Here is a 144179-nt window from a genome sequence, read left to right as displayed (position 1 = left end):
CTAATTTGATTTTTTAAAGAAAGAAGAAAATCAAATTATCAGTCTCAAAAATGAAAAAAGGTGAATGAACAACCAATGAAGACAAAATAAAAGAAATTAAGAATAATTTTGCCTAATTATATACAAATAAAACTGACAAACTGAATAAATAGATGAATATTTACAAATACATAAAATGCCTGGATTAACAAATCAGGAAAGAGAGAACTGAACCCAATCTTAAGGGGAAAAAAACCCGAACACACCAAAATTGAATTTCCCAAGGAAAAAAAATCCAAACCAGATGAAATTACATGTGAATTTTACTAAACATCTAAAAAACAATTGAATCCAATACTACATAAACCATATAAAAAAAAGGAAAAGAAGAGGTTTTACCAAATTCCTTCTATGACACAAATATGATCTTAATGCCTAAACCAGGGAAAGTAAAAACAGAAATAAAACTATAGACCAATATCTCTAATACATATTGATGCAGAAAATTTTAAATACAGTATTAGCAAGAGGGTTGTAGAAGCATAAATGCAAAATTAAACACTATAACCAGGTTGAATTTATAGTAGTAATACAAGGCTGGTTCAATATTAAGAAAACTACACATATAATTAATTGGCCATATTAAACACAAAAACCACAGATATCATTTGATTATATAAATAGATGAAGAAAAAACTTTCGACGTGATGCAACATCCATTGCTGTTAAAATTCTGTAAAACATAGGAATAAATTGGATCTCTCCTTAATATGATAAGTAGTATCTATCTAAAACTAAGAGCCAGCATTATCTCTAATGGTGATAAACTAGAGGCATTTACAATAATATCAAGGTTAAAACAAGAAAGGCTATTATCAGTGCCAGCAGTGTGCTAGTAAATGTTTAACAAGTGGCTCTCTGAAGGGAAAAAAAGTATGTATGGCACATTTCTAAGTTTAGCCTGCATTATTAACATTTTTCCAATAACTTTCTTAAGTCTAGACAATTAAAAAAAAATACATCAAACCCTGATTTCTAGTGTTTGTCTATTTCTGAGCTATAAATACTCACACTGAAAATTTAACTACCAACTCTCATTAGTAGTATGAGCTGGCTGCAACACACTCCTGATTATCACCACTACTGTTAGTTGTAATGTTAGAAATTCTAGCTATAGCAAATTTTAAAAATGATCAAATAAGCATAGCAAAGACAAAACAAAATTATCATTTTTTGCAGATAATGTTATGGTTTGCTTAGAGAACTTTAGAGAGTCAACTAAAACACTAACTGGAACTGTTTACAACTTCAGTAAAATTTCAGTGTATAGCATAAACCCATATAAATAATAGTAATTTCTGTATATTGTCAACAAAATCTAGAAGAAAGAAATAGAGAAATTCCATTTTAAATTACTACATAAAGTATTAATACTTGGAAGTCTCCCTGCCAAGACACACAGAGAAAATATACAAACACATTTACAAAACACTGTTCACACAAATTAAAACAGATCTAAATACCTGGAGAAATATTAATTTTTCATAGCAAGCTGAGACAATAAAAATGGCATGTTAGCATGTTTACTTATTCAAAGCAGGAGTGTATGGAATGTTCAAGGAGGACTAGCATCCCTGATGTGAGGGCTTGCCAAGCCCTTTTCAGGGCAGCTCTTCCACTTTTGGTGCCCAACTGCCACCCAACCCTCACCTGTGGCTCCAAGAAGCTGTAGCATGCACAGTAGCCACACCCCAATAAAGCTGCCTCAGCAGACAGACTAAACCAGGCTGAGGGTAACAGACAGGCCTCAAACCCATTGTTGAGTTAGGTGGATGGATGTCTACCCCAAGCATGTAAAGACTTCCCCAGGCAGAATGGGAAGATGAGGACAGTTTGTTCCAATGGTTATGAAGGCAGCTGAAACAAGTGCTGTTGAGCACTTAGAGTTTGGTCAGACATTGAAGACTCCAAAGTCATCCACCGCATCTAGGGCCATCGCCAGTAGGTTTGCCTTTCGTGTTGCCATTGGACTTTGATGACTCTGGAAGAGAGAGTGAGGCTGATGACTTTGTGCAATTCTGCCTCATTAAATCCAGTTCCAATTCATGGGGGCAGCTAGGTGGCACAGTGGATAGAGCACCGGCCCTGAAGTCAGGAGGACCTGAGTTCAAATCCAGCCTCGGACCAAACACTTGACACTAACTAGCTGTGTGACCCTGGGCAAGTCATTTAACCCCAATTGCCTGAATAAACAAATAAATAAACAAATAAGTCCAATTCACTAGCAAGTCAATACACCACCTGTGATATCACTGGTCCTCTGAAAACAAAAGATGAGCAACAACTTATTCAAAGCTATGCCAATCAAACTACCAAATGATTACTTTATAGATCTAGAAAAAGTAATAAGAAAATTCATCTGCAGGTGCAAAAGATTGAGAATAGGTAGAGGATTAATGGGGGAAAAAAAGTAGGCAGTAGGAGGCCTGGCAGTACCAGATCTCAAGCAGTGATCATAAAAACAATTTGGTGCTGGATAAGAAATAGAGAAGTTGATTAGTGAAACAGATTAGGTACTCAATATACAAATACACAAAAGTGAGTAAGCACAGTAGCCTAGTATTTGATGAACTCAAAGATCATAGTTACCTGGGCAAGAACTCACTACTTGACAAAAATTGCTGGGAAAACTGGAAAGCTGAAACTAGTTGTAGGCCATCATCTCATACCATATACCAAGATAACCTCCATTTGATGATTCTGACATAAAGGATGACAAAGATCAATGGATAGGGGAAGAGTTTATGACCAAATGAGAGATAGAGAAGATCACAGAAGGTGAAATGGGCAATTTTGATTATATAAAATTAAAAAGGTTTTGTATAAATGAAACCAATACAACTAAAATTAGAGAAGTAAATGAGAAAAAAATCTTTACAGCAAGTTTCTCTGATAAAGGTTGCATTTCTAAGATATGCAGGGAACTGATTTATATTTATAAGAATAAGAATCATTCTTCAGTTGATAAATTGCCATAGGATCAGTATAGGCAGTTTTCAGAGGAAGAAATCAAAGCTACCAATGGCCATATAAAATGCTTTAAATCATTGAAAATTAGAGATATGCAAATTAAATAAACTCTGAGGTGCCACCTCATACCCATCAGATTGGCAAGACTGACAGAAAATAAAAATGACAAATGGTAGATGGGGTGTGAGAAAACAGATACATCAGTGCTTTGTTGGTAGAGCCATGAAGTGGTCTAGCCATTCTGGAAAGCTAAATTTAGAACTGTTTACCCAAAGCTATTAAATTATGCATACCTTTTGACCTAGCAATATTAGTACTACCCGGTCTATACCCCAAGGAGATCAAAGAAAGAGGAAAACATCCCATATATATGAAAATATCTATAGCAGCTCTTTTTTTTGGGATGACCAAGAATTGGAAATTGAGGGGATGCCTATCAATTTGGGAATGGCCTGTTTAGAGTGAATAATCATTCAATGTAGTGTTTTAGCATCTTTCTAAACTTTTTTTTATTAGTTATACATTAATAATAAGAGATAGTGGTCTATAGTAATCTCTCTCTTTAATTAGTGCCTCTCAGGTTTAAGTATCAAGACTATAATTGTCTAAGAGAAGGAGTATTATAGGATCTCCTTTCCCTATTTTTTTCAAATAGTTTAGGTAATATTGAGATTTATTGTTCTTTGAATGTTTGATATTTCATTTGTGAATTCATCTGTCCTTTTTTTCCTTGAGGATTCCTTTATAGCTTGTTCAGTTTATTTGGTTCAGGGGGAGCAGGGAAGGACCAGGTTCTTTAAACTTTTATCTCTTGTACTGTTAATCTGGGTATTTAAAATTTTTACAAATAATCTTCCATTTCATTTGAAGTTATCTTTTTTGTTTGGTATATAACTGAGAGAAAGAATTTCTATAATTTCTTTTGTTTTTTTCCATTTGTTTTGTTATATTGTCATTTTCACTTTTTATGTTTAGTTTTTGGTTTTCTTCTCTCCTTTTTGGTTATATGAGCTAATAATTTACCTATTATGTTAGGGTTTTTTTTTCAATAGCTCTGTTTTATTTATCAATTCAATTTTTTATTAACCTCTTTTATTTCAGACTTCATATTTGTTTTTACTTAGGGCTTTGGATGTGTTGCTTTTTTTTTTTAATGTTACATGCCCAATTCATTAATCAGATTTTCCCCATTTTTTGTTAATGAAAATACTTAAAGATGTATATGTTTTCTTACAGACTTTTTAGTTATTCAAAAAAATTTAGTATGTTGTCATTATCATTTTGTTTGGTGAAATTATGTGTTATATCTATGATTTTTTTTAGCTAGATATTCTTTAGGATTGAATTATTTAGTCTCCAAGCTTAAATTCTTTCTTCAAATGTCTACCATTGATTATAATATTTATTTCAGTATGGTCAGTAAAGAATGTATTTGATGTTTCTGCTTTTCTGAATTTGTTTATGAGGTTTTTAGGCAGTAACACATTTTTCAGTTTTGGCAAAGGTGCCAACTAAGTTGTGCCATGCACAACTAAGAAAGGATATTCCTTTCTATTTCCATTCAGTAATTGTCAGGGCTCTATCATATCTAATTTTTCTAAAATTCTATTCAAGTCCTTAATTTCTTCCTTGATTATCTTTTTGTTAGATTTATCTAGTTCTGATAGGGGTGCACTGAGGTCCTCAGCTATTATAGTTTTGCTGTTTATTTCACCCTGTAACTCAGTTAACTTTTTCCTGTAAGTATTCAGATACTATATAATTTGGTACAGATTTATTTGGTGCATATTAATAGTAATAATTTCATTATCTATGATGCCTTTAAGTATAATGTAGGGAGGAAAGACTGGAAAAGTCACAAGATGATATTATAATGGTAAATACACAATTATTTATCATTACTGTGAAGATGAGTGGAATGAACTTACTTATTTACTCCTCTTCACACCCATCAAATTGGCAAAGGTGACAAAGAGAAAAATAGCAATTATGGGAAGATAAGACTATTGGTTGAACTATGAAATGGTTTAACTATTCTGGAAAACAATTTGGAAATATGCCCAATAATTCAGTACTGTATATGCCCTTTGACCCAGCAATATCACTATTAAGTATGTATTTTAAGGAGGTATGGGACAGAGAAAGAAAAATATGCACAGGGACGTTTACAAGAAAGTAGCACTTTTTTGTGACAAAGAACTAGAAACAAAATAGGTGTCCATCCATTGGGGAATGCCTAAACAAATTATAGCGAACTATGGCATATGAATACAATGGAGCTTTGTTGCACCAGAAGAAATGATGGATATGACAGATTCAGAAAAATATGGAAAGATTTGTATAAGCTGATGCAGAGTGAAGTGAACAGAATCAGGAGAACATTTTATGTGATCATGAAAATAATATCAAAGTAAATAATTCTGAAGGATCTCTGGAATGTGACTAAAACATCAATCAGTCATAACTTCAAAGTCTGATGATAAAGCATATTTTCTACCACCTTAATCTTTTAGTTTCTCTGTTCTTTCTCTTAAGTGGCTAATCATCTGTAAACAAACACTTAAATATAACAGATGATCTCCTATTAAAGATGCAGAAAGTTTAGTAGGTTATCTATATTCTAAGGTAGGAATTTAATCTATTGACATTGCTTTAAGTAGGGTATGACTATAAAGTGCTATGCCAAGAGGTCTTTTCCCCGCTCCAGCCTCAGTGAAGTAGCAAGAGAAGCAGGATCCACAGAAATCCCCATTGGTTGGGTGAAACGTATGATGAGGCCTGAAATGTTCTGTCCTCTCTTGTGCGCTAGCATCCATAAACCCACATATCCATGAGGCAAGGTCCACTTTTCTTTTTCCTTTTTTTTGAATTTTATTTATTTATTTATTTATTTTTGAGGTCCACTTTCCTATGAGAAAAAGAATGCAGTGAAAAGAACCTAAATCTTAGAGTCAAAAGGCCAGGGTTTGCAACTGAGGCACTCTGCTTACTGCCTGTATGACTTTAGATATGTCATAGGCTTATAGGGTCATAGGATTTAAAGCTAAAACAGAGCTTAGAGGTCAACAGCCCTCTCAGTCTCAGAGAAGGAAACAGACCCAGAAATATTAGGTGACTTATCTCAATCACAGGGACACTTTAACACTCTAATTTCTACCCAGAGTGGTTATGAGAATCCAATGAGATTATGTCCTGGGTTGCCCTTTGTTACCTGCAGAATGCTCTATAAGCGTGAGTGCCATTATTATTGGCAGGCACCCACATGACTGGTATTTTCATAAGTGTGCAGCTCTACCTTTCACTTTACTGCTATCTGTGGTTACTTCTCAAACTTCTGCATTCCTAGTTAGTTACTCAGTCACCCTATGACTGTCTCTTCTGCTAGCTGTTCCATAGTGGAAGTGTTTCCGAATTCTTTGGCTAGGAGGACTGCCATTTTTCTTCTTCAGTCTAAGAAGAAACATTTGATGTGTTTTCCTTTCTGCCTACATTTGTTTCCTATTTGAGTTTATTAGCCAGAGTTGTGGTTGTAAATGTTCCCTTACCTCCAATACTTTTAAGAGAAAAAGAAATGGAACTACATTCTATTCTCCCTGTGGAACCTGACTGATTCCTCATTTTCTCCTGCAAACTTGAAACTTGGCAATTTCTAGCAAGTGACTTCCTATATGCCTTTATCCCTTTATGGGATGTTTTTACATAGTCAACTCTCAATTATCCATGCATAGCTCACCCATTTATAGGCTAAGAAAAGGTAGAATTTTTTAAATTAAATTGAATTTTAAAGTTTTATAGCTGCCTTTATTTTTATAAGTTATTTCCCTGCCTCACTCTCATGAACCCTTCATTGAAACAAAATCATTAAAGACTGCCAATCAACACAGCCACCTCCTGTGACAGTGTCTACTGCATTCCACAACAGTGACCCCACCAGAGCAGTAACTAGGTTGGGGCAGTCAGGGCTTTCCCTAGGGTGGGAGTTTTAGAAGATGTCAACAAACCTTCATGTGGCATCTTTTTCCCTTGCCTCGCTATGTTCTTCTTTGCCTCTTAGCCATCACTATCAGACTTATTCTATTTTGGCTTAGAGGGCAGAACCAATAACAATATGTGGAAGCCTTGTGGTCCCTCCAGAGTGTGTTTCCTCTACCTGATCAGTTGCACTTCAGGTAAGCTCTACTCCCTGTCAGTCACTCATCTCAGATGAAAATATTGCTCTTGACAGCTCAGGTCCCTACTTCTCTAATGAAAGGAGGAAGATCTCTTTGCTCATCAGTTATCTGAGACTGAGTTAATTCATTATAATTTATCAGAATTTGACTACTTTTAAGTATTGTTTTGAATAAAGACTGTTCAAGCTGGGAGGTCACTTAGAACAACTAGAACCTCTCATGCTATGGAGACAGAAACACTCTGTGCTTCTGTAAGCTGCGATTGGCTAGAACACATTAGAAGCTCAAGATTTTGGACTCTGTCCTTTAGTTAGACCACAAGTTGAATCTCATAACTCTGTATGGCCATTCTGCCAAATGTAAGTGATAGAAGCTGCTAAGGATCAAACTGGTGAGAGAAGATGAGTAATCAGTCTGCTTCCATAGCAAGAGCAGAGGGTAGTACCATTCCTTCCACCCTTAAAAGCCTTGGGGGCAGTTGAAAATGTACAACTGCACTTTTGGCTAATAAACGCAGAAAGGACTCAAATATAAATATTAAAGGATGATGGCCAAATATTTTTTCTTCCTTTTGGATGAAAATCTGTGATCGTAATTACTGTCCTAGGGTAATCGAAGTTCTCCATCCTACTATTGCATGCCTTTGACCCAAGTTTTTGATCTGTTTCGCAAACTCCTCATCAAATTCTTCTTTCTGTCTAGGTGGTCTATAATATACTCACTAGCAAAAATCACTTCTGTTTCTCCCTCCTTTGACTATTACCCAAATACTTTCTGTCGTGCTTCCCTGTCCTCCACACTCCTGGATTTCCTCACATGAATATTCCTTCTTAACATACAATGTTTCCCCTCCTTCCTATTTATTGATCCTGTTTATTTTTGACAAAAAATACCCATCCAGAGCCATATTCTAGTCGTGGGTTTCATCCTACCAAATCTCAGCAAGATTGACATTGTTTGTTAGGACATACAAATTCCTCCTGGTTGTTGCCTAAACTTTGGGCCTGGTTAAGAAATTTACTATGAATGTTATTCAGGATGAATAAAAATCCAGGGGATTGTTATACTCTATCGTGGTCTCAAGGTGTAGGGGTACAGACTAGAAAAGGGGAGAACTATAACTAGGAAGGCATTGAAATTTAGAAGGCAGCGACAATACTTGTACTCTTTCAGTAGGTAGAAACAACTAAGCTTAGCACTTAGTTGGCAAAAATAACAAGGTAAAATACAAAGCTACCAGATGTTGGTTTCTTTCCCTGGTTATATTCAGCCCTGCTTTGCTCCCAGCTGGTCTGGTAGCTAGATATGGTGAATGAGTGGGGAGTGTCTCCTGGTTTTTCTGCCATGGGAACAGGTATCCTGGCATATCTCCCTTTCAGGGCCTGTCTCATGGCCTAAGGTGTCCCTCCCACCCAGTTCCAAGGTCTCTCCCTGAGGTATCCCCTCCTCAACTGTGTTTGATCTAGGAGCCAAAATTTGTGGAAGCAGAACCACTGCTATAGAGCCATGGGGGAACCATGACTTGAGAGAGTTGCCATTGTTTTAAGAGTTGGGGAGTTCTGGAAAGACTTTTATGGTCTGATGCTGAGTGAAGTGAGAAACCAAGAGAACATCGTACACAATAACAGCCACATTGTGTGATGACTAATATTGATAAATTTAACCCTTCCCAGCAATACAAGGATCTAAGACATCTCCAGAGACCTCATGATGGCAAATGCTATCCACATCCAAAGAAAGAACTATGAAAGTTGAATTGCTATTTTTTTTCTCTTCTGTTGAGTTTTGTTTCCTCTTTCTGGTGATTTCTCCTATTGGTTTTAATTTTTACTAACAACACCACTAATGTGAAAATATGTTTAATAGGAATGTAAATGTATGGTCTATATCAGATTGTGCGCCGTCTTGGGGAGGGGGGTGGGGAGGAAGAGGGAGAAAAAATTTAAGCTCAAAAGCATATGGAAGTGATTATTGATAAATCAAAATAAATTAATAAAAATTTTTTAAAAAGAGTTGGGAAGTTCGGATGAGGCACCCGAATGACAGATGTCTTGACATGGTTCCACCATTGGACCATTTTCAGGGAATTATCAAGTCAAATAGAAGCTTTGATTCTGTTAAATCCCCGTTTTGACTGAAAACAAAGGAGATCAATAAACTAACAAAGAACCAAAATATGTGCTTAATAACACCCAAAAGAAGTGTAGGGAGGTGAAATCAAGAGAAGAATATTTTATTTAGAGGTGGGAAGGGGAGAATAAGTAATTCAAGTCAATTCAACAAACATTTATTAAGGCTTAACTTTGCTGAAGGCACTATGCTAAGAAAATAAAAAATAGAACAGCTCCTCTCCTCAAGTAACTTATGTTCTGCCAGATGTTATGGATATAAGTATCGCTAAAGCTTAATAAGACATTGACTATCAGGGGTGAGGAAGAGGTTGCTAAGGTCCCTTCTAGTACTACATCAATGATCTTAGCAACCCTCATTTTACATGTAGTGGTGGTCGATTCCACATGTGCAGACTCCATCAACTTGCTAAGGTGAGACTCTAGGTGGAAGATTCTAGAGCTACTTCCTGGAGAATTGTGATGACATGTGAGGGAAATACACAAGTGAACATTCAATAACTGGTGCTGGTTGGCCTTCTACAGGCCTTTCTTCCGGTGGCTGGGTGGCTGCGTAACCAGAACTGATGGCCTTTTCAGAGAGAGCTTTCAATGGTGTGATGGAGGCAAAAGCCAGATTTCAGGGGAATGAGAAGAGGTGAGTGTTAAAGAAGTAGAGGTGGCAATGTAGTCTAATCTTCCTGGAATTTTGGCACTGTAGACAGAGAGATATAGGACAATAGCTTGGGGGAGTAGCAGTGTCAATGGAATGATGATAATTCCCATCTTAAAAAATGGACAAATCATTTAACTCCTCAGTGCTCTAAGCAACTGTCTTGAGACTTTATGTTGCAGAAAAGGTGCTGACCTGCATTGGTAGAGGGAATTTCCTACGTCAGTGAAATCACAGGTCCAGTCCCTATGCCTAAAGCATACACAGGTATGACCATGCCACTCCCCTGCTCAAAAATCTTCAGTATCCTTCTACTGTTTGGTCATGATCTTTTATATCACTTTCCTGCAGGCCCTCTGTGTCCCAACCAAACTGGCCTAATAGCTAGTCCCCTGGCCTAATGAATCCAATATCCCAACTTCTGTCTCTTTCTTTGCAGGAGCTGTCTCCTATGCATAGAATGGACTCCCTCTTCATCTCTATTATTAGAATCCCTGGCATATTTTGTGACTTATCTTGGATACCTCTTATGGAGGCCTTTCCTGATCCACCCTCCTCCTTATTTTGTTGTTCTCTCTTTTTTAGGCTAAGGAGTGCTATCATTTCACTCTTCCTTCATTTCATCCTGTTCATTCCATACCCCTGAGAGAGTTTAATCTTTCTAAAGCAATGCTTTCGTCATGTTGCTTTGCTATCCAAAATTTTTCAGTGGCTCCTCACTACTTATAGGATAAAGTTTTAATTCCTTAACCTTGGCACTAACCTTCACAGAGAACCACTTACCTTTCTGTCCTTGCCTCACACTCCCCCCCCACACAAATCCTTTACTTCAGTCAGGCTGGTAGAGTCACTCTCCTTAAAATCCACCTTAGATTATTTTGTATCTATTTCACATTTTCTTTGTGTACATGTTCTGTATATATACATACATATTTCTCAGGAAAAAGTAAGCTTCTTGAAGGCAGGGCTGACTTAAGTTCATCCCTTGATACCTTTTCTTGTGTCGTTTTCGCTATTTGAAACATTGTCTTTTCTACAATTACTGTCCTACTCCTCTCCTCAATTCAATTCAACAAACAAGGCATGAGTCTTAACAACATATATATAAAGATAAGTAATTAGAAGGTATTTGAAGAGGGAAGGAACAACAAAAACAAGAAGGAGGGTGGATCAGGAAAGGCCTCCATAAGAGGTATCCAAGATAAGTCACAAAATATGCAAGGGATTCTAATAATGGAGATGAAGAGGGAGTCCATTTGGGCAGGGGAGATAGCTTGTGCAAAGGCAGAGAGCTGGGATATTCAACTCACTAGGCCAGTAGACTAGCTATTAGGCTAGTTTGGTTGGAACACAGAAGGCATTCAGGGAAGTGATATGAAAGATCATGACCAAACAGTAGAAGGATACTGAAAATTTTTGAGCAGGAGAGTGGCATGGTCATACCTGTATACCTGTGTATGTTTTAGGGACAGGGACTGGACCTGTGATGTCATTCCCTCTACCAATGTAGGTCAGCACCTTTTCTGTAACATAATGTCTTAAGACAGTTGCTTAGAGCAGTGAGGAGTTAAGTGACTTGTCCATGTTCCTATAATCAGTATGTGTCAGATATGGAACTTGAACCCAAGTTGTCCAGATTTCAAGGCCAGCTCTCAATCCACTATGTCACATTGCTTTTTAGAATGGAACATTGATTTGCCAATTGTTTTTAAGATGGATTTGAAGGGGAAGAGACTAGAAATAAAAAGACCCATTAGGCCATTACAATAGTCCCAATGAAAGGGAAGGAGGGTGGTAGCCGTGTGAGTAGAGAGGATAGATCAAGCAACACAAAAGCACTTATTTAGTGCCTCGTATATGTTGGGCCCTGTGGTATACTCTCGGGATGTAAGATAAAAAATAGAACAGCTCCTCTCCTCCAGTAACTTATGTTCTGCCAGATGTTATGGATATAAGTATTGCTAAAGCTTAATAAGACATTGACTATCAGGGGTGAGGAAGAGGGAAGAGTCGAGGATTACTACAAGATTGCAAACTCAGGTTCATGCACTGGAAGGCAGTTTGAAATAGGGAAGTTTGGAGGAAGGATAGGTTTGGGGAAAGGAATTCTGTTTTGGACATGCTGAGTTTGAGAGACGTACAGGTAGAAGTGTCCAGGATGAAGAAATGGAATTCTAGAAAGAGAATAGAGCTGATATATCGATTTGGGAGGCATCTGCTTTGCCATCTGCCCTGCTCTTCCACCCGTAAGACCACTGAGCCATTCTAGGTGCCCTGTAGCTGAACCTTCCTGTATGTGTTGTCTTACTCTATTAAAATGCTATCTCCTTGGGAGGAGCCATCTTGCTTTTCTATCTGTATGCACTGTGTTTTGCATATAATAAGTGTTTAATAAATGTTTTCCTTCTTTCATCTTCCTAGAGATGGTAATTGAATTGAGGTGAGATCACCTAGGGAAAAAGTATAGAGAGAAAAATAGGAGGATCAGGTTAGAGCCTTAGGGGATACCAAGGCTTAGTGGGTGAGAGGCGGATGTTGATCTATCAAAAGAAGCTAAGAAGTCATGGTTAAATAGTTGTGGGAACCCAGAAAAAGTGTAGTCACTGAAGACAAAAGAGTATTCAGGAGGAAAGGCTGGTTGGCAATGTCAGAAGTTTCAGAGAGGTCAAGTAGAATGCGAACTGAGAACTAAGAAAGGCTTCTGGATTTAGCAGTTAAGGGATCTTGAAAAGAGCAATTTTATGGGATGGTGAGGTCAGAATCCAGATAAAAAGTTAAGAAGTACATGAATCTTCATCCAGGTCACTCTTGCTAACCATGGATGTCCCCCAGGGTTCTGTCCTGGGCCCTCTTCTCTTCTCCCTCTATACTGCTGCACTTGGTGATCTCATCAGCTCCTACAGATAGAATTATCATCTCTATGCTGATGAGTCTCAGATCTACTTATCCAGCCCTAACTTCTTTCCTGACCTCCAATCTTACATCTCTAACTACCTATTAAACATCTTGAACTGGATGACTTGTAAACATCTTAAACTCAACATGTCCAAAACTGAACTCATTATCTTTTCCCCAAAACCTCTCTGAAGGGGTATAGGCCCAAGCTGAGACCTTTGCCCTTTGCCCCCAAAAAGAATCTGGCTCCCATTTCTTTACAGGCCTCAGAAAAACCTTAAACTTTTCTTGACCTCACTCTGGTCTCACATAGTTACCTATATTCCACTCAATGGCTTTTCCTTACTCTCTTTATCTCCCTTTGAAAAGTCTAGCTCCACCTTTTGCCTTTCAAACTTCTTCCTTCTATTTCCCTTCCTGATCTATTCTTATTCAACCTCCCAGACAATTCCATTCCAGATTCATTATCTATTCCAATTGTCTATTCAATCTCTCAGACATTCCAACAGGAATTCTCACCTGGACTCTTTTCCCGGCCCCTTGTCTGGTCACCCAAAGTTACTTTAGTATGTATAAGATCTACCCTGGCCCCCATTTAAATGCTGAGACTTTCTCATGCCTCTGCTCTTTCTTACAGGAATCACCTGACCTATATGGTTTATCTCTAATAAACTTTTTCTCTGGCTGAAAGAATATTTGGGTTGAATTCATTCAGGCAGGGCCTTTGTGTGGTGATCTCAGGGTCCCAACACCCCTAAACCTAGACCTCATCATATGGTTCCCTGACAGGGAATAACTGCCAAATCCCAAATTCTTCTCCAGCAACGACTGGAGGATACATTAGACAACCCTTCTCCTCCATAAAGATACAGATATGGATATTGATACAAATATATAGCTATAGTTACAGATAGACAGATATAGATATGCACATGTAGACATAGATGTAGATATAGCTTGTTTATACACAGTTGTTTGCATGTTGTCTATCCCTTTAGATTTTGAGGTCCTCTGGGGCTGTGCTTTGCCTTTCTTTGTATCCCAAGAGCTTAGCAATAGTATGTATGTGATTAATAAATACTTATTTACTGAATTACTGGTGTGTGGGACAGCTATCCTTATTTCCAATAAATTCAGAGGCATCTCCAGGTAGAAGGCAGAAAGGAATTTTTATTACGATCTCCTGAGAAAGGGCCACCCTCACTGAAAAACCTCTCAGTGTCAGGGCGCGCTGAACATTGATACAGCAGGTTTTTATGAGGTCCCTATCACAACTCCCCTCCCTAACCCCCTTCCTCTTAGCCCATAGTTACAGGCCTTGAGGGTACATTCTAGACGCGATAAAATCTTCCCAGCGACAGTAGCAGACAAGCAGATGTGGTTATCTTGGAATGTCCTTATTCTACAAACCCCTGTGAAATTCCTGAGTTCCTTTGTTTCTGTCCCATGGACAACCATTTGTTTTCACAGTTAGATATAACATCTTATATCTTATGAGTTTAGGTTTTATGGGAGGTCTTCACTACATTCCATTCACTGGCATGAGAGGTAATAGCCTAAGAAGACTCCATCCTCTGACCCCAAAGGATATTGATAAACTACTTCAACTCTTTCTCAGTGATTAATGAACTTCCACCCCTTCATGCCCTCTCCATCCCAATGATTTTGAAACCCTAGATGTCATTATTCAGACCTCATTCTCTGTCCCCCACTGCTTGCTCCTTTATTCCCATCTCCTACCACCTAAATCCCCCTTCCACCATAGGCCACTCTAAAACTACTAATCCTTTCCACTGTTCTCTGTAGAATGCCTGCTCCATATGTAACATACTTGCTTTCATTTAAAAATTTTTCCTTTTTCAAAATGCTCTAAATTACTATTGATTAGAAAAATGCAATTCAAAACAACTCTGAGGTACTACATCACACCTATCAGATTGGCCAACATGACAAAACAAGAAAATGATAAATGTTGGAGAAGATGTGGGAAAATTGGAACACTAATGCTTTGTTGGTAGAGCTGTGAACTGATCCAGCCATTCCAGAGAGCAATTTGGAACTATACCCAAAGGGCTATAAAACTGTGCATACCCTTTGACCCAGCAATACCACCTCTAGGTCTGTATCCCAAAGAGATGATAAAAATGGGAAAAGGACCCACATGTGCAAAAATATTCATAGGAGCTCTTTTTGTGGTGGCAAAGAATTGGAAATTGAGGGGATACCCATCAATTGAGGAATGGCCAAACAAGTTGTGATATATAAATGTAGTGGAATCCTATTGTGCTATAAGAAATGATGAGCAGGTGAACTTCAGAAAAACCTGGAAAGACTTGTATGGTCTGATGCTGAGTGAAATGAGCAGAAACAGGAGAACATTGTACACAGTAACAGCCACATTGTGCAATGACTGACTTTGATAGACTTAGCTCTTCTCAGCAATGCAAAGATCTAAGACAACCCCAAAAGACTCATGATGGAAAATGCTATCCACATCCAGAGAAAGTACTATGGAGTTTGAATGCAGATGGAAGCATACTATTTGTTCTCCTTTTCTTTTGTTGTTTTTATTTCTTCTTTCTCTTGGTTCCTCTCATTAGTTCTAATTCTTCTATACGTCATGAGTAATATACATCATGATGAAAATATGCTTAATATGAATGTATAAGTAGAGCCTATATTAGATTGCACACTGTCTTGGGTGGGGGGAGGAGAGGGATGGAAGAAAATTTAAAGCTCAAAATTTTATGGAAGTGAATGTTAAAAACTAAACATAAATTAATTATTTAAAATTTTTTTTTCCTTTCTCATTCCTTCCATCTTCTAGATCTCATTGACACCTAGGTTACTGCTAATGACAGTCTCCATGGCCACCTTTTCTGGGACTGGCTTTACTTTCATTCATTTTCCCTGATGCACTGATCAAGGTAGGGGAGTTGGAATACTCCTTGCTCCCAACTGTCACTTCTAGGCTCTCCCCCTACCATTATTCAGTAATTACCCCTCCTTTGAAGTTCATCCACTTCATATCTACCAAATAATAAAAATTGTGGTAGCTGTTATCTACTGACCTCCAGGACAATCCCTTTCTTCTTTTTTGAGTTCAATGTCTAGCTCACATCTTTCTCTCTTCCCCAACTCCTGCCCTCATACTAGGGGACTTCCTTCAACTTATATATTGGCTCCCTTCAACATACATACATATTGCTACTCCCTCAAACAGTGTAACCTCTCACTTCCTCAACTTAGTCATTTCTCATGACTTATTCCTCCACCCCACCTCAATTATACACAGAGATGGTCAGAGATCTTACCAACAAAAATGCACCATTTCCATGTTCATGAACACTGATATTCCTAATCTGATCACAATCTGTTGTTATTCTACTTCTCTTTCTCGCCTTACATCCCCAAATCCTGTTCTTTATCCTCACTATGATCTCCAATGCCTCCACCCCCTCAGCTCTTTCCTAGTCCATTACTCCTATATTGGCTACACTCTCTTCCCATCCCCATCTTGAACCCCTGATGAACCAGTTCAACTCTACACTATCCTCTTCTCCCAACTCGTTGGTCCTTATGTCCTATTAAACATCTTGCACCACCAAATCTCAGCACTGGATTATTCCCACCATCTGCTGCAATCAGTCCTACTCACATGCTGCTGAATGAAAGTGGAGAAAATCATGAAACTATATTAACTGGGTTCACTAAAATTTTATGTCACATAATCTCAACTGGACACTCACTGCTGAAAGGCAATACTTAACACAATCATACTCCCAGTTATAGCTGCCCCTCAGTTCTCAGATGAGAACTTTGCCTTATATGTTACTGAAGAAATCAATGCCTTTTGCCAAAAGCTCACTCTTTTCCCCACTTCCTTATTTCACATCATTCAGCTGCCTTCTACCACTATCTTCTCCTTCATCCCATCTCACATGAAAAGGTTACCCTTCTCCCCACGCAGGCTAACTTCTACAATTACAAATGATCCCATTCCATTCCATCTTTTCCACTTGTCTTCAATCTCTCCCTTTCTAGTAGCTGCTTCCCTACTGCTTAAAAAGATATCTATATCTTTCCCATCCTCAAAAAAGCTTCATTTCATCAGTCTGTCCCTGCTAGGGGCAGCTAGGTAGCATAGTAGATAGAGCTCTAGGCGTGATGTCAAGAAGACCTGAGTTCAAATGTAGCCTCATACGCTTATTAGTTGTGTCACCCTGAACAAGTAACTTCACTTCTGTTTGCCACAGTTCCCTCATCTGTAAATAAAATTGGGATAACAGTAGCATCTACCTCCCAGGGTAGTAATGAGGAAGAAATAATAATAGTAATGCATAGAACATAGTGTGTGGTAATAAGTGTTATATAAACATTATCTATTATTATTATTAACTAATGCTAGGTATTCTCCCATATCACTCCTCCTTTTTATGGCTAACCACTTTGAGAAGGCTATCTATAATCTATGTCTCCACTTCTTTTCTTCTCATTCTCTCCTTAACTTTCTACAATCTTGCTTCTGACCTTATCATTCAACTAAATCTATTCTCAACAAAGTTACCAATGATCTCTTAATTGCCAAGTCCAATGGCCTTTTCTTAATTCCCCATCCTTCTTAATTTCTCTATAACCTCTGACCCTGTCAATGACCATCTTCTCCCTGGATACTCTCTTCTCTATCTCTAGGTTTCTGTGACACTATTCTCTCTGATTTTCCACCTACCTATATGATCACTCCTTTTCAGTCTTCTTTGCTGGATCTTTAGCCATGTCATGCCCATTGATGGTGGGTGCCCTGCAGGGTCCCTCTTCTCTTCTCCTTTTATACTATGTTATTTGGTGATCTCGCCAGCTCCCATGGATTCAATTATGATCTCTATGCTGATGATTCTCAGATTTACTTATCTAACCCTAACCTCTCTCTCCAGATTTATGTCTCCAATTGCATATTGAACATCTCAAAATGGATGTCCAGTAGACATCTTAAATTCAACATATCCAAAATTGAACTCATTATCTCCCCCCTCCCCAAAATCTTTCTCCCTATTACTTTTTTTGTGGCAATTGGAGTTAAGTGACTTGCCCAGGATCACACAGCTAATAAGTATCAAGTGTCTGAAGTCACATTTGAACTCAGGTCCTCCTGACTCCAAGGCTGGAGCTCTATCCACTGCACCACCTAGCTGCCTCTCCCTGTTACTCTTGAGGGTACGACTATCTTTCCAGCCACCTAGGTTGGCAACCTATCCTGTGCTCTTTCTATTCTGTGCTCTCTCAGCCCTTATATCTAATTTGTTGTTAAGTTCTGTCAGTTTATCTTCATAACATCGCTTGAATATGCCTCCTTCTCTCCTCTGACACTGACAGCACTCTGGTAGAGCCCCTCATCACCTCACACCTGGACTATTCCTGTAGCCTGACAGTTGGGCTCTCTGCTTCGAGTCTTTCTCTATTCCTATCCTACACTTAGCTGTCAAATTAATCTTCCTAAAGCTCACATCAAACTTTCAGGATCATATGTAAAATCTTCTTTTTGGTATTCAAAACCCTCTCAAAAGTGAAGCCTCCTCAGGGAGTCAGTGGTTCTTGTTAATAGTTCTTGATTGTTGCTATCAAAACTCTCCCCTCTCAAACCCTGTTTTTCAGAAAGAATAGCCCTGCCCCCAACCTGAACTGCTTGCCCTTGAAAAGCTTCCTGCCTTTTCTTGTCTCTGGGCAAACTTGTGTCTCCATGAATAGATTGTACCCCCTGAAAGCCCAGCCAATGGGATAAGGGGAAGGGGGTTGGGGAGGAAGAGCTCGCGTTAGGGTATAAATAAGCCTTTATTTCTGTAAGGAACTCATACTCTCTTGGCCTGCAATGGCGACTAAGAGGGTACCCTTTCTCATGAGAAAGCAATAAACTCCTTTCTACTTTCAAGGTATCTAAGTCTTTGTTTTTAATTTTGAGTAAGTGGTCTCTGTCCCACACACCTTAAAACTTGGCTACCTCCTACCTTTACAGTCTTCTTACACCTTACTTCTCCCCTCACACTCCACCATCAAGTGATTCCTTCCTCCTTATTGTGCCTCATAGAAGACATTCCATCTTCTGCCTCTGGGCATTTTCACTGAGAGTCTCCAGTCCCTGGAATTCTCTGCCTCCAGGCTTCCTTTATTACTCAGTGAAATTCCCACCCAGGGACAGCAAGGTGATGCAGTGGATAGAGCACTGGCCCTGGAGTGAGGAGGACCTGAGTTCAAATTCAGCCTCAGACACTTGACACTTATTAGCTTGTGTGACCCTAGGCAAGTCATTTAACCCCATTACCTAACACCCCCCCCCAAATGGAATATATTTGTCCCGTATCTTAAAAAAAGGAAGGCTTTCTCAATCCCCCTTAATGCTTATGCCTTCCTTCTGTTGATTATCTCCTATGCATATCTCATTTGTATATAGCTATTTTCATGTTGTCTCCCCTACTAAACTGTTGAGCTCTTTGAGAGAAGGGACTGTCTTTTGTAGATGCTTAATGTGTTTCTTTCTGTTGTTGTTGGCCAGTCCTAAACTATGGCTACTCCAACAATTCTGATTCAATGTTTAAAATGCTATAAGATCAACTTAATAGAATTAAGATTAAAAACACTATTCTCTTTTCTTCCAGAATCAGCACAGCAGAAGCAGCTGAATCAGGAAGGCCATTCCCAGGAGGACAGTAAGAGAGTTGGTGAAGCTTTTGGCCTAATTTCCCCCAAGGCTGAGCCTGTTAAACTTCAAGCAGCAAGGGGAAAAAAGCCAAATGGTCTCCTTCCCCCTCCCCTTTAAAGTGTCAATACATAACCGTGCTCTTAGTAATGGATGGTTGGTTGGTTATTGGCCTTAGCTCTCAAAGAGGACAAAAATGATGTCACTACGATGGGCTCAAAATACAGTATGTCTAACTGACTGATCAGACCAATACAAACTTGGAAGGCTCTACCAAAGGCTGGGCACAAATAGTCCATGTGAACATTTGGAGTGGAGATGTCTCATAGGCATGGTAGCAACTTTCCAGTGCCTCACTCTATCACTCACATAAAAATCAGCAGAGCTCCAACTACAGAACATAAATAGGAGCAACAAGTATAGAGAACTCTGCTCCATCTAGGACCCTATCTGTGAATGGAAAAAGACATAGGATAACTTAAGGGAATGACTTAGAAAGGTTGACTGGAGCTATCTTGTGAAAGATTTTAAATGCCAAACAAATACACTTGCATTTCATGCTAGCTACCAGAGGTAGCCAGCTATTGGAGAGTTCTTGATCAGGAGAGTGACAATCAGATCTACACTTTAGGAATATGAATCTGCAGTGATGTGGAGAAAGGATTGGAGATACCAGCGGTAGGGAGAACAATTAGGAGGTAATTTCAATGGTTTAGGTGAGAAGAAATGAGGGTCTGAATTAGGATAGCAGTTATGTGAGTGGAGAGAAGGGAGAATATAGCCAAGATTTTGTGTAGGTAAAATTAAGACCTTGCAACTGATTTGGTAATGATGGGGGTGGGGCCCAAGCCAAGATCTTCACCCCTTGTCCCAAAGGGAATCTGACTCCCACTTGTCTACAGACCCCAGCTCCTCATTTCCCTTTGAAAGCCTTAGCCTTACCTTTTAATATTATTCAGGTGCGCCTTTGCCCCTCACCCTAAGAGAATCTGGCTCCCTTTTGTCGGTGGGTCCCAGAAAGGCCTTACTCTGGTCTCAAATGGTTCCTTATCAACTCCACTTATCTCCCTTTGAAAGTCCTAGCCCCACCCTTTGATCTTGTGCAGATGCCTTCCTGTTCCCTCCATTAGCTATTCCCATTGTCTATTCAATCTCTCAGACCTTCCAATCAGAATTCTCACCTAGACCCTTTTCCCAGCCCCCCTTCTCTGGCCACCCAAAGTTACTTCAGTGTATAAAAATTCCACGCTGGCCCCCATTTAGACACTGAGAATCTCAAGCTCAAAAGGCTGAAACTTTCTCGTGCCTGCCAGTCCTTACGGGTGTCACCTGGCCTATGCAATTTATCACTAATAAACTTTTCCTCTGGCTGAAGAAGATTTGAGTTGAATTCATTCAGCAAGGCCTGGTACCGTGATTTTGGGTTTGCAGCACCCCAAAAGCCCTGGACCTCTTCAGTAAGAGAAGTGAGGGAGAGGGAGTGGAGAATGACTCTGAGGTTGTCAGCCTGGGTGATTGAAAAAGGTGCTATGGTCCTCAGCAGAAATAGCAAAGCTGGGAAGAGGGGAGCATTTGGGGGAAAGATAATGTGTTCTGTTTTGAACTTCTTGAGTTTGAGAAGCCTGTGGGACATCCAGATATACCCTACCAGGAACCAGCCTTCTATAGTTGCTAAAGTGTTGTGGGAGAAGTATTTCTATGTGTGAACTTTCTTCCAGGATCCATCCAAACAATGTGGAGCCTTTGAAAGCATACTACTCGAGGAGGAGGAAGAGTTTTGTAGAGGACTAGAGAACAGAAGAGAAGAAAAGAGAAGATTTGGAGTAGTCTTTGTGGGAAGTGTGAAGAGAAGAGCACAAGAATTGGCAGGGTCAGTGAAGGGCGGGTTGAGACTAGATAATATAAATTTGCAGCAGATCCTGTTAGCCCAGATGCCTTATTTCATCCACCATCCAGCTGTGTTCAGGACTACTCCCTTACTTCCTCGACCATTTTCTAAATAGCTTTGCCTGCAGTCTTTCTTTGACTAGAGACAGTGCCTTGGAGGTTTTAAACATTTCATCTCTGGAACTTCTGCCCTCAGGCTTCAGTTTCCCTACTGGTGTCTGCCTTCCCTGGCCCACTGTTTCTGGGAGGCCTCAGCCATGCTTCCCTGTACTCCCAACTCTCCAGCCATCTTCTGGACAATTTTGACAGCTGTTTGCTGTACAGTACCCATCTCCTCTCCTCTCCTTCACTCTTTCCCATTTTGGAACCAAGAATCAAATCAACTCAGCTATTGTTCCTGAAAGGAGTGTATCAATCTTATTCCCCTAGAGCACCACTCACCATCCCCAGAACTTTCTGAAATGCTCTCCCTTCAATTAATTACTGCCCCGTGTGTATCGTCTTTCCCTGTTACAATATAAGGGCAGCTACATGGTGCAGTGGATAGAGCACTACGGCACCTGGAGTCATGAAGACCTGGGTTCAAATCCAGCCTCAGACACTTACTAGCTGGGCAAGTCATTTGACCCTGTTTGCCTCGTTTTTTCTCATCAGTAAAATGAGCTGGAGAAGGAAATGGCAAACCAAGAAAACCTCAAAATGGGGTTATGAAGATTTGGCTATGACTGAAATGCTGGAACAATAAAAAAATTACAGTATAAGTTCCTTAAAGGTGGAGACTATCTTTGCTTTTATATTTGTACCATGCTTGACTCATAATAAGTCTTAAATGCCTTTTCATTAATTTATGATGTAGCCCTGCCTTTTAAGACGAATAGAAGTAGAAAAGGCAGGTGATGGTCATTACCTAGGTTTGGCAAAGCATGAATGCAGATTGGATTGGGGGCAAGGGCTTCAAGACTAGAGTGATGGGAATGGGATTCAAGCTGGAAAAGATCATGTCTTTTGGACCTGGACCCCAAAGCCCCTGAATCTAGATCTCTGGCATTTGCCTTAGGCATTCAGCCCATCCCAGTCAATAATCCTTTTAACTGCCCTTTCATTGTGGCCCTCATCTGCACGTGGCCCACCTCACGCTACTTGACACCCTTAGATCCCATCCAGATCTTCCCACAGTCTTTCTGTATAAAAGTTTTATTCTTGCCCCATTAAATTGGGTAGGTTCTTAAGATCTCACCCACTTCTATTGGCAACACAATAAACCTTGTCTCTGACTGAAAGAAGGCTTGAGTAGTCAAATTCTTTTGAGGCATATCCTCACCCTTTGCCTTTACATTTCAGAGTTCCCAAGACCCCTAGATCACAACATAGAGGACTGCATAGAGTTGAAGAGATCAACCATAGATTATGATTATGAAGTGGAGTCAGAGCAGGGGTGATGGACTAGGAGAACAGAATAGGTTGGGGGGTACTAGATTCAGTTCTAAATTTATGATCCTGTGATCAAGAGGCATTTTAATAGGAGTGAGGCAAAGGGAAAGATAGGCAAAGAGGAAGTTATGATCAGAGAGCAGGATTTTAGAGTTCTAATTAGGAAGCTAGAGATGAGGATGGGATCTAGACCCCAAAAAGGAAAAACCCTGGACTTTCCCACATGGCTAAATCTCTGGTATTCCCCTGAGGCTATAATCCCATCAACTGGCCTTTCTTTGTGGCTATACTCAATCTCCCAACTCTGTTACCTTTAACCAAGCCTAGCCCTCCCTATGGCTCCTGGCCATTTCCCACACTTAATCCTAGCTAGTTCCATGGTCCAGGTCCCAAGAGTTCTGTTTACCCTAGCTTACTGGCCACTCCCATTCAGATCACCCCAAACTACTTGGCCACTCCTGGGTCCCTCCTACAGCCTTTTTGTATATAAGGTCCACCTTGTCTTCATTAAGATGCTCAGATTCTTACAATCTAGCCAATAGCTCACTAATGTTCAGATTCCTTAAGAGTCTGCCCAATATGATGGATGTTCTAATATACCTTGTCTTTGGCTGAAAGAAGGCTTGGGTCGAATTCTTTTTGGCAGGACCCGAGTGTTGTAATATTGGGGTCTCAGCACCCCTGGACCCCTAAACCGCATCACCTTCAGGGCTTTTTCCCCTAAGGGAAGTTCCTGTCTCCCCTAATAGGACAATTAGGGTGCATGTTCCATTCTCCATTTCAGACCTCGTTCAAGTCAAAGAGAAACTGGGGTGATACTCAGAAGATCCCACTACAATTCAAGCTTTCTTGGAGTGATTTGCATATCCTCTTCTCTACCTGTGTGCCTCAGTGGTGCAACACTGAGAAGAAGAGAATCTGAGAACAAGTCCAAAAATTTGGGGATCATTTGGCTAACAATGCCCCCACAAAATACCCCCCAGGAACAGTTGCTGTTCCCACTACTGACCCAGGATGGGATTATCAGAAGAGTGAGGGATATGGTAATTTGCCTGCTAGAAGGCCTAAGAACTGCATTTCAAATGGAATTAATTTTTTTAAAAATTAAGGAAATTACTCAGGGAGAAAAAGAAAACCCTGCCCTTTTCCAAGACAGGATAGTAGAAGCTATTAAAATATATACAAATTTAGATCCCAACTGTATAGAAGGGGCAACAATTCTTAGCATACATTTCATTAATCAGTCCGCTCCAGATATTAAGAGGAAACTGCAGAAATTGGCAATGGGACCCCAAACACCTCAGGCCCAATTATTGGAAACAGCCTTTGGAGTTTTTAACAACAGAGACTTAGTAGCAGCATAGGGAAGAAAAAGAAGGGAAAGGGCTAGAGATAGAGAACATGCTCAATTCTTGGCTGTCATTGCCAGGAAAAGGCCCACGGGTGCTCCTAGCAACTCCTGCAGTGGGAAAAACTGTTTTCGATGCCACCAGGAGGGTCACTGGTCCAAGGAGTGCCCCTCCAGAGTGCCCCTTCAGAGGAAGTCCATCAACTCGGGCAGTGAGGGCCACAAGGAGGCCCACTGGTCCAAGGAATGCCCCTCCAGGGCACCCTCCCCCCAGACGCAGCCCCTGAGACTGATGCCTCTTGGTGCCCAAGATGTGACCAGGAAGGACAGTGGAGGAAAGATGTCCCAGAGATTGGAAAAGTGGTGTAGTCACCCCCCAGTACCCCTTCCTCCAGTCTTTTCAAGACTGGGAATGACAGGGGAGCCTGGTACTTGGTAGCACTCCTACTTCCACCATCTCTCTCCCAGAGCCCTGGGCAAAAAAAAAAAAAAAAACAACTGAGGCTGAAGAGGTGACCCACTTTATCATGGCTACATTCCCTATTTTATTTTTTATTTTTTAAAATTTTTAATTAATTTATTTTGAATTATCAACAATCACTTCTTTTTATTTATTTGTTTTAATTTTTAGGTGTTGGGGTTAAGTGACTTGCCCGGGGTCACACAGCTAGTAAGTGCAAATCACTTCTGATTGGGGCAGCTAGGTGGTGCAGAGGATAGAGCACCGGCCCTGAAGTCAGGAGTACCTGAGTTCAAATCTGGTCTCAGACCAAACACTTGACACTTACTAGCTTTGTGACCCTGGGCAAGTCACTTAACCCCAATTGCCTAAAAAAAACCAAACCAAAAAAAAAACCAAACAAAACCAATAATCACCTCTGTAAGCTTTTAAGTTTTAAATTTAAATGATGTCCCTAAGACATCATGCAATCTGATATAGGCTATACGTATACATTCCTATTAAACATATTTTCACATTAGTGATGTTGTAAGAATTAGAACCAATAGGAGTAACCACCAGAAAGAGGAAACAAAACACAACAAAAGAAAAGAAAATAGCAAATAGTATACTTTGATCTGCATTCAAACTCCATAGTTCTTTCTTTGGATGTGGATAGCATTTTCCATCATGAGGCCTTTGGAGATGTCTTAAATCCTTGTATTGCTGAGAAGGGTTAAGTCTATCAGTTTTCTATTGTAATCATTACTGTGGCCCTACCCACCCCTAGAAGGGAAAACAAAGGTATGTCCAGAGACATACCCTCTCCCCTGCCTATTTGAGGATCTGTTGTTTGAATACTCCCTTCTTATGCTCTCATCTTGCCCTGCCCCTTTGTTGGGAAGGGACCTGATGGTGAATTTGGGGAGCCAGTCTTCTCTAGTTAAGCCTCCTATCTCCCTTTTCCCTCTGTGCACCAAACCTCCCCATGTTCCCCCAGAAGTGTGGGAGAAAGTTGAGCTAATTTTTTGGCATCAGGGAATTATGTCGAGCAACTTTTCATAATTTGGTGACTGCTAAAATAATTTGGCTATTGTTGGTTATTGTTTTAATGTGGATTTTGTCTTACTGAGAATATGCTAGTGTGTAGAAATAATCTCTAAGATTGGCTTTTTACACCAGGACAAATTTAAATTGGAGATGTAAATCCTGGAAAAGTTTTTCCTAAGCTGTAATTAGTGAAACTTGTTGTTTGAGATAAAAGATGGTGGGATTTATTTTGAGTTGTCCGATGGATCATAATAATCCATAGACAATCAATAATCCACCATCTGAGAGAAATGCCACAAGCTACTCAGAGAGAATGTGATACTGGTGGGAAGTCAGCATCGGGCAAAGCTGAAATGACAATTTTAGCCTCAGTCTAAGACAGGCTCCTCCTGGCTCAGTTTCCCCATTATATTTTTGTTTTAGGCAATTGGGGTTAAGTGACTTGCCCAGGATTACACAGCTAGTAAGTGTCAAATGTTTGGTCTGAGACCAGATTTGAACTGAGGTCCTCCTGGCTTCAGGGCTGGTACTCTATCTACTACACCACCTAGCTGCTCCCATTATGTTCTTTTGAAAAGGAATGTTACCCACCTGGCTGTTCCTGAGTCTGGCTATGAGGTGGATTTGCTACTGCATGGTTAGAAAACTGAGTTATCTGAATCCAAACAGAGCTAAGGATATTTTATCCTGTTATATCTGGGTCCTGCGCTCTTTTCTATCAGATTTGTGTCTTCCAGACTACAGGCCATTCACCTATGGTTGACAGCAAACAGTAGGTACCATCCAATGTTGCCCCCTCATCTTCCCTGGATGCAGCCTGTGCTTGGTGCCAATCAACCTCCTCTTTGGGACCCCCTCGAGGCAGGGACAGCTCTAGCTCCTTGCCAGCAGGAAGTAGTTTCAGAAGCCAAGACCTTCACCCCTTACCCCAAAAGAATTTGGGTCCCATTTGTTTGACGGGGGGATGATGAGGATGGGATCTAAGTCCCCAAAAGGAAAAAGCCTGGACTTTCCCACATGGCCAAATCTCTGGTGTTCCCCATAGGCTATAATCCCATCAACTGGCCTTTCTTTGTGGCTACATCCAATCTCCCAATTCTGTTACCCTTAACCAAGCCTAGCCCTCCCTATGGCTCCTGGCCATTTCCTACACTTAATCCTAGCTAGGTTCCATGATCCAGGTCCCAGGAGTTCTTTTCACCCCAACTTACTGACCACTCCTATTCAGATCACCCCAAACTGCTTGGCCACTCCTGGGTCCCTCCCACAGCCTTTCTGTATATAAGGTCCACCTTGTCTCCATTAAGATGTTTAGATTCTTAAAATCTAGCCGCTGCTTAGATTCTTATAATCTAGCCATGGCTCAGATTCTTACAATCTAGCCAACAGCTCACTAATGTTCAGATTCCTTAAGAGTCTGCCTAATATGATGGATGTTCTAATAAACCTTGTCTTTGGCTGAAAGAAGGTTTGGTTCAATTCTTTCAGACAGGACTCGTGTGTCATGATCTTGGGGTCCCAGCACTCCTAAACTTCTAGACCTCATCACTAGTACAGTGAAGATGTGAAATAAAAGGTCTAACAATTTACATGGGTGCTAGTCTAGAGTGAAGATAATACATTATAGATTCAGAAGTAGAAAGGACCTTAGAGGCTATCTGATCCAAACTCTTCACTTTACAGATGAGAAAAATAAGTTCCACCAAGTATATAAGTGATTTGCCCAGTGTCCCACAGGTAGTAAGCAGCTGAGCTGGGATTTGAACTCAGATTTTTCTGACTCCAGATCCAGAATTAGGTCGTGGAAATTGAAGGAACTGATGAAGTAAAGGTGTTCTAGAGGATATTGATATTAAATTTCTTGTGTATGCAAAACAGAGTTTGGGGTGGAAAAAAGAGACTGGGCTTCTTAATGAAAAAGGAAGAATGACCCAGAAGCTAATAAGAGACTGTGACAGAGATCCGGACTATGTGATATCTACAGATGGAGTAAAATTCAAAGGAGAAGAGGTGGCTTCATCTTGGCAAAGGGACAGACTGGAAATGACAGTGGAAAGCAAGAAGTGTGCCTACTCCTTCTCAAACAATGTGTTTTAACTCTGAGGTACCACATCATACTTATCAGATTGGCCAACATGACAAAACAGGAAAATGATAAATGTTGGAGATGTGGGAAAATTGGAACACTAATGCATTGTTGATGGAGTTGTGAAATGATCCAACCATTTTGGAGAATAATTTGGAACTATGCCCAAAGGGCTATAAAAATGTGCATACCCTTTGACCCAGCAATACCACTTCTAGAGCTATATCCTAAAAAGATCATACAAATGGGAAAAGGACCCACATGTACAAAAATATTCATAGCAGCTCTTTTTAATGGTAGCAAAGAATTGGAAATTGAGAGGATGCCCATCAACTGGGGCATTGGCTGAGCAAGTTGTCCTGTAAGATATGATGAATTGTAGAGCACTGGCCCTGAAGTCAGGAGTACCTGAGTTCAAATCCGGCCTCAGACCAAACACTTGACACTTACTAGCTGTGTGACCCTGAGCAAGTCACTTAACCCCAATTGCCTTTAAAAAAAAATGATGAACTGGCTGACTTCAGAAAAACCTGGAAAGACTTGTATGGACTGATGCTGAGTGAAGTGAGCAGAATCAAGAGAACATTGTACACAATAACAGCCACATTGTGCAATGACTAATATTGATAAACTTAACCCTTCTCAGCAATACAAGGATCTAAGACATCTCCAGAGGCCTCGTGATGGAAAATGCTATCCACATCCAAAGAAAGAACTATGGAAATTGAATTTCTATCTTTTTTTTCCTCCTCTGTTGAGTTTTGTTTCCTCTGTCTGATGGTTTCTCCTATTGGTTTTAATTTTTACTTGCAACATCACTAATGTGAAAATATGTTTAATACGAATGTAAATGTATAGCCTATATCAGATTGTGTGCTGTCTTGGGGAGGGTGGTAGGGAGGAAGGGGGAGAAAAATTTTCAACTCAAAAGCATATGGAAGTGATTGTTGATAAATCAAAGTAAATTAATAAAATAAATTAAAAAAAAACCCCAATGTGTTTTCAGGGCATGGGAGGAGCACTCAATGATGGTGAGTAGTGAAGGCTGAAGAGTCCTTCAAAGGAAGTGAGGTTTCTGTTGGCATCAGAAAATGAGAAGAGCGTGAGGTGGAAAGATCTAGGAATAAGGAGACTCAGTTAACTATAGAAGGCATGGGGGGATGGTAAAGCAATGGAGGATATGGGCAATAGAAAAGGAGGGCTGAGGTTGATTGGGATGAGAGCAGGGGTAGAAGAGAAAGGAATTAGTTTTCACCTCAGTTTATTATTGCTATTTTAAATGAATTAATACATATTTTAAAATTTTATCAATTTTAATTTATAATATAGAAATATTGATAGAAATAATCCATGTTAACAAAAGCTCTTTGGTGCCTTCATTAATTTTTGAGTCTGTAAAAGGGTCCTGAGATCAAAAAGTTTTGAAAGCCAGAGCTTTAGGCTAATTAGTTTTAGTTCAGTCTTTTCCACCTTCTATTCACCTTTGGGAATCTTAAGTAGATGACTAAGATGTGAATGCACTCTGTGCCCTGGGACACAGTTCATAGTCTGGTTGACCTTTTCATATGTACTTAAGGTATTCACCTCCTTTTCAAGAGTATCTATTTTGCAGAAAGCTTTCCCCTTTACTTTCTAGGTCTCTTTCTTTTAGACTTGGCCAGACTTTAGCTTTTTCTGAAGTCTTTGGGGAGCACCCTTTTTTACAAGATGAATAAACCATAATCCCAGTCATTTGGGTACTTGTCATTTATTTTCTTGTATCTTCTCATGTAAATATTTTCTTCTCCTAACTTTTCATGTGTATGTATCTTAGAGTCATCCCAAGCTAAGATTGTCAAGTCTTAGAAGACTAGGACCACATAATCTTTTTTTAAAAATCCTCTACAATTCCTAGAATAAAGATTTACTTTCAATAAATATTTGTTTTATTAAGTGTTAGAAGATAATGATATCTCTATATCCCCAGTGCTTAGCATAGTTGCCTGGCACATATTAAGCACTTAAATGCTGGTTGATTGATTGATCAAGGAAGGCTTAATGGAAAAGATGAGACATTTGCTAGGCATTGAGAGATGGGAGAATTTGAACAAGTGGAAGAGGGAGTGAAAAAAGTAAGGAATTCCATGTAGGGGCAGTAGCATGAACAAAAGTATAGAGGCAGAGATTAGCATTTCAGGGGAGTCAATCATCTAATTGGGTGCATGTTGGGAAGTAGTGAGGATAATGTTGGATTGGTAGAATAGATTCAAATTATGGAGAGGCTCAAGAACCAGGTCGAGGTGTTTTAAATGGAAGTATGCAATGGATTAGGGGAGGGTTCGTGATCAAGGCAATAATTTAGAAAGATTAGTCTGGTATTGAGCAGGAAGAGACCAGAAGCAGGGAAATAGAGTATAGTAATTTATGTGTGAGGAGTTTACTAGACTGTAATGTCCTTGAGAGTAGAGACTTGTCATCTTTCATTTTTATATCCTCAGTATTTAGCATACTACTTTCCATGTAGCAAGAAAATGGTTCTTTGGGTGGAGCCCCTGTGGCAGATTTATGAGTTTAAGGGTGAGATTGATTTACTTAATCAAGCCACACCTCCCCACTTAAAGTAAGCAATAAGATGCCCTGGCATCTAATGAAGGGAGAGCAAGTCAAAATCAATCATAGACTTTAGATTAGGTGTGAAAAGTCCTTAGAACTGGAGTGACATTGCACAAGAAGAGTCTTCAAAAGAGCTGAGAAACCTTGGTCTTGCCCAAGGAGCCATCTTCAGCAATTTTCAAGCCTGTTGAGAACTTGAGTCATTTCAGAGATTGAAGCCAGTATGGCATTGTTACCAAACTTGTTGAAACGGAAAAGCTTAGTGGGGTAGAATGGAGGATGATGGTAAGGAGAGGTGTTGGCTGAGGTCTCCTTCCCACTTCTCTCTAGCCAGAGAAAGACATTCTGAGCTTTGAAAGGTCCAGAGGATTTTGGGTTTCCCACCTTTCCCTCAGTGTCCTAGTGGTACCCCTGGACCAGCCAGTGGCAGTGTCTGCATTGGGAACTAAGGACAGATTGGATGTAGATTCATAATTCCATAAGGAGCCCAGCAAAGAAGCTATATGATGCCTTACAATGGATAGTAAAAGACTCCTAGGAACCAGGAACTATTAGTTACTCCTTTTCCACATATGCCTTCTAAGCTTAAACCCACTTTCCCAGGACTCTGTATACAGTTGTGGTAGAGTGTGTCACAGACTCTAGGGCAAGAGATGTTTCATAACTGTTCTTAAAGTACTATCTTAGTAACTACCACTCTAAAAAATAATTGAATCTGACCAACTAAATGGCAATCGACTTGTAATCATGGAGAGGACACTGGAATGAAGGCTTGAGACCTCAGTATCATTAGTGAAAGCTACTCTACTGCCCTTCAGAGGTATCCCTAGAACCCTGAAGGGGAGATGTAGTCAGCTTAATTCTGGGAGAGTGAGCCCAGAAGACTGATACATGGGAAGACATGGGCAACAGTTGTACAAGAATAGAATCATAGACTTAGAGCCAGAAAGTCAGAATCAATAAACATTTATTAGGTGCCTACTGTGTGCCAGGTACTCTGCTAAGTACCAGGGATACAAAGAAAAGATATTAGACAATCCCTGCCCTCTAGGAGCTCACAATTTAATGGGAGAAGGGCAACACATACAAAGAAGCTGAAAAGGGAAAGAATAAGGGTAATGTGCTCGGGGGTATAGAGTCCTACAGCAGGGGTGGGAAGTAAGGAGGATGCCCTGGGAGCCTCCTCAAAGGGAGGATCCAGCTCTCCACCCTTTCCAACCACAGGGATAGGGATCCCAGAGGCCAGGGTGCTAAGGAGCTGTGAGTTTCAGAGTTAATGTCATATTGCAGGATGATGAACTCCCAGAAATGATGAAGACCAGGAGGGAAACAGGTTGGGAGATGACCATAGAGGGCATTTAGTCCAACACCTTTATTTTATAGTTAAACTGTCATATGGGTGGCATAGTGTATAGAGTGGGCCTGGAGTCAGGAAGACCTGAATCCAAATCTAGCCTCAGATACTTATTAGCTGTGTGACTTAAATTCTGTTTGCCTCAGTTTCCTCATGTGTAAAATGGGGATAATAATAGCACCTACCTCCCAGGGTTGTTGTAAGGATCAAATGAGATGATGTATGTCAAGTGCTTAGCACAGTTCCTGGCACATAGTAGGTGCTGTAAAAATGTTGGCTATTGTTATTATTAGAAAGAAACTGAGGCCCATAAATGTAAAGAGACTTGCCCAAGGTCACGCAAGTAAAGTCAGACAAGGATTAGAAACGAGGCTCTCTGACTTTAGAGCCAGTGCTCTTTCAACTGCACTGCCACTCACAAGAGATGGGTAGATTGCAATTGGCATCAGTAGAAGGTATTTCCACATCTGAATGACCCACCTGTGTTGAGATTACAGGTCCACTGAAATGCCCAAGACTGCTGAGTTTGGGATGATGACATTGGGTAACGGTTGGGAAAATGTGTGTATTTTGTTAATGTTTCTTATATAATCTGGTTTGTAAAATTCAATATGAAAATGTACTTAGGCTCTACAAGAGGTTATTTCCTGTGGAATCCTCTTTTTTCTCCAAGGAAGGGAGCGAGGGAGAGAAAAAAGGAGGAACAAGGAAGGAAAAAGAGAAGCACTAGGACTCAGAAAGAAGGCTCATCTCTAGGGGTTAAAAAAAGAAAAGGCCCCTTTCCCTTTACCATCTTCTAAACATTAACTTTTATGCTTTCTTAAAGAAAGCAGTTTCATTTTTTTCCCCTTTTATGATCAGTTGGCTTTGCTCAAGGAACAACTGTTGGAGGCCATAGATCAAATGCCCTTTTAGTCCTCTCTACCACCTCAACATGTCCTTCCTTCGGTCACATGAAGGACTAAATGAGAGATTATAGGAGTCTAGCCCAGTACCGGAAAAATCACTTGAAGCACATGTCCTGCTGATGATCAGGAGCCTCTGAAGTGTATGATCACACACTGAGAGCCAGAATGGACCTTCAAGATCGTTCTAGCCCCACCCCCTTGTTTTGTAGATGAAGATATTGAAGCATAATTTTCTGCCTAATTTCACCCATCGTGCATCGTGTAGAAATGGGATCCAGATACAGTCTTCTGATTCAACATGTTTCATACATTTGTCTTTGCAAACACTGTGGAATGGTGACTTTTGCTTGTTTGTTTTATGATAACAGAGTTACTTTGAGAATACTATTTTGTTTAGCAGATTTCTTTTATTGATGTCTTTTGTTTTTGCATTCAGATCTGTTGGAGGATGTTCTGTCCCAAGCATTCTTAAGAACAGAGCCCCTTGTGAAATGTGTCTGGTCACTAGTGCAGGATGTGATCAAAGACATGGTGACTAGCATTGTCTTTAGAAATCCACCACATCTGAGAGGCCTGACTGCTCATGGTAGGGACTTTCTATGCCTTTAGGTGACCAGGAAGCTATGTCAGAATCAAGTTCCAGGGATAGCTGTGTCTCTGTTTAGGGAAAGCTAATCCCCAAGGATTAGAGTAGGAGGAGGGGGCTAGGCTTCCTGGTATTGCTAGTGGGGGGAAAAAGCTGCATCAGGGAAAATCTGGGAGCTGGTCAATATTAGGCCTATCACATGATGATTCTTCCATAGTTACTCCCTAACTCCAAATGAATCCTCCCTTGTAATAAAGAAACAGTTAAGCAAAACCAATTAACACAATGGCCTTGTCTAATAAGTTATGTGTAAAGGAGATGAGGAATTTTCTAAGCAATCTAATAATAAAGTGTGAAGAGGTTTCTCAATCAACCTGAAATTTCAAGACATTAACCATTGGATGGGGGCAACTGATATCTGGCTGGCCCTGGACCAGTCATGCCCCAATGGGTCCGCAAAAGTCAGCTCTGAAGAAAAAAGTCCACAAGCCAGTCAGTTATGAAGGAAGAACTTATCTCTTGAGAGTTCACTTTTTCCTTTTTCCTGATATCTCTTCCACAGTTCAGCAGAGGTTGGAGGTATGTGGGACAGCGACCCCAACCCAAATTAAACTCAGAGACTTCTCAAGGTGGAAAGCAAAGGTTACCTTTATTACAATCTCCCACCACTATCCCTTACCCCCTTAACTGGGGGTGGGCTTACATTCTAAGCTCAAAAGTTTCTTCCTATCCTCTTAACTGGGAGGTGAGGCTTACATTCCAGGCCCAAAATTCAAAGACAAGGAAAGAGGCCGGAAGCCAAGGGCAAACGGCTCAGGTTAGGGGTGGGGCAGGGCTTATTCTTTCTGTTAAGTGCTTAAAAACAGGGTCTGAGTTGGGGGAGGATTTTGAAAATACTAATCAAGAATTATTTGACCCTTTGAGGAGCCTTCACTTCTGAGAGTTCATTTCTCACAATACCTTCTGAACTCATTACCTTAATTATACTGAGAAGTCTTCACTGGGACATCCCATTCAGAGGGGATGGTAATGGAGATTTTTTTTTCTTTCTTCCTCCACCATCAAGCAATGGCATCTTTGCAGAGTAAAGTCAGCAAAAACATAGTAAGAGATAGATATTTGATCAAAACCTCACAGTTCAGTTGCAGAGTCTAGTGAAGTTAGTGAGAAGTGTTGGGAATCCAGTGCCTAGAGCTGGGATCCTGCTTAAATCCCAGAACAAGTCCCTAAACTGAGACTCTTCCTAGTCCTAGGGCAAAGGTTAAAGGTTGCTGTTTTTCCTGAAAGAGCATCCTAGAAAAGGAGTTCCACTTAGCCAAAAATAGAAGTGGTAGAGAATAAGGCCAGGTAGTATCTAGCACTGCTTGGTGGAGCACCAGAGTAGCAATCACCAATCATCCGAGACACTTCCTGGTAAGGAGTAAGCCCAGGGAACTCCTGTGCCGGCAAAGATGCCTACATCCAGGGAGGAGCAGCGCAATGACATCATGAGCTGATGCAGGATTCCATAGTTTAGGAATTGTCAGTTGCCTTGGCCACATATGTTCTCTATACATGTCTCTTTGGACATGTGGTCCGTTTGTTGACATTTCCCAAGGACGCTGTGTGCATTTGTGGGTGAAATGCAGTTTGATGATGAGTTTTATGGGGAAGATGTTTTATAATTACTTTGCTTACTATGCCATTTTTTTTTTCACTATGCCATTTCAATAAATATGTTTGCTATGAGCTAATTGTGTCCTCTGGTCAACTTTTTTTTTTAATCTTACAGCTCTTCTGGTTGACTATTAAGGATCATATCAGTAGGGGTTTATGAGCTATTTTTTTAGAAGCACAAACTCATAGATTACCTTTAACTTAGGGTGGGTGGCTTGCACGGGAATGAGGGGCTTGTGAGTTTGGGGCTAGCTTCACAGGGGCCACTACATACGCATCATTTCACATGTTTAGTCCTCAATGATGAGGAAGGAAGTGCTTCCGTATCTCTTCTCCAGAGGCAAAATTGGTCAGCATAATTACTCAGAGTTGAGTTTCATTTTAATGTTCTTTCTGTAGTATGTATACATTGTTTTCCTGACCAGTTCATAGAACCATTCCCCCCTGTAAAAGGATACTGAAACTGCCATCCTCTTCTGTCTTTCCCCTACATATTACAAAATAATATTAGGATAATACTTTAGTCTGAAGTTCTTGGCCCCATCTGAAGATAGATAGATAGACAGATAGACAGACAGATGAATGGATGAATAATCAGCATATACTTAATCAGTGTCCATGTCTGAAATCCTTTTCAAAGGTCTGTTCTCATTTCTAAAGTCAAAGTTCAACAAAGCACTGTTTTTCCATAAGATAGAATTCTGCTGGTGACTGAATGAGAACCAAAGCTCATGATTAATACACTTAAGCCCCAGACCTTTCCCCATCCTTAACTGGATTAAGATAATGATCAGACTCAATCCTATCCAAATGCATTCAGTCAAAGGGCTGCACTTGAGAATCTAGAGGGCCACTGTGGCTTTGAGGCTGAGGGTTCCCCACCCCTGCTATAAATTATGAGTGGAAATGGCTTGTGTGAGAGGTTTTCAAAAGCATTATGGATCTTTGTCCTTTCGGACTTTGTCTCCTCAAGCAGAGATGCTAAATTCCTAACTCTTGTCATTTCTTATAGTGTAATATTCCATTACATTCATATATCAAAATTTGTACCTTCCCCTCTTCTATATTTCTCTATTACTCTCCAGGGTACCACCATCTTCTCAGTCACTTAGGCTTGCAACATCAGTGTCATCCTCCATTCTTCACTTGAACCCACACCATATATCCAATTTGTTGCCAAGTCTCGATTCTGTCCTCATAATATCTCTCTCTGTAACATGCCCCTTTCTTTCCTTTGACACTGCCACCAACCTGGTACAGGCCCTGATCACCTCATGCCTAGATGAATGAAACAGACTTCTGGTTTGAATCCTTGCTTCAAATCTGCATTATGGTCCATCCACCACCTAGCTGCCCAAGCGATCTTTCCAAAGTGAAGGTCTGACAATGGTTACCTACACCTCTACTAAATAATCAACAATGGCTCCCTATTACCTCTAGAATAAAATATAAAATCCTCTTTGGATTTTAAAATCTTTCATGATCTGACTTTTCCCTGCCTCTGAGTGTTCTTATATTTTATTCCTCTCCACGTATGGGAAGATCCATCAACATTAACTGTTATGCTAAGACCCAGGCCTGTCCTCCTCTCCTCTGCCTCCAGGCTTTCTTGCCTTCAAGTCTCACCTTAAATCCCTCCTTCTACAAGAAGTGCTTCCAGATGGCCCAGATTAGAAAACCAATAGTTCCTTCTTCCTCAAATTGTCTTCAATTTATCCTGTTTATCTTGTTTGTATATAGTTATTTGCATATTGTCCTGCTTGAGAGCTAGGACCATTTTCTTTCTGCCCCTTTTTTTTGAATCCCCAGTGCTTAAAACAGTTCTTGGCAAACAGTAGGTGCTTAATAAATGCTTCTTGACGTGAGCTGGTCACAGGAGAAGGCAGCCAGGAACTCAGGCTCACCTGTGCAAGTACACATTCCTGGGGGCAGCTAGGTGGTTCAGTGGATAGAGCACCAGCCCTGGATTCAGGAGTTCAAATCTGGCCTTAGACACATAACACTAGCTGTGTGACCCTGGGCAGGTGACTTAACCCCACTGCCTAGCCAAAAAAAAAAAATAACAATAACAAATAAAATAAATAAATAAAATATTTAACAAGCACATGTTCTTGCTGCTAGGTGACTGAAAGGCAAGTCACCATTGTCACCTGGAGTGGGGGGGCAGGCAGCAGTGTGTAAGGGAGAGAAATCCCCTCCCTTTCTATTGGAAATCCAAGGTGAAGTATTCAAAAAAGAAGAGGTGTTGTTTCTCCTCAGTTTCTTTTATAGTTTACTGTATGGGCTGCTCTTCCTGACTCGGTTCTGAATTATCTTTACTGACTAAACATGAAGACCAAGAGGCCAATATAGGGTTAATTGCTGGATCATGCATACCCTTTAGCAAAGGCCCGGAGTACATATTCAGTTGTTTGGGGAATACTCGGGACCACCCTTACAATATAATAAGGATAGCTCTCTTTTTGTTGTTGTTCAGTCGTGTCTGACTCTTTTCGACCCTGTTTGGGATTTTCATGGTAAAGATACTTGAGTAGTTTGCCATTTCCTTCTCCAGCTCATTTTACAGATGAAGAAACGGAGGCAAACAGGGTGAAGTGACTTGCCCAGGATCACACAGTTAGTAAGTGACTGAGGCCAGATTTAAACTAAGGCCCTCCCGACTCCAGGCCCAGCACTCTATTCACTGTGTCACCTAGCTGCCTTGTAGCTCACTTAGAAAACATATAAAAGGCCTGATATGGAAACACATACCTATCCATGTCTCTGTGGTTTCATTTATTCACTTAATGATTTGTTGTTGTGTTCAAAGAAGGGTTGCCATGGGGCTTGAGACACATACCTGTTCCTTCAAGTTCTCTATTTATACTTATTCCCTACTTATTCAGTCCCTTACTTTAGAGGGCTAAAAATGAGTACATTTATGAAGCCTTTTAAAAACATCTATTTTATTGATTTTTACATTACTGTTTACTTCCTAATTATTTCTATTCACCTGCCTCAGCAATCCTCCCTTGTAACAAAGTATAGTTAAACTCAGTGGTAGGGAACCTGCAGCCTCAAGGCCACATGAGGTCCTCAAGTGTGATCCTTTGATTGAATCCAGATTTCACAGAACAAATCCCTTTAAAACTTGGACTCAGTCAAAGGACCTCACTTGAGGACCTACGGGGCTATATGTGGCCTTGAGGCTGCAGGTTTCCCACCCCTGGTTAAGCTAAACAAACGCATTAACTATGTCTGACAGAAAATGCCTCATTCTGCCCCTATAGTCTTCTAGCTCTCTACTCAGAAGAGAGATACTTCATTTCCAATCCTCTAAAGTCAAGACTGATCCCTACAACTGTACTGTGGATATAAAAATGAAATCTGTGCCATCTGGTATGCTAAGGAGCAGATAGAGTCATGAGGGTCTGGTACATATGTAGACCCCATTGGCTTGCTCAGCTGATGCAATTCCCCCATGTGGAAAACCTGGGAATCTTGTTTCCAGGGGAGTTGTATAATGATATATAAAGTGGAAATATCTTGGAGAGACTGAGGAGTGCTCTTAGATATTGGTTCCAGTTGGCTAACCATGTGGTTGGGAGGAGTTTTGGTTTTTTTCCCTATTGGCTGCATATCTGGAACTGTTCACAACTTTAGGAAGAACTGAGTCAGTTTTGGCCATCTCTTTGCTCCATTTGTATCTGGGACAGCTCAGTGGTAATGTCACAGGGTCTACAGAGAGGCCATATGGTATAGGGAAAAGTCTGGGTTTGTGCCTTCTGAAGTCATAGGAGGCTGAGAAATGGGGCCTTGGCCTTTTCAATTCTGGATGAAAAGAATTTCAAAGATTGGAAAAATGAGCCACAGGAATTTAAGAGTCAAAATCTAGGCTGGGTTTTGCAACCAGATCAATATCAAAGCCCTGAAGAGCAAGGAGTGATTTTTGGGAATGACCTTCAGGACCCCAGCCCAGTGGAAGGACTCATGCAGCAGTGATGCCATCTTTGGACATGAACTTGGTGGGACCAACATTATGTAGGAATTGATCCAAGTCTTGTGCCTACTTTCTTAGAGACTGAGGTGGTTATAGTATCTCAGAGGATTGGATGAAACATCTGTATATGTGCTGTTGATATAGCTCTGAAGTAAATATTCTTTGTGTTATATCCTTTGAAGTAAATAACTGGTGTTGAATGGTTAAATAAACTGGCCTACCACTCAACTCATCCTTAACTCATGGAGGGAACACAGCAGCAGGGTCTCAAGCTGATGGCAGTAGGGGAAAAACACCTCAATTCCTCAGGATACTCTAAAATCCTGGGGGGCAGATATAGCCTGGCTCTCAGGGAGTAGGGCAAGAGGGTAACTGGTTATAATAAAGCATTTATTAGATACTTACTATGTGCTAAGCACTGGGGATACAGATGGAATAAGCAAGTTAATCCCTGCCCTTAAGGAGCTTATATTTTAATGAAGGACAATATGTATAAAGGGAATTTGGAAAGAAAGGACTGTTTGGGTGAGGTAGCATAGATACAGTGTAGTAGGCTAGAAAGAGGCATGGAGCTCTGGGTTCCAAAAGGTAAAAGTTACCTATTAAGAGCACCAAGGGTTCCTGGAATGGAGTCCAGGTTACTGATAGAATAATGAAAAAAAAAGTTAATTATGCTAAAAAAAGAGAAGCAGCATATTGAGAGACCGGGATTGAAGACTGGTCTTCTACTGGACTCTCTGCTCACTTTACTTTATCCTTTATACTCTGGTCAGATGAATGAAATACTTGAAAATATTTCTGATTTCATTGACGGGGGCACTCCCTCCACTGCAGCAGATCATAACCCTTCTTCATCTTATTAAATAGTCTCATGGGCTGCAGTGCCCCAAATCGTCATCATCTGGTAGCTAACCTCCTGGTGATGAGCTTATTTGGATTTAGATGCACTGGCACTTGGGAACATGCTTTCCAGCTTAGAAGGAGCTGCCAGAGTTTGTACTCCACCATCCTATAACTTTAATACCAGAATGAGACATTAGAGGAGTACTATACTCCAATGATTGCCTTATTCCTCTATTTAAGATTCTACTGGACTGTGAGATACATGAAGGTAGGCATTTCTTTCAACAATGTAGTATTTATATTTAAATGGAGCCTTGGCCTCACAGATACAATTACTTCTTTCAGCAGTGTGGATGGCAGTCCATTCAAACTTTACAGCCTTCTCATGTCATCCTCCCATAAATCCTCTAGACTAGACCAAGGGTTTAGACCTTTTTGAGATGGAACCATTTATAAATTTAGTGAAACCTATGAATCCCTTATCAGAATAATGTTTTTAAATGCGTAAGATAAAATGTATAGGATTACAGAGGAAACTAATTATGTTGGGATAGACTTAGAAAACTTTTATATATTTTTTCTAATTACATGTAAAAACAATTTTTAATATTTTAAAAAAATTTTGAGTACTAAATTCTCTCCCTCCTTCCTTTCACTCCCCCCTCATTGAGAAGGCAAGCAATTTGGTATAGATTATATATGTGAAGTCATGCAAAATATATTTCCATATTAGTCATGTTATAAAAGAAAACAGACCAAAAAAATGAAAAAAAAAAAAGAAAGTAAAAAATAGTAGGTTTTGGTCTGCAGTCAGACTCCATTCTTTCTCTGGAGGGGGAGAGCATCCTTCCTAGTAAGTCCTTCAGAATTATTGTGGATCTCTGTATTGCTGGGAGGAGCTAAGTCATTTGCAGTTGATCATTGTACAATACTGCTGTTACTGTGTACAATGTTCTCCTGGTTCTGCTCATTTCGCTTTTTATCAGTTCATGTATGTCTTTCCAGATTTTTCTGAAAGCATCCTGCTCATCATTTCTTATAGCATAATAGTATTCCATCACAATCACATACCACAATTTGTTCAGCCATTCCCCAATTGATGGGCATCCCCTCAATTTCCAATTTTTTGCCACCACAAAAAGAGCTGCTGTAAATATTTTTGTACATGTGGGTCCTTTTCCCTTTTTTATGATCTCTTTGGGATACTGACCTAGTAGTAGTAGTAGTACTATTGACAGATCAAAATGTCTGCATGCACAGTTTGATTGCCCTTTGGTCATAGTTTCAAATTGTTCTCCAGAATGGTTGGATCTGTTCACAACTCCACCAAGACTGCATTAGTGTTCCAATTTACTCACATCTCCAACATTTATAATTTTCCTTTTCTGTCATATTAGCTAATCTGATAAGTGTGAGGTGGTACCTCAGAGTTGTTTTAATTTGTATGTCTCTAATCAATAGTGATTTAGAGCATTTTTTCATATGACTATAGATAGCTTTGACTTCTTCATCTGAAAACTGCCTGTTCATATCCTTTGACCATTTATCAGTTGGGGAATGACTTGTATTCTTATAAATCTGACTCAGTTCTCTATATATTTGAGAAATGAAGCCTTTATCAGAGAAAGCTGCTGTAAAGTTTTTTCCCCCAGTTTTCTATAATTTTTTTAAGTTTTAAACCAAGTTCCAGGTTAAGAATCCCTGCTCCATATAGACAACCTACTCAGTGTGCTAAAATCCTTTATCCTTCACTCCCATCCCTAGGTCTTCAACATTACCATGGTAGCAGTGCTGCCCCTTGGGCTATCCATCTGCTGTCCCTTGCTCTCTAAATGACCAGCTTACATCCTTTTCTTATTATGCATTAATGGATACTATGTTTTAAGCTAGGCAAATCTCTAAGTCTAAGTTGCAGAGAAGATGCCAAACAGCAGTGGTAGAGAACACTCCTCACTGGGAGCTACCTACACTAAAAAAAAACAAAACACCCAGGCCTGATCCATCTTTTAAGCACTTCATGTATGTAAAGTTATTTTTCATAATATGCTTCAGCCAATGTACACACATCATCTATCTCTCCAGGGCCCTTCAGGTCACTCACAATTTTGATTCTTTGGAGACTGAAATGTTTTTCAGCCAGACCAGACCACATGCACACAGCAGAAATCTGTGTTGGAGGCAAAATGATTTTGGAAGCTTACAGGAATCCATTTTCTAGACATCTTTAAAGACAGGAAGATACCTATGTATTGGGAAAAACATCAGAGGTAGCATTATTATCCAAAAAAGTGACTGAGAAGATAACCAACAACTACAAATCTGTGTCTTCTTTCTTATCTCATGAGAAAGACATACATATGCATTGAGGGTATCCTTGATGAACATACAACAGAATAGGTAAGCTTGGGCAAATGATTTCCTATAGTTGACCATAATGTTACAGTCAAGTGAAGTGAATGAGCATTTCTTAACTGCTTACTATGTAACAAACACTGAGCTAAGCACTGGGGATACAAACAGAGGCAAAAATAGCCCTGGCCCTCAAAGAGCTTATAATCTCATGAGGGAGCCAATATACATACAACTGGGAATAAGGAGGAAGACACTAGCATTAAGGAGGACCCATCACACAGTTAACTGAAATGTATAGACAACATAAGATCCCACTATGTTTACTGTTTATTTAAAAAAACAATCAACTTCTACAGTAGATAGCTTTAAGAGAAAACTCTGTCCAATGTGTCTGCCATGCACATTAATCCAAGACTGCATGATACGTGTAGCCATATCAATATTTAGGGTGGCATGAAATAAGGAGAGGTAGACTACAGTGTCTCCTTGCTTAGGACCTATTTGACTCCACTGAACCTGTACTGTAACCTTGAGTACTGAAATCAGGTAGAGGTAAAATATTCTAGGCTATACCCACTTAGCTCAGCATGACAGCCATAAATCTAGTGTCCACAAATCCACAGGAATTGATCAGTTTGCTATAAAGTTCCCTCTGCCTCTTTCACCTTAAAACTCTAAGCCATCTTGTTTATCATTACCATCCTTCTATCACTCAACACACAATGAATCTCATGATGCAAAACACAAATGAAGCAATGACAGACCTGCCCCATTTTGAAGCAGTTATTAGCTATGTAACCTTGAGTAAGTCACTTAACTTTTTTGAGATTCAACTTCCTCATTTATAAATAAGAGGAGTAGATGGAGTGACCTTGGAGGTCCTTTCTAAGTAAGTCTAAGTTTGTGTGACCCCATGAGCTTCAGTGTTTCTACAGGGGCTCACCAAAGACATTCACTACTGCCCTGGAGGCTACCCACACACGATCCACATGGAAGAATGATTTCCTCCATAGATAGACTTCAGATGCTGCTGTTCAGAGATGACATAGTGCTAATTTTCTTTAAGCACCAGAATATTTTTGAGCATCCTCAATGAGATCCTCAAAAATTGCATAACAATCCACATAGGGGAAACCAAATGGATGAAAAATGTCTGTTGTTTAGGCACACAAGATAGGCATTGAGTTGGATGGGCAGCCCATTGAATTAGTCCATCAATATACATCTCTTACAGAGGCAGATGACTCCAAATGGACAATGAGCTGGGAGCTGAATAGGAGGAAGTGAGTAGGCTGGATTGCATTTCGAATATTATCCAATGTTATCAACAATCTAGAACTGTTTCCTGAAATCATCCCTTATCTTTTTATTTTGCCTTTATAGGTTTTTAAATTTTCATTATTATTATTATTTTTTTTATATCACAGTCATTGCTTCTAATCCCCCACATCTGTTCTCCAGGGCTAAGATTAGTCGTTACAATTAATTAAGAGTTTGACTTCTTCCTAGTATAAGCCATCTTTTAGCTTTGATTTGGCACTTATTTTATTCATACCTGCAAAATCACAGGTCTCCCTCAACCAACACAGGTCTGCTCTGTAACTTAGTCTTGGAGAGCTTCCTGCAGTATTGAGAGGTCAAGGGTGCTACCCAGAGTGAGATGGCCAATTAAGTGTCAGAAGCAGAGCTTGAACCCAGGACTTCTGGCCTCTAAGGCCAACTCTCTATCCACTGTGCAAAGGCTGCCTTTCTAATTCATATTTTCATAACATTCTTCTAGTGATGCTAGATACATATTTAAATGCTTAATACACAGTTAAGTGCTTAATAAAATATCTATTGAATTGAACCAAACCATTCTGTGACTCTAGTTTCCTATTGGATAAAAATCAAACTCCTTTGTCTTTTAAGACCTTCCATAATCTAGTGCCAGCCTTATCTCAAACTTCTTCCTTCCACCTGTTCTGCCCTCCCCTCAAACTAGACTCCTTAATGACCTTATACATGTCCTGTACTTTCCTCCCCCCAAATCCTTCTTGCTCCCCATAGCTATAAATGTCCTCTGCTTACCTACCAAAACCCTACAGGGCTAAATTCCTAGGCATCCTTTAAAGCCCAGTTCATATTCCATCTCTTAAGTCTTTCCTGATCCCTCCACTTGGTATTAAACATATCGCCCTTGAATATTACTTAGTTCTTCACTGGTATTCTTATGCACCCACTTAAAAGTTTTGTCAAGATATTCATAGATGCTTTTTTTATACTTTAGAATTTCCTAACAGTCTCCCTCTCCCCCAGGAGATCCTCCCCTGGTCACAAATAAAATTGTCTTATCCACTTAAGCATTATTTTATACTACAGTTATCCATGTGCATCTTGCCCTCCCCAACCCTCCCATGTATACTTTTGCAACATTGTCTCATCTAAACTTTATATCTCTTCCCATACCTAGCGCATGGCAGAGAGTTTTTACAAAGTCTGATTGAATGAGTTCCAGTCTTAACTATTCTTAACTCATTGGATGACCTTGAGTAAAAGCCCTTCCCTTCTCTGTAGGATCTGGAGTCAGACTAGATTGCTAGATTATCATTCTAGCATTTTAACACAAATGATGTTAACTTATTCATATAACTACTTTCTTCATAACTATTGGATGAGGAAGACCATAGGATTTAGACCTGGAAGGTATCTTAAGAGACCATCTACTTTCACTGCTTTGTCTTACAGAGGATCTTAACAATTAGAGTTGTCTAAAGGTAGGATGAATTCCTCATCACTTGTGGACTTCAAGGGGATTGGTGTAACTCTAGCAACCAAGTCTTGGTCTCTCCAATTTACAAATAAAGCAAAAACAAAATGAAAGAACTGTGACTTGTACAGTAGACAGCTTTAAAGGCCCTATGGACTACTTGTGGTTGGACCTCTGGGTCCTCCCAACTCTGACTGTGGTTTGGTGAAACAGAAGGCCAGAGCAGAGCCAGCATTAGAACCTCAGTCTTCAGATTCTAAATTCCATACTCTTTCCAGTCTTAACAGGTACTGTATGTTTTATAATCCACATTTTACAGATCAGGAAACTGAGATCCAGAGATGTTACATAACCTGTATGACTTTGGGCCAGTCACAACCTTCCTGGGCCATAAAGGAGGTAGACTAAATGACCTTAAATTTTTCTTTCGCATTTCCCTCTCTAGTAGAGCTTGCAATTCATCTCTCTCTCAATATCACCTATGTATGTCACCTTCTCATCCTATGCTATACTAGTCCATATCCTTCCATAAATTGTCACTCTCTGGCCAGCTCCACTTCCACATCACTAAAGGATGACTCTACCCTGAGGCCTCTATGCTGACTGGTCTAGTCTCAAGGAGCCCAGCCATCCTGCTCCCTCTCTGGTCTGTTCCCCCTCCACACCAGATACTTTGCTGCCCCTAAGTAGGTACCCTTTCCCTCTTCTCAGGTCACCCCCCTGTTTTGTCTTCCCATAAGTTCCCAGAGAGTCAGGACAGTCTTGGGTTCTTTGTGTTTATCCCCTACACTTAATCTACCCTGCTAGGCTACACAGTACATTATCAATAGCTTGTGAGCAAAGGGTAGAAAAAAGATACCATTAAGGGTAAGGAATGAGAAGATGAAGTATTTTCATTGATATCCCATCTTCTATATCTGTGCATTTATTTGCACAGGCAAAAATGTGATTTCCCACATTTGAGTTGCATTCTGTCTCTGCCATCTTTATCCTGTCTCAATTCAGATGTCATCTCTTCAATGGTCTTCCCTACCACTCTCCTCCAATTCAGTGTCCTTTCCCTCCAGAAATTACCCTGGATTTATTTACTTGTATACCTTGTCGTTCCCTAAAGAATGTAAGTTCCTTCGTGCTTTTTTTTCCCTCTTTGCATCCTTAACTTCTAGCCTAGGGCTTTGCACACAGTAGGTGCTTTAAAATGTGTGTTGAATGACATCAAATGTAGTGAAAGTAAGGGAAGACTGATGGACAACCCAATTGTTACATTGGTATCCTCAACTGGTAGGGCTGAAAGGAAACTTTAAAGTCCTAATACAACTTACTTTACAGATGAGGGAACTTCTCGGGTCACCTAGCTACTAAGTCAAAGATCGAGATTTGAACCCATATTTTCCGACACTGATCCCCAGGACCTGGCATATTTTATGACACTAAGTCTAGCATTATTTTTCTTGTACTACATTGCTTCTCAATTGAAAAACCCCAAAGGTTTCCAGAACATTGGGGAGACCTTCTAGGCAGTTCTTAAACTGTGCCAGGAAGTTCCACCTTGTGGGGACTCTGCTATGTAACAGAAGAGAGAGCATTGAGGAGGGAATGACCCCATAAGCCAGGATGCACCAGGAATGTGGGGGAGCATTTAAGAACATAGCTAACTTATACGTCACACAGGGATGTGATGCTAGAGAACTTTAGGAAGTTTGTCTATCTGGGTTTTACAATTCCCAAACCAAGTATGTTCTAACAACTAGATCTAATATGTCCAAAGAATCATTGTCTTACCAAAGTAGCCTACTAGATATACTATCCTGACACATTTCTGCTTCCTCTGGAGACTTATGTACAAGATGTAAATTGAAGCTTCAAATGTTCTACTTTCTCATGACCTCTTGGAATCACTTCTTGCTTTAACTTAATTTAAGCTACCTTTCTTTACTCCCCTAACTATTCATGGCCCACTCTCCAAATATTTTATATATACACATTATATTTTGTGTACATATTCTTCTCCTCTTATATTGAAGCCTCAAATGTTCTACTACCTCACAACTTTTGGAATGTGTGGTTCAGCTTAATTTAAGCTACCTTTCCTTATTCCTCTAGCTGTTCATGGCCCACCCCCTAAATACTTTATATATGCACATTATTTTGTGAATGTTTTTTTTTTTCTCCCTCCCCTCCAGGTTGGGGCTGAATCATCCTTGTCTTTGAATTCCCAGGTCCTAGAATAGTGTCAGTACTTATTAACTGCTTAATGAATCTTTAATTTTAAGTATTTCAAATGCTTTGATTTCACACACACATATACACACCCCAATACTGGAAGAATCTGTGATTTCTCCTGCAATGAGGCAACTCCCTTCACGTGCTGATAAGCTCTAGGGCCGTGCCTCAAATATGCAGAGCTAAGGGAGCATCTTTGGGTTACACAGCGAGCAAATTTAAGAATTAGGATTTGAACCCAGATCTGCCAGAAGTAAATTTATTACAAGCTCGACAGCCAGAGGCGTACAAGTAAACACGTTGATGAATTTCCACTTCCCCCTGGGATGTCAGCGGTGAGCCTACCTCGTCAGGACCCTACACGTGCCCCGACACCCCGGGTACGGCTCCCCCACATCCCCCGGCCTCACGCCCGAGAAGAAATCAGTTAGGAAAGAGGCCCCCGCACCGCGCCCGCGCCCAGGGCCTAGACCGACTGCATCAAGCCCAGCACAGGGCCTGGGCGGGGGCGTCCAGAGCGCCGACTTGGGCGCTAAGAAACCCGCCCGCCTCTTTCCTGAGGTATCCCATGGTGCCCCGCGGCACCAAAGGCCGCTCAGAGCCTCCCGCCTTTGAGACCGAAGCGACCCCGAACTCCTCTACTCTGTTCTCTTGAGTGCCCGGCCTCAGTTCATCCAATCAATTCCCAGCACCGCATCCAATCAGAACCCTCCGGGGCTTTCCCTTCTCTCCCCCCCCACCCCCAGCCAATGCTAGCACAGCACCCTCATGAGGCGGGGCCAATCGGCGGGCGGCTCCGGGCAACCTCACTCCCGCCCCCCCCCACGCCAATCCGCGCGTCCTTCCCGGCCGCCAGCCCATCCAACCGGAGCTTTGCAGTCAGCGGGCGAATAGGCACGCGGCGGCCCTCCGGCCCCAGCTTGTGGGCCAATCGGGAAGTCCGCGTGGCCACGGCGGGGGCCAATCGGACAGGAGCGCGGTGCCGCCGCTACGAGTTCCGGCCCGGATATCCCTCCGCCTCTTCTCTCGCTCTCTCTCCCCTCCTGCGAGCCTCCGTTCACTCACAGTATCCCTCCCACCCTCTCTTCCTTCTTTCTCCCTCCGCCGCCCCAGCACCAGCCGCGCTCCGACTTGCCCCCGGGGTCCCTCCCCCGCTGCCGCCACTGCCACAGCCGGAGGAGCGGGAGCTCTCGATACAGCAGCACAGGAAGAAAAGGAAGAGGAGGTGGAGAAGAGAGACAGGCAGGCAGGAAAGCGGGCAGGGAAGCCTGAGCGACCAGTAGGAGGGAGCCGGTGAATGGGCTTGTGGTGACCCCGCCCCCCCACCCCAACCCTCCCTTCCCACCCGGTCCCCTAACCCCCCGTCCCCCATCACAGCCATCGCCGCTACCGCGGGAGTCTGAGAAGCCGGAGCCGCCCGAGGAGGAGCCCGAGTCCCCATCGCCGCCATGGAGCTGATCACCATCCTCGAAAAGACCGTGTCGCCCGGTACGAAACCGGTGTCGGGGCTGGGGCTGGGGCCGGGGCCGGGGGATAGGGCCGAGGCCGAGACCGAGGCCAAGGCCAGAGATGGGGCTGGGGGATGGGGCCGAGGTGATCAGACTGGGGGAGGGGAAGCCCCCTCTTCCCCCTCTTCGTGGTTCTCCTGACCCCCTTCCTTTCCCTTCTTTACAGATCGGATTGAATTGGAAGCGGCGCAGAAGTTCCTGGAGCGGGCAGCTGTAGAGAACCTGGTGCGTTTTTCGCCTGGCCCCCTCCCATCCCCCCAGGCTGGGGCCTTCCCGCCCTCCCCGGGGCCCAGGCCTAGGGAACCCACCCCGCCCCATCTCGCCCCCCCTCCCCCTTCCCCTCCCTTCCCCCCCTTTCTCGGACCAACCTAACCCCGCCATCGGGAAGCCGGTGGGTGTGTCCCGCCCCAGGCCCCGGCAGCCGGCCAATAGCGAGGCGCGCCGGGCTAGGGCTGCCCAATCACCGCCCGGCCTGAGGGCGGCGGTGCAGCGGGAGGGAGGGGAAGTTAGGTTGCTCGGCGCTGCGTGTTCAGTAAGGGTGGGGGTTGGGGCGCCGGGGCCTAGGGACCATGTGGAAGCCCTAGGAGCCCGGCCAATCGCCCCGCCTAAGGGCCTGCTTCTCCTTTCCCGTACCCTTTCTCATTCTCCCGGTCATCTTCATTGAGCTGGTCTTTTACAGTCTCTGTCACCATAGTCTGGCCTCGTACCCCCAAATCTCCTTCCACCTAATGCCAGTATTTTACCCCCTCCTTGAGTGTGGGTCTTCTGCTGCCACCATGGAGCTGGATGGGCATAGAGTTTTAATCGGTCAGGTACTAGGCAGTGTGGCCCAGCAATAAGGAGATTGAGGCCTATTTCCTGTTGCAGTTTCAGAGGAAGTATTTTGCTATTATTTTTCAAATTTTAAGAATTATGAAAAATTATGCAGTTCCCCATTTGATGGGGAGCTGTTTCTGTGGATAAAAATTTAGAGTGGATTGAATGAAACAGCCCATATGCCAGTCATGTTCCCCTTTTGGTGTTTTTCTGATAAAACTGAGATTGAGATGTCTGTGGTATAATATCCTCTTTTAAATGGCTGAAGAACCATAAAATATTGTAAAAATGTATTTTTATCACTTAATCTCATGCCAAATGAAAAAAGAAGTATAGATGATATTTTTTTTTGCTGTTGTCTTTAAGTGATTTAGTCTTGTGCTTTTAAAGGTCAGTGCTGATTGACACTACAACTTTAGCTACAATTAGGGTATTTTATTCCTTAGCTTGCCTGTGTGTGCCCTTCACGTTTTGCAGGCAAGACTTTTTATTTACATAAATGAACCGTATATGGGTTTCATTTTTGTGAAGAATTGTAAGAAATCTGTTGGACTTGTTACTTAATAATGTCCTACTGTTGAGAAGATGAATTTTTGCATATCTCAAATTTCAGAGATTGGTTGTGTCCATTTGTGGTTTACCCTATGAACTTTGGGAGTAGGGTCGAGAGACTTTGGGGGAGGGTGTATTCTGTTAAGTAAGATATATCTGCATTTGTAAGTAGTTGTGGCTTGATGGGGTGTCTTACAGATTTCTGGATTTCTGGCTTCAGTAGAGTTCTGAGCTTCAGAATGGTTAAAGAATCAGAAGCAACTGACAAATATAAATTAGTAAAAGTAGTTTGTTGAAGTCTTGCCTCACCATTTTTCACTTCCTATTTTCAAAATTGAATCCTGTTTTCCCTTGGTTCTAAAAGTTTGGTTCTTTTTGTCAACTTTCATATATTTTTCCTTGTACTCATCCTTCACATTTTTAATTTTATTGCCCTTTAATGCTTCTTCTGGCTGTTTCCCTTTACAGTGCCTTTGAGTGGGGTACAAAGAGGGTTCCTGAAGCTTTATTTTACTTTGACTTTACATATAAGTAATCACAGAATTTCAGAATTAGAAGGAACCTTAGTGGCTAGCTAGTCTTTTTTATTAATGTTCTTGACAAGTGGTCACCTAGCCTTTGCTTTTGAAGACCTTCAGTGAATGGGAACTCATTAGTTCCAAAGCCAGCCCATTCTTCATTTGTAGAATTTTACATTGTTAAGAAACTTTTCCGTATATCAAGCCTAAATTTGTTTCTTCTACTGGTTGCTCCTACCTCTTATCTTTTCCCTCCTGCAAAAATAAAGCTGAAGTTGGAGAAAAGGCCAGGGGGCTGGGAATCCTGACTCTTCTAAACTAGCCATGTGACCATGGGCAAATCACTTTGCTTATCAGATCTCTTGAATATAATGGGCATGATAAAGGATTTCCAAGGTCTGAGGAGTTCTAAAGATTTAGTGAGTCAAGAATCTAGTCCATTTTGGATGAAGATTCCTAGAAGGCAGTTGTGGACTTACTACCTTCCTGCATCTGTCCGTAGAAGAAACAGACAGATCAACAAACTAGCTTTGAATATGGACAGGTTAAATGTGGAGATGAAGACTTTTTACAAATGACATCAGCTTGGAATGAAAAGCTATCCTGCTTTTATTTATCTGGGTTTATGGGAGTTGGGGAGAAGGATGGTGACTACAGGGTATCCCAAAAATCTTAGTGCAGTTTAAAGCATGTTACTGGTGTATGAGCAAAACAATTAAGAGTTTTGAAGCTGATATTTTACAGTTTCTTTTAAGGATGTTTTGCTTGTTCCCCCATAAGTTGTTAACCAAGCTGGCCTTAATCTGGGAAATTCCCAGAGGCTGTTTCCATTTACAAGTATTTTTCTTCTCTTAACCAGCCCACTTTCCTTGTGGAACTGTCCAGAGTGCTGGCAAATCCAGGGAATAGCCAGGTTGCCAGGGTTGCAGCTGGGCTACAGATCAAGAACTCTTTGACATCTAAAGATCCAGACATCAAGGCACAGTATCAACAGAGATGGCTTGCTATCGATGCTAATGCTCGAAGAGAGGTCAAGAACTATGTAAGTAACTAACATACAAAGTGTTTCTTTGACGTGTGTGGAAAAGGGAGTAATAAGCATTCTTCACAGATTCTCATTTAGCCTTTTGTCATTTGTCAGATAGTAGAGCTTACAAGGTGAGAGATTACTTAAAGCATGGGCTCCTTTCAGATCACAGTTGAGGTCTTTGTTTTTGGTTCAGAGTCCCACCCTTTGTTAAAGAGTTGTTCTTTCCTTTCTAATAACTGTCATGTCCTAAAGCATACTAGTTTTGCAGACTTTTTGTTAAAGGTTGTTAGGTCTCACATTTAATCACTGAAGTTGGGAGGCAAGCCTTGTCCAGTAATCTTTAGGCTATGTCAATAACAATCATTCCTAGATGATTTTGATGAGCTTCTTTGGGGGAGGGGGACTGTGGTTGACCCCAAAAGGGCCTTTCAAATCCAGTTTTGTGAACTGGGAATGTCAAACTTTCTTAGTGACTTGGTGATGTGAATGACTTTTTAGAAATGGTTTTTTTTTATCTTCCCAAAAGGACTTTTGGAGATTATTTTAATACTTTAGGAATATAGAATTTCACATGTAAGAGCTTGTTTGGAATTTCCCAATTGGTCTTGATACATGTAGCCCAATAACTGAAGTATGGAGAGCCACATTCCATGGACATCAGATTACTTTTTCATTTTTCTCTCTCTCTGGACAAGCAGCCAATCAAAGGCACTGCTGCTTTTATTTTCCACTGGACAAATTAGTGGTAACATGAATAACATTTGGGGAGGGTTGGATTTGATATTGAAGTAAGGGGTATTTTCCCTTTTGGTCAGTGTTCCCTATTAAGTCAAAGCCATGGAACATTCCAGGTGATGCACTTTTGGGGGGGGACCCAAGGAGTATGTTATTCAAATCACTTAAAGTTCTCACCTATTATTTCTTGGCATTGGGTCTTATGGTATGATGTAGTCAGTATCACTCTGGTACATTTCCTCTGCTTTGATAAAATTCATTACATATAGGGATGGGAGGTGAGGGGGGGGAGATCCAAGGTTTTCTATATTTGCTATCAGTCTTTGGAATACAAAAACAAGATTGTCATCATGAATTCTTTTTAACCCCTTAACAATTTAACAAGTGTCTTTTATTACTGGAAATACTAAGGTATATAATGCTGTTTCCTCTCACCTTCTTATCCCCAAACAATTACACAGTAAATAATAGATAAGAATTAGATTTTTAAATGTGAGGTTAAGATTTGGGACATCACTATTAGCATTCAGAATTTAGATGTAGATGACTTGGTACAGACATTGTTTGATCCCCTTTTTGTGTATCAGAACAAAATTGATTCCCTTTGGCCTGATAATTGTACTGTGAAGTAGTATTAGTGATAGAGGGTTCCTGTTATATGTATCTTTTCTCAAATCCAAATCTTTGGTTTATGCTTAATAACTTTGTTGTGTCTGTGAGCATTTTGTTAGAATCTAGACCTGTTTTTAGTTGATGGAGGGCTTTGGTGAATGATGTGGGATATTAATGCATTTCTACATCTATAAACCCTGAAACCACATTAGGTAGCATTAATTAATACTTCCTTTTGTTGGATTGCTTCTTTGTATTAACATATCATGGGTAGCAAAGCAGTGTGATACAGTAGAGGGGATACTGAATTGAGAGTCAAGACCTGAATTCTAGAACTGACTTTGGGCAAGTCATTTAATCTCTCTGCTTCAGTCTCCTCATTTGTAAAATTGTTTGGACTGGGTGATTGCTAAGATCCCTTCCATCTAAAAAATCCTGTGATTCTAGGAATATTTTCTGTGAATTAGAAGCTAGTTGCCTCAATCAAACTGAGAGGTGTTAAAGACCTTAGCTTAAAAAGGCCAAGGTCTCCCTCTGCATCCTGGGCTATCTCCAGTTGTCCTGCTCTGTATCTTGCTACTGGACCCAGATGGCTCTGGAGGAGAAAGTGAGGCTGGTGATCTTGCACAGCCTTCTCTCACTTAAATCCAATTCATTTGCATGTCATGGCATCACCTCCCTGATGTCATGGTCCTCTTGGAGAATGAAGGACAGACAACAACAGTTTGTTATTGGTAGGCCATTGGTGGTGTGTTTAATTTTTTTAAAAAATCATATAGATGGAGTTGAGGGTGATGGGAGAGAAAGAAAAGGTTGAAAATACATTGAGAATACAAAGCAAGATACCAGGTGACCTAGTCAGCAGAGCTATCCTGAAAAATCTGGCAACTTTCCACTTGTCCTCTGACCAGCATTAAGAACAGTTAACTGTTTGTCTTTTGGGTGGCCTAGTGATTTCATTGACAGAATTAGCTCTAATGGTAATGATTAACCCCCAGGCCCATTGGTGTTATTAGTTCCTACCTTGTCACTTTGTGTCTTCATACACTCTGATGCTTTCTTCTTTTAATAAACTGTTGTAAAGTAACCATTTAAAGAAGTCCTGTATAACAGTGAGAATAATTCTGGACACCTGCAGTGGGAGAGTGTAATCTTAACCTTTTTGGGCAAGCAAGAGTAATGCTTTCCTTGCAAACAAATCAAGGGGTTAGTATTTACATTTTAAGGTTTAGGCTCTTTTTTAGCAATTTATTCAAGAATAGGATCATAGATTTAAAGTTGGGAGAGAACTTAGAGATCTTCTAGTCAATTTATGGATGAGGAAACTAAGGTTCAGAGAGCAACTTCTCTGGTGTCACACATAGATAGTAAATGACAGCCAAGAGGTAAACTTGGTTCTCCTAAGTCCAGTGCTCTTTATCACACTGCTTCCTAGGTTACGGGGTTATTAGTGAACAAACAAAAGAGAAAATAGTGATCTCCCCCCTCCCCCCCCAAATAGCATGTATTTCTCTTTACTTGTGTTTTGATTCCCTTCCTATCTAGACACTTGGCAGTTGATTCTCTTGCCTGTATCCTGCTATTTCACTTTACCCAGATTTTGTAATTAAGGGCTTTGGGCAGACCATCCTCACTACAGTCCTGGAACCTGGCAATGAGACCTGCTACCACTGCTACTTTAATATATTTTTCTTGAGATTTTCTAATATGGTGTCCATGTTCAACAGAGGCCCTTAGAATATAACCATCAGCATTTTCAGTTGAGGCTAAGGGTCATTGATATGGGACTGACTGAAGCAGATCCCTTGATGCTCTTTCCACTCAGACAAGACTACAAGGTGAACCCTGCCTTCCTTTAGTCATTTGTGTTGCATGCCACTCTTGTAGGTGGATAGTCGAAGGCATCACTCTGAAAGAGAGATGGTCATAAGATAGTTTTAATAATTATCTCTCTTCTTAAATGTCTTTAAAGGGATCTCAAAGTTGTTTTTTTCTGTCCTTCCATGAAGGTTTTGCAGACTTTGGGTACGGAAACCTATCGACCAAGCTCTGCTTCACAGTGTGTAGCTGGTATTGCTTGTGCAGAGATCCCAGTAAACCAGTGGCCTGAACTCATTCCTCAGCTGGTAGCTAACGTCACAAACCCTAACAGCACAGAGCACATGAAAGAATCAACATTGGAAGCGATTGGTTATATCTGCCAAGATATTGTAAGTATCTACTTAAGTAGGCACTACCCTTACCTCTTTTCCTTTTTGTTTCAGAGACTGGATGCTATTAAATGATGTTTGTAAAGGTAATGAGAAAAAAAACCTTAATGATTGGGGGGTAATGGTGGGGATATAGTGGTCATACAGGTTGCTGTCAGCTTACACTTATTTCTTTAAAGCTGCTTTAAGGAGAAGAGTTATCTTTCTGAGTTATCTTTCCTTTATCACAAGAGAGAACTAAGCATCTAAAATAAAGGTGTTTAATGATAGATTCTAAATGTTTGTAGTTAGGTTATCATTATGTTGCCCAAGTACTGAGCTAAAATGTATTTAAGGATGAGAAATTTGGAATTCCATCTCTTGATAGACTTTGGTCCTTTGCTCATCTTTTTAATATTTTCTGTTTTGGTCTTCTCCCAGGTGCTTGGAGCATTCAAATACCAAGTTTAATGTTTGTTTATTCTTAGAACATGAGTTTTTAGAACTTGTTTGTTTAAAAAATAACTTATATATGTAAATTTTTTTTAATTAAAAAATTCTGAGAAGGGGTCCATAGGTCTCCAGACTGCCAAAAAAAGGTTACGAAAAAGGTTAAGAACTCTTAGTAGTCTTAAATTACACTGTCTCTGCATGATTTTTGACAGTGATTGATTCTTTTTTTTTTCCCCATACACTTTTTTCCATACACGTTCCTCCCCAAGACAGCATGCAATCTTGGTAGGCTCTACACATACATTCTTATTAAACGCATTTTCACATTAGTCATATTGTAAGGAAGAATTAGGACCAATAGGAGGAACCACAAGAAAGAGGAAACAAAACAAAACAGAAGAAAAAAAAGAGCAAATAGTATGCTTTGATCTGCATTCAAACTCCATAATTCTTTCTCTGGATTTGGATAGCATTTTCTATCAGGAGACTTTTTGGAGTTCCTTGCATTGCCGAGAAGGGCTAAGTCTATCAAAGTTAGTCGTCCAACAATGTGACTGTTATTGTATATAGGGTCCTGGTTCTGTTCACTTCACGCAGCATCAGTCTATACAAGTCTTTCCAGGTTTTTCTGAAGTCTGTCTGCTCATCATTCCTTATAGCACAATAGTATTCCATTACGTTCATATACCACAACTTGTTCAGCCATTCCCCAGCTGATGGGCATCCCTGCAATTTCTAATTCTTTGCCGCCACAAAAAGGGCTGCTGTAAATATTTTTGTCCATGAGGTAGTGACTGATACTTGGTACTACTGGATTTGATGTTTCCTTTACTGCAGAATCCCAACAACCTTTATAATGACATTTTTCTGCGCTTATACAGGGTAACTATGAATGGAACTTTTTTAGCTGTTCTGCATCTGAATTACTAGATTCACACACAGGCATTTCTGAAGTGATCCTATTAAGGAACATTTAGAGCTGGGAGGGACTTGGACATCAGAGGCTTTCTAGCCCAACTCCTTCATTTTATAGATAGGCAAACTGAGGTAACGGTTGTTGATGCTGATCTGATAGCATCTTTGTCTTGATACCGTGACCTGATAAAATGAAAAAGTCAGTAAGAGTTAAGTGTCCCTTAAATTCTGGATGATAAAACCAGGTGGTGATTTTCAGCCCTCTGGTATTTCATTTGTTACAGATGGCCTGGAAAGAGCACTGAACTGCTGACCCCATTTACGTTAGAAAACTCATGTGACTGTACCAGTAGGGGCTTAAGATGATCAAATGTTACTTCCATGGTTTTTGCTGAAAACCATAGCGATCTTGGAGGAATACACGTTGGTCTGTAGTACTGCCCCCAATATTTAAATGGATCTGTACACTTAATTGATAAGAGTTCTGTCCATTTAAGTGCAGGTTGCAGTCCACTGTTATTCTCACGTAATAGTATTTTCACTAATTGTTTCTGCAGGCCTTCCTCTAGAAATTTTCATTATTGTAATTATCCATTTCTCTTTTGCCATGTAGTCAGCTCTCCTCTATTTCTGTTCATGTTTCTTCAGTGATATCCTTTGTGGTCCATCCTAACACCTTAATCAACATTGGATGGGATTATATGTGTGTATATACTGAAGTTTCTTTGGGCACTCCACATAATTTGAATGTAACCACAACATTGATTTGAGACTATGGAGGGGGAAGGAGGAAGATTAACTGTGGTATTTCAAGATTTGTAAGCATGCCATATCTCTGGGAGAATTTTTGTATCTAAAAGATGGGTTTTTATACCCTTATCTAAATGAGAGATTATTAGGAAAATAAAAGGAAAGGGAACCTTAGGGAGACCATCAGAGACTGAGAAAAGCCATTTTCTGAAGCATCTCACAGTGAATTGAATTCCATAACTATGTTACTATTGGCTTTGTTACTAGCATAACTTGTTGGACTTTCCTTCTCATTTCAGGATCCAGAGCAGCTGCAGGATAAATCCAATGAGATCCTGACAGCCATAATCCAGGGGATGAGGAAAGAAGAACCTAGTAATAATGTGAAGCTAGCAGCTACCAATGCACTCCTGAACTCATTGGAGTTCACCAAAGCAAATTTTGACAAAGAGGTAAGATTGTTTTGGCAAACAGATATGGACTGGGGACGAGGAAACAAAGGCCTACATGATCCCTCAGTGCTCCATAATTAAAGAAAATGCATCATGCTGGTTTCTTTGTGTATTGATTGCTGCCCTAGAGGAGATTTGAATTTGTCTTAATGTAAATCCAAAGATCACGGAATAGGTGGGTGTAGTATTTGCCACATCTCTGGTCCCTGCATCAGTTCCATCCAGATGAGGCTGCACATACCTGGAGATACCTTGGCCTAATATAGAAGGATTAAGTCTTGAGTTTTCTTCTTAACACTCTCCTATAATTTCTCAAACCCTTTTTATGCAGTAGAATTAGAGTTGAATCACCTGAGGAAACATGTTTACTAAAGCTACTTCAGAAAATATGGCAATCAAATCCATAATCATTTCTTAATTGGAAATGAGTTTTTTGTCTTTCCTTGGTCTTTGAAGAGGCCTGGGAAATCTAAACAGACTGAATTTCTAATAGGTTAGAAAGGCAGGGAGACTTTTCTTTTGTATCTCAGAGGACACTACTAGTATACTATACTGGTCTCTCTTGTGCCACTGCATCTAATTTGTCTGCCATTGTTGGTCTTATTCCTGCCTCCTGCCAGTTGTCATCTCTCAGGGTACAAATTTGTGCCTCTGCAGCACAGCAGTATATTTCAATTTGATAATCACATTTTTTTAACACAATTGTAGGGAAATTCAGAGTTGTGCTAAAGTTCTCCCTCTTAAAACCAAGGTTTTTTTCCAAACTCAGATGACCCACTTTTAAAAATTGTTTCTTTCTTGCATCAGAACTTAGCCTTCTTAGGTCTTGTTAGTGATGGTCCATCCTCAAGATTAGATTAGCAAACTTATGTCATGTAGCAGGTACCAAGCTTAAATTCATTGTAAGTCTTTCCAGAATACTTATGCCAAGACTAGTGAATTGGCTTTTATGTTGGGTCATGTATCCATGAGAAGTGTAGAGAGGGCCTTCCCGTGTTTGTTTCATGTCTTCCTTCATTTTCTTCATGTTTTCTCCCTTGCAGTCTGAAAGGCACTTTATTATGCAAGTAGTCTGCGAAGCAACCCAGTGTCCAGATACAAGGGTAAGTATGGGATCAGATGGAGTATCTCAAACTGTCTTTGTAGCATTTACAGAATCTGTTTTCTCTGCTTTAAGATTCTGGTGTTGGACTGAGTGAATACAAGGTGGTAGGACTGATATTTTAAATGTTGGTAGGAATTTTTTGCTTGAGGTCTGTAAAATTACTAAAACATAGTGCTTGTCCTTTAAAAAGATGAAAGAGAATTACTTCTGTCTGGGTAATTGCTCTATAATTGCTTTGAATTTTAGCCCCTGCAAGATGTGTGGGTTTGCTGCTACTTCAATTTTTTTCTCTTTTTAAAAAATAGTTTTCTTGATACACATTCCTCTGTCCTCTAGTTGAACTTTACTTTGTAAAAAGGAAAAACTTATGATACTTCTAATTTAAAACCCTGCCCTGGTGGCAAGGGTAAGCAGCCAATCCAGACCTATGTTTCAGCATTGAATGTGAATAGTAGCTTGGGTTTCGTTGATGCGCCTTAGATGGGAGAAAAAAAGGCATAGGAGAGGAAGAGAGGAAAAAGAGGAAGACGTACATATGGTGGAGAGTGATGGTTTAATTGTTAGCCTGTACCTCAGTTGCATTAGTGCCTCAGAATGTGAAGTTATTAATAACTTTCTCTTCTCTTCCTTCCTAGGTTCGAGTAGCTGCGTTACAAAATTTGGTGAAGATAATGTCCCTCTATTATCAGTACATGGAAACATATATGGGTCCTGCTCTCTTTGCCGTAAGTATGTTTTGTTAGATGATTTTGAGCTTATGCCAGGTCACAAAACCTGTTACAGTCTGTGACATACAACTTATAAAAGGCTTGTGCCTAGATCTGGTTGTGTTATTGGTCTGCTTAAACTCCTTTGCTTTGAATTCAAAGCAGCTGGCTGTTGCAGTGACCTGGAATCAAGAAGACCTGAGTTCAAATCAGGCCTCAGATACTTAATTCTCTGTTGAATTAACCTGGGCAAGTCACCTCTACTTGCCTAAGTACTCAACTGTAATATAAGGATAACAATAACACCTACTGCCCAGAGTTGTTAAGAGGATCATATGAGAGAATATTTGTGAAAATGCATAGGATAGTCCCCGGCACATAGTAGGTACCGTATAAATGTTTATGCCCTTAAACAATGAATTTGTGAATAAATAGTCATGTAAATAAATTAGCCATTTTTAAAAAAATTGCTCTTGCTTTCTAGAGACTTCTACCTTTTTCAGAACCCTCTCCTGTAATGAAGTACAGTGAAACAAATCAACACATTAACTGGCTTTGACAACATATGTCTCATTCTATATCTGTAGTCTGTCAGATATATCTGACATAGATATATCTCTCAGTCCTTGCTGCCAAGAGGAAACAAGCACATTTCATAATTGGTCTTTGTGTTTATGAAAATCTGATATTTTTTCAGTTTTTTGCTTTATGTTTTGGTGGTCATTTTAGTACCTTTTTTTCCTTGGGTCCCTTTTTTAAAAAAATTAATTAATTTTGATTTATCAACAATCACTTCCATAGGCTTTTGAGTTTGAAATTTTTCTCTCCCTCCCCAAGATGGCATGCAATCTGATATAAGCTGTACATATACATTCCTATTAAACATTTTCACATTAGTCATGTTGTAAGTAAGAGTTAGAACCGATAGGAAGAATCACCAGAAAGAGGAAACAAAACACAACAGAAGGAAAAAAATAGCAAATAGTATGCTTCGATCTGCATTCAGACTCTGTAGTTCTTTCTTTGGATGTGGGTAGCATTTTCCATCTTGAGGCCTTTGGAGATGTCTTAGATCCTTGTATTGCTGAGAAGGGTTAAATTATCAATATTAAGTCATTGCACAACATGCAGATCCCATTTTTTAAAGCCCAACTAAAAAGCCACCTTTTCCATGAAGCTTTCTTTGATTCCTTAAGTCAGAATATGATTTCTAAAAAATGTATTTTGAGGTACCATGGAGTAATGGATAGAGTGGTGGACATGGAGTCAAGAAAGACCTAGATGTCCCAACATATTTAATAGCTGTGTGACCCTTGGCAAGTAATTTTATTTCTGTGTCTTATTTCATCACCCATAAAATGAGAGGGTTGGACTGGATGGCCTTTACAGCTGAAACTATGTCCTAGTGTGACAGTTCTTTGTCACATCAGCCCCCCTTCTTCCAACTTTTTTATCTAATTTTGAATGTTCTGCACATGGTGTAGGTACTTTTGAAGTCAAGAAAATTCCTTCAGCCAGAGCTTTCCTTAAGTTTAGCTATATTCGTAATGGTGAATGTTTTAAGTAATGCTCTTATGAACAACTTAATTGCTTAAATTCATGTTTTCATAGAGGGTAGGGAGAGAACTACTAAATGAAGAACTAATTGAGGTGGGGGCATTTCTTTCTTGAAGATCACAATTGAAGCAATGAAAAGTGACATAGATGAAGTAGCCCTTCAGGGGATAGAATTCTGGTCCAACGTGTGTGATGAAGAAATGGATTTGGCCATTGAAGCATCAGAGGTGAGCCAGGGTGTGGGTGGGAGAAATGGGGTTCTGACTGGGCAGATGATCAAGGAAATACAACTGGGGAGGTTGGGTAGGCTGACATAGACCAAATCCCTTCTAGATTATTTTCCAGTGAAGTACTGAAACCTTGAATTGAACACCAGGGGGCAGTAGGCCAGCACTGTTGCAAATCTGGGAGATACTGTTTTGCTAGTAGTGAAGTTGATAAAAGAGAAAGGGGATTGTTCTATTTCAACCTATTTTATCATAAATTTATTTCTAAAACCTCAGCTTCTCCAAGTGCTGCAGGCATTCCTTATATAAGCATGGAACCTGTCAACTTTTCTTAAAAGGCAGCTTATATAATAACTAAGAGGGTAGCTAGGTAGTACAGTTACAGTGCCAGGCCAAGAGTTGGGAGAACCTAAGTTCAAATCCAGCCTCAGACATTTATTAGTTGTTTGACCCGGGGTAAGTCACTTAACTCTGGCTTCAGTGTCCTTATCTGTAAAATGAGCTGGAAACGGAAATGGCAACCTAAACCCCAGTTGGGGTAATAAAAGAGTTGGATATGACAGAACAGCAACAAAAGATGATAACTAACTAATGTGAGTTGAGCCAATGAGAAAAGACATCATCTTTTATTATAGTTTCATTGAAAAGATTGAAAATGAGATCCTATAAAACAGAGATTCTTATACTTTTTTATGTCATGGACCCTTCTGGTAATCTGGTGAAGTCTATGGGCCATCTTCATTTGTCTTGATTTGTATCTTTCTACTGGACTCAGATGGCTCTGGAGGAGAAAGTGAGGCTGGTGACTTTGCTGCTCACTTAAATCCAATTTGTTAGCATGTCATGGCATCACCTCCCTGATGTCATGGTCCTCTTTGAGAATGAAGGACAAACAACATTATTCTCTTCAGAATAATGCTTTTAGATAAATCCATAAAAAATACAGACTTTATATTAGAATGCAGTTATCAGGTTTTTTTTTTTAAGTTTATAGACCCCAGATTAAGCGTTCTTGCTCCTAAGGGGAGAAATATTCCAGACTTCCCATACGACTAGTTTGTTTTACACATATGACAACATAATGTAACTCACACTTAAATAGTGCTCTAAGGTTTATATGGCACTTTCTCTTATAAGCCTGTGAGAAAGTACTATTCTCTGTTTTGTAGATGAAGAATTATTTATATTAAAGCTGACTTTGGATCTAGATTTTCTTATTGTCTAGGTTTTTTTAACACTATATATACTTTTCTATATATCATACTTCCTTTCCCTAGGCAGCATCTGCTGTATAGATTGAGTTCTTGATAATATGTGTTGTTTGAGGAGTAGCCTCTTTTAGTGCTGTTGGGGTACCTTGGGACTTACAGGCATTTTGGAACCTTCCAAGAATGATTTAACTACTACCAATAGGAGACGGGCTACTAAAGGGCCTGTTTGATAGTAATATGGTGAAAATATGTGAAATGCTAACATCCCTATTTTCCACTATTTATCTCAAGATATGGGCCATAGTTCTCTGTGTATACCTTTTGTGTCACAAAATGTCTCCCTAACTAGGAATTTTTGATGCATCTTCCCCACAGGCAGCAGAACAGGGACGACCCCCAGAGCATACCAGCAAGTTTTATGCCAAGGGAGCACTACAGTATCTGGTCCCAATCCTCACACAGACATTAACAAAACAGGTGAGTTTGCTCTAAAATTCAGACTGTGACATGAAGTCATATCAACAGTGCTTGGCTTGCTGCGAGTCCCACTCTGAAGGATGATATGGTTTTAATGCAAGAAGTTGGCATGTCTTCAAAAGCTTGATGTTCTTACAGATGACTCAGGAGCAGCTGAGCTGGCTCTGGGAGATCCCTCAGGCTTTCTGAGTTGTTTTTGAAGGCAAATTGGGTCTGAACACTTCAAGTGGGGATGGGCTTGGTCACCAGAGATGAGGTGATACACATTAATTGTTGAGTTTTCCTAGGTGCCTTACCACTGGATTCTAGGAGCTTAGGGAGCAAAGTACAAGGACAGAGATTCACTTTGGTTACTTGTCTTACTGGAAGGACATAGTAATAACAGAGAGGTCTCTTCATATTCAAGGGATTTTGCTACATTATCATTTTGATAGAACATGCCTTATGTTTTTAAATGTTGGTAAAATCAGGGACTATAATTTCTTGGATTCTTAGTATGAATCTGCTTATATGAGTAATCGTTCTGCTACACCTTTGAGTTTGAAATGGAAAAAAGAATTTCACATGTGTTTTTTTTCTGAAATCTTAGACGGTGAGACTCCATAATGACACAGACCTAATTTTCTAAGTTTTTTTCTGTGAGAGGCTTGTGTTGATTAACCTTTTTTACTTCTTTGGGCTGTCCTGTGACATCTCATTTTTTGGGCCTTGGGATATAGAAAAATTCTTTAGCTTCATATGTCTTTATTCTACCCAAAACATTGGTATTACCAAAGAAAATTGAACCCTGATAGGAGTAATGCTGGATATTCTGGTGCCACTGTAGAATTTCTCCCTGTGTAAGAAAATTTACCTAGAATCAGGTACATGCGGGTGCGAGCACAAACATGCACATGCACACACACACACACACACACAGAGATTAAATGGTATGCTCAAGGTCACAGAGGTAGTAATTGTCACATATGGGATTTGAACTTAAGAACTGTGATTTCAGAGCCAGAACTTTTTCTGTCATACCAAAATTGCTCTTTTAATGTTAAAATTCTCTAAAGAGGAATAGCGGTGCCATCTACTTTGTAATTTTAAAAAGCTTACTATTACGCAGGTATGTTATTAATTTTGCTGATCTTTTTTCCGCTTTGGTCTTGATTTCTCTTATGTCTGGTTTTGTTGGCCTTTTTCCTATTGAAGGACATTAATATCCTGAGTACACCCATCTGAAACTCTGTATAGGGAATTGATTTCATATAGCTAGGGGATATGTAGACAGAATTCCAACTAGTGGTACTAGAAAGTTGGGATGGAGTTTTTGTGTACTAGGTTTAACTGGCCCAGGCCTAGGATTATAGAATGAAGTCATATAAATTAATTTCTTTAAAGTTTATTTGCCCCTAAGGCAAACCTAAATAGCCTTTCTGAGGTTGGGTCAAAGATGATTGAGAATAACTTTTTAAAGCAGAGTATTTTTTACTAGTATAATATTTTGTAGGATGAAAACGATGATGATGATGACTGGAATCCCTGTAAAGCAGCAGGGGTTTGCCTCATGCTCCTGGCTACTTGCTGTGAAGATGACATTGTCCCTCATGTCTTACCCTTCATAAAAGAACACATTAAGAATCCTGATTGGCGATATCGGGATGCCGCTGTCATGGCTTTTGGCTGCATCTTGGAAGGACCAGAACCCAATCAGCTCAAACCACTAGTTATTCAGGTAGGACCAAGATAAATGTCTTGGGGTATCATTCCTCTTTTAAGTTGTTGCTAGAGACTTAAAACTAATTCATGCAAACTATTTAGCTAAGAGCTGTTTGAAAAATCATAAAATATAGGCTTCTACCACAGGACGGTCATTTTGGCATGTTGGTAAACACTGGGTGATAGAAATAAAAGAGCTGCCAGAAACTTGAGACGGCCTAAGCCCTACCCAGTTTGATACAGCTTAATTTCTACCTTTTAGTCCTAGTTCTGGAGTACTATGGCGAAATCAGAAGTCTTAATTCCTTTTTTCACCTGACCCTTCAGATAGGATCATGAAGATAAGCTATTGTGTCTTTAGCATCTGCTTACTTCCAGGTCTTCTCCAGGCTAAACAGTAACTACTCCTTTAACCATCCTTCCACACTTTTTTTTGGTTTGTTTTTTGTTTTTTTTTTTTTAAGACAGTTGGGGTTAAATGACTTGCCCAGGGTCACACAGCTACCTGCCACACTTCTTAAGTGTGTTCCAATTTGTTGATGTCCCCTCTAAAATGAGAAAGCCCAGAACTGGATTTTAATAATCTAGAAGTGGTCTAACTGGGAGAGAATATAGTAGACTATCACTCTTAGATACAGATGCAGTAATTTCTGTTGGTGCTGCTTAAAGTCTTGTTCTTTTTTTAAGATTTTTATTGATTTTTTTTTATATCAGTTATTTTCTGATTACTTTCACCAGTTAAATCCCTTAGAACCAGGAGGGCCTCCAATAAAGCTATAGAAAATATATTAGTAATTACCCAACATAGCATCAGTGCTCAGGAATATCGGGCAGCCATCTATATCTAGTCCCACCACCTGTCCTAAGAGGAAGGTGTATTTTGGCATCTATTTTTGGTTTGTTTGTTTTTTTGGGTGAGGCAGTTGGGGTTAAGTGACTTGCCTAGGGTCTCACAGCTAGTAAGTGTAAAGTGTCTGAGGTCATATTTGAACTCAAGTCCTCCTGACTCTAGGGCCAGTGCTCTGTCCACTGGGCTACCTCACTGCCCCAGCATCTGTTCTTTAGGGCCAAGATTAATAATTGTCGTTGGGATATTTTTTGTTAATTTCATAGCAGTTGTGTATTAGATTTATTTAGTTACTCCCTCAATCATTGGGTTCCCATTTTGTTTCCAGTGTTTCACTGCTACAAAAATGCTGCTCTGAATATTGTTGTAGTGTGTGTGGGTCATTTTTTTTTTAACCTCATGAGGCATGTACCCAGTAGAGGTATAGCTTTCTTAGAAATCATTTCTGTCTCTGACATATTAATTTTGTGTCTTCTGTAATGGCATTTGCAAATTTAATTACCATGAATTTGCTTGAGCCATGTTTTGGTTTAAAATGCCATTTTTAGCAGTAAATCCTTTTCTGGAATGGGTGAACAGGTTTTATAGCTCCTTCCTTGCCTGACAATGCCGTGTCATATTTCAGGCAATGCCCACTCTCATAGAATTAATGAAAGATCCCAGTGTGGTGGTTCGAGACACAACTGCCTGGACTGTGGGCAGAATCTGTGAGCTGCTCCCTGAGGCTGCCATCAATGATGTCTACCTTGCTCCTCTACTGCAGTGTCTGATCGAGGGCCTGAGCGCAGAGCCCAGAGTGGCTTCCAACGTGTGCTGGGTGAGAGGTTGGCCTTACAGGGAAGAGGAGGAGGAGGAGGGATAGAAAGGGGGGACAAGCACTAGATTGGTTGGCTCATTGGCAAGAGAATAGAAACTGGGGAAGAAAAATGGATTTTTACAAGAATGCTTTTTTGTGAACACCTACATTCTCATTTCTTCAATTAACATGTGGGAGAAATGCCTCAGCTGATGGGAGCTGTTGACTCATGGTGAACCATTAAGAACAGTCATGCTACCCCAGCACGAGAACTATTTGGAGCCAGCATCTATTTTGAGTTTCTTGGGAACTCAAAATAATGACTGAGGGGTATGATGAGTTGCTTGCTAGTTACAAAGCTTTTAAGGATAGAGGGAACAAGAAGGAAGGTAGGTATGCCCATGGACTGTAGTTAGTTAGCCTGTTGTTTCCTGGGGGTAATTCTAGAATGTAATTCATACAAGGAGGCCTAGCACTTTGGAGATAAGACTCATAAGAGGCTTTTCTGAATGGAAAGAAAAGTGGTGACAGCCGCAGCCTTGATCTCAAGAGTTGTCCAAGTCTGGTACCACACACTGTTAGCCATATTACCACAGGGATGTTTCCTTGTGTTTTGTTTTTGAAATTTGGGAAAGTGGCACATTGACAGTGGCATTTGGGGTAGAAATTCAAAGAATTGTTCCCCAAGTCAATTGAAAAGTGCTCCTAGTCGAGCTCTCTTGAAAACTTGGGTTATGACTGAGCTAGTTGAGCCCTGTGACTGTTCTGACACTAAGGCTTGAGGTGTCTTTGGGTTTCAGGCTTTCTCTAGTCTGGCTGAAGCTGCCTATGAAGCTGCAGATGTAGCTGATGATCAGGAAGAACCAGCTACTTATTGTTTATCTACTTCATTTGAACTCATAGTCCAGAAGCTCCTAGAGACCACAGACAGGTAACTGGCATTCTCCACAGATGGTATTTTTGTATTTCAGCTCCTGGGACTTTCTGTAGTAGAAGTAAATACGTTGAGCTTGAAGGAGAAAGCCATAGACATATAATTCCTTGTACTGTAAGAGGGTGATCACTTTTATTAAATTTCATGAATCTCACTTTATTCATTCAGTAAATACATTTCTTAAGAGTGTAAATCAAATACCCACAAATTGAATTATCTTTTATAATGCATTAGGACCAGTGTTGAATTTTTTTACTCCACTTATTTATGTAAAACCTAGGGAATCAGTATGAGGTATACATGAAACTGCCCATTTAGTTGATGATCATTAAGAACCAATTGCTTACTGCTTCTCTTTGTTTTGAACTCTCCATTATTGCTTTTTTAAAATATCTGGGAAATGCTACTACACGGTGACTTCTATTAAAGATCCAAATAGTCATCTTAAATCTGTTACCTCTACCCCACTTCCACTTCCCAGAAGGGAAATAGATTTCTGACCAGTTGGAATTATGAAAATGCATTTTCTTACAGAAACAGTGTTTAAAATGATATTACAAAAGCCATTCATAGTGTGTTACAGCTAAGCTTTTAGAGTACAACCTGTACATGGGGTGGAGATTCCTTTTTAATTTTTCCTTGATTTATGTAAGTTGGGTTCTTCTATGATAGTTTGTCTAGGGCCAAGTTAGAAATGAACCCATAGGGTTATTTGAACTTAGTTAATTAAGGTTGGTTTAGTGTCAAAGGCAGTTGATGGGTATGTATAAGATATTTAGAGTGGCAAGAATCTCATTGATCAGATAAATGACCCACTCTCTTCCTTCAGTCTTGTTTATTTCTGATGCCATTATGAGTAGGGCAGGGGTGGTGGGGGTTTCCTTCTGAACTCTTCAGGGAGACGAATTGTAGAATTTTAGAATTCAGATATTGAAGTACCTTGCATTGCATGTAGTAGGGACTTTAATTTGAATGAATGAATAAATCTAGTCCAACAAAGCCCCAGAGAGGTGATATGACACACAGGTCCCACAGCTAGATAGAAGTAGTAGACTATTTACTCCCAGGTCAGTGCCTTTTCCTCAGGTGCTTATTCTTATTAACTCATTATTTCTGTTAGAAGTTTAGCTTGTTTCCCTAAGGGCCATTGGAACGTTTGGCTCACTCTAAAGGCCGTAATAAATATGGTCTTTTTTAGGCAATTGGGGTAAGTGACTTGCCCAGGGTCACATAGCTAGTAAGTGTTATGTAATAAATCTGAGGCTGGATTTGAACTCAGGTCCTCCTGAATCCAAGGCCAGTGCCGTATCTACTGTGCCACCTAGCTGCCCCCTATAAATAATGGTCTTAAGCTTAATGAACCTTAGAGGATTTGAATTCTGGCTTGCTTTTGGCCAAACCCAGGTCAGGTCTGTTTCTCTGTTATTTTCTGGAATCATTTTCAGTGGAAAAATAGGTCACAAAAACTTCTATCTCACCTCTCAAACCTTATCATTCCTTGTTCAAAGAAGTGGAGTGAGAGCCTTTGAATTTTGTTAAGAACCAGAAGACTAATGCGCTTTGTTCTTGACCAGACCTGATGGACACCAGAACAACCTGAGGAGTGCTGCATATGAAGCCCTGATGGAAATAGTGAAAAACAGTGCCAAGGACTGTTACCCTGCAGTCCAGAAAACAACTTTGGTCATCATGGAGCGACTGCAGCAAGTGCTGCAGATGGAGGTGAGGCTTGGGGAACCGGTAGTGGGTGTAGTGGAGGCAAGACGCCATGCTTTTATTGCTCTTTTTTGTTTCATCCATATTAATTCCCAAAGGGTGTCTTCATGGCAGAAACACACTTTATGAACTAGAGCTGGGGGTTCCTGGGAAGTTGGTAGATGGCACCAAAATGATCTATAAGGAAGGGGCCTGAGTCGTCCTGTGGTGACTTTACTTTCTTTCTTTATCCAGTCTCACATCCAGAGCACATCAGACAGAATCCAATTCAATGACCTTCAGTCTTTGCTCTGTGCTACTCTTCAGGTATGGACTTGGCCTTTCTCACTTCAAACACATGGCCAGAGGAGAAGGGGAGGAGGGAGGCAGGAAAGGAAAGAAAAAGGAAAGCTGCTGTCTTGGGATGACAAGTTCGTGCACCACACAGAGCAAAGCTCTGTTGATGAAGCTGATCTGAAGACATTCATTGGAGGCAGGCAGCCCCCTTTCTGCCCTGCGACTGATTAGGAGGCTAAAATTCACCACAGCTAGATCATACCCTGAAAGACATCTGCTTTTTTTTGGTGCACTGTGCATTTGTGGGCAAGCCAAGCCCATCTGCAGATGTTTCCCAGTCACCTTTTTCTTTTGCTAAAAATTCTAGCTAGTGTTTCAACTATTATCTTTTGAAATAATCCTGGCTTTGTCATTCTGCTATAAAACTTGACAGTCAGTGAATGAAACATCAGAGCCCAGTGTTAGCACGAGACTTCTTTTTCTGGGCTATTTATTCTCCAAAGTTCAGATCACCTTTTAGAAATCAAGAAACAACTAGAAAGCAAAATAATTTTCAAGGGGTAACTGTCGAGGTGCTATCTGACATCAAACAGACAAATTGGAAAGATTCAGAGATCCACTGATGTCTGTCATCTTTTGGAGAACATAGGAAAGATTGGGGCTGGGGAAAGTGGATAAAGAAGTCGAGTTCTGCTTCTATTAGTAATAGACTAATGACGATAGTAAGAGATTGGAGTGGTAAGAATTTCATTGTCTTGAGTAGGAACTGAAACATACCACTTTACCTACAGAGCTGAAAAAAAAATCCAATTGTTGTCACATGAGAGGTTAGCAATAAGGATTTGCTACAGCTAGCTTTAATTTCAGAGGTAAATGAAATGCAGAGAGGAACAGTTTTCCTTCCCAGGACAGATAAACCCTGTTTGTTCTGCAACACAGGAATAAAATCAAGGGTGTTTTAGTGAAAATGGTCTACGTTGACCAAACACTTAAACACAACACTGCAGGTTGAGTTAAAAAAAAAATCCCAGGGGTTCATTTGAAGAGATGAGTATGTTTTTCTAATTAGTCAAAAGATAACCTGAGGCCTTTTGTGTTACCAAGCTTGGGGCCAGTAAGCACTAAACTCTTACCTATTTCATAGAATGTTCTCCGAAAAGTACAGCACCAGGACGCTTTGCAGATTTCTGATGTGGTCATGGCATCCTTGCTGAGGATGTTCCAGAGCACAGCTGGGTCTGGGGTGGTTCAGGAAGATGCCCTGATGGCCGTGAGCACATTGGTAGAAGGTCAGTGAACAGACTGTGATCAGTGAACATGTATGCCTTGGAATAGATTTGAAGGATTTTTTGTTTTTAAGAATTTTTGACTTATTTCCTTAACCTGTTTTTCCTGGTAGACATCTAAAGTCAAGCCTAAAGTCCAACTTTGCTTAAGTGTAAATTTAATTTAATTTGCTTAAGTACAAATTTGAATGGTGGTGTAATTTTACAACTATACTTCTGGGAGTCAATCAAGAAACTAATTTGAGATTAAGGTATCAGATGGCACTGGCAGCTTGCATCAAGTTAGCATAGTACTCTTAATAACCAGGTACTTTTTTCCTCAAAGTCTTCATGAAGGTTTGGCTCCTATCATCCTAAAATGTGCCAGTGGCAGTGGGCAGACTGGGGAGGTGTAGAAAAAGGATCTAGGGTAAAAGAAGGAAATATTCTTCTCTAGCTCTTACTGTTGTCACGGTTGTGTTGTAGAATTGAGGTGGCACATAGTAGTTGGCATGGAGCTGAACCTTGGAGTTAGTTCTAGAAATGAATTACTTTTCTGATTACTTCATGTCTGAATTCAAACATGAAAGATTATTAAGACCTCTGTTAAAGAACATTTAAGAAACAAAGAATAGTTTTGGGGACAGCTTTTAATGAGCCTTACTGGGGATCTTCTATTTCTAAGGCCATTATCACCCTGAGGGATCATCCTCTGGAGGACCAGATCTATTTCTGGCATAAAGAAATAATATGCTAGAATGTCCTGAGAACATGTGATAACCCTGAAAGAGAGAGTTTCATTTTGGATACTAAGAGTAGCTTTTTGGAAGGTGAAGGCCAGTGTTACTCTTCTGGATATAATTTGTTTCAAAACCTTGGGGGATTGCCTGAGGACCCTGTTCAGAAGCTGGTCTCTAGAGGGCCCTAGGTGAGGATGTGGACAAGAGGCAGAATTGCTGGCTCAGCCAGTCCAAAAATTAACCGTGACGTTTCCTGAGGGCCCTGCCACTTTCTTGTCCAGTCCAGAGTAAGAAACTCTACTGTGGAGAACTGGGGTCTTCAGGGCATTTGAACAGAATCCCAAAATTCCCCTCTGGCAGTTGTAGGAATTTGACTTTTCCTCTTAAAACAGCTTGTTAATGTCTTTCTGTTTAAGTTCTATTAATTAACCCATTTTAATTTGCAACAATCTGTATACTGTACTATAATACATTTTTTAAAACTTGACCTGAGAGGAATCCAAATACTTACCTCTGTGCATAAAGCTTTCTTCTTAGTACTGGTATAAGCTAACAGATTTTGTCTTTGTGCAGTGTTGGGTGGTGAATTCCTGAAATACATGGATGCCTTTAAACCCTTCTTGGGCATTGGTTTGAAGAATTATGCTGAGTACCAGGTGGGACATACCTCTTGATATCAACATAATATATTATACATTGAACTTTTGTGTGCCTGGTGGAAGTTGGAATGCACTAGGTTCAAATTATCACTTCCTTCTCCCTACCCCCAAACCACAGTAGCAAAATAATTGGACTCAATTATATTTTCAGGTTATTCCCTGTATCTTTAATTGTTATTGTTCTTCCATTAAGCCAAGATTAGTACTTCCATGTCCTGGTATGACAGCACCCCTAGAAGTGTTGGACTTGTCATCTTCTCAGAACAACTTTTGTTTAGTTCATACAATGCTTGGTGAATTGGAGATTTCCTTTCTTGGTGACATCTTCCATCTCCCATAGTCCCTGTTTGTATTTCTTCGTACCACTTTAGTTTCAAAGACATGTATCTTTCTAAGGAGAATAATTTCTTGATTGGATTCTGAGAGCATTTGATAATAAAGCAACAGGAGTTTTCAGTTCAATAAGCAGTCTCCTATGCAGGTCCAGTTATTTTCGTGTCTTCCTTTGTAGGTTTGTTTGGCAGCTGTGGGCCTGGTGGGAGACTTGTGCCGAGCCCTACAGTCCAACATTTTACCTTTCTGTGATGAGGTGATGCAGCTGCTATTGGAGAACTTGGGAGTAAGTATTAACAGTCTATCAATAAGCGTTATTAATTGCCTACTGTGTGTTAGGCACAGACATAAATGAAGTAGGCCCTACCTCAAGGAGCTTACAGGTACACAAGTGTGTGCAAAATACATGCAGACTAATTTGGGGAAAGGGCACTGTCAAGAAGGTGCTTATTTACAACTTGGTGCTAGAGTTGACCTTTTAAGGAAACTAGGAATTCTATCTAGGAGGCAGAGGTGAGGCAGCAACTCCATTCCAGGATTGGGGGTAGGGGTGAGGGCTAGGCTGGCGATAGTACAGACTGCTGATGAAAAGTTATGCAACCATGAGATGGAATATTTTGTGGGAAGAATAAGATGGCCAGTTTGGCTGGATCATGAGTGTGTGAATTGAAAGAATGTGTGTATAAACTTGGAACGGTAAATTGGGGAGTAGGCTATGAAAGGCTTTAAATGCTAAATGAAGGGATTTGTATTTGATTCCAGGGCTAATATGGAACCCTTGGAAGGGAATGATGTAGTCACTTTGGAGGATGGATTGGAGAGAAGAGAATGAAGTTGTGGGGGTAACATGACAAAATTTGACAACTGATTGCATAGTGGAAATGAGGGAAAGTGAGGAATTGAGGATGACTAAGATTTTGAACTGAGTGACTAGAAGGATGATGGTGCCTTTGACAGTATTTCAGAAGCAAAAAATCTCCAAAAATCATTGGCTGCATTGGGGACATGTAAAGAAACAACAAGTATAAAATTTCACAAACAGACTCACCAAACTTAGTCTAGGTATTGAAAATTGGCGTTAAGTTATAAGCTTTGGTTCTTCAGAATAGGAGTTTTTGAAAATGTAAATAACAACTTAGATACATTGAAACCTTTTCTCAGCTTCTCAGCTAGATTTATATATTCTGACTTTTATTAATTTTTTTCTTTCTTATTCATCAGAATGAAAATGTCCACAGGTCTGTCAAGCCACAGATTCTGTCAGTATTTGGTGATATTGCCCTTGCGATTGGGGGAGAGTTTAAGAAGTACCTTGAGGTGGTATTGAATACTCTCCAGCAGGCCTCCCAAGCCCAAGTTGACAAGGTAATCAGTCATAGGCTAGTTGTGTCTCCAAGGTAGGGGTGGGGAGAGGGTGCTTTGGATATATCAGAAGAGGTGACCTGCCTGGGGATGTCTGTTGTTTGTCTCCTGTAGTCGGACTACGACATGGTGGATTATCTGAATGAGCTGAGGGAAGGGTGCTTGGAAGCCTACACTGGAATCATCCAGGGATTAAAGGGAGACCAGGAGAATGTGCACCGTTGAGTATACATTATCATTTACTTGGTTTGCTGGCCAATGTCTACAGTTGGGACAAAAAGGATCTGCTTAGAATTTTCGTTTTTGGAGCTTTCCCTGTGCCATGTCCATATCCTGATGAAAAGGAAAGCTTTAGGGGAAGTAGGGAAAGGGAACTTTGGGGTTTTTTTTCATTCCTCTCCTTCCTATGTCTGCCTCTCACCCTTTGTCTCAGAATGAGTTGTCATCATGGATGTTATTGTGAAAAAACTGTTCTGAAGACAACTGTAGAGCATTTTGATGTAGGAAATGCTGGGATTTTGGCAGGAGTCAAGCACTGCTTCAGTCGTGAAGGGAAGGGTAGCAGTTAAGCCCCAACATTATGGGTTGTGAAGAAGGGGAACCTCACTGGCCAGGATATACTCTTGTTTCTTATGTCTGGGACAAACCCCTCTGACCCAACAGGAAGAATTTTGTGCCGGGCTGCTTTTTTATTGAACATCACCTGGAAAGCATTCCTGACTTTGAGCTATAAGAGATTTGTGTTGCTTTTTTGTGCATCCTCCTGTTAGAAGAGGAATATCTGAAATATACAAATCCTCTTGTTTTGGGAAATGTACATTGTATGTAAGCATATCTCAGTATGTTAGTTCATCCTATCAAGCCCTGGTTGGCAAGTAGCCTCCTTTCACTTCCTTGCTTGGAGAGGGTTATTATAATACACTTAGAAGTGTGGAAAGGAACATTGAGCTTGTCCTAAATGAGAAAAAATCCAGCAAAACTCTTTTTCTCCCCCCTTCCCCCCAATAGCGGATGTGATGCTGGTGCAGCCCCGAGTAGAATTTATTCTTTCCTTCATTGATCACATTGCTGGAGATGAGGATCACACAGATGTAGTTGTAGCGTGTGCTGCTGGACTGATAGGGTAAGTTTTGCCTTTTGGCTTAATTAAGTCATTTTTTTAGAGCTTCTCAGAAGCTGGCCAGAAGGTAAGTATTTGTGGAGGGTTTATGTTGTAAAACCTAGGATGGTGTAGGGTTATGGGTTATTTCTGTATATATCTTTGGATTAATTCAAGGGTTGTAGTTTTATGAGGGTACAAAAATATTTAGACCTTATTTCTCCATCCACCACTGAATCTTGTTAAGTGAAGTTTTCAAGGGAAGACCAGATTCATGGCTCTAGTATTAAGTCCTAGTTCTCCTCTTATATAGAGACATAGCGAACATGAATTGAAGAGCTCCATGTTTGGTTTCTTAAAGGAAATAATGCAACCTAGTTCTTGTTTTCTCTTTTGTGTTTGTTCTGCTTAGAGACTTATGTACAGCTTTTGGGAAGGATGTACTGAAATTAGTAGAGGCCAGACCCCTGATCCATGAACTGTTAACTGAAGGCCGGAGATCCAAGACGAACAAAACAAAAACCCTTGCTACCTGGGCAACAAAAGAGCTGAGGAAACTGAAGAACCAGGCTTGGTAAGATCTCCGTTTACTCTGCACCATGCATGGCCCCTTGGTACTTCTTGACTTCGATGACAAGAGCTCTGTTTTAAAATAATGGCTTTTTGGTTTTTGGACGTTTCCCTACCTGTGTTTTTATCCTTGAACTACTGTGAAACTAGCTAAATCCTTGATGATCTTTAGTGATAACGGACAGGATACGGCTTAGACAAATGGAAAATTGTGTAGATTTCAAACTTCCTTCAGGGTCAGATATAGGCTGTCCTGATGCTGCCCACTGGGGGCTCTTTGAAGCCAGTGTTTATGGCCTTCTACCATTCCAAAATAGTCTAGTCTCTGAATGTCACTCAACTTGAAAAAGATGGTTTTTTAAAAAAGTTTTGTCTTTTATACTGCAACCACTTCCCAGGACCTCCATCTCCCTCCTCTACCTCCTCAGTAGTACTAGCCTTCCCAAAACAACAATGAAAAGCTTAAAGAAGACGCCTGATGTAACAGTTGATTGTGTTGACAAACATTGTTCTCTTATAGACCGTGCTCCCTTTTTGACACCCCTAGGACTTTATTATTAGCCTTGATATTGGAACTTGGAGCCGGGGAAATTGGCTACCCCTACCTACTTTGAATAGTAATTTAAATCTCTTTCCAACCACTCAAGAATTATTCACCAATACTTTTCACCCTCAGCAAAATTAGCTAGTTTGATGTGAGTTTTATCTTGTATTTTCCCCACCTGTCCTTTAGTGTAGTTTTTAATGAATTGGACAAAAGGGTAGAATAAGCAGAAGTGAAAGAGAGAACTAGCTGCCAAATAATAGTTATTAGTCTAGCTTATAGCAACACCAAGTTAAAAGAATCTTTTGGGATTGGAGAGGACTGAATTTCTGCTAATTGCATATCATGAGTGTGCTACATTTAGTTTAGGAGAGGGCTGTGTGTGTTGATTCTTTTCCTTTATTTTCAGATCTGTTACCATTGGGATGACACCCGAGACCCCCACTGGAAATCTCCAATCTTTTGAAAAACCCGGAAGTGAGGAGTGTGCACGGATGCTGAATGTTTGGGAATGAGAGGATGAGTGAGTGAGGCTTGAAAACACACCACATTGAAAATCCTGCCACGGCAGCAGCAGCAGCCAACAGCAGCGCTGTCAGTGAGCTAAGCACTGACTTCCGTAGAAAACCATAACATCGGCCATCTTGGAAAAGAGAAAAGTGACGGGATTTATGTGCTTTAAAAAAGAGAGCGAGAGAGAGCTATCTCTTCCCAAGAGAGGCTAGAACTAGCTTTTCTGTCTTTCGGCCAGTGCTGAGCGGAATGACTAGTGTGGGAGAAAAGGGACTGGGTTCAGCTGTGGTGCTTTGTTGTTAAAGGCCTGGCCTTTGCTACTGATGAGAGAGATGGAGCCTGGGTCTCGAGCCCACCTTCGGTGTACCTTTGCCACACGGTACTGTACGCGTGCGGGCTAAAAGGAGGGTGAGGGATTTTTTCAGTCTAAGAGTGAGTGTGTGTGAATGAGGCGGTATCCACATTCTCAACTTCAAGTCATTGCAGTTTATCTTTTTCCCAGAAAAAAAAAAGGGGTTAGATGTTACATTTCATAAAACTAACCGAAGTTCTGTCTACTGATGCAGCACAAGAGATGTAAAAAGAAAAAAAAAGAGGAAAGCCGCTCTTTAGGGTCTTTTTTTATTTTTAATTTTTAGGGAAAACACTGACACGTTCAGTTCCCATCCCAAGTGACGCTTTTCATGATCTCTTTTCATCAAGGCGCCTTTCCTAATATGGTTCAACTGTGAATGTAGAAGGGGGGGAGTGGGGGGTGGGGAGGGGGAAAGACAACTGGTTTAGAGGATATAGGAAAAATGAGATTGTCAGAAACATACTTTAAAGATAAACCCACAACCCAAACCAAAATTTAAATGCTCAGAATTGGCAGCACAAAGGGAAAGCTCTCTCCTGACTTGTACTGTGACAGTCTGAACGCCCCAAAAATTGTGCCAAAGAGTAAAAAAAGAAAAAAAAAACAATAAAAATATAAACACAAGACAAAAACCCATAACAAACTTCAGGTAACTATTTTGGATTGCAAAATGAGGATAAATTTAATGTTCAAACAAAATCTGATAAAATAACCATTTGGAAACTGCTTGGCCTTCTGTTCTTTATTTGATTGACTCCCATGTGGTAATGGTCTCTTGCTGCACTTCAGAAACCAACCGACAAAACAAAAAAGGAAAAAAAGAATTTATATAAATATATATATTATATATAGACATACTGACAAGCTCTCATGATGAAAATGGCACTTGTAAAAGGTTATATTTTTCCACTGCAGTTGAAGATTAATAAAAGTGTCGAACATTCCCTAAAATTTACTTTTTGTATATTTGGTCTTTTCCAATTGAAAGAGATCCCATTCACTGAGCTTTTTAATTTAAAAACGTAAATCAACAACAACAAAAAAAGATTCAGAAGCCCAATGGACAGTTAATCTGACCAATTGGGGATGTTGCTGCTTCCCTAATTAGCCGCTTGGAATTTTCTTTAAAGGTATGATGCATCATACCATCTTCATAAATCAAGACTATTTTTTAGTCGGGAAAGGAGCAACCCTAATTTTCCATTTTTGCATCAGCAATTAGAAGGCATATAGGGAACTTGATTCCCTTTATTTGTTAAGCAGTTGTGGTTTTTTACCAGCATCTTTAATGTGCTGCTTTGAAATAATGAAAGATGGTTTTTTGGGTTTGGGAGGTGAAAACAGGATTCCTCTTCCCTTCTATACCTTCTTCCCTACAGCTTACGAGGAAGGGGTCTTAATTTCTATTCTTTTCCCTTGACATCCGTTATTCCACCAGCCTAATTTTTTTCATCCGTGAGAGGGATTGGCTAAATTTTGCCCATCTGCACTGCAGCATTTCTAATAGCTCTTGTACAGGGTATCAGATATTGTGCCTTTTTGGTGCCAGGTTCAGAGTCAAAAGTGCCGATCTATGAACCAGTGTGCAAAACAAAATAAATCCAGGTGTTTGAAGGAGAGAAGCTCCATATGTGAAAAGAGCTTACGATCTCCTGAACCCTGATTAGAAAGAGTCCTGGCTCTTAATGCCTTTTTTTTTTTTAATTAGAGGGGGTGATGTTACTTACAAACCATTCCTGAAAATTAGGGGAGGGTGGGATAGGGCTTAAGATGTGGGGGAGCAGGGGGGAATGGGAAGAGAAATCTGATCATTCCCCAGTGCTACCCATTTCTGTCCCCTGTGTGGGCTGCTCAGCTGTAGACAGCAAGAGAATAAAGTACACTGAGAACCATAGTGAAAACAAAACCTTCCGTGTGTTTGTCATGTTTTGTTCCAGGGAAGCAGTTCTGAAAGCTGCTGTTAAAGTTCTCCCAGACCCATTCAGTTATGGAGAGAGGAGGGAGGGGTGGATGGGAGGCTTGATTGGGAAATCTCAAATTCATTGGGTTTTGGTTTTAGTCTTGGCACCTATAGGTTTATGTATTGAATCCTGCTCTCTACCCTTGGTTGGTGAATTTTCCACATTATCTTTTGGAATTTTTTTAATTATGCTATCTTGGGAAAAGGATGCAAAATACATTTTCAGCAGAGCATCCTGTCCATTTGCTGCCTGGGCCTCCCCATGGCCAAATCTTGGCATGAGAGTGTAGTTACTGCCTGTTTGCAAAGACAGTATTGCATAAGACCTAAGAAAGCAGTTATGGGACTGGTCTTTGGTTACCTATGTGGGGCAAGCTGCATCATACCCTGTAATCAGTTATTTCTGTCACTTGGCTCTTCATCTATTATCCCAAGTAATTGACCATTGTGATGGCTGTCAAAGGCAATTGTGTTGCCCTAGGAACCAAATTTTTTTGTGTGGGGGGGGCTGGGGGGTTGGGGGGAGGGGACCTGTGTCAGTGTACTCTTTGGAAGTGTCCATTTTATGCAGCTCTTAGCATTTTAACTTCGAACCAAGCAACTGTCTTAACTTTTGTCACTCTGTCAAACGAGTGTTAGTCCAGCATAAAAAGGAGCCCAAAGTCCAGGCTTTCTGAGCTTCTGATTGCGTCTTGGCTTTGGATCCAGCTTCTGTAATCTCACTGGGGGTGCCTACCCTGGGTGTGCCATTCCCTACAATGGCATTAGTGACGTGTTATAATTGAGCCCTACTTTACTAACCAGAACTGGTACCATCATCTTTATCTTCAAAATAAAGTCCGCTTTATTTTTATTTTCAATTCTTTGCTGCTTCATTTTTGTCTCGTTATTCCAGATGCTGGCATTTCCTTGGGGATAAAATAGGGTAGGAAAGGAAGGCATGCTTCACCTCGGGGTTTGTGAATATTTTGAAAACTATTTCAGTATGATTGGTTACCTTTGTAATAACACTATGTTTTGTGCATTTAAAACTCAGGGAAAGTCCATAGGCCTCAGGTATACAAACAGGTCTGTGATACAAAAAAAAGGTTAAAACCCCTGATCTAGGAAAAGCTGAATGTGTAAGAAGTAGGAATTATGTTTATGTGGCTTTTAAATAATAGATTATTTCTGAATCATATAAGCAAAAATAAGCTAATGATTTACCTTGAGAGTCAAATTGTAGCTAGTCAGATGATTGCCTATTATCAGTATTAAAATGGGTAGCATGTGGCTTTGTAGCAAATCCTGGCAGGCACCCCACCCATGCCCTTTACTGATAATATTGGCAGCCAGTCTGGAGATGCTAACAGCCAGCCTCTCCTTGCCTCCAGACCTTAGTAAGAATCCATTCTGTTTTGGGGAGATGTTGCTGATGCTTTACTGCATCGATGCAGAAATGATTCCCTACCCAGTGCAAGGAGTTTTGTTTCAGAAGAAGCTAAAGGATAACCTGGTCAGTATTAGTGGCTTTTGACTAGCTCAGTCAATTTCAATAATACTTAGGTTTGGTGGGCAACTCTGCCATAGGGGAGAGGCCAAGACTGGCTGGGAGACACGGGTTCTGATCCCAACTCAAATGGTGTTGGACATTGAGGAAGTTAACTTTCCCTTTAGTTTCTCCTTTCTGTTCTGACTTCTATAAAGCCATTACCTTTCCTTATTTGGGGGTTGGAATGGTGACCTGAATTCTGTAATGTTCTTATATAAGGAACAGAGAGCAGACTTACTGATGCTTTAGTCTTCTGATGGTTCTCATTCTCCACCCCCACCCCTACCCCCCAGCCTTAGACACTTCCTAGCTGTGTGGCTCTGGGCAAGTCACTAATCCTGTTTGCCTCAGTTTCCTCATCTGTAAAATGGTGGTAAGAATAGCATCTACCTCCCATCATCACTGTGAGAATCAAATGAGATGATTGTAAAAGGCTTAGCACAGTGCGGTGGTTCGTAGTAAACATTTCTAGCCCTATATCCTGATGACTTCTAAATCAAAACCAAATTTGAAACTTCAGTTGGAAAAAGGTGAGAATCTCTCAGTCTTTGTTTAGTTCCTGTTCTTTGTGCCTGCCACAGATGACCCCCTAACCCACCCAGAGTGTCATTTTAGTCTCCACCCTGTGTTTGCTAACATTTAGAACTTTCCTGTTAATAGATGCAGGTGGAATTACACACTGCAAAAAATGATCCCCTGCTGAGAGGAGCACCAATAAAGGTAACACTGACAGGATTCGTCCCAGATAAGACAGAGGCAGGCAGGGCCCGTAGGGATGGCTCTGTTTATGCGCACTGACTGGTCTTCCTGATGCCATTAGAATACAGCTACCTGTTTGGTTATCTTAAAAACAGATCTGACAATGTGACCACTTAATCAAAAATTCTCCATGCCTCCCGATTGTTTCTAGTTTAAAATATACGAACTCCTCAACTGTGCCATTTAAAAGCCTTCTACAACCTGACTGACTTCTACCTCTCCAGTCTTAATTCATATTTTCTTTAAGGAATTCTCTGTCCAGCTAAGGTCTGTCAGTTCTGCCTTCCTCAGCATTTGGTCTCTTGCACAAGTGATCCCTCATATTTGAATTGCACTCCAACCTAACTTTGTATAATTCCCTTCCTGCCTCTGCTGTAACACAGCTCTTACATCACCGACTGTCCTGATTTCTCCACCCCTAGTTTTAGCATTTTCCCTCCTGGAACTACTTTGTGTATATTTTGTATTTACTTGTCAAAGTCAACAAGTGTTTTCATAAGTACCTATTATGTACCAGGTACTGTGCTGAGTTCTGGAGAGTCAAAAAAAAGCAAACCCCCTCACCAACAAACCGAAAAACCAGTCCCTTCTGTCTCATGATGGAGATAATAGAGACAACTACGTCCAAACAGGTGAAGTTGCAGATAACCTCAGATGTAATTTGTGTTGGGAATCCTTTAGATTGGAGCCTTTTTTTTTGTTTTGTTTTGTCCTTTCATCTCCAGCACCTAGCATGGTATCTTGCACGTCGTAGGTTCTTTTTAAAAGTCCATTTATATTCTATTTCCCAATGTTGTCCTTCCCCTTCCGCTCTTTCCCTCTTAGAGGGCTTTCCTTTGTAACAAAGAAAAAAAACCAGTTTAGCCAAACTAACAAACACATGGAAAAAGTCTAGACTTCTGTAGAATTCCATACCTGTAGTCCCCCACCTCAGCAAGGAACGAGGGAAGTGCCTTCTCGTACCAGGCTCTTTGGGACCAAGCTTGGTTTTTAAATTTTCACAATATTCAGTTTCAGTTATTTTGTTATTTTCATTTATGTTGTTGTAGTCATGTCTGTTGCTTTTCTGGCTTCACTTTTCACCAGTTTATGTCTTCCCAGTTGTCTCCATAGTCATTGTGTTCATTGTCACAGCATAATGATAGAAGGTACTTGAATGGCAAATAAATTGTCCATGGTTCATAGTCAGTGGCAGACCTTGGACTTGGACTCAGGTCTGATTCTCAGTCTAGTACTCTGCTCCCCTACACTCTCCCATAGATTTATTATCCATGCATTCATTTGAAACATTGGAAGCTGCTTCTATTCTCAGGCTATGTTAGTTTTTGCTGTAACAAATTGCATGAATTTGCTGCCCTATATAGAAGTAGCACTTCTTTTTACTTCTCCTAAATGTGCCACTTTGATGCTTTGTTGGATCATGGTATTCTAGAAGGCACCATAGAGGTCATCTAGCTAGATCCTCTCAGTTTAGTTAATACTCTGGCCCAGGCAGGTTAAGTGGTTTACCCAGGTTCACAAGGTCACATAGGTAATAGGTCATCCTTGATCCTCTAGCTAAGTCTAATGTCTCCTATTCCTCTAGGGGCTGTCCCTCATTTGTGTGGGCCAGGATTTGGTTGACCAGGTCCATCTTCAAGCTTCTCTTGTAACAGTATGCAGCTTACAAATGGCAGAGTGTTAAAGAGACAGTGGAATTGGGATTTAGGAGACCTAAATTTCAAGACCTGCCTCTGTGTCTGTATCACTGACTAGTGAAAGAACTAGTCAATAAAATAACCTCCCAGTGCCTTGGAGATGACATCTGTAAAGCAGAAAAATGAGTTTATGGTCAGCCAGGCCTAACTGCTCGCAGGGAGAGTGGTAAGAATGTTGAAGGGTAGGTATGCCCTCACCATTAAGGAATTTATAGGCTAATACATAGGAACATGCTGGGTGAAATATATTTTCTCACACACACACACACACACACATTTAGTGCTATTATAAGATGCCTTTAAGGGACTTGGAATCTAATACATGAGAGTGTGCTGGGTGAAACTTTTCACACACATACTCATTACACACACACATCCCTTGTGCTATTATAAGATAAGGTGCCATATCCAAGCAGTAGATTTCAAGATTAACTCAGCAGAGGAGTTGGAGGGAGATGAAAATCCATGAAAACAGCTCCAAATCCTTTTGGAAATCAATCAGACATCCCACCCCCCCTACTCCCACCCACCATTCACTCCAGCTAGTATTTAGTCTTATTCCCTTCAACTGATGCCCAGGAGCAGAAACTCTCGTTTTAGAAGTAGCAGGGGTGGCCAGAAGAGGTAACTGCATTGCTACACAGAGGTGTGAAGGAAAGTGGAAGAAAAAGTACAACCTCTGAAGGGGCCCAAGATTGGGCTGTTTGATAGCAGAACTAGATCTGGTTCCTGCCATGTGAATATTTGTATTTGAAAAGTACCCCAAGTCAGGTGTCTTCCATGTCTGGAACCTACACCCCAAATCAATTCAGGGACAGTGCATGTCATTTGACATGTTTGACGATAACCCTGTCATTTCTGGACATGTTTATTTTGGACACCCTTTCTGGGCTTTTTACTGCCTCCTCTTTCTGGCAGGGAGACAGAAGTCCTGCTAAGCTCCAAGCTAATTGGAACCTCAGGACCATGTGTCTCACACCCTGAGAGGAAAGGGAGCCGCAGTGATCACTTCTAAATTAACTCCTGCCCAGACATAGCTGCCTTCATCAGCAGTGCCATTTGCTGAGTGCCCAAGAAGCCTGCTACGTTACCCAACTTTCCATTTGCTGTGAGTTCCAAGTTGCACTGTCTTCAGTTCAGGATGTAGGTTATTGTAGACCTCAATTCATTTTGTTATAACAAATGTTTTCTGGATTGAATTGATTTCCATTTTACCAACTATGTGCTCAGATTCAGTCTGCCTTCAGGGCCTGTGTTCTTTCCTCTTGATCTTAGATTCTCATTGTCCCATGGTGTAGGGGGAAGGGAAGGAGAATTAGGTCTCCATGACCAACTTCTCCATAGCAATGAGTAATGCTCTGCTATTGGCTAAGCACCGTCCTCCCAGACATTTTCTCATCATTCATCTACCTACTCTTCTGGGCAGAGAGCAGGGCTGCAGAAGGGTTCTGTGAAGAAAGCGGTTCAGGAGGAGAGAACCAAGACTGGTTGATTTCAGGTTTTTTATCAATCCATTTCCAATTAAGAGTTGAAGAAATCACCTCAGGAGCAAAAGCTCTACTAGAAATGACAATGCCCTGCTTAGGAGAAAGAGTTAGCCCCTTGAGAAATTTTGGTTGAAAGAAACACATCGTTTCTGCCTCAGATTTCACAGAAGACTGACCTGCAGCTCCACATGGATTCTCAAAATGGTTCAGCTGCAAAACCTTCTTCTTCAAGGTCTCAGAAGGCAGTGCTAAGGTAGCACCCTGCTCCCCACACTACCACATGTGTCTAATGAGTTTTCCTGCTTGGCTGTTTCTATTTAAGTCATCTGGATTTTATTTTGATTCAATCTCTCTACCAGCTGCTGATGTCACCTACTCCTACTGCTTTCAGGCAGGAGCAGGGCAGGGAAGGATAAGTCTGTCTCCAGAGCAAGAGTCAGTAGGAGAAAAATCTCTCTCTGGGCAGCTTTTTAAAAAATTCAGTTTGATTTTCCTCACTTAACAAAAATCTATCTTCTCTCCTTCCCACCTCCCCCAACATGGAAAACAAACAAACAAATAAAATCTCCAAAACAAAACCTTGTAACAAATATGCAGAGTCAAGCAAAAAAACAGAATCTGGGCAGTTTTTGAGGAAGAAACTTTGTTGGACTGTTTAGATTATCTGAGTTACAGTTTGTTTTCCCCCAGCTGTCTGCTTTTTCTTCACTCTTTTTTTCTTTCTGTATTTCTTTTTCCTCCTTTTCCTTCTTGCTGTCTCTTGCTGGGCATTTGTCTTTTCTTTCCCTACCTCATGCACTCTTGGCCTTTCTTCTCTTTTGGACTCCACCATCTTCATTCTCTTGTCCTACAGCCCTTACTTTGGGAGCTGCTCAGAGCAAGACTGCTTTACTTAGGCCAGTCACCATGAGTACCCTCAAGAGCACAAGGGCTGGTGATGACCACAAGGTTGTCATGTGTTCTGTCATGACTTTGACATTTGGAAGGGGAGGGGCCTGGAGTGGTGTGGCTCAGTCCAGTAGTGTATGCTGGCTTTCCCAGCTGCCTTGGAGGAGATTGTCCCATCTTGCGGCAGTATCCTTGTTTCACAACGTAAACTGGGGTGATGACAACATGAAAGGTTGGGAGAACTCTTCCTCTTCCCCCTAATAAGATTTCCAAATTGTTTCTAAAAGGATAAGTAGGCGTGCTAGCGTAGGGGAGGCCAATGCCATTGGTGCCAGGGCCTCCATTTTGTTATCTGTAACAGCGAGGGAGGAAGGAGCTGCCCCTGTCAGCAAGAATGGAGACGGCCTCCTGGAATGATCACCTTCATTTTAGGAACAGGAGCCAAAAGGGGCAGGCAATGGAAGCCACCTGCTGGTTTTCCTGAGAGAAGAAATTCAATCCTGGGTCCTATTTTCTCAGAGAACAAATTAAGGGCAGCAGCTCTTTTGGTCCCCAGCTTTACTTCCTGAAAGTTGTAGAAATCCCCAGTAAAAGCCAAGAATGAGAGTTGAAACCTCTTTCACCCTTCCCAATTCAGTCCTCCCTGGGGCTTCAGTTCAAAGCATCATGGGATACCAGAGCTGGAGATAGTCTAATTCATCCCTTTATTTTAGAGGGGGAAACTGTATATACTCATGCCATACTTGTGTATGTGTCAGCTCCAAAATCGGTTCCCACTTCTGAGGAGGGAGCCCTGGATTGAGGCAGGGCTCCCACTACCTCTCCATTAGCAGTTATTCTCCCTCTCCTCAATTCCCTGCCCCCAACCCCCAATGCCAAGAGCACATTCTTATTCTACATCTATGTGTCTTCTGTTCTCTGGTATTATCCATGTCTCTCAGTGATTCCTAGCTACACTGGAGTTTAACTCTTGTCCTTCCTTTTACCTCTGTTAGGACTATGTGTACGTACACACACACACACACACACACACACACACGGATTACGGTAGATTTGGCAGGATTCCAACTATTCTCAATAAAGACCTTTACAGAAAACCAACTGCTGGCCCACTCAACTTCCCGAGACCTCCATTCCCACTATTTAGGCAACTTAACTTTTAAGGAAGTTCTAGCTGTGTCTGACCCCTCCTACTGCGGTCTGCCTTTCAGGGCATGAGCAAAAAAGGGCCTCTGTTCCAGGAGCAGTGAAATTTTGATCTTACATCTCCCCTAGTCCTACCTTACTTCTCTTCTCAAAGGCAATCCAAAAAACCCACCTAAAACCTAAGTTTCCTGACTTTCCAGCCCCTGTACCCCACTTCACCTCCTCTTGCCCTTAATTGCATCTGGAAAATATTGAGGGTATAAAAGCATCCTTGGGCTGGCTTTCCACTCTTGGGTGGGAAGCAAAGCGTGTGTCCAGGTAACTGATAGAGGAGGAGGGGAGGGGTGACCACAGGGCACTGTGCCAAGTTTGGGGAGCAGCGGGGGCTGGCGGCCCCATGCCACGTGGTGGCAGCGGCGGGGTCCGGGGCGCCTTTCCAGCTGAAGGAACGGGGAGCAGCCGGGGAGGAGGCGGCGGCGGCGGTGGTGGTGGTGGTAGTGGTGGAGGAGGAGGAGGAGGAGAAGGAGGAGCGGGGCTAGAGGGAGGGAGGGAGGGGGCAGGGGGAAGGGTGGGGGGTGGGGAGAGACCCGGCGGCAGCGACAGGGCGAGGAGCGGAGCGCGGTGCCGGGGGTGGGGGCAACTGTGCCAGTCTTGGGAGGGAGCTGGCGGAGGGGGGAGCTGCGATGCAAACCGGAGCCGGCAGCTGACGTGAGTCCCTGGCTGGGGCCGGGGTTGGTGGGGTGGGATGGGGAAGGGGGCGGTGCTGATGGCAGCGGTACCTGGGGTCCTATGCCGGGAGCCCTGGCTGTGTCGCGGGGGATGGGCCGGGGGCATTGGCATGCACTTCGTTAGGGATGGCGGGAGGGGAAGGGTCCCAGTGCCCGGGCCGCTGCATCGGCCCTCCATCCCCATCCCCCCTGCTCCTCAGGCCCCGCAATCTCCGGCGCCCCCTCCCCGAACCCCACGAGCTTAAGAGGCATGGAAGGTGTTGGGGCAGGGGATCAGCCAGGAGGGAGAAGGGGGGGCTGCGTGGTCTCAGCCCCCGAAAGGGGAGGGGCGACAATTCCTTTCCGCCGAGCTAAAGGGGTTTAAAGGGCGGCTCTTAAAGGGGCCGCGGGAGGGGCTCGGGCTAGCTAAGCAACAGTCCCCCTTCCCCTTCCCATACTCCCACTACCTCTCCCTCCCTCACCTCCCGCCCCGCCCCGCCCCTCCTCCGGCTAGGCCCCGAGGGAAGGATGCGGAGGGAGCGAACCTTTGGCCCGCCAGCCGTCCGGCGGATAGGCCTGCCAGTCTAGCAGGCTGCAGGGACCCCCCATCGTGGGGCGGGCCAAGGCCGGCCGAGGGAGCCGGCTTAGAGGGCCTGGGGCAGCGCCCAGGGGCCTTGGCCTCTTCCTCTCCCCGGGGGACCAGGGTGGCGTGGGGTGGGCCGGGAGTATGAGGAGCAGAATTGGGGGAAGGAAAGGGTTAAAGGTGGGGCCAGACACACAAACACACCCACCCGCTAGACATACACACAACTGCCACGCACGTTTCCCTGACGCTTAAAGCCAAGGCTGCTTGTGGGTAGGGATTCGGGGTCCTGGGTCCTAACCTCTGCTGCCTAGCTTTGGAAGCAAACACCCCCCTTCCTTCCTTCCTTCCCACAATCCTCATACTCTGCCAACACACACAGAGCTTTGGCTCAGGGACACACACACACACACACACACACACACACACACCCCTCTGACATTCCCTTACGTGCCTTACGTGCCACAAACCCACCCAGTTCTCACATCCACACTGACAACCCAGAACAATATACACACAAACGGCTTCAAGCACTCTCATTTTAGTCTCTTTCTACCAGCACCCCGAAGCCAAACCCTCTCATTGAGGTACCAGGTCTGACACCCACACTCATTCAGAGATACACAATACTTCCCCCCTACACACACTCAAAATCACACAGATACCCACATTCATAAACAGGTTCTCTCTCTCTCCCTCTCTCTCTCTCTCTCTCTCTCTCTCTCTCTCTCTCTCTCTCTCTCTCTCTCACACACACACACACACACACACACACCCAACCTATTATTGAAGGAACCCTAAACCTTGTAGAGAAGTTAAGTCAGCAACCAAGGCTCCATCACATCTAAGCCAGGCCTTCATTACTAACACTAAACCTTTACTTCTGACCGGGAGACCTTCCCTAAAACCTGATGATCATCCTTCAGGCTGAATCTCCCTCCTCAATGCTGAGTTTCTATATCTGACACTGAAATCCCTTATTTATTACACTGAGCCTGTAACCCTGACACCAAAGTTCCTAATCTTTCCCTGACACAGCCTTCAGTCTCTATCCTTCAGGTTCCCATCTCTGACATGAGCCTCTCCCTCACATTGGGCCACAATCATCAACAACGAATCTCCCATAATTGACACTGAGTGCCAACCCCATACCTGTCTGATACTGAATTCCCTCAATGCCGGCTCCTGACATTGGGCTTCCCATATCCAATACTGAATCCTCCATCCCTGATATATCCCCACATCCTTGACACTGAACTTTCCCATCCCTGACTGACATTGAGCCCCTCCCACCTCCTGATCCTTACAATGGATTTCCTTCACTCTGTATTGAAACTCCTCCCCTCCCACATCCCTCAGACACACCCTCGTCCTTGAAACCTAGCCCTGCCATCCCTGATACCCAACCCTGAATCCACTGTCACTGAAACTGAGCCCCCTGACAAATGAGCCTTCTCTGTCTGTGATACTGAACCCCCTCATCGTTAACACAGGGCCTCTTATTCCAGACACTGAGCCCTCTATCCTCACCACCAAGTCCTCCATCACTGACACTGAGCCTTCACCATCCCTGACAATGAATCTTCATCTCTGAGCCTCATCTCTGACATGGGCGCTTCTGGCCTTCCTCTCCCTGGGCCCTAGACATAGGCAGAACATGAATAATGACCACATCCAGGCTTCCAATGAGGGCTTGGAGAGAGTGGGGTGGGGGGAAGGGAGGGTGTTTCCTTTTCCTGAACTCTGGAATCCTCTGGGAGGAAATAGGGTGGAGGGACAGGCTGGAGAGGATATGATGCTGGGAGTTTAGGAGAGCTGATACTCCAAGAGGCCCTTGTTGATCCTTTGAGAAAGAGTCCTGGGGGCAGGACGAACTTGGGATCAGGAGCATGGCTGCAAGGTATTTGAGACTTGCTGGGCAGCTATGAGAAGGGAATTGGGTCAGGTAAGGTGGAGGCACCAGGACCCCAAGTGTTGGCATCATTGGTCTCTAGTAGGATGTGAGGGCTGGGATTCCTGAACCTCTTCCCTGCTGTGGCCATCAGTTTCCTTATTCCTCATCAGGAAGGGAGATAAGCCTGAGATCCCTGGTGACTTTAAGGGGGATGGTTTTAGTAGCCCTGGGGGTGGGGATGGGAGTGTAGTACATAATGACCAGGATTGGCTTCAGCTTCCTTAGAGTTATAGGGGTTGGACAGAATGATTCCCTCCCCCTCCCCCCACTCCAACCCATCAAAGGAGGAATGGGGTCTTTAGGGTTGGGGTCTTTCGACCTGAAGTCACCCACAGTCTAGCTGGACCTTATCTAGACTTTGCTCTCCCTCTGGCCCAGGGTCTCTCTCCTTCATAGTGAAACTGGGAAGTCCCCTGCCCTCATGTCCCAAAAGGATTAAAACAGAGACACAAGGAATGTGGATGAGCCATGTGGTAGAGACACACCCACCCACATTCCCACTTGGGCTGGGGGAGGTTTTGATATTGGGCGCCCTTGGCAGACCTTGGCTCCCCCTTCCCCCCCACCCCCCCAGGTGGCTCCACCAGGGCCCCTGCCCCTCACCTGAGTGCCATGGAATCCATGTTTGAGGACGACATCAGCATCTTGACCCAGGAGGCGCTGGGGTCCGGCGAGGTGTGGCTGAATGGGCCGGGGGGCCCTGTGCTGGGCAGTGACATGTGCTCTGCCTCCCACTTCGCACTCATCACAGCCTACGGGGACATCAAGGAGCGGCTGGGGGGGCTGGAGCGGGAGAATGCCACCCTACGGCGCCGACTCAAGGTGTATGAGATCAAGGTCAGGGGCCATCCAGGCCTCCCTCCATCCCCACTGTTTCAGGGAGGGATCTTGTTAAGGGCCCTGGTGGAGGAAGCAGATTATTGGTCCCATTGGTTTTCAGGGGTCTCCCAAGAGGGATCTAATGTTGTGTTTTATTCATGGGATAGTGTGGAGAGATCAGCAGATCATCTGCTCCTCCAGAAGGGTTATCAATAATCTGTCCCTTAGGACATCCAGTGGTAGGTTTAGGCTCCAGAATACAAAGATCTGGTTCATAGATCTTCACTGGGGATACCTCTTGGTGGGTTCTGCTAGTGGTGGAGTTGGGAAATCTGGTAGAAGGATCAAGCCAGGACCATCTGAGAGACACCTGAGAATGGTGTCCACTGAAGGATGCATGCCAGAGGCAGGAGAGGGATTTGGGAGTAGCTTAGTTGGGAATCTAAAGAAGGGATCCGCTGTGGCGTTTTGGAAGAAAGAGGAGAGGTGACCCTCAGGGATGGTACCAATGGGTCAGAGGTCTGGAAAACAGAGTAAGGCATGGGTAGTGTGCCCAGGAAACTGTCCCTTTTGAGAACCCTCCTTCCTGCCTTCTGCAGTACCCAGTGATTGGCGACTTTGGAGATGAACACAATTTCTCCTTGTATGAAATTAAGGAGGGCTCCCTCCTGGAGGTGGAGAAGTCCAGTCTACAGCAGCAACTCAATCAGTTCCAGCATGAGGTGAGCCCCATTTCCCAGGGGACCATTGCCTGTGTGGTTCTTTCTCAATCTCCCCTTCTGCATTATGCCCCAGGGTGGGTATCAGAAGTGATCATCCTTGCTCCTTTGCAAAGCCTGAAGTCTGCTGCATTTGCCCCTGCCCCTTTGCAAGGTGCTTAGGGCTGGGGAGGATGTGCAAGAAATGACAAAATAGGATCTTGAGAAACCAGTGCTGTGGTGTTGGAATTAGGGTTGTTAGCTGTAATTAGGACTGAACAAATAGGCCTCCCCCACCCCTAATCCCACAACCGTGGACCTCCTCCCTCATTTCTTTACTGAAGGTGAAACAATCCCTAGGTATGGCACTGCCTGAATTACACTCTTACTAGCTGTGTGAAGCTAGTGTAATCGCTCAGCCTCAGTTTCCTTGTCTGGACAAAGGGACATGATAATAGTAGCATTACTTCCCATGCTTTCTGTATTTCCTAGTGAGGAAATCACGTTGTAAATCTTAAGAAGCTAAAAGCAATGTAAATGATGTTTCTGTCTGCCTCTGACCCTGCCGTTCCCTGTTCCTCTCCCTTCCCTCCCCACCTCCCCACCTCCCCCCGGTTCTTGATCAGCTCCAGAAGAGCAAGGAGCAGGAAGAACAACTTGGGGAGATGATACAAGCATATGAGAAGCTGTGCGTAGAGAAAAATGACCTGGAAAACGAACTGGGGGAGATGGTGAGGCTGGTGTGTGTGTGTGTGTGTGTGTGTGTGTGTGTGTGTGTGTGACCCTGGGTCCATGTATTCCTTTCTGTGTGTGTATGGGTAGGTGGCTGGGTGGGGGTTTCTGTGGCTGTGATGCCAGCTGGCTGTGCATCTCAGTGTGGGTGTTTGTGTGTCCTGATGTACTCTGCCTCAGTGTGTGCTGGGGATGGAGTGGTATCACTGATGCTTCGGGGGAAGGGAGAAGAGAGCACGCTATGGAGTCAGGCTGGTTGGCTACTCAGAGAGCTTGTTCAAAACTGGGAGGCTGGGAGGCAAGTGGCGTCCAGGTTCCCCAGATCCCTGCCAGGGATGTGAATCCAGTGAAGCCCTGGGGGAGGGAATGAGGGAACTCTGGTTCAGAACTGAACTCCCCCCACTCCCCTCCCCCTGCCTCTCCCCTGCAGCGGGCTTTGGTGGAGACACACCTGAGGCAGATCTGTGGGCTGCAGCAGCAGCTTCGTCAGCAGCAGGGAGGGGGGGACAGCACCTTTCCCAGCCTGAGCCCTCCGGCAGCTCCTGCTCCTGCTGACCCTGACCTTGACCTCCACTACCTGGCACTACGGGGAGGACCTGGCCTCAGCCATGGTGAGATCCCCCTGAGGACTGGACCTCACGTTGATCCCATGATACCCTTTCTCCAGCACATAGACATATGCTCCTGTCCACAAGGAATTCTGTCTAGCTCTTTCTATGGCCAAACTAAGGAACCCCAAGCATGTAATGTTTAAGATGACCAGCAGAGGGCACTGCCCACCTAGACTCAGTAATGTCAGCCCTTCGGTTCCTTGGGTTGGGGAGCGGAAGGTGAAGATCTGGTTGAGAATCAGAAGATTCTGTTATACAGGCCTTGGCGAGGTCATTTAGCAAACTATGGAAAGAGGCTGCCTAACCTGTCCCAGCCCCTCGCGCCCTCCTTAGCTACCCTTCTTGTGGTGCGACTTGGCTACCTTGGGCTGCAGATCCAGCCGGAGGAAGGTCTCTCCTATTGCCCTTTATGTCGTATCCCAGAGGCTGGTGAAGGGGGAGAGGGGTGGGGGCAAACAACCCGAGGGCTCGGCTAACAGTGACCTTGAACCTGCCGTTCGACTTCCTCTTTCTGCTCTCTTTCTTGACTCTTGCTGCCTCCTAAAGTGCTAGAGCCTTCCTTAGGCTGGCCCAGCCCACCCAGTATTGGGGAACTGGAGAGGAGGCAGCTGGAAGAGGCTTTGGAAGCAGCTAGAGGGGAGGCGAGGGGGGCCCAGCTCCGGGAAGAGCAGCTCCAGGCTGAGTGTGAGCGGCTACAGGGAGAGCTGAAGCAGCTGCAGGACAGCAGGGCTCAGGTATGCCTCCTTGGCACCTCGTCTCATCCTGCATCTGAATCCTCTTTTCCAGCTTCTTGGGATCCAGGACTGGGGGAGGTGGATCCAAGATGAAGCTACAGGGGTCTGGGGAGGCTGAGGGAGGGGAAGACTTGGAAGAGCCTTTGGAAGCCACCTGGAAGTACCCAGGGAGAGCTGCCCTTCACCTACATCAGTCATGCCCATCACCAGAGGAAGTTTGGTAGGCAGTGGGGTGTCCCAGAGACGGAATCTGATGTGGAGTTTGGTTCTGAGGTCTCACTTTTTTTGGTTTACTTTTAATTTAATTTATATTTCAATTAGTGAAAAGTCCAACTTTTCTTTCTCCCACCTCCCCTACCCTATCCCATCCCCTACTGAAAAAGAAAGAAAAACAAAACCCGTGTAATAATTATGCATACTAGAGTATGCAAAAGAAATTTCTACATTGGCCATGTCCCCCCAAAAGCATGTCTCAATATGTACCCCGAGTCCAGCACCTCTCTGTCAGGAGGTAGGCAGGATGTTTCGCCATGAGTCCTTTGGAATTGCTTGGTCATTGCATTGACTTAAGGAGTCTAAAGTTTTTCAGTTATTTGCTTTTTCAGTGCGGTTAATTTTGTATAAATTGTTCTCATACTCTGCTGTAAGGTCTCTCACTTTTCAACTGTTTCTCTCTTTTAGGATTTGGCTTCCAACCAGTCAGAGCGGGATATGGCATGGGTGAAGAGAGTCGGAGATGACCAGTAAGTCTCATGGTTTTCCAGCCTACCCATCCTTCCTTTTACTCCCTGTCAGGGAACCTACCAGAACTCCCATCTTTGATTCCATAATAATAATAATGATGACATGGGGGCAGGGACTGGCCCTATGATTTTATTGGTACAGAGAATTTCCATGAGGAGTCTCTTACCAAGGGTGATGACACTTGCTTTTCAGTGTCTTAGAGAACTGGTTGGGACAGGGAGGGGGGATTAGGTGAATTGTCCAGGGTCACACAGCTAGTATGTGTCAGGGGCAGGTCATCCTGACTCTGAAGTCAACTCTTTCTATCCATGCAACTTTGTCATCATCATCATCATCATCATCATCATCATCATCACCTCCATCAGCTGTTTTTTGTTGTTGTTCAATCATGTTAGACTCTTTGTGACCCCATTTGGGTTTTCTTAGCAAAGATACTGAAGTGGTTTGCTACTTCCTTTTCCAGCTTATTTAACAGATGAGGAAACTGAGGTTAAGTGACTTGCTCAGGGTCACACAGCTAGTATTTTAGGCTGCATTTGAACTCAGGTCTTCCCTGATTCCAGGGCTAGCCCTCTGTGCATTATGATGCCACCTAGCTGCCCACCATTAACTATATATCATTTTAATGTATTCAGACAAATTCACATGGTCCCATTTAATTCTTTTTTTTTTTTTGGTTGGGCAATGGGGGTTAAGTGACTTGCCCAGGATCACATAGCTAGTAAGTGGTATATGTCTGAGGCCGGAATTGAACTCAGGTCCTCCTGAATTCAGGGCTGGTGCTCTATCCACTGCACCACCTAACTGCCCTCCCCCCCTCCCGACCATTTAATTCTAACAGGTAGGTTTTAGAAAGTAACAAAGGTAGTAGTATCTATATTTTATAGTTGAGGAAGATGAAGCCTGAAAAATGAAATGACTTGCCCAGTGTCACACAGGTAGCATTGAGTCAGAGGTGGGATTCAAACCCAGGTCTGTCTTGAGTCTCTAAGTCCCATGCTTTTTTCCAATGCCCACTCTGCCTCTCCCCACAGGGTTAAACTCTACCCCACCTTTGTCTCAGTGCCCAGCTGCCAGGGAGCTGTTTGGGTTTCCTGGGGTGGCTCTTTCTCCCTCTGTGGTTTCTCAATGGTAGGGTGGGAAGGAGGTGAGAGCAGGGGTGGAGTTCAGGGTTGGGGAAGTTCCCCTAATTCTCCTTTCATGCCCAGCCCCCTGCTGCTCTGGGGGTGGGATTGGGCCATGTTTCCTCGGTGGGATTCAGTTGCTTTGCTGCTGCTGAGCTGTATGCTGTTGGGCTACTCTTGCCCTCCATTTCTCATACACGCCAGGGTGAGTGAGGCCAATCCTTTCTTCCTTCCCCGGCAAGCAGAGAGGGGAGGGGGCCAGGCGGGTTTGATCATTCTTAGAGTTCTCTTTCCTCTGCTTCTTTGAAGGATCTACTTTCTAGGTGGGGATGGGTGTGTAGAACTGGGAGGCCCAGAAAAAGGCAGGAGCTCCCCTTGAATCACACAGCAATTGTAGGGGTAGAATTCCAGTTCGTAAGGTACACGTTAAGAATCAAACCAAGATGAGGGCTAAGATAGGAGCAGGAAGGGTTTGGTGCGTAGTAGTATCAGGGCCCCTGGGGGGAGACATGTGTTTATAGGATAAGGACTGGCCTCCCTGTGGGCTGTGAACAACAGCCAGGCCCTAAGCCTTCTGAAAAGCTCAGAACCATTCATGTTCAAACTCACTCCAAATCCTGTACCCCTACGTGAAATGGATGACAATAGATTCATTTTTTTAGGCAGATTTGAGGCAGAGAGAGAATTAGGAACTTGGCCCACATCACACACCATGCCAAGGCTTTGGACAAGTTCTGTTTATCAGCAGACTCCCTCCTGGATATCCAGAGGTGCCTTTTTCCCTACACAGAATGGGTCCTAGACTGATCTGGGATTCCCCATACACACAGACAGACAGACAGACAGACAGACAGACACACACACACACACACACACACACACATTGCACAGGATAATGAAACCCTTCTCAAGGATTGGGGTAAGGGCCTTAATACTCAGAAGCAGTTTTAGAAGAACTCTTCCTTACACACACACACACACACACACACACACACTTCCAGTTTCTATCCAAGTAATGTGGCCTTTGTCCCAACAGGGTGTTGTCAACTTACTCAGCGACCCTGGGCCAATCATTCCCCTCTCTCAGCCTCAGTTTCCTCATCTGTACAATGAAGGAGTTAGATTAGATGACTTTTCTAAGAGTCTTTTCAGCTCTGATGTTTTGTTCTAAGAGCCCTTGTCTGCTCTGTCATTGAAGTCTATGCAGTTGCCTTGGGGATAAAGTAGAAAGATGGTTCTAGAAAGAATTGGCATATGGGGTTATAGCTGTGAAGAGCCTGCTCCTTGTCCCCCATCCTTCTGCTCTGTAGGAGCACTCAGTCTAGTGCTGAGGGCTGGAATCCAGTGGAGGAATCTGAGGGTCTTGGGAGCCCATCTTGGCTCTGTCACTGAGATGCTGAATGCTGGTCCATTAATTCACCTTCTTCAAGCCCACCTTGAGGAGTGAGGTCAGAGATCAATAAGGGTGCAGAGATCTCAGCACTCAGAGTAGCCTAGCTAGATGGGAAGCTGACAGATATCTAGTGCCTACTTATATGAATGTGTCTGTGAGAGAGAAAATTCAATCTTTAACTGGATAGGCAGAGGTCAGATCAGGAAAGGCTTTTGAAGAAGAAATGCTTTTGAAAAATATCATTCTGGAATAGAATTTTTGAAACAGCTGTTACATATGTTTTATATATATCCATACATATAGATATGTATGTATACTTTTAATACCATAAGTATATGTAGCAAGGTTAATGTGACCTTTCTCTTTCAATCTATATGTGTATGACTGAAAAACACCCATTCATAGTTAGAAAACCTGAGTTTGAATCATTGCTCTTTTACTTACTGGCGATGTGACCTTGGGCAGGTCATTCCTCCTCTCTGGGCCTTAGAAGTTGGATAAGGTCATCCCTAAATTAGAAGACCTGATTTCCTGGTCTAGCTTAGCTAATTCAATTAACTAACCAAACTTATTGTGTGACCTTGGGCCAGTCATCTCCTCTTTCAGGGCCTCAGTTTCCTCAACTGCAGAATATGGGGGTTAGACTAGATGACCTCTACTGCCCCTTCCTGCTTTGGCATTCGGTGCTCTATATGCTATAGTCCCTTACAGTCCTGATGTTTTGTTTTTAGAGGTCTTTCTCAGTGCTGACATGCTGTGTCATGCTGTGGTCTATATTCTAAGGTCCCTTTAGCTATGACTTTATGTGGTCCCAACTCCCTCCTAATTCTGATATCTTATAATCCTCTAAGTTAATCCAATATGATGGGAAGTCAAAATAATAATTATGTTTTGTTTCTAGAAAGCACTTATAATGCATGTGTGTGGTGTGTCTAGGAACTAGAGTGAGGGCCCTGAGGAGCTCAGCTCCTACCCGATCTTTTTCTATGATGCTCAAAGAAGTTTATCTGATTAGCTGATAGTACCCCTAGGAAGAGAGGAGGAGCTTGGGGTTGTGTGGGACCTGAGGGAGCTGAGGGAAGAGGAGGAAGAGGAATGGAAGGAAGGGAAGGGAAAAGAAGGAAGAGGAGGAAGAGGAGGAAGAGAGGAGGAGGAGGGGAGGAGGAGGGGAGGAGGAGGAAGAAGGGGGGAGGAAGGGAAGGAAGGAAGAGAGAATAAAGAGAGGGGGGAGGAGGGGGAAGAGGGAGAGGAGGAAGAGGAAGAGGAGGAGGAGGAGGAAAAGGAGGAAGAGAGGAGGAGGGAGAGGAAGGGAAGGAGGGGAAGGGAGGAGAAGGGGAAGGAGGGAGAAAAGGGAGAGGCAGAGAAGGAGGAAGAGGAGGAAGGGAAGAGGAGGGAGAGGAAGAAGAGAGGAGGAAGGGAAGGAGGCAGATGGGGAGAAGGAGGAAAAGGAAAAGGATAGGAGGGGGAAGAGGAAGAGGAGGAGGAGGAAGAGGAGGAAGAGAGGAAGAGGGGGAGAAAGGGAAGGAGGAGAAGGGAGGAGAAGGAGAAGGGGAAGAACGAGGAAGAAGGAGAGGAGGAGGAGGAGGAAGAGGAGGAAGGGAAGGAGGCAGATGGGGAGAAGGAGGAAAGGAGAAGGGGGAGGAGAGGGAAGAGGAAGAGGAGGAAGAGGAAGAGGAGGAGGAGGAGGAGGAAAGTATGGCTACTAGTAAGTCTATGCCAGGATGCTGCTGATTAAGGATGAACACTAGGGTTGCCAATCAACTTGCCGAGTCTTTTATTGCCAAAGATGGTTTCTGGGAAGGACAACTGATGCTTAGATTGTTTTTTGTGAGGCAGCTGAGTATGGTGAAGATTGAAAAACACCCATTCGTAGTTAGAAAACCTTAGTGTGAATCCTTGCTCTTTTACTTACTAGTGATTTGTGTGGCAAGTCATTCCTCCTCTCTGGGCCTAAATTCCCTTCCAGCTCAGAATTGTAGGATATGAATTAAGCAAAGAGCCTGGTTGGGATAGGGTGGGGGTAGGGGTCCCTCGGATGTTTTTCATATTTATGCCCATTTCCTTTTCCTTACGATTTTGCTGACTATAGCAAAGACTAAGGAAGGAGAGAGGGCCCCAGTCAGGGCCCTGTAGTTGGTCCTGGGCCGCTTAAGCTTTAGATCTGAACCTTATTCCCCAGTCACTGTTGTCAGTGTTTGCATGTTAATGAGCCAACAGCATAGGGGGACTATTGGGGTAACTTATTTTAGCTATAAGAGCCCCACATATAGATTTAATGGCTTGAGGTTCTGGTTTCCAACGCCTGGACTGGAAGGTCCCTAAGGAAAAGCACCAGGCATTGTGATGGTGTAAGAAAAACCACAAGGTCAGAAGTGAAGAGTGGGCTTTGTGGGAGGACAGCGAGGTGGTACAGTGGATAGAGTACTGGCTCTAGAGTCAGAAGGACCTGAATTCAAATGTGACCCTAGACACTTATTAGCTGTGTGACCCTGGGCAAGTCACTGCCTCCAAAAAAAAGAAAGAAAGAAAGAAAAAAGAGTGGCTATGTGGTTAATGTCCAGTGGGACCTTGGGCAAATCACTTTCTTCTCTGCACCTCAGTTCCCTCATATGAAAGAGGAGGGGAATTGCGATAGAGGAAGGGCATCTCTCCTTCAGTCTCCTAGCCTCTTCCCCACCTGCACAGGAACCACATACTTGCCTGTCCTAGTGTCTTAGATGACTGTCACTGACTTCTTTATATCTAACTGCTTTTCTGCTTTGCTGGGCTCAGTGGGGACAGAGAGAGACTCCTGAGCCACGAAGACCATTCCTTGTTTGGGCCTGTTTCCCCCTCCTCAACTCTAGCCAGTCTCCCTCCTTCCCTCAAAACGGTTTTCCATTTTCCACTCCCTCTCTGCCCCTCCACTTCTCTTTGGTACAGTGGAGAGAGCACTGTGTTCAAGCTAACCCTGTGCATGCATGCCCTATTTGCCCTGACAGCTCTCTGGGCCCTGAAAGGTGTGGGCAGCCTCAGGATGACAAGAATTAATTAACCCTGAGAGGAAGTCTTGTTGACTCTTCACTACCCCAGGTAGTTTTCTTTTCTTATAAACCCAGCTCTTATGAACTCAGCTCCTTTAGGTAATGCACCCCTTCCCCATGTCCTCATCTCTCTTTACTGACCTTACCCATTCTCATCACTTGGGGACTTATGACTCAGGCCCAGGCCTGACCCTGAGCCCTTTTCCTCCCCACTCTTCACCTCCCAGCTCCCTTCTTCAGGCACATTTAATCCACCAGTCTAGAACCCAACCTCAGAGATGGAAGATACCTCCAGGTCATCAAATTCAGCCTGCCAGTCTATGCGGGAATCCCCTCTACACTCTCTGCCAGTCTCACTCTCCATTCCATTGTTGGAGGGCTCTGATTATGAGAAACACTTTCCCTTTGTGGAGCCCAAATATGCCTAATCAAATTGACATCTTTTATTCTTGAATCACCTTCATTTCCAAACAGGTACCTCCTCTATCCATCAAGACATCCTTTAGAACAAAGATGAAAAAATAAAGAGGAAAAAAAAAAGGCAGGTCAGCCAGGGATGCTGTTTCACACCATAGTCCCCCACCTCTACAAAGAGGTGAGAAGGGTACATTTTATCAACTCTTTGCCTGTGACAAACTTGGTCATCAGAATTACACAGAGTTCATTTTGGATTTTTGGTTTATTCCACGTATGTTGTTTTAATCACTGTGTATATTATTTTTCTGTTCTACTTGCTTCATTCTACATTATTTTCTATACCGTCCTGTAGTTTTCTGAATTCTTCATATTCCTCATTTCTTATGGTGCCATATTGACTTAGCACATCCCCAATGAATGGACACCTACTTTGTTTCTAATTCTTTGCTACCACAAAAAGTTTATTTCACACAACAGTCATTTAAACATGGGAAATCAGCTATTGTGAACCCCTTAGGTCCTCTCAACTCTAAGTTAAATATCACAAATTCTGCTGGACCTAGAGTCAGAAAGACCTGAGTTCAAATCCAATCTCGGATACTTCCCAACTATGTGACCTTGAGCAAACCATTTAACCTCTGTTTGCTTCAGTTTCCTCAACTGTAAAATGGGAATAATAAAGACACTTACCTCCCAGGGTTGTTATAAGGATAAAATGAGATAATATTTGTTTAGTGCTCAGCACAGTAGCCTGGCACACAGTAGGTGTTTAATAAATGCTTGTTCCCATGCTGTCATCCTGGCCAGCTCCACCTGTTGTCAATATCTCTTCTAAATTGTGAGGCCCAGAAGTGAACCAAGCACTCCAGATGGGTCCCAATCAAATGAGATAATATTTATAAAGTGCTTACCACAGTACCTAGTACGTTGTAGTACATTAATTGATGCTTGTTTCCTTCACTTCCCCCTCTGGCCTGGGCAGCGGACAATAGAAGGACCTTGTCCTTTTCTCAAGACCTGCTTCTATTAATGAAGCCCAAGAATGAATGCATCCTTTTTTTTTTTTTCATAGTAGGGTCTGGAGTATAAAGGCAGTGGGTTATTTAAGGTATAGGTTATCTCCCATGTCGATATTTTTTTGGTCAAGTTTAGAAGCCAATAGTCTTTGAGAGCAAGACCCTCGGAGGATGAGTGGACTTTTCAATGTCACTCAGCACATCTGAGATTAGAAGCCCAAATTCAGACTTGATACCTCAGGAGACGGAACCATAGAGCAAAGTCCAAAGTTACAGGCCAAGGACAGGACACTTTCTAAATGGGAGGGAAGATTTCTTCTGTTATCTCCTTTGCTCCCTGAAGAACAGATTTAGAACCCTCAGGGGATGGGGTGAGAAGGGCCCTTAGGGTTAGGAATGGAGGCTGATGTGAACTGACTGCCTTTGTCCTTCCCTGTAGTTGGAGCTCAGGGTTTTGATCTCTGTCTCCTCTTTTGTTGCCCACTGCTTATCTTATGGCTTCACCCCCTCCCTCTTTACCCACAAGCCTCTGCATGGGCTGTGGTTGTTTATCAGGGGAGAAGTGTGAAGTCCATAAGAGAAGATGAAAGCTCTGTCACAGGTAGTGGTCAAGGGACAGTGTAGCCTCCGGTCAGGACTGAGCTCAGACACCCTTCATTTCTGCTGTGTCCTACCCTCTGCCCTTACAATTCCTATTTGGGGTCCAAAGTCTTTTCCCCTTCATTCCTCCTTCCCATACCTTCACCATATTGGGGGTAGGGGATATTGGAGGGTTTGAGCTCGTGCCTTACGGTTTGCATGGCAGTGAATTGGGGACTTTTAGAACCTTAGCCATTATAACTCTTCCCCTACTACTAAATGAAGATAAAGATGTGACATAACGCTATCTCCCCAGATGGAAAACTCCCTGAGGGATCCCTTCATGCTTGACACCAAATGACTAAGCAATTTATTTTTTAATAGTAGTTGATTTGTGTAGATTAATGACTAGCTGTGCCAAAACATGCCTCTACCCCTTCTCCCCTTAGGGCCCCTTCTGATTCTTTCTCCTTCCCTCAACCTAGGTGTTTTTGGGCGAGTCTCTCAGATCCTGAGGGGTCCTCTATGAAATTTTCTAGTTTGGCTATATCTGATAAGGTTTCTGGAGGGGAGGGGGCTGAGAATTGTATTTGGCTGGAAGAAAGGGAGAGGCTGCTCCTTAGCCTGAGACTCTGGGAACCACCTGCTGGAGTTGGAGGGGGAAGGACGTGGGAGGTGGGGAAGGCGCAGGGGGGAAGCACCCCGGAGGAAGTGGTAGATCATTTGGTTGCTGTGCTTCGACTTCCTCCTCCACCTCCTCCTCCTCCTCCTCCTCCTCCTCCTCCTCCTCCTCCTTTCTCCTCCTCCTCCTGGCCCTATAACCTCAAAGTTGGCTCCACAGCCTGGGTGACCTGGCCACTCCCCTGGGGCTAGGGGTGGGAAGGGCAAGGGTGGGTGTGGCTGCATCAGCAGTGGAAAGTTTGATCTGTTGCTCCTCTATACCCAGGGTGGGGGTGACCCAAGGGCAGCTGTGGTGAGGGGCTGGTTATAGAGGTGGGTATTGAGTCACTTACTTCAGTTCTTTCACTTGGCCCCAACTCTAAGTTTGAACTTGACTCTTACTTTACTCTTGACCCTGACCCAGACCCTAATGCTGAACCTGATCCTATTCTTGACCCTGACCCTAATTTTGACCTTGGCAATTGGGGTTAAGTGACTTGCCCAGGGTCATACAGCTAGTAAATGTCTGAGGCTGGACTTGAACTCAGGTCCTCCTGATGCCAGGACACTGTACCACCTAGCTGCTTTTACAAATTATTGACCCTGACCTTACTTCTGACACTAGTCCTTCTCCTGACCTTATCCCTACTCCTAAACCTGGTTCTAATTCTAACCTTTATTCTGAGTGTGACTGGCCCAACTCTAATCCCAATTGTAATTCTAATAATAGTGAAAAGACTTAGCATATACTCCTGTGCAGATGCTAAGTGCTCAGTGGTGCAGCCTGGTGTATAAAAGGGCATTAGAACCTAGGTCAAGAGACCTGGGTTCTAGTCCATCGCTGCCACTTCATAAGTGTATGAACTTGGACAAGGTATGTCCCCTTCCTTGAGCTTCAGTTCCTCCTCTGTATATAATAATATATGCATATGTTTATGATATGTTTCATATTAAAGCAGAGGAAACTGAATCCATTGGGAGTCTCTGAGGTTCCTTCCAGCTCTAAAGCCCACAGTCCTCTAGAAGCAGTTTATCCAGGGTCACATAGCTATCAATACCAGATATGCCACTGGTCAGATCTTCTGATTCCCATTTCAGCGTGTTCTCCTTTGCCTGTGTCCCAACAGGGAACTAGACCATATCACCTCTTGATGCCCTGTCCATTGCTGAGATTTATAGTTTTATGATTTGATGAAATATTGATTAAATCAATGAATGAATGAATCATTTATTCATTCAATTGCTCAGATACCTGTATTTGGAGCCCCTTAGCAACCCTGTCTTTTGGCTTCTGGGTCTTTTAGAGCTGTTGGCTCAACAAATTTAATCTGCAGGAGTCATGTGCTTGAAAACTTTTTCTACCAAAACTAACCAAAGTGGACTTTGAGGTAGTAACCACCTCTGTGGGCCTCCACATAGCCGTCTATTTGGCATTTTCTTTTCTCTCTCTCATACGTGTGCAAACACGTGCTGTGGATGCAAAGTCCCCTGAGGTTTTTCTACGCTGGTGTTCTTTCCATACACCCACCCATCCATCTATCCATCCACCCACCCATCCATCTATCCATCCACCCACCCATCCATCCATCCATCCATTTATCCATCTATCCATATGCTCCCCTTCCTCTTCCAGCTTCTACTTGTTCTCCTTTATTTCCTTGTTCTCCCCTGAACCAGCCCAGTGCTCTTTGCTTCCAGGGTTCCTCCTGAATATAGAAGGGCAGTGTGTGGGCAATGATGGTGTTACCCATTCTTAGGACAGCCCTGGCCTTACAGTGAGGAGAACCTTTATTTGAGTGATATCTTTGACATCAGCTGTATGTGTATAATCTTTCACTTGTAAAATGGGAATAATAATTGTGCCTGTCTTATATCAAGTGCTTTTCAATTCTTGACATGCTTTACAAGAGGTGGCTAATATCATCATCATCATCATCATCCTCATCCTCCTCCTCCTCCTCCTCCTCCTCCTCCTCCTCCTTCTCCTTCTCCTCATCATTAGTATTAATAGCAGTTAGGAGGTGAAGTGGATAAAGTGCTGGGTCTGAAGTCAGAAGGACCTGAGTTCAGATCTGGCCTCAGACACTTACTAGCTGTGTGATCCTGGGCAAGTCACTTAATCCTGTTTGCCTCAGTTTCTTCATTTGTAAAATGAGCTGGAGAAGGAAATGGCAAACCACTCAATGTGTCTTTGTCAAGAAAACCCCAAATGGGGTCACAAAGAGTTGGAAACATGTGAAACGACTCAAAACCAACAATTATTATTTATCATTATCATTTTCATTATTAGGCCAAACATAAGCAGGTAGAGGCAATGTGAATTTGGAGTCAGAGGTCCTTGAGTTTAAACCTGACTCTTTCACTGATTAGCTGTGTGACCTTGGGCAATTCACTTTACCATCATCAGTTTCGTTATCTATAAAATTAGGGGTCTGGTGTAGATGTCTTCTAAGGTCCTTCCCAGTTCTAAATCCATGATCCTGGGATCATTTCTGCCCTTTTATTTCCCAATTTAATTTAATAAACACTTATTAAATACATACTATGTACATGGCACTGGGAATGCACAGATGAAAAATGGCCATCCCTGCCCTTGGGGAGCTTGTATTTCAGAAGGAGTCATGTATTTCAGAACCACATGTAACTGTGGTTCTAGAGAAAATGAGATTAAAGCATGAGAGGATTGAAAAGAGCATAGAAAGAAATTTAAGGAGATAGATAACTTTGATGAGGGGGAAGGAAAAACACCACTCAAGTGTAGGCCAGAACCTCAGGAAATGGTGTGTGTTTGTGTACATCTTTCTGTGTGTTTGTGAGTTTTGGTTTTGTTTTTTGTTTTTTTTTCCACTGAATTTGCAATGTTTCCAACGTGAGTCATATTGCTTCTGGGCTTCTCCCAGTGGGCACAATGTGCTCTCCCAACCTGGCTTTGTTGAGCATCTAGGAGTATAGAATGGGGAGGGTAGTGGGGAAGAGATCCAGAACCTACCCTTAGGAGTCTCCTTTTGGGGAGGTAGTCTTGAGCACGGAAAAGGTGTGTATTTGGAGGAGTAGGGGTGTTTATGGGAGGACCTGTTTGGGGAAGGCCTATGGACACCAGCACTGTGGACAGAGAACAGCAATGGCCTTAGTCTCAGGTCAGCCCCCACTGGCTTGGCATCTCCAGGAATATCTGGTAGGCTCTAGAGGAGGGCTGTCTCTTCCCTCCCCCCCCCACCCTTTTAAAGCTTCTTTCTCTCAATCCATTTTCCACTGCATGTTTCACCCCAGCCAGGAATTCTAGCTTCATCTTTTCCTTTCTCCCTTCCCCCATCCTGTCTGACCCAGAAGGGGTGACACCCCTCAACCCCACTGTTAGGTAGTATTGTGACTGGCAGGAGCTAGGCTGATGATGGCAGAAGTGGTGTTAGGAGGGAATAGAGAGGAAGGGAGAGGTGACAGGAACCAGGGAATCTAGACTGTCAGGTGAAGAAACAGGGGTACATTGGGAGATTGCCAAGACCCTGGGGTGAGGAGTGGGTGTGAAGGCACCGACCTGTATCTGTCACCTGAAATCTAGGCAGATAGGATAGAGGCAGAGAGGACCATAGAAGGTATGGACTGTAGAATGGACATGAGAGATAATGTAGTCCAATCCCTTTATTTTGTAGAAGAGGAAACTGAGGCTCATTGTGAACTCCTTGAAAGCAAGAACATCTTTGACCTTTTTTGTATCCCAGTGCTTAGCACAATGCCTGGCACATAGCAAGGACTTAATACATGTTTATCAACTAACTAAATGACAGAGTTTACAAAAAGAGTTAGAATTGGGTTTGAGGGTCCTGACTTCCAGGAGGCCAGGCCTTTTTTTTTTTTTTTTAATGCTATACCTCAGCTACATCTTTAGGGCTGGTGGATGAATCAATCAACACCTTGGACAGAGTGTCCCCTGTGGGCAGAGCTGTGCTGAGCTCTGGGGCAGGGAAGAGTAACAGTCTCTACCCTGTGGAGGTTCCAGTCTGACTTGGGAGACAAGGCAGGTACTCAGGATATCAGACTGAGATGCTGAAACAAGAGTCCAAATCATGTCCTGAGAGTGCTCAGGGGAGGAAGTGGGCCTGGAGGGTACAGAGGCAAAGAGGGAGGACTCTCTCCCTCCTGTTTGCCGCCCCTTTCACCCCGGGCCTCATCTTTTCCACCTGTGCCTACCCTTCATACTACAAGAGATCATAGGATGAGAATTGTAAGGGGTCTTTGAGTTCATCTAATTTATCGCCTTCATTTTTTCCCCTTAATTTTTATTTATTTATTCATTTAAAAATTTTTTTTTGAGTTCCAAATTCTCTTTCTCTTTGCCCCTCCCTCACCTATTGAGAAAAGCAAGCAATAGGATATCAATCGCAGAATATATATGCAGAATATATACCTCCTTAATTTTTTAACCAGTAGGGGAAAGGAGAAATTGAGTGATTTGCCTAAGGTCACAGAGGTTATAGATAGTGGAGACAAGATTGGAAGCAGAGTCTTCTGAAAGAAGCCCAGTCTTCTTTACAATACTCTGTATACTGCCTTGGACCAGGAAGCACTTGGGTAGACTCTTTCTTGCAACAGAATTCCCTGGGGACAGGGCTCGTTTCCTTTGGGGGCCCAGTCCCCGGTTTCCCCTTCCCCTGCAAGAAAATGAATTGAATGAGTTAAAAATAATGCTGCTGTGAGAGGGGGTGTTGTCCCTAACCACCCCCAGGCTCCTCCACCAACCCAGCTTGGTTTTCAAACAAGTGAGCAGCTCAGTCATTCTTTGTCTCTGGTAGCCTGGCTTTTCCTGCCCTCTGAAGCCCTAACCTCATTCACTTCCCCTCCACTGTCCCCGCACCCCCCAACTGTTGCTTGAAAATAGTTCAAGGGGCTCTAATCTTAGAGTTCATAAATCACTTTACATATATGATCTCATTTTGTCCTCGCAACAGCCTGGTGAGCCAAATGTGATAGTTATTATCAGACCCATTTTATAGATGAGGAAACTGAGAGTCAGGGAAGTCCAGAATCACGCAGTGAACAAGTGCCAATACAGGTCTTCTTGGCTGCAGTGCAGTGGTCTATCCACTCACTATGTGCTGCCCCCCTGCCCCCTCCCCCACACAGTGCCTCTTACCCCTGTACACTTGAGATAATATGTTTGTTTTGTTTTCTCCTCTAGAGTTTATTCGCAAAGCAAAGCAAATTCACAAAGAATATACCAGGGTGAGGGCATTAGAAATGAATATGGATGGTTCTGTCCAGCAAAGACTGGGTGGTGCCCAAACTCTTTTATTCTTACTTAGCAACAGTTCCCCAGGCTGAGTTTGTAGTCATTCAGAGACAATGTTCTGCAGTGGAAATCACACTTTACATGGGATCATAGATTGAAGACAGAAGGTACCTTAGAGGCCTTTGGGTCTCACACCTTCATTTTGTAGTTGAGGAAACTGAGGCCCAGAGAGTTTAAGTGACATGCATAAGGTCACCCAGTATAGTAAGTGTCTGAGGTAGGATTTGAACCCAGATTGAGTGCCCTAATCCATTGAAAATTTGCACTCAAGTCTTGGCTCAGATATTTCTTATGAGATGTATGATTCTGGTTCAGAGATAGTATGGTACACTGGGTAGAGGACTGGTCTTAGAATCAGGATGACTTAGATTCAAATTCTGTCTCAGATATGAGCTGTGTGACCAGGAATGTCATTTAATCAATGACACTGCTGTCATGGGGGGGGTGGGAAATCAGATTCTTGACATATTGGTGTGATCCTAAGTCATTTTACTCTCTCTGAGCCTCAGTTTCTCCATCTATAAAATGGAAATAAGAATATTTACACTGCTTGTAAGGAAAGTGATATGTAAACCTTGAGAAGAACTGTAGAAATGGAAGCTGTTATTTGTTAAATGATTCTCTTGGCCTCTAGAACATTTTGGCCCTATCTGAGAACACCTCTAGTTTGTGCCAGGATTTTTTCTAAAACCTCACAAGGCTCTTTGGTTCTCTCTTTCTCCTAATTCTCCCTCCCAGCAGTCCCCCATCCTGCATTCCCAGTCTTCCCATAAGGGCTGAACTATGTTTGTATACTGGGTAAAAAAATTCACATCCCTCAGGTTCCAAAAAGGCTTCATCTCCCTCAACTGGCCTCTCTCTCCATAATTTTTTAGTTTATTATTTTTATTTTCAATGAAGTATTTTAAAAAATTATCTATTCTCCCACCTCAGTTAAATTTAAAAAGAAAACCCTCAATACCTAGCTATATGGTCTGGGGGAAAAAAAAAACCCCAAACCTCCCACATTAGCTATCTCGGAAAATGTTTCTCTGCATTGTAAGTCCATCACCTCACTGGGAGGTGTGTCATGTTTCATCTGCATTCTTTTGGACTCATGGTTGATCATTGTGTTGGTCAGAGTTCTAAAGTCTTTCAGATTTGCTTTTCTCTATAATGTTATTGTCATGGTATAAAATTGTTCTCCTCATTTTTCTCATGTTCTTCTCCATCAGTTCATAGAGATCTTTCCAATCTCCTCTGAAGCTGTCCATTTCATTCTTTCTTATGGTGCAATAACATTCCATTCATTCATGTGCCGTGTTGATTTTTTTTTTAGTCATTTCTCAATAGGAGGACACACCTTTAGTTACCAGTTTTTGGCTACTATGAAAAGAACAGCTATAAATGTTTTTGTACATATAGATCCATTTCCTCTTTCTATGACTTCTTTGAGGTATAGACTTAATGGAAGCATAGCAGGTTCAAAGGGCATGTACACAGTTTGGTAACATTCTGGGCAGGGTTCCAAATTGCTTTGCAGAATGGCTGAGGCAATTCACAGGTCTACCGACAGTGCACCAGGGTGTCTGTTTTTCTACGGCCTCTCTAGCATTTATAAGTTTCCTCTTTTGTCAACCTTGTTACTCTGATAGGTATGAGGTGGCACCTCAAATTTGCTTAAATATGCATTTCTCTAATTATTAGTGATTTAGAACATTTTTTTTCATATGATTGTATATAGCTTGGATTGCTTCCTCTGAAAACTGTTCTTTAACCATTTGTCTGTTAGGGATGACCATCATTCTTCCACGTTCCTATACTTGCTCCTCTGCTTAAGTGTGATGTATTAAATGTCATTTCCCATCTCTGAGCTTCAGTTTTCTCATTGGTAAAAGGAGGGAGCTGGACTAAGTGGTCTTTTGTGCATGATCCCTTCTAGCCAAGGTGTGCCTGGGAATTTTTTCAACTAGGGCAGATGTTGGCGCCCTAGGAGGAAGTGGGGAGTCTGATGGGGGATCATGAGCAGGGTACAGGCTAGTCCGATTAAGGTTGCAGGGTATGTGTCTGCTCTCTTGGTGCCCCTCATGGGGGCGGTGGCCAACCAGAGATTCAGAGTGGTAACAAAGAGGTCTCTAGACCACCACGGGGAGGATGTACCTGCCTACCCCCACGTTGAGGCCAGGGTCAGAGCTTTGTCTGCTCTTTCTGAATTACAGCTGTACCCCCCCAACTCTAAATCCTAATCATCCTATGATCATAGGTCACATCTGCAAGGCCTTGGCAGGGCTATGTCCCTCATTTCTGCATGTTCCATAGGGTTAACTTGGCTCTGGCCTACACAGAACTGACAGAGGAGCTGGGCCGACTGCGGGAGCTAAGTTCCCTTCAGGGGAGAATTCTGAGGACATTGCTGCAAGAACAAGTCCAGAGGAGCGGTGAGCAGGGCCTGGGTGAGGATGGGGCGGGGTGGGGGGGCGAAGAAAGGGACAGGAGGAGAGTCTCTGCTAGATTCTGAGGGGGCATGGCAACCATCCGGCACCATCTACCTCCTTTAAATACTTTCCTTGCATGCTGGGGTCCTTTCATTCCCCAAGGGTGGGAAAGCTGTCTCATTGTAAAAACAAAGCTTTCCTGAGGTTTGACTTTCTCCTTATGCTCCCATTCCATCCTGTTTTCCCTTCCAGGCCAAAGACATTCCCCTCTTTCCCAGCGCCACTCCCCATCTTCACAGTGCCCTTCGCCATCCCCACCAGCCCGGGCTCCCCCGCCCGGGCCTCAGAGTCAGTCCCCGGTTCCCCAGCGTCGCTCCCCTGTACCCCCTGTTCCACCGTGCCATTCACCCCAACAGCACCGCTCCCCTGCCTCACCATCCTGTCCATCACCTGCCCACCAGCGCCGCTCCCCTGTGCCCCTGCCACCCCCACCGCCATGCCAGTCTCCTACCCCGCAGCGCCGCTCTCCTGTGCACCCCCCCTGCCCAGCTCCCAGCCTCGGCCCCCACCAGGGGAGAGGACTCTGGTGGAGCTGGCCTACGCCAAGCCACCCAGTCACCACGTGAAGGCTGGCTTCCAGGGGCGCCGCAGCTACTCAGAGATGGCCGATGGGGCGGGCTATGCGGGAGCTGTCCCCTGGCTTCAGGCTGAGGCCTCAACGCTGCCCAAGCCTCGACCCTATGGTGGGGAGCTCTACAGCCCCAGCAGGCCTCTCAGCCCCCGAAGCACCTTTGAAGGCATCCGGCTTCGGTTTGAGAAGCAGTCTTCAGAAGAAGAAGAGTGGGCTGTGCCTAGCCCCCCCAGCCCAGAGTCAGGCACCATCCGATGTGCCTCTTTCTGTGCTGGCTTCCCCATCCCTGAGACACCCACTGCTGCCTACACCCACGCGGAACATGCCCAGTCCTGGCCATCCATTAATGTGAGTGAGGGCCTGGGGCTGCCATGTGGGCTCCGGGTGGATGGGGAGAGAGTAGTCACAGGTTAGTGGCAGGGGGTGGCAGAGTGCCCCCTGCCCTCAAGTCCCCAGGACTCAGACAGGTCTGAGATTCTCAAACCTTTCTGGGGAGCTCACACTTCTTATAATCCATCTACATACCCAATTCAAGGCATTTTTGACAACAAATATTTGAATGCGAGATGTGTGCCAGGCACTGTGCTAGGTACTTTAAAGAACAAAGATGAAAAATGCTACAGCCCCTGCCTTCGAGGACCTAAAGTGTATCAGGGCTGGGGAACAGCATATAACTCATTCATAAATAAGTAGAATACAGGTAATAGCAGCAAAGGAAAAATCCAGACCAAACATGAAGAATTTGCAGAGGGAGTGTGATGGCTTTCAGCTGAAGAGGAATCAGGGTAGGCTTTATGGAAAAGGTGGCACCTGAGTTGGGCCTTGGTAGAAGGAAGGAAATAAGCATTTGTTAAGTGCCTACTGTCTGCTAAGAGCTTTGCAAATATCTCGTTTTGTCTTCATGATAATTCTGGGGGGTGGGTGCTATTGTTATCCTCATTTTACAGTTGAGAAAATGAAAACAAACAGAAGTTAAGTGACTTGCCCAGGGTCACATAGCTAGGAAGTATTGGAGGCGGGATGATGCCTTCAGTGGAAATAGGGGAACTAGGATGAAGAGCAGTTTTTTAGGGGAATGGGGAGGTGGGGAGAGAAGATTAATGAGTCAATAAACACTTATTATAAACACAATAAGCACTTATTAAGGAAGGAAGTGTGTTTAGTCGTTGAGGATACAAAGAGAAGTAAAAGGAAATTCTTGCCCTCAAGGAGATCACAATCTAATGGAAGGAGACAACATGTGAACAAGATATATGATATAATATGTAATTATAGAATATATAATATAATATCATTTATAATAAATTGAAAATAATCAACAGTGGGAGATCGGGAAAGGCTTCCTGTGCAAGGTGGGATTTTAGCTGGGACATGAAGTTCAGTTTTGGACTTGCTGGGTGTAAAATGTCTACGGGACATCCTAGTAGAGACGTCTAGCCTGGGGCATTCAAAATTGGGTATCAGGAGAGAGATTGGGGTTGGAATAATAGATTTGTGTCATCTGCATAGAGATGATAATTGAAGCCATGGAAGAAAATACAGTCATGGAGAGTGTGCAGAGACAAGAGGAAGCTGAGGATAGAGACACCCTTATGGGGCAGGTGTAGGAGAACATGGAAAGAGACTGAGGGGGATGTCAGGAGACTGAGAGTAAAAGACAGAAATGAATCATCCCTGCCCTCAAGGAGTTTACATTCTACTGGAGGCTTAAGATGTCTTAGTCAAGAGAACTGGTGGAGAGGAATATCATGGAAGCCAAGGGAGGAGAGAGTGGCTAGAAGGAAGGAGTTAACAGTGTAGAAAATGGCAACTAAACCAAGAAGGATGAAGACTGAGAGGAGGACAGTGGAGGGTCAGCTGACAGGGCTAGAGATTGGGGAGAAGGAGAGAACTGATCCCCGGGCTCTTTATGACTCGAATTGATCAAAAGGCATGTATTAAAGTACCTCCTGTGTTCTAGGCACGGGATACAAAGCAACAAAAAGAAAGCTTATATTTTATATATATTTTATTTTTATCTCTTAATATTTAATGTTTCTATAAACATTTTATATTTTTCTACAAAATGTTATATATTTATAGAAATATATTTATATGTGTATATTCACATTACAACATATGCATTATATTACATACAAATATTTACATATTTATATATCATGAAGTTTATGTTTTAGTATATGGATGTGTAAGTTAAGGGCTGGGGTGGGAACCAGGAGTAAGGAATAGGGAGAAAGAGGGAAAAGTATGATGGTTGGGGGTGGTGCAAGGGAAAGGCCTCGGGAATGACTCCCCTTTTTCTGCCTCTCCCTCCAGTTGCTAATGGAGACTGTGGGTTCAGACATCCGAAGTTGCCCTCTCTGTCAGCTGGGATTTCCCGTTGGGTACCCGGACGATGCACTCATCAAACACATTGACTCGCACCTGGAGAACAGCAAGATATAGGGCACTCCCCCTTTCCTCCCCTTGACCATTCATTCTCTCCCACCTCTCCAGACCACCATTCCCCTCTACTTTGAATGCTGCATGATTCTCGCAGGGTCTGTCCTCCCTTTCCTCTGCTACTCCCAGACACCTCCACTAGCTACCCACGAGTCTCGCCATGTGTGCTGTCTCCCTGCTGTTCTGCCAGTCACCATTTAGCTCTGGCTCTCTCCAGGAGGAGGTGCCAAGATCCACTCCCTGCCCCATATGCTTCCTCTCTGGCTCCTTCCGAGGGAAGTGGGGGACTGGGGTGGGATGGGTCAGGGCTGTCCATCCTCCTCTGAGTCTTTGTCCTCCTTCCTGTTCTCAAATTGTGTTGGATACAGTAAAGTCTCCAGTATCGTTGGGCTAGTGGGGGGAAGGGCAGGGAAGGGGATTTGTGGACTCCAGGAGGCCCCACCCCACCCTGGAGATGTGTCTGTGATGCGTTGTAGCTCTGCCACATCCCACGCCATCTTGGTCCTCCATGCCCCCTCCCATTCCAGGTCCTCAGCCCTGCCAGGCATTGATGCCAGATGCCAACTCTTCCCTATGCACTGAGTCTCCTGGAGTGGGGTTCCCAGGGGAGAAAATGCTAGATATAGCCACCCCCCTCATCCCTCTCTTCCAGACACATTTGTCCATCCATCCATCCATCCCAGAGCTACCTCTCCCTACACCATTCCTAGAACCCTCCACCCCCCCCACCCCCAACAGGGACTAGATGATTAACTTTAGAGACTGGAGTGAGGATTCCCTGCCCTTCCTACCACACTTGCCTGCCTTCCTGGGCCTGAGCAGAGTATGGATCTGCCCTGACCTCCCCCTGGCCTCTTCCCCCTTTCCCAAATTAAGTATCCACCTGGGGTGTGTGTGTGTGTGTGTGTGTGTGTGTGTGTGTGTGTAACAGAAAGAGAGAGAGAGAGAGAGAGAGAGAGAGAGAGAGAGACAGAGAGAGAGAGAGACAGAGAGAGACAGAGAGAGAGTAGTGATGGGGTTGCATTAGGAAGATTCCCTGGATGCTCCAGCCTAGGTTGGCAGGTTCCCCCACCCCCACCCCCACACGGGTACCATCTGTGTCAGTTTGCTGGCTCCAGCGGCTCATCTGTCTACCTGACCGAGTTCCTGGAACTTTCACCTCACATTGTGGGGCAGATCCTCCTCTTCTGTTGCCCAGACCCCATTACCACAAGTGCCCTGGGAACCCAGAAAGGGCTGGTGCCAGGTCAGGCGTGGGCATTGGCATTGCTTCCTGGGTGTCAGACCGGATTCCTGTAAAGTGGGTGGGTTGGTAGGCAGCCCAAACTGTTCCCCAGTGCCCAGGTGAGAGTGGGCAAGGGTGGGCACCTGGACCCAGCCCAACCCTGAGAATTGGCCAAGGGCGGGCTACTGAGATCTGCTTTAAAAAGAGCTAACTCCCTTTACTGCTCCCCATCCCCACCTCCCACCCACACTCCCTCTGTAAAATCTACCTCAGAGTTGATAAATCCCAGAAGGATAGGTATGAGGGGACGGGCTGGGGGGAAGGGAAGACCCCCCCCCCAGGGCCAAGAAGGGAAACTCCCTACCAGTGAGAGCCCGGACCCCCAGCAATTAAACCAACTTCCCCTCTCCCTCAGCAACCACCACCTTGTGGTCAGGGGAGGAAGAGTGCTGCTTTCAATGCATGTACAGTTCTGATCCAACTCTTCCAGAATCCCCTTGACCATCACAGCTCTCCCCGACGCCTGGTTTCCTAACCCTCCACCTCTATCCTGGGGGTGTTGGGTGTGGATGCAGGAGGAAGGTGGGCTACAAGAACTCCAGAGACACAAGGACCTGGCTGTATCATCTGGACCTGAAAGTTCCCCTAGAGGAGAGGAAGAGGCACAAGGGAGGAGGGAGAGGGGGGCCCTGTGCTCTGTGAAGAAAATAAAAGTCCAAATAAAAGTTACCTGTCCCGAGTGCATGCCCCTCTTCCTTCCCCTTTAGAAGAAATATTGCCTTGGTTCCATACTCTCTCCTCTTTCCTTCTCCCCCCTTCCTTCCAACACAGCTTAAAGCAGCACTTGAACGAGGCAAGCACACAAGTTCTTGTGGATGGAGAGAGGGTCATGCATAACAATGAGATAATCCCCAAATTTTATGGTTTCCAAAAAGTATCTGATTGACCTTAAAGGAAGCACATGAATGAAAGTAGGGGAGGGGCATGGATTTTCTAAAACAGTAATAAAGAAAAAATATGAAGAATCTCAGAAATCCTTAATGGTTCCAGTTCTAATTGTCCAAATGTTGGTTTGGAATCTCAATTTTGACAGCTTATTGGCATAGTCAATTTGATTCAAGTCCTGTTAGCATCATGCCCATTATCTGTAACTCTTCCTTAGCCCCTCCCCTCCTCTTCCATATTAATCAAGGGTGAGCAAGAACTGGAAGGGAGGACCTATAACATTCAAATCTTTTTTTCTTTGCCCCCAAGGAAGGAGTAAGCCAAATAGTGAGTTAAGAGAAAGAGGGTGGGCAGCTTTGCTCAGGGTAGAGCTCTACGTATATTTGAGAGGTCAGATTGTTTATACTCAACCTGAAGTGGTAGAAAAGCTAAGAGGACTTAGACCTCATGGCCCTTTGAAGCAGCTCTCCCCAAGGCAGCTACTCTTTTTGGTCTGAACCAGGGGTGTGGCTCCAGTGGAAAAAAATTGCATGCACAAATACTCTCAAGTTTAATTTGCTCGAACACTTTCTTAATTCTCAACAGCCAACAAAACAATCAATTGAGCCCTGATTTGCAGTCATTCCGGATTTCTAAGGTGTAAACGCTCAATGAAAACGTTAACAACTGGCTCTTGCAGGTTAGGGTTGGATCCAGCATGCCCCTGAAGTGTCCTGAATCCCCAGGACTTTGGACCCAACCATCATCACAAATAAATCAAAATTGCATCCCTTGAACAAAAAAAAAAAAGGATTTTTTTGGATCATTTTGTCTTTTAGACTCATCTATGGGATAACACACCTCTATTGATGCAGACTGGAGAGTTGACTTTGTTGTCTACCTACACCCTCAGTAGGCACTAGGCTACACTTAACTTCCTTTGGTCCCATTCCAACCACTTTCGGGTTTAGCCACCTAGTTATGCTCCTGGACTTAGTAAGGCAGGCACTGGGGCTTACCAGATTTTATCCCAATACAGATGATAAGGAATGTATTTAAATGAGCAGAGATTCAAGTCGGAGAGCATTTCTTATCTACTGTGTGCGCTGTCACAGAAGCACAGAATTTTAAGAATAGGAAGTGAACTCAGCAACCAACTAGAAAAACACATACCTGAAAAGAACTCTAACTAAAGCATGCCTCACATGTGGTTATCCAGACTTTCGAAGAGAGAGAAGCCACTACATTCCAAACTGCTGTGCCTTGGGAGAGAGACAGTTTAGATGTGATACAGTCCTTGAGGTCAAAGACCTATGACAAATAGCTCTCCTACTGGGGTTCCCTATGGCATGGAGTCCAAGTCACCTTTGGTGGATTTTTCTTTGTTTTTTTTGGCTAAGTCCCTCACGCCTCCAATTCTTCTTGAAAGAATCAGAGGACTTGGATTCATTGATTGTGTGTTTTGGGGTAAGTCACGTCCTCTCTGAGCCTCCTCTTCCTTGTTTAAAAAATGAAGCTATTGATACTAGGTGGCCTATAACATTTTTCCCAGTTCTAAGTATGTAAACCTATGAATGGTGCATTGGAGGGAGCTTTTCTACATAAACGGCCCAGAAAGGAGAACAAAGAAAACCCACAAATGGCTTTCTGTGATCCCCAAGACCACAGGATCCTCAAACAAGTGCCCCCTGGGAGTCACAAGCTCAGTGCTACAGGTCTGGTTGTAGCAGAGAATCTACCTCTCTAGGGTACAGTTCATTTAAAGGTTCACTTTCCTCATCTTTCAGGTTCACCAGGGTTTCCCATGGGTTGCTACCACTCAGGGCCCTGATTCTTAACTGCTCTCCCAACCTGCCCTGGACTCCATCCCAGCCCAGGAAAACCTTTCCCTCTGAATTTCTCTTCTTTGACATCTGATATCAATAGGAGGATCTCTCTTCCTTTTGGTCCTGTCCTGCAACAGAGTCCTTTTCTCAAATCTTACTAATGTCTATTTGACACTTAATCACTGTCCCCCTTATCCGAGGTGGTATGAGCCAACAAGGGAGCTGAGTGGGATAGGACACAGCTTTCAGAAGCTCTTTTCAGGCTGGGGCTCTGCATCTTTTGGAAAGGTGATGCTATCTGGCCTCAGTTTGAGGTGTAGGGAAGTATGAAATTCAGAATGTATACCATGTGGAAAGTCTGGGCTCAAATCCAGGTTCTGACACTTACTAGCTATGGGACGTTGGGTAAATTAGTTCCCCTATTTGGGCCTTGGTTTCCCTGTTAAAATGAGGGCGTTGGACTAGATTAGCTCTAAAATCTTGTCCAATGCTAAGTCCTATGAGCCCGTGACATTGTTAGGAGTTGCTCAGAGGCCAGATGTGACATCAATGTCCTTGGGAGACTGTAATAAGACAAGCTTGAGGCATAGAGAGCCCGCCATCATTCCTCACAACTCACCTGAGTTATATTATCTCTCTTCCCTTAACCTCCACCAACAAAGAATGTGATGTCTCTGAAAATCATTCCGCTTATAATTAAGGGTATGAACAAGAAACTCATTGTGTCTAGTTGTGTAAGAATGTGTTTATTCCAAAAGTAAAAATTTATTGATTGATTGAATAAATGCTCTCCATTCAATTGGTCTCTAAGCCTTCAATTGAAACCCAATTTAAGGTAGATATAAAAGATACTAAAAAAATTAAGAACTCTTGTCTGGGTAAACTATTAATTGGGTCCAATTCTGAATTCATCTAACAAACAATCAGTCAGGGAAGGATCCATGAAGGAGGTGGCCCATTGCAACATCTCTATAGCCTCAGGTCAGCTCACCAGCTCAGGTTTGGTGAGATGCTGTTTTTTCCTTCCATGCTTTGAGGGCTGTTGGGAAGACCCATGAAGGACCTTCATTATCCACAAAAACAAAGATTTATTGGATGTCAATTTCTTATTAGAAGACACTGTCTAGGTAATAGTGAGATATGCAAAGATGAATAAGAAATAAGAAAGAATGACAGAAATCTGCAGAATGCTTCTCCAGCCTGAGAGATCCCCTGAGAGATAAAGAAGGCAAAGGTTTTTGCTCCCATTGTGCAGATGAGGAAACTGAATCTCTCAGAAGTGATTTACTTATGATCACACAACTAGAAAATGTCTAAGGCAGGATTCCAACATATGTGTCCTAACTTCCAATTCAGTTTTTCTATCTACCATGCCAAGTTGCCTCTTGAATCTCTCTTCCATAAGACTCTTGTCATGAGTATCTGAAGAGCTCTTCAGATACTAACATATGGCTCTCATATCTCTTTTCCACATTAAACGTCTCTCATTCTTTCAAACCAGTTCTCATGTTGCATGCTCTGTAGTCACCTCGCTATGCTGGTGACCCTTCTCTGGCCTAGTTCCAGCTTCTCAATGCTCCAGCTTTTCTGACCTATGTTTTTCCTATTGCTCTGAAGGGAAAAGAGGGAAGGGCAGGGATAGGAGGCCAAGAACTCAATGACCTCATCCAAAGTCACAGAACCAAGAGGCACCTTGGATAGAATGCTGGTCATTTAGCTGCAAGTCCCAGCTCAGATATTTACTCGCTAAGTGGTCATGAAAAAAGTAACCATCTCACAGACCCTTTTACCATCTGTAAAGCAGAAATAAATATGATCCGTAGTATAGTAGCTACCTCAAACATTGGTCAATAAGTATGTTAGTCAAGTAAACATTGTTTACTATGTGCCCAGGCACAGTGCCAAGCACTTGGGATACAAAGAAAGGCAATAGATAGTCCCTGCCCTGAAAGAGCTCATGATCTAATGGGAGATGACAAAACATAAAAAGAAACTAAAAGGGGAGGAGGAGGAAGGAGGAAGAGAAGATACCTGGCTTGGGGGCATGATGAAATGTCTGCCCTGGACTGCCTCATTAGTAAATAGAGAATCTGAGAGAGTCTTCCTGATGTCTACCTTTCATCCTCTCCAACAAGAAGGTGGAAAGGGTCCTAGAAATAAAGGATACCCAGGAGGGATGGATTTCAGAGCTGATGTCATCTTGCAAGAAGAGGAGTTTCTGGAGACAGTCATGAAATCCAGGTGAGCAGCCAGGTGAGAAATGATGAGGGCTCCAATGACATGCATGTAAGGTATTTTTATGAATCTTTAGGCATCATATTATCATTATACATGGTAACAAAGTAGAGAAAGCACTAGAACGGGAGTCAGAAAGATCCAGCTTCAGAGTCTTACTAGCTGTGTGACCTTGGGCAAGTCACCTAATCTCTCTCAGCCTCAGTTTTCCCATCTGTAAAATGGGGATAATAATAGCCCCTACCTCCCAGGGTTGTGAGGATCAAATGAAATAGTATATGTAAAGTGCTTTGCAAACCTTAAAACTCTGTATCGATTCTGTTATTGTTTTTGTTATTATCCCAGTAAAACCATCTCCACACACAGGCTAAATCAGATTGAGGGTAACTGACAGGCCTCAAACCCATCGGTGAGGTATGTTTACCCCAAGCTTGTGAAGACTTCTCCCAATGGAATTGGCAGAGGAGAACAATTTGTTTTAATGGCCATGAAGTAGGCTGAAGGGCTTGGAACTTGGTCGGGAATCAGACACCAACATCATTCACTGCATTTCAGACTATCACCAGTCATTCTGACTTTTGTCTTGCCACTGGACTTCGATGACTCTGGAAGAGAGTGAGGCTGATAATTTTGCGCAACTGTGCCTGACTTAAAACTAATTCACGTAGGAGTCAAGACATCACCCCCTGTGATGTTACTGGTCCTCTTCTAAAACAAAGGACAAACAACAACATTATCAATACTTCTGGTAGACCTACAGAGAAGTCAAGGTAACATGTCATCTGTAAAATGGGTATGATTGTATCTATAATACTCACTGCACTGGATTATTGTGGGGAGCCAATAAGATGATCAGCACAAATCACTTTGCAAACCTTGAGTCCGTATGGCCTGGTCGATGAAAACCAGTCTTTTTGTTCCCTAGCACTGGCTGTCCCCCACACTCAAAAAGTGCTACCTACTACCTTCTCACCTCTGACTGCTAAGAATCCCAAGTCTTCAAGACTCAAGGCAAGGGCTACCTTCTAATATGATGCCTTTTTTTTTATTATTAATTTATTTTGATTTATCAACAATCACTTCCATATGCTTTTGAGTTTAAAATGTTTCTCCCCCTTCCTCCTCACCACTCTCCCCAAGATCGTGCGCAATCTGATATAGGCTATACATATACATTCCTATTAAACTATAGAACCAGTAGGAGGAACCACCAGAAAGAGGAAACGAAACAAAACAGAAGGAAAAAAATAGCAAATAGTATGCTTCGATCTGCATTCAAACTCCATAGTTCTTTCTTTATATGTGGATAGCATTTTCCATCATGAGGCCTTTGGAGATGTCTTAGATCCTTGCATTGCTGGGAAGGGTTAAGTTTATTAATATTGGTCATCGCACAACATGGCTGTTATTGTGTACAATGTTTTCTTGGTTCTGCTCACTTCACTCAGCATCAGACTATACAAGTCTTTCCAGGTTTTTCTGAAGACATCCTGTTCATCATTTCTTATAGCACAATAGTATTCCATTACATTCATATACCACAACTTATTCGGCCATTCCCCAGTTGATGGGCATATGATGCCTTTCTTGATCCTTCCCTGCTCCCCCATAGTTGCTACTACTCTTCCCTTTTTCATTATCTTGTATCTATTTACTATCTAATCATAAGCTTACATATTGTCTCCTTGTAGAATATAAACTCCTGGTGGGCAGAAACTGTTCCATTTTATCTTTATATCTCCAACACAGTGTTTGGGCAGCTTACTGATTGGCTGAGTGATTGATTCATTGAGGGCTTGACTTCAAACTCAGCCTCAGAAACTAACTAGCTGTGTGACCTTGATCTGTTTCAGCCTAAAATTTTCTCTCTGTAAAATGGGGATAATAATAGGCACTTACCTCCTAGGGTTGTTGTGAAGATCAGCTAATTAAATAAGCATTAATTAAGTGCTTACTAAACTGTCAAGTATTGTGTTAGGCACTGGGGATACAAAAAAAACCAACCCCAAATTAATTAGCCCCTGTCCTTAGAGATTATAATTTGCAGTAGGAGAGATAACATAAATGCAATGTAATTTTTTTGTGGGGGTGGGGAGAAGAGGGCGCTAGCAATTAGGGGAATCAGACAAGGCCTCATGTAGAAATTGGAGTTTGAGTTGAGAAAAGGCTCAGATAATGATAAATAAAATAGTACATGTTAAGTGCTTTGCAAGCCTCTAAACCCTATATAAGTGTGAGCTATGCTTATTTTAGCATAATGTCAGCTGTGCCAGAAGTAGAAAACTGGGCTCCTGGCTCCGAGCCCTGGGTTCTCCCCAACAACTAATCACTGATTATGAAAAGTGTCTGTACTGTGCACTTTATGGGGCCTCTGGGTGAGCTCATTTCCATATTATGCTTGGGCTGATGCTGTTATGCCAAAGGGTGCTTTTAAGTGCTAGCTCATGTTACTGTAGCCACAACATACCTTCCCCACAACAGCCTTATGAGGTGGTTACATATTATCCCCATTTTATAGGTGGGGAAACTGAGATATAGAAAAGAATAGTAACTTGGTTGTGTTCACACAGTTATTTAGTGTCAGAGCCAGGATTTATATCTAGATACTCTGGCTCTTGGTCCTGTACTCCTCCCACCTTTGGACTAAACTGCTTCTAACATGAACTATGGAAATTGTCCTGGGGACAATTATGGAGTCATAGAATGAGGCAGTTGTGCTGGATGAAAAGAGTCTTGGATTTAGCATCAGACAACTTGGGGTCAAATCTCAGCTCTGGTATTTATTAGCTGTGTGATCATGGGCAAAAATTGCTTCATTTTATCGGAGCCTCGGCTGCTGCTTCTGTCAAATGGGGATGATGTTCACAGGCTTTACCTTATGGGGGATTGTGAGGAAAGCACTTTGTAAACCATAAATCCCTATGGAAATGTAAACTCTTATAGAAGCCAGTAGCTGGAAGGGCCCTTTAAGATGATCTAGTCTAGAGTTTCTTAGCCTTTTTGTGTGTGTCACGGACCCTTAGGAAGCATGAGGAAGCCTAGGAACCTTTCTCAGAATCATATTTTTAAAGGCATGAAATATAGAAGATTACAGAAGAAACCACATATATATTGAAATGAAGTTGTCAAAATGTGGGGGGTTTTTTGGTGGGGGAGGCAATCAGAGTCAAGTGACTTGCACAGTTAGTAAATGTCTTAGGCCGAATTTGAATTGTCCTTCTAAATCTAGGGCCAGTGTTGTATCCACTGTACCACCTAGATGTCCCCCAATTTTTTTCTTTACAAATAAATTTATTAATCCCAAATTAAGAGTACTTGATTAGTTCACGGCCTTCATTTGAAAGATGAAGAAATAGAGGCCAAAAGAATTGTCTCCATTCAGTAGTGTAGTCTCATGACCAACATGGGAATTTGTTTTGCTTGACTATATATGTGTGTAAGAGAGGTTTTATTTTCCCTTGCTTTTTTGGGGGGGGGAGAGGAAGAAGGTGGGAAAAAGGAAAGGTTGATCTTTTTTTTTTTGGCTTTTAGGTAATTGGGGTTAAGTGACTTGCCCAGGGTCACACAGCTAGTAAGTGTCAAGTGTTTGGTCTGAGGCCAGATTTGATCTCAGATCCTCCTGACTTCAGGGCCGGTACTCTATCCACTGTACCACCTAGCTGCCTCCAGAAGAGTTGATCTTTGTGAAAATAAAAAATATATGTGTGTATATATACCTGTGTGCATACATTCACATGTATATGTATGTGTATACAAACACACATGTATGTATGAATGTGTGCATGTGTACATGCCAGTGTTCCTTTTCAGAATCAACTATAGAACCTAGGTCTGCTAACCTGAAATTACAGCAACACTTTTCCACTGTGGTCCAGTTTTAAAGAGCTGACATGTATGCGGTGCTTTATCATTCACAAAACCCTTTCCATTCATGCCCTCAAGGGAGCCTCACAAAAACCTTGTGAGGTAAGTGCCTGTGCCAATGTCATCATGCCCATTTTACAGATAAAGAAATTAAGAAGCCAGGGGCACAGTGGATTACCTGCTAGACTTGGACTCAGGAAGACAGGGTTTAGAATTTCCCGTCAGGTGGCTGCTCACCTGGATTTCATCACTGTCTTCAGAAACTCATCGCAAGATGACATCAGCTCTGAAATTCATATTTCTTTGCTATCCCCTTTCTCTAGAACCCTTCCCGCCTTCTTACTGGAGTGGATGAAAGGTGGACATCAGGGAGATCCTCCCAGATTCTCTACTTATTAATGAGGCGATCCAGGGCAGACATTTCATCATGCCCTCAAGCCAGGTACCTTCTCTTCCTCCTTCCTCCTCCTCCCCTTTTGGCTTCTTTCTATGTTTTATCTTCTCCCATTAGATCATGAACTCTTTGAGAGCAGGGACTATCTTTTGCCTTTATTTGTATCTCAAGTGCTTAGCACAGTGCCTGGCACATAGTAGACACTTAATGTTTACTTGACTAATTTATTGATTGAGCACTGTAAACGTTTGAGGTAGCTACTATACTATAAGCCACATTTACAGACTTTACATATAATAAAAGACTCTTCAAGACTGTTACTTTGTAGAGCTGATCAACTCTGGTAAGGCACTTCCCAATTTAATCTGTTTCCTCATCTGTAAAGTAGGGATACTAATAGTAATTATTATTGCTCACAGGACTGCCTGTTTAAAGGTTTAAAGCACTCTATAAATGCTAGTTATTATTTTTTAAAAATTAATTTATTTTGAATTATCAACAATCACTTCCATAAGCTTTTGAGTTTTAAATTTTTCTGCCCCTCCCTCCTCACCACCCTCCCCAAAATAGTGCACAATCTGATATAGGCTATACATATACATTCCTATTAAACATATTTTCACATTAGTGATGTTGTAAGTAAGAATTAGAACCAATAGGAGGGAACCACCAGAAAGAGGAAACAAAACACAACAGAAGAAAAAAAAATAGCAAATAGTATGCTTCCATCTGCATTCAAACTCCATAGTTCTTTCTTTGGATGTGGATAGCATTTTCCATCATGAGGCCTTTGGAAATATCTTAGATACTTGCATTGTTTATCAATATTAGTCATCGCACAATATCGCTGTTACTGTGTGCAATGTTTTCCTGGTTCTGTTCATTTCATTCAGCATTAGTCCATACAAGTCTTTCCAGGTTTTTCTGAAGTTGGCCTGCTCATCGTTTCTTACAGCACAATAATATTCCATTACATTCATAGACCGCATCTTGTTCAGCCATTTCCCAATTGATGGGCATCCCCTCAATTTCCAATTCTTTGCCACCACAGAAAGAACTGCTATAAATATTTTTGTACCTGTGGGTCCTTTACCCATTTGTATGATCTCTTTGGGATATAGCCCTGGAAGTGCTATTGCTGGATCAAAGGGTATGCATACTTTTATAGCCCTTTGGGCATAGTTCCAAATTGCTCTCCAAATGGTTGGATCATTTCACAACTCCACCAACAATACATTAGTGTTCCACTTTTCCCACATCTTCTTTAATATTGATAATTTTCCTGTTTTGTCATGTTGGCCAATCTGATAGGTGTGATGTGGTACCTCAGAGTTGTTTTGATTTGCATTTCTCTAATCAATAGTGATTTAGAGCATTTTTTCATATGACTATAGATGGCTTTAATTTCTTCATCTGAGAACTGCCTGTTCATATCCTTTGACCATTTATCAATTGGAGAATGACTTGTATTCTTATAAATTTGACTTAATTCTCTATATATTTTAGAAATGAGGCCCTTATCAGAGAGACTGGTTATAAAAATTCTTTCCCAATTTTCTTCTTTCCTTCTAATCTTGGTTGCATTGACTTTGTGCAAAAACTTTTCACTTTAATGTAATCAAAGTTACCCATTTTGCATTTCATAATGTTCTCTATCTCCTGTTTGGCCATGAATTCTTCTGTTCTCCATAAATCTGATAGGTAAACTATTCCTTGCTTTCTCAGTTTGCTTACAGTATCAGCCTTTATATCTAAATCATGAACTCATTTTGACTTTATACTGGTATATGGTGTGAGATTTTGATCTATGCCTAGTTTCTGCCATACTCTTTTCCAGTTTTCCCCAGAAGTTTTTGTCAAAGAGTGAGTTCTTATCCCAGAAGCTGGGGTCTTCGGGTTTATCAAATAATAGATTACTATAATTATTGACTACTGCGTCTTGCATACTTAACCTATTCCACTGATCCACCACTCTATTTCTTAGCCAGTACCAAGAAGTTTTGATGATTGCTGCTTTATGATACAATTTAAGATCTGGAATGAATGCCAGTTATTATTACAACAAGTTTTGAAAGCTGAAAAAAGGGGACAATCACTTCTGCAAAACTACTTTCCTCTTAGGTAAAACATGGTCAGGATTTGAAAGATTATGGAGAAGCTTCATGATACCAAAAAAAAAAAAAAAGAACACCAGATTTTGAGTCAAAAGATCCAGGATCAATTTCTGATTCTGCTATTTATTTATTGTTACTTATTGACTGTATGACTTTGGGCAAGTTGCTTTCTGGGCTTCAGTTTCTTTTATCTGTAAAATTTAGGGTTTGAACCAACCAGATGGCTCTAAGGGCCCAATCAGGTCTAAATATGTGATGATCTTTCTAACTGAAAGGATGAGTAAGCTGAGATCAAGGACAGCCTTATCTCCACCCTGCCTCCATCTTTCTAGTATCTGGGAAAGATTGTGGGGTTTTTCCTTAAATTTAAATATTTTATTAATGTGTTTTTTAAAATATTACCTTAATTTCCAAATGAATCCTCCTCATTACCCCTGTATGCTATTTGTTGCAAAAAGAATGAAGAAAGAAAAATAAAAATAAGTTCAGCAAAAGTAAAGCAGGGGCAGCTAGGTAGTGCAGTGAATAGAGCTCTGGCCTTGGAGTCAGGAGGACCTGAGTTCAAATCCAGCCTCAGACACATAACACTCACTAGCTATGTAACTGAGCAAGTCACTTAACCCCAATTGCCTCATATTGAAAAAAAAAAGTAAAGGAAAACAAAGCCTCTCTTATACATATATAGCCAAGGAAAACAAATTCCCGTGTTGGCCATGAGACTATACTATGGAATAGGTATGATTCTTTTAGCCTCCATTTTGTCATCTTTCAAATGAAGGTATGGGACCAAGAGAAAAAAAGTTGCTAGCCAACACATCAACTAAGGTCATCATATGCTGTATTCTACCTCCATGGCCCTCCACTTCTGCAAAGAGAGGGAAGTACATCTTCTCATCTCTTCTTCAAGGTCAGATTTGGTCATTGCAATTAAAATAACCAAATTATAAAATTACAGCATGCAGTTTTACATTTTCTTAACTCTCCATTTGCATTGTTATAGTCATTATGTTTTATTTTTCCTTGTTCTGCTTACTTCACACTGCATCAGTTCATATAAGTCTTCCTATTTTTCTTTGAATTTTTCATATGTTTTCTATGTGACAGTAATATTCCATTAAGTTTATGTGACACAATTTGTCTAGCAATTCCTATATCAATGGACATCACTTTAATTCCAATTCTTCACTACCAGAAAAAGTGTTTCTATGAATATTTGGGGATTTTGGGGATTTTCTTTTTATCTTTGATCTCTAAAAGGGTATATGCCCAACAATGGAATCTCTGGGTCAAAGGATCAGCCTTACACAAAAGACAGTCTCTGAATTTGAGGAATTCACAATCTAATGGATGGTTGAGAACTTTCCAGCCATTGCTGTCAAGGGTACCTGACTGGATTTTTGAAAAATGATGTGACCTCTAATATTCAGAAAATCATTCAAAATTATTCTTTAGTATGGTTAAACCAACTTACAGCCTCACCAATAGTATGTTATCCCAATCAGATGAGATAACACTTGTAAAGCTCTTAGTACAGTCTTTGTCACCTTTCTTATTCCCTTATTCCCTTCTTCTCGCCCTCTCCATTGGTGTGCCTGTCTTTCTATTACTCACCAACATTGTGGTTTTTTTATTTTTAGGTTTTTTGGGTTGTTTTCTTTTTCTTTTGCCTTCTATCATCTTTGCCAATTTGCTGAGTGTGAGGTGAAACCTCAGAGTTTTTTTAATTTGTTTTTGCATACCTCCCATGAGTAGTTTTGGGACAATTTTTCATGTGGTTGTTAATGATTTACATTTCTTCTTTGACAACTATTCATGTCCTTTGACCATTTATTCATTAGAGAATGACTTTGAGTCTTATATAATTGTGTTAGTTCCCTATGAACTTGGTGCATCACGCCTTTATCAGAGACATTTGATGCAAGGATATTTCCCCAATTGACAATTTCCCTTCTTATCCATGTTGCACTGATTTTGTTGATGCAAAAGGATTTCCATTTCATGTATTTGAAATGAGGGGTTATCTCCAGTCATCCTGACCAATGTCTTGTCACCGGACTCAGATGACCCTGGAGTAGAGAGTGAGACTGATAACTTTGCGCAGCCCTGCCTCACTTAAATCCAATTCACTTGCAAGTAAAGACATCACCCTCCTCATGTCATGAAGGACAAACAACAACAACAATAGAAATGTTGTCTTTTATAGAAGCAGTTAGGTGATACAGTGAGTATAGTCCTGGTCCTGGACTCGGGAAGTTAGGAGTTCAAATCCAGCCTCATACATTTACTAGCTTAGTGACCTTGGGCAAGTCACTTCATCTCTGATTGCCTCAGTTTCTTTATCTGTAAAAAAAAAATTAGGACAATAATACCACCTAGTTTCCAGGATTACTGTGAGGATAAAATGAGACATTTGTAAAGCATGTTACAAACCTTAAAACACTATAAAAATGCTGCTGATTATTATTATAATGTGATTGTCTCTATCCTTTGATCAGTCAGTAAACATTTATTAAACATCCACTATTTCCAGGCACTGTGCTAAGCATTGGGGATACAAAAAGAGGCAAATGACAGTCCCTGCCCTTGAGTAGCTTACAATCTAATGGATTCATTGAAAATTCTCCTTTAGTCATTGCTGTCAAAAGTATGTACTGGTTTTTTTTTTAATATGGCATGACTTTAATATTCGTGTTATATATCCATTTTGAGATTGTTATGGAATATGGTGAAAGAGTTCAGCCTAAACTTAATTTCCGTCAAGTCATATTTCCTCAAGATGTTTTCTAGTATCTCAGAATTTCACAGTTGGAAGGGAAGGACCACCATCTAGTTCATCATATCTGAAAAATACTACCACCTCCCTATAATGTGCCCAACAAGTGCCCAGTATCGCCTTTCCTTGTCAACCTCCAATGGATTCACTTAACTCCCAAGGCAGCCCAATGCACTCGTAAAGAGATCTAAGTGTGAGAGAGCTCTAAGTTGTCTCCCATGTCAAACACAAACTGCTTAATAATAAGTTCCACCCTTTGCCCCCCTTGCTGCTTTATCACAATATCCCTTGCCACTTGGAAGTTCACCCCCGAGCATGGCCTCCATTCTCTAAATGGTGGCTAAATTCCCCCGTTCCCTTGGAGCTACCTGCCTCAGGATACCCCTTGGGAAGAAGGAAGAAGAGAAAGACTCAATCTTCCCTCCTTTTCCCTCCAAACTTTGATCCCAACACCAAAGAAGTCACTCTAGTTCAGAGTTGGGATTGAGATTATATCTCTAAAATCATTTTTTTAATTTTTTAAAAAAAATTTATTTATTTTTATTTTTAATTTAATTTAATTTATTTTTATTTTATTTTATATTTATTTTATTTTAGTTTATTTTTAGTTTCACTTTTATAAGATTTTGATTTCTACATTTTTTTCCCTTCCCTCCCCTCCCCCCTTCCCAAGATGACATGCAATCTGACGTAGGCTATACATGTACAATGGTATTATATATATTTCTAGAAGCATTTTCTAATGAAGAATTCTTGAGGTCAGGAAACAGATCACTCAAGACACATGGAAAGGCATTTTCTCAGGAGGGAAGAGGGATAGTTTTTCAGGGAGTGCTGGGTTGAGGGGAGGCAGAGGTTGAGTGCAATCACTAAGAGCAATTTGGCTGCACCTACTCCATTGTGCCCCACTCTTTCCCACCACAGCAGGCTCCCAAACAGCCAAGGCTGATTGTAGCTTATCAACATGTAACTAATTAAAATAAAAAGGCAAATATTCTTCTCCCATCCTCTCTTTCAAAGCTCCTCAGTCCTCTCCTCTCCTCTTCCACCTTTTCCTCCCTCCAATCTGAGCCCTCTCCCCAGCATCCCCCAGTCTAAACTCCCTAATTATGGGGATCCCTATGTCACTCATGGATCCCTCAAAGAGTGGGAGAGGAGATCAGCTGAGAGGGGGACAACAGCTCCTCCTTTTAGAAGTTGGAATGGGGGCAAGGTGAAGGTTGCTAACGAAGGGAAGGTGTCACTAAGTGAGTCAGCTGTGCTAATGAGAAGCATTTCATTCAGCTGATTAGTACTAATGAAAAGAAGCTGAAGGAGATGGGGGTCCCTCCTATATAGTGCCTATGTAGGTGTAGGAGTCAGGGGAGGTGGGAAAGGGATATAGCCTCCCATTCCCATCCTGACCTGGAAGAGAAAGAGGTGGGCATCTAGGGGACAGGCAAAGAGGAATTTCCTGAAAAAGAGATGGGGTAAGCTCACTGTAACAAGGACCAAGGAGTCCAGGGGGCAGCAGCAGCAGCAGCTGCATATAGTCTGGGCTTACAAGTATTCGTGAAGTTCTTCAGTTGTTGAATCATTCTGGAACCATAATAGTTCACATTTAAATAATGCTTTTGGTCTTCACGACAGCTCTGTGAGGGAGGTGCTGATATTATCCCCATTTTTACAGATAAAGAAACTGAGATTCATAGAGATCACAGGCTCAGAGATTTTGAGCTGGTAGGAATCTTGGAGTCCATTGAGTCAAATGCCCCTCATTTTGACAAAACTGAGGTTTGTAAAACCACAGAGAGGTTAAGTGATTTGCCCAGGATCATGTAACTAGTGACTTCAACAGGATTCTGACCCAGGTCTCTTCCTGACTCCAAATCCACAGCTTTCAAGGGGTCAGAAGTTTCAAAGGCCCACCAGAGGTGAGCAGGGACCAACAAATCATAGGCATGCATTCTCAAAGTAGTCAGTCCCATTCATGTCATCTTCATGGACATCTGATGTTACTTCCAGAAGCCACATCCAGATGGAAGCTCCTCCCATAACAGGTGCATCCAAGCTGGATTAACCACTCCCCTGCCAGTCTGGGGTTGTTCTAGAAGCGGAAAGTTATATCAATCAACGAGCATTTATTAAGTGCTTACTGTATGTCATGTACTGTGCTAGCCATTGGAGATACAATGAGTGGCAGAAGTCATGGTTCTTGCCCTACTGAAGCTCATATTCTAATGGGGACACAATATGCAAATAACTATGCACGTAACAGAGGGGATGGATGACAACTTCTGAAAGAAGGCACTAGCAACGGTGGGGAATAAGGCAGGGAATATAAATGGGGAAAGAGCCCCTGCAGAAGATGCAGAATGAGACTCATGATTTTTGGATCAAGCCAATTTGGAAGAATTTGTTTTTCTCGACTGTTCATATTTATTATGAGTTGGCTTTTTTCTGGGTTGGAGGGAGAGAAAAATAAATTCTTCTTAATTAAAAAATTTAATTTAAAAACAAAGGGTATACCAAGAGTATGGTCACGGAATTTTAGCAGTGGAAAAAACTTGGGTTAAAATCCCAACTGAACTTTATACTATCTATGTGATTGAGATATAAGTCCCTTATGCCTATGGGGACTGTTTGATCATCTTTTAAAGGGGGAGGGGCCAAAATGGGCTATAAAACTTTGCATACCCTTTGATCCAGCAATACTGCTGCTAGGTCTATATCCCAAAGACATCAAAAAGAGATAAAGATGTATTTGTACAAATTGTTTGTAGCAGTTCTTTTTGTGGTGGCTAAGAATTGGAAATCGAAGGGACATCCATCAATTGGGGAATGGCTAAACAAGTTGTATAATAGAATATTATTGTGCTATAAGAAATGACAAGCAAGATGATTTCAGAAAAACCTGGAAAGGACTAAGCATACTATCCCCCGCCAGAGAAAGAACTGATACTGATTGAATGCAGACTGAAGTGTGCTATTTTTCACTTTCTTTTTTTCTTTCTTTTTCTTTTATTCGAGTCTTTTTGTACAAAATGACTAATATGGGAATGTTTTACATGATTGCACATGTATAACTATCTGATTGCTTACTATCTCAGGGAAGGGGGAGGGGCAGGAGGGATAGAATTTGGAACTCAAAACTTTAAATAAAGTTGAAAAATTGTTTTAGCATGTAATGGGGGGGGAATAAAGTATTACAAACAATTAAAAGGAGTGGGGAGAGAGATCTAGTGAATACAGAGTTAAATTTGGAGTCAGGAAGCCTGGGTCTGAATTCTGACTCTGCTATATACTAGCTGTGTGACCTTGAACAAATCCCTTTACTTTTCTGGGTGAAAGCCTCCAGTAAAGGAGCTCACCACTTCCCACTTGGGGATGGCTCTAATGACTTCCACCAATTACTCCTGGCTTTGCCCTTTCTGCCTGGCACCTAGTAGGTATTTAATAAATTGATTGATTAATCAATTGGGGGCCTAGCAGAACCAGTCTGGTCCTTCTTCCACATTACAGGCCCCAAAATACTTGCAAATGCCTATCACATCCCCAACTCAACCAAGTTTTCTTCTTTCCTTTCTTCTTAATATCCTTAAGGGTGGCTGACTTCTCAACAAGTTTTCCACCCCTGTCCCTGCCTCCCTCTCACAATGGTGACACTTCTGACCCCTTAGGTCTCCTGCTTTGAGTGGCAAAATCTTGACCCTCCATTTGAGGAAATACGTAGGACAGCCATACTAATTTCTAACTGTCTTAGCTCCAGCCTCTCCAGAATACTTCTTCACCTTGCCCCAGGGGCCATCTTTAGCTGTCCTGAACCATATCTTGCCACTGGACCCAGATGGCTCTGGAGGAGAAAGTGAGGCTGGTGACTCTGCACAGCCCTCCCTCACTTAAATCCAATTCACATGCAAGTCATGGCATCACCTTCCAGAAGTCATGATCCTCTTCCAGAAGGAAGGACATACAACCTGTGAACCTTGCCCCAGTGGGGGCAAGCCCCTACCCCTTTTTTTGTGTGTGTTGTCTTCCCGTAGTAGAACTAAAGCATCTTGAGGGGAGGGACCGTCCTTCCTTTTTGCTGGTGTTTGTATTTCCAGGGCTTGGCACAGTGCCTGGCACATAGAAAACATTTAATAAAGTCTTCATCTAATTTTTGCCCTGAGAAGAGTCACCAGTTTAAGAGTGATAGCTTGATATGGAAATATATGGTGGTGGTGGTTCAGTTATTTCAACTGTGCCCTATTCTTTGTGACCCCATTTGAGATTTTCTTGCCAAGGAGTGCGTTTGCCATTTCCTTCTCCAGCTCATTTTACAGATGAGGAAACTGAGGCAAACAGGGGTAAATGACTTGCCCAGCTTCGTGCAGCTAATGTCTGAGATAAGATATAAACACAGGAGGATGAGTCTTTCTGACCCCAGTCCCAGCATTCTATCCACTGCTCCACAGACCTGCTTGTACCTTAGTTGGCCTAATGGGGCTAACTGGAGAAGTGGGGTTTGGTTTGTAATGAAGGGTATTCTGGGCCCAGCCTGGACACTCTTCTCTATGCTCATTTTACAATTTGTGGTAGAGGGGAGAGCCCCTGAGGATTCAGCCTCAACTCACATGCAGAAGCATACCCTTCTTCCAATTCCAATTCCAACTTTAAACCAATCCCTCTGGCATGGTGTCCAAACTAACCCGTTGGAACAGCTGAAGCATATGTGTCTATAGGGAGGGGGATACAGGATGGGTGTAGCCCATCACCTCTACCACTTCTTAATTTGCATTTCTGAGACACCCATGGGCTGAGAACCAGAAATAACAGAGGCAAGGGTTTAGGGGGTGGAGGGGATAGTTCTACCCTATCATCAACCCCTCAGCTTGCTAGAGGTATGAGGTCACACTGGAGTTGCATTCACTGTGTGATATTGTATTGGACTTCTCAGTGGATATGTCTTATTCTACTCCCCACAAAAAAAAACGAACAAAAACGGCCTTCTGTGCTTAATAAATGTGTGTCATTGTTCTTTTTCCTTCCCTTCCATCTAGGATTCTCCTTCAAGTTGGGCCAATCTGCCTTCATCCTCTGCCCATACCTATCCCTTCCCATAGGCCATTTCCATAGCCAAGAATAACCTCTGACTTACTCCGTTCCCAGTGTGCTCCCTTCCTGCAGGAAACTTTTCATTACTCCTTGACCTGGATCTATTCTCCCAACACTGATATCTGCGGCTCTACCCAGCATTAAAGTCTTCTCTTGTCCCTCTGTCTCCAGAGAGAAAGGACATAGTTATGCCTCTGCATTGTGGATACCTGTGTTGTCTCTCTCACCAGACTAGAAACTCTCTGAGGGCAGGCTCTGTCTCCCCCATCATAATGGAAGGTCCCATAGCTGACTCCATGACTTCCCAGATCCAAATTCTAACATGAAAGGATTGCAATTAGACCAACGGGCAAGGCCTTTAGGACCCAAGAAAGTGTTGAAGCCCAGGAGATAGAGAGGCTGTAACAATTTCTACTCCAGAGAAGATTCAGAGAGAAGAGAAACTGCAACCTATCCTTTCAGGAGGCAGGGCTGAAAAGCCCTAAGGACAGGCTCCTGTCTCCATCCCCAGAAAGGAAAAAGGGCAAACAGATTTTCAGCACTAGCTGAGGTCTTGGTGATTAGGGAGTGGGGGGTGGAGAACAGAGCTGAGGAGGTGGATGAGGAAACCAGGTCGAGAGAGAGAGAGACAGAGAGAGAGACAGAGAGAGAGAGAACAAAAAGAACCGTGAACACACAGTGGGAAGGAGTGAGCTATGAACTGAGAACTCCCCCCACCCCTTCATCCCCCCACCCAGATGCTATTTCGGGGGGAGTGAATATATGCAGTGATGGGGCAGGGTGGGTGAAGATGATAGCTCTCTAAGGAGCCAACCCGTCCATTCTCTTGCGTCACCATAGCACTGCTATCCCACTGGGTTTCCAGATCAAAGTCACTCCACCTAATGATTTCCAAATCCCTATTTGAGTCAGCTTATTCTAGGACCTTTTTCCCGCCACCCCTTCTCCCATTTGTTCCCCTCTCCTACCCCTCAATCCCCCCCAAAAAGGCTGGAGACTCTTCTTACTGCCTGTGTTTTTGTGTGAGATGCAAGAACAGGCCCAGAAAGCTGCTTTCAGCCTCCATTTATCTCACCGGCCATCCCTGGTGTTCCAGAGCTGGGATAATAATAATCCCTTGTGTATGTACAGCATGACAGAGTTTTCAAAGCATTCCACATCTGTTATCTTGCTTGAGAGGCAGCAGATATAATGGAAAGAGCTTTGGAATGGGCATGAGAAGAACTGGATTTGAATCCTGTCTCTACTACTACCACATGTGTGATGTCTGGTAAATCATTTCCCCCTCCGAATATCAGTTTCTCCATCTATAAAATGAAGCACAGGGTAAATTTCTTAATCCTTAAAAAAAACCCCAAATTTTAAAAAATTGAAATACTTTACCATTTATCTTAAAAATACTTTTAAATTAATTTTTAAATTTAAAAATAATTTTAGTGCTTTAGATTTGACAAACTCCAGCACATGTGAACATTTCTACATATAAAGAACGTAAGAGAATATGTACCCACGAAACCTTGAATCTTTACTTGTGTTTCAAAACATACTTAATAAATTCAACACATTCATTGCAAAATTGTCCTGCTTATCTGATTCCCTCTGAATGTCCTGTTTTCTTAAATGCATAAAAAATGTTTTGACTACCCTCTTTTCTTTCTTTTCTTCTTTCTGTGGCATCTTGATACTAAGCCCTTCCTCCCCAACCCCCTCCCCAACCCAAACCAAACCTCCCTTGTAAATACAGCAGCTCAGTACTATGAAACAAACCCACACTATGGCCATTTCTGAAAATGCTGTCTTATTCTGAACTTCTATGGGCTTGCTGATTTTCCAGGTCCCTCCCTTCCAGAGTGAAACCTCTATAATCCTCCCAACAACACTGAGGCAGGTAATGTCCCTACTCTCGCTCCACTCTTTCATTCTTTCCACTGTAACACATAGACTTAGAATGGGCTAGCATTAGCACATTGCCTTAGGATGGATTAACCCAAAAGCATAGTCTTAGAATGGGCTAGTCTTAGCATATAGTCTTAGAATGGGTTAGCCTTAGCACATTGTCTTAGAATGGGTTAGTCTTAACATATAGTCTAAAAATGGGTTAACCTTAGCATACAGTCTTGGAATAGGGATGGGACAGGCTCAGGGAGAGAGGATAAGGGCAGGATTCTAAGAATCTCTATGATGTCTTCATCTGTAAAATGAAGAGGTTGGACCGTATGGTCTTTATGGAAGGAGCCATAAAGACCATATAGTCCAACCTCTTCACTGGCTTTAAAGCTAGTGGTCCTATTATCCCAAGATATAGCTGAATAGCTGCCCTGCCCCTGGACAGTTTCTGTGTCCTGTCTCTCTTATGGGTCACCACTACTGAAATAGTCCTTAGGCATCCTGTTTCTCTCTCCCTCTACAATCATTCTTAGGACAGGAGAGGGTATTAAGAAGAGGGCTAGGGTGGCACATCCTTTTCAATACCATCTGGCCCCACCCCCTGCATGCCAGATCATTGTACAGGATGTCCAGGAGCTCAGGTCTACTGTTACTTCCTTTTTTCTCTCCCCCCAAAAAAAGGCAAACAGATGGCCCCCTCAGAAGCCTAAAGTGGTGGTGGTGGTGTGTGGATTGAGGGTTGGTTCACCAAGTACTGCCCCCTTGTACCACTCCTCTATCCTTGGCATGAAGGGGAAATTCCAGTGCCCCCAGCACAACCTCTCTGATTAGTCTTGACTCATCTTGGGATGAAGGCTCCAGTGGCCTGTAGGTCTCTGGGGAGGGGAGAAGAGTACTAAGGGGAGCCTTTTACTTTCATTCTCATTAATGTTATCCTCTCACTGAGAGGACAGCTGCCATCTGGAAAGGAGAGGCTGAGAGTGGTGGGAAAAAGGGGAGGCTCTATTTTCTCATGGAGGAGAACAAGACAAGAGCACTGTGATATTTAAGGTAGACTCTAGGAAGAACTTCCTGACACTGGAACAATTTTCCAAAAGGGAATCAGATCACCCGGTCCTTTGGAGGGTTTCCAGGGTGAATTCTTTACCCCCAAGCCTGACTGCCTGGCTTGAGTTTTTGGAACAGGTCAGTATAGAGACAAGGGAATGGACACAGTGATCCATCATGGTCCCTCTGACTGGAAGACTCTAGGATGTGACACCCCGGTGCCCATGTGAAGAAATAGTCCTTCCATCACTACAGGTGGGCAAAGGCCTTGTTGATGTGGTAGACTGCTGGTGGCCTCAGAACACTGACCCTTGAAACTGGCTAAAAAGGAGATCAACTTTCAACTAATTAATCAATCCATAAACCTTTATTAAGTACCTAATATGTGCCAGGCACTGTGCTAAGTGCTGGGATACAAAAAGAGGCAAAAGATAATCTCTGCCCTCAAGGAGCTTACAATCTAATGATCCAATGAAAGGCAAAGGAAGAGGAACTGGTTTCGTGGTTCTGCCAGAAGAAGATGAGTTGGCTGCTGTATTCTCTTGGAGTAGTAAACATGGCAGCTTAGCCTGCTCCAGGTTCAAAGAATGATTCATAGATCCAGAGCTTCAAGGGACCTCAGAGGTCCTCCCTCACCTTACAGATGAGGAAACTGAGGCCCAAAAAGGTTAAGATACTTGCCCAATGTAAGATTAAGGTTGAAAATCACATCCCATTTTGGTCATACCTTTGACTAGTAGAGAACATAGCTAGTCAATCAAATCAGGGTCCTCACTTAGCCAAGGCAGCTGGAGACAAATAGGGTGGTGCTATCAACCCCACCCTTACACCAAAGTCACACTAGAAGAGAGTCTAGGAAGCTTCATGGGACTTGGTTGGCACAATGAATAAAGTGCTGGGCTTTGAGTCAGAAAGACTCATCTTCCTGAGTTTATAACTGGCCTTAGACACTTACTAGCTGTGTGACCCTGGGCAAGTCACTTAAGCCTGTTGGCCTCAGTTTCCTCATCTGTAAAATGAGCTGGAGAGGGAAATGGCAAGCTACGCCAGTATCTTTACCATGAAAACCCAAAATGAGGTCACAAAGAGTCAGACAGGACTGAAAACAACTGAACAACAAAAAGTCTGGATTAGTGGCATCTTGGGAGGATATTGCCTTGCTTTGTAACTCGTGGATTCTGGGAGCTATAAGATTGCTTTATTTTATCTTCTTCGGCAAGGCTAGCAAAACCCAACTGTCTGCCTGGGAGCAGAGGCTTTGTTAAGTGGGAGGAGGAGAGAGTCACAAGGACTCTTGGTTCTCTGGTCCTTGTTGTCTCTATTTTTTAAAATATGCTTTTATGTAGCCACCTTGTTTATTTAATATGTTTATATTATTACTATTTATTTCTCAACTACATGTAAAAATTTTTTAACAAGCATTTTAAAAAATTGAATTCCAAATTCTCTCTTTGTGTTTCTCTGTCTCCTGCTCTTTGTATTTCTCTCTGTTTCTCTCTCTCTCTCTCTCTCTCTCTCTCTCTCTCTCTCTCTCTCTCTCTCTCTCTCTCTCTCTCTTTCTCTTTCTCCACCTCTCCCTCCCACTTGAGAAGGCAAGCAACTTGATATCGATTATACCTGTGAAGTCATGCAAAACACATTTCCATATTAGCCATGTTGCAAAAGAAAACAGTCAAAAAAGAAACCAAGAAAAATAAAGAAAAAAAAATTAAATACCTCATTGTCTTTTAAAGACTCATTCTTCTCATACTGAATTTCCAATTTAACAAATATACCCCATTGGGTTTCTGATGTCTTACCTTAATCTCTTTTAGTAAAGAGCTTGAGGGGTAAGTGGAAAAAGGACATAGAGGGAGAAGAAATCTGAGAAGGAAGACTAGCTAACCCCTGAGTCCATGGTGGACTGGAAAGACCCAGAAGCCTTTGGTTCCAAATTGGAATATGAACGATTGATATTAGACCTACAATTATAGAATTATTGGATGTCAGAAGTGGAAGATACCTTAGAGACCATCTAGTCCAGGAATTAACCTGGGGTCTATGAGCTTGGGTGGGAAAAAAAGTGACATTTTCGTATTCACTAACATCTAGCTGAAACGTAGCATTCCCTTCAAAACATTCTTCTGGGAAGGGGTCCTAAGGCTTCACCAGACCACCAAAGGAGTTCACAAAAAAGGTGAAGAAACCCCAGTCTAATCCAAGGCCCTTGTTTTAGAGAATAAACGCAGGACCCTCCCCACACCCCTCATCCCCAAGTTAGTTGCCCGCGATCACAGAGAGTCAGTGGCAGAGCTGAGACTAGAGTCCAAATCTCCTAATTTCTGGTCCAGTTCTCATCTTACAATGCCCATCTTGACTAAGAGGGGAATCCCCAGTGGGGAAGGTCAAATATTGCCAGAGACTGGTGAGAATTGGAGAAACTCAGGGGAACGGACAAATTGAAGCTTATTTATTTTTGTGAGCTTGGTAGGGTTGAAACTTCCTTCTCGCGGAGGCAGGAGGATGGATGAGAAGACTTTTTCCTGGGATATGATTGGATGAGCACTGCCCTTCCTCTTCCTGAGGGCCACCCCCATCTGTGTGGGTGCTAAAGAAGCTGACCTCTCCCCACCCCAACCTTAAGTTGCAAGAGTAAGCTGTGCGAATGAGGGTGGGGGGCAGGGGAAGGAGCGGGCAGATGGTGTGAAGGAGATAGCTCAGAGCCTTTGTGCTGCAAGCAGAGATGAGGCCTCCTCCTCTGCTGCAGGGCCCCTGGGGTTCTGGGAAGTGAGGGGGGAACAGGGGAATGCCCATCTAGGCTCATGCTTGAACTGGACACTCCCAGCCACCTGCAATTAAAAAGATTGTAAAGAATAGGAGACTCTGCCCTACTCACCTTTGGCCTGCCGTCTCCCTCAGGGGAGAAGAGAGGAGCACCCCTGGGGAACTGTTTGGACCGGTGATGGGTAGGGTCTTGGGGCTTCCAGGGTTGGGGTGGGAGCTTCAGGGGTCAGAGGAATGGGACTTAGGTAGGCAAAAGGGAGCAGATGGGAGAATAACAGAGGATCCAGGCCCAAGGAAGTGTCAAATTCAGGTCCATCTCTTCTCATTCCATTCCCGTGTCACTTTCCACATGTATATCCAGATGTGGGTCACAACTGTCTCCCTCCACATATGGCCATATGGTTGCAAAGGCAATACGAGCAGACATATGCACGTAGGAATGTTGATAAGAAGGCACACTTTATACCTCCAACACACCACCTCTCACACACACAGACACACAGACACATTCAGACTTCCCACAAAGACACTTAGACTGACATACCCTGTAGATCTTCTCCTACAGATCGAGGGACACAAACATCACCTCATATACACACGTGCAGGGTTTCCACAACACACAACGACACACAAAAGCCCAGCTCTGGAGTCAAGTCTCATTTTTAGAAATCACATGATAAACTTCAAACCCAGCTGGGCAGCCCCGGCCTCTGGTGGGCGGACAGGAGTGACTCATCAGGGTGGCTGGGGGCAGAGAGCGGTAGCTTCCGTGGGGAGGGGACGGAGCTCCTCTTTCCTCTCTACCCCCCTCAGTATCCCATCCTTTACACCCAAAACCCGTGCTTTACCCCCTTCCTCTCTGTCCTTGCATTTCTTCAACAAACATTCGCTAGCCCGCAGTGTGCAGAGAATTGCTGGGAGGGGGGAGTCCCCAGGTTTAGATAAAGCTATTTGATGTCTTCAAGGAGCTTTCAAGATTGTCCCTAAATCTGGAAGGGGAGGGAAAAGAGGAATTCTCTTTCCTGAATCCCACTGACCTATCTTTGCCAATGATGGAGCTGGGGCAATGGGGCGATGCTCCGGTTTTCCTTATCTTCGCCTCACCCTTCTCTCCCGTGGAATTAGAGCCCAAGTCTTTCTATTACAAGTTTGGTCTTCTTTCTGTTATAATGTGCTGTCTCCAAGCTTGGTGTAGTGGAAAGAGCCCTGGATTTGGAGTCAAAGAACCTGGGTTCAAATCCTCTCAGCCCAGCAGCTTATTAGTGGTATGACAGCAGACAAGTTATTTGATGTCTCTGAACTTCAGTAAGATGAAGGAGTTGGATTAGATCACAGGGCAGCTAGGTGTCCCAAGTGAGTAGAGTGCCCAACCTGGAGTCAGGAAGACCTGAGTTCAAATCCAGCCTCAGACACTTATTGGGCAAGTCACTTAGCCCTGTGTGCTTTAGTTTCCTCATCTATAAAATGAGCTGGAGAAGGAAATGGCAAACTGCTCTAGCATCTTTGCCAAGAAAACTCCAAATGGGGTCACGAAGAGTCTGACACAACTGAAAAAAATGACTCAACAACAAACAAACGAACAACAAAGTACCTTCCAGCTCTACCTCATTTGAGCCTGTCCACTCCTTAAGCAGGTTGGTGCAGTGGAGAGAAAGCTCAGCCTCAAGTCAGGAAGATTATACCTTTGATACATCCAGGCTGTATGACCCTGGGCAAACCTCTCGGGGCTCTAGAGCAGAGATGTCAAATGCTGGCTGGCTGCATGCAGCCCACGACACTTCTGAATGCTGCCTGAACCAGATTAAAATGTATTTGGGAAATATGTAACAAAATAAATACAAATTCAATAAAACATAGATAACGTTAACGTGGTTTTCTAAGTTGATACCCAGCCCACAAGGATCTTTATGTATGGTTTAGTGGCCTCGTTTCTATTTGAGTTTGATATTGCTGCTCTAGACAATTCTGTAAGGCTATACGTTGCAGGAAAGCATGCCAGCCTTCAGTGGTATATGACTTCCCTCACCTGGGAGTTTCTCATACCAGCGAAGCCATGGGATCTTCAAGTTCACTTAGGCCAACAGGTGGTAAGTGCAGAGTCTAGATTTGTATCTTAGTTCTCAAAAACTAGATTCAGTGATCTTTCATCATCTGAACATAGATTTCAGGCTGGAAGGGACCTTAGCTAATTCAACCCTCTTGATTTATAGATGGGGAAACTGAGGCCCAGAGAGGTTAAGGAACTTGTCCAAAGTCACACAGACAGAATTTCCACTAAAATAGTCTTTGAGTACCCTTTAAGGTGTGTTTCAAGGGGGTGGTTCTTAGTTGTTTCTGGGGACTGATGTCATGCCAAGCCAGGGTAGAGATGGGCACAGCCTCTCCAAAACCTTGTCCATGTCTCTTTCTCTAGCGCTGAGAGAAAAGACTCATGGTTGGAGCTCCTGGTTTATCAGAGGCTGGGTATCAATGTGTAACGCGTGTAGGGGTATCTGAGAGTCCCATGTGGTTCCCTTCCCTGTTCCTGCCACATTCTCCACAGCTCCTCCAGAAAACAGCTCAACCACAGAATTGGCTTGTGGTTATTCTCTATCAGTCACTGCTATTGGTGGCTTCCCAAGATGACTAAGGGGGCTTGCAACCTCTCTCAACAACCCTAAATTTTTTGGGGGGGCAAAGATGGAGGTGGCTTATTGTCTGAGGGCCTTTGCTAGAGTTGGCGCTCATGACATGGAACGGTGTTGTGCCTACTGCTCACAGGGGCATGGGAGGCTCTGGCCATAGCGGTGATTAAAGGGTGTATTTGGAGAGTCAGCAGCAGAAGGCACCTCCTCCTCCCAGCCCATGGTCTGCCATGACATGCTGGATCAGCTGGGGATGAACTGGGTCCCTTAAGTACTTGGGTGCAAAGCTAGAGATTATCTCAAAGCTGTCTGGTGCCTCTTCTTTTCTACAACTAATAATCCCAGTCTCAACTTCTACCTTCCATATGGAGCTTTCAGAGTGACATAGTGAAAGGGACAGTCACCTCTGGCTCTTCCTTCGTAAAACAAGGATGGTGGGCTAAATGATCTTTAAGATCCTTTCTGACTGTGACATTCTATGATTCTGGGGGAGGAGTAACCATCTCATATCCCCACTCCCAAAATCTCTTTTTTCCCCTGACCCTGACTCTGGCTCGCTCTGCCCTCTCTCTACTTCTCTCTGTCTGACTGTGCCTGTGTCTTGGTTTCTCTGTCTCTCTCACCTGCTCTCATTTTCCATGTCTTGTTCTCTCTTTCTCTTTCGACTCTTTTGACTCCCCCTTCGGGTCCACCTCACCCCCTCCAATTAAGCAAAACAGCCATGGACAAGTTCTATAAAGGGTGTTGGGGGCATCTGGGTCAATTCCTGAGGCCCTGGGCTGACCCCTCCCCTGAGGCTCCAGTTTCGCCAAAAGAAGAAGGCCTTGCCACAGCAATAGCAGCCCCTACATTCCCTCTCAGACAGAACTGTGGTTTCTTCATACTTTTAAGCATTCCTGAACCTTTCCATGCGATTCAAGGATGCGGGATTGCAGGGTGGGCTGCTGAAGCAAAATTATAGCTCTAAAGTAGTGGGGGAAGTGATAGAAGCCCTGGTATTGGCTATAGGAGATCACAGATTTAAAGATACCTCAAAGATCACTTAGTCCAACCTCAAGGCCCAGAGGGGATATGACTTACCAAGGTCACACAAGTAGTTAGTGGAAAAGCCCGGACTTGAACCCATATCATCTGACTTTGAACTTTGAAATTTGTCCAGAATACCTACTTCCTTCTCTGCTTTTGGCCACTAACTAGCTGTGTGACCTTAGCCAAGTCATTTCCCCCCTTTGGATCTCAGTTTCCTTTTCTGTAAAATGAGGGAGAGGTTAACTTTTACCTGTAGCAATTTATTTCTTTCTTGTTTTTCTATACCTCACCACATTCCACCTGATCCCAAAGTCCTAAATTTCTTCTGCTCTCCCCCCTACCTCACTTCCTTGGGGTGGAGGGAGCAGGAGGAAGGGGAGACAGTTCAGCGTAATACCCACCAGTCAGTTTGATCCAGTCTAATAAATTTCAAAATGCATAGTGTGGTAGGGGACCCAGCATCTGTGTGGTGTGTCAAGGGATTAAATAAGCATTAAACACCTGCTCTGGTACAAAGCATTGTACTAGACATAACGCATAAGTTGAGGTCACAAAAAGACCCCAGAGACACGTGAGGCCCCTGCCTCTAGTCCCCAGCTCCAAGGAATTCGGGGGTATAAGCAACGTCTCCCAGCTGGCAGAGTTGCCACCTTCTATCCTTGCTTTTTGAGTGAACCACAGCACAGTCTGCTGTCACAGGAAGGAGCAGCTTCTGAAGCTGAGCTGGGGTGGGGACCAAGGACGGCAGCGCTAGCTAGCTACCCTCATCTCCCTGTGCTGGAGGGGCACGACCCTTGCCTGGCCTCTCAGCCTGGTGCAGTCTCAGCCCCCTTGATTTTTCCCAGCTTCGAGGAAACACCTCCCTTTAGGGGAAATCGACCTTGTCATGGGGGAAGCACTGACTTCGACAGGGGCAGAGGCGGTGAGCCTGATTTTCCAGTCCAGATCGGAGAGGAGGGGGGAAGCAGAGAGTAAGAGTGTGGCATGGGGAGGCCCAAGGGAGGGAGCCCTGACTCAGAGCTAGAGCCCAGATAAGACCACAGAGCCTGTCTGCCATGTTGTGGGGGAACAAGAAGCCGGGAGGTTTATAAGAAACCTAAATCTCCTCAATGGTGCCCCAACCCACGCCACCCCCAACTCTATTCCTTCCCCTTGGTGCAGGAAGTTAGTTAGGAAGGATATTAGATTGAAAGTAGTTCTAGAGAAGGAGTGAAGGTTAGATTGAGGGAGTAATTTATATCCTAGGAGTAAAGTTGGCTCTGCTTCAGTTTCCCTTTCTGGAAATCTCTTCTGGGGTGGAGGGTATGTGTGTGGGGGGGTGGTTCTAGGTCCTAAGATTGGGTGGAGGAACTTCTTTAGAGCTCCCAGCTCCCATCCATTTCCCCCCTTCCTTTACCCAGCCTAGAATGAGTGCACTTGGTACTAACCATTGGAAACCCAGGGCCCTTAGAGATTTCTGTTGAGACCTCAGAAAAGGCTAGATGGAAGCCCCCAACAAATGGGTCAGCCAAGCTGGTACAGGGTGATGGAGACAGCTGGCAGTTGCTGCTCTCTCCATGCCCACTCGCCTCCTCCCTCCTCCCCAAGGCCCACCCTGGGCTCACAGCTCCCTCCTTCTCCTCTCCCGAGTTTCTGAGGTGAGAAGAAGGCAAGTGTGGGTCTTATTAGCAAGTTGGCAGAGCTGGAGGTGCTGATGAATCTAGCAGGGTGGGGGTGGGGGATGTGGAGAAAGGGAGGAAAAGCAGGCATTGGCAGGTTGAGAGCCTAGACAGTGTCCTCCCTAAAATGTCCCCCAGTCCTCTCTCCA

General features: G+C 42.7%; 2 protein-coding genes and 1 long non-coding RNA gene across 3 annotated transcripts; 2 read left to right on the top strand and 1 right to left on the bottom strand.

Annotated features, from left to right (window-relative positions):
* The first annotated feature begins 48027 nt into the window (after positions 1 to 48027).
* Positions 48028 to 79375, top strand: KPNB1 (karyopherin subunit beta 1). The gene is made up of 22 exons (XM_020997411.2): positions 48028 to 48519; positions 48706 to 48764; positions 51285 to 51467; positions 54812 to 55012; positions 57409 to 57561; positions 58605 to 58664; positions 59302 to 59391; positions 61047 to 61157; positions 62744 to 62845; positions 64338 to 64562; positions 66019 to 66210; positions 66990 to 67120; positions 68698 to 68845; positions 69074 to 69145; positions 70260 to 70404; positions 71694 to 71776; positions 72291 to 72398; positions 73334 to 73477; positions 73589 to 73694; positions 74483 to 74597; positions 74986 to 75147; positions 76097 to 79375. Coding segments are annotated over exons 1-22 (2631 nt in total). The 5' UTR covers positions 48028 to 48479; the 3' UTR covers positions 76098 to 79375.
* LOC144457746 (uncharacterized) lies at positions 77032 to 88571 on the bottom strand. Its single transcript, XR_013487206.1, has 3 exons — positions 88466 to 88571; positions 81721 to 82609; positions 77032 to 81639 (listed from the first exon to the last, which is right to left on the bottom strand). It is a non-coding gene; the product is annotated as an uncharacterized LOC144457746 (long non-coding RNA).
* A 474-nt stretch (positions 88572 to 89045) lies between these two features.
* On the top strand, positions 89046 to 114545 carry TBKBP1 (TBK1 binding protein 1). Its single transcript, XM_020997578.2, is given in 11 exon segments — positions 89046 to 89258; positions 89842 to 90104; positions 90686 to 90808; positions 91411 to 91515; positions 91947 to 92127; positions 92674 to 92861; positions 93543 to 93604; positions 109403 to 109521; positions 109771 to 110070; positions 110073 to 110497; positions 112466 to 114545. Coding segments are annotated over 10 exon segments (1857 nt in total). The 5' UTR covers positions 89046 to 89258; positions 89842 to 89879; the 3' UTR covers positions 112595 to 114545.
* Positions 114546 to 144179: the final 29634 nt, after the last annotated feature.

The sequence above is a fragment of the Phascolarctos cinereus genome, unplaced genomic scaffold (genome assembly GCF_003287225.1).
Source record: "Phascolarctos cinereus isolate Bilbo 61053 unplaced genomic scaffold, phaCin_HiC Scaffold_5;HRSCAF=322, whole genome shotgun sequence".
Taxonomy (NCBI): Eukaryota; Metazoa; Chordata; class Mammalia; order Diprotodontia; family Phascolarctidae; genus Phascolarctos; species Phascolarctos cinereus.
The sequence above is the reverse complement of the archived record's forward strand: the minus strand, read 5'-3'. Positions and strand labels throughout refer to the sequence as shown.

Coding starts and splice junctions, on each gene's coding strand:
- KPNB1 (XM_020997411.2), top strand. CDS start 48,480: ATGGAGCTGATCACCATCCTCGAAAAGACCGTGTCGCCCG. Junction 48,520..48,705: donor CGAAAAGACCGTGTCGCCCG/GTACGAAACCGG, acceptor CCTTCTTTACAG/ATCGGATTGAATTGGAAGCG. Junction 55,013..57,408: donor GTTATATCTGCCAAGATATT/GTAAGTATCTAC, acceptor TTCTCATTTCAG/GATCCAGAGCAGCTGCAGGA.